The 127,680-nt window shown below is 42.5% G+C and overlaps 1 long non-coding RNA gene across 1 annotated transcript; it reads left to right on the top strand.

The window, feature by feature from the left end:
* Positions 1-43,048: 43,048 nt before the first annotated feature.
* Positions 43,049-94,004, top strand: LOC123478032 (uncharacterized). The gene is made up of 3 exons (XR_008426743.1): positions 43,049-43,171; positions 81,844-81,975; positions 92,811-94,004. It is a non-coding gene; the product is annotated as an uncharacterized lncRNA (long non-coding RNA).
* Positions 94,005-127,680: the final 33,676 nt, after the last annotated feature.

Raw genomic sequence — 127,680 nt, 5'->3', positions numbered from 1 at the left:
CCCTCCTGGCTTCCTAACTTTGATTTTCTAGTAACTCAGGGTTCCAAGTCTTCATCTCTCCTGTACTCTCATTGGGAAGCATTTCCATCTTGGTTCTGTTAAATCTCTGTTTTCCAGGTCTGGTCCTCCCAGACCTCCTGGCAAAGGGGAAGCATCTAATGTTCTAGGCCACTTAGTGGTGAAAAGCCTGCAGCCCGTCATGGGACCTTCGACACTGTAATAAATATTGGTGATGTCAGTGAGGTCACCTCAAGCAGTTTGAAATTCCCACGGGGGGTCTCTTCCTCTTTGAACAGGAGCCGAGTCATGACCATCGTCATATTAAAATTCTGTGCACATCTTTGCGTGGCTAAGAGTCCCTTGCATGCATGTATTGATGGTCCATTGAGGAAGGGCCCCAGGCCACGGCTTATAGTTCCTGGGAAAGTGCTTCATGCCATGCGGCTAACTTGACTCCTGATGGTCATTTTTGATGGCTCAGAGCCTGGATGCGGGGCCTGAGGGAGAAGCTGATGACCAGGTATTTTGGTTTTTACCAGCAATGGTATTTTTACATGCAGCTGAGCTTGACACAGACAGAAGGGACTCCTGGACTTCCTTAGTTCTAATGTACTTGAAATGCTATGTGTATATAGAGATCAGGAATCCAGGAGCCCCTGTCCTGCTCACTCAGGCTTGTGCTTTAAAATCAAAAGGAGCTTTGAGCTTAGGGACATGGGCCCTCCTCTTAGACTTGATCTTTCCAGTTCAGGCAATTTCCTTTTAATGTATTATTGCTGAGGCAAAACATATGCTGTGAGTAACTTGATTCATGCCCATGGGTGGCCCTAGAATTACAGAGATCATAGATGGGACTATGCTAACTACTAATTCAAACCCCTAATTTTACCAACAGACACTCAGAAAGGTTAAATGTCTAGATCTAATTTATGCAGTTAACTGATGGCAGCACCCAGACTTGATTTCAGACGAGGTAGCCATGTTATTCTATGAAAGTCCATGAAGAAATGAAAGGCCAGGGAGGAAAGTTGGTCACTTCCAATTACTTGGAGGAGAGGTGACGTAGAACAAAGGAGGCTGGACCTGCGAGGACAGGCACCAGACCCAAGGGCAGTAATTCTCCATCTCCTTGTCTAGACTTTGAGGAGTCTGGGTAGCAGGTAGGGACGAAAATAGTATCTGCCATGCCGAAGGAGACCAGGGTCCAGGAGGAGAAGCAGGGCATGGCGTGCTTTCCCCGAGGGCTCCGTATTGGATGGTGCAGCCTCTTGGACCGAGTTTTGATATTATAAGACTGTTTATTTTCTTGATTCTTCTCCTGAGCATTTAGTAAGAGGCCTATTGATTTTCATTATTTCTAATTCCAGCCTCACCTCAGCTATACAGTGGAGGACTAGATGGAAAGGTCTTTTCTGTCTGGGCCAGTGTGTATGAAAAAGATTACTATTCCCTGAGGCCAGCTGGATGGTGATGGTGGGAACCAGAGAGAGATTCAAAGCAAAGGAGAAGCTGAGAAAATGAGGCCAGAGCCTTAGAATCAGTTGCTACTTCCTCCAAGACACTCTGTTCCAAGAACCAACTTTGAAGGGATGTATCTGTTTATCTATCATCTATCTATCTATCTATCTATCTATCTGTCTGTCTGTCTGTCTGTCTGTCTGTCTATCTATCTATCTATTTATCTTGCTTGCAATGTGTTGAGGGCCTAGATTAAAGACCTCTTCTATCACCACGTCCAAGACTTGTCATCTCCTTTCACAATTCTCTCTTCTGTGTCCCTATAACCTGTAGCTAGTCATAGACACCCGTATTGCAATCTGCCTGTTTCAGAGCTGGCTGTATATAGGCTGTCCATCCTATCAGATTATAATCTTTCTCTAGGCAAGGAGATTATCTTTTTTATTGTGTATCACCCACCTTCTCTGGTTCCTATCCCAAGTGGATGAAATAGTGACTTGAAGGCAGCAGATAGTGAAGAAATAAGTATGCTGCTAAGGAGACGCAGGCACAAGCTAAGGTGGAGTCTGTTGCCGCTGCAGTCAGATGGCCTGGCTTTGCAATGTGGCTCCACAGAGTGCTCACCCTGTGATGTTGCCAGGATCTGTGGCTTTTCTGTGCCCCAGTTTCCTAGTCTGTAAGGGACGAAGTAGCTAGTGTAATAGTACCTGCTCATTGGGCTGGAGTGAGTATTGAAAATGAGTTCATGAAAAGTGCTGAGAACTTTGCATTTATGAGCCTGCCATCGGAAAGGGAGATGCTATGCACTGTGTTCTGTGGTCCTAGCTCTGTGGGTGTTGGCGCCCCCGGAGCATGCCTGATTGGAGCCTGGAGCTCTGGCTTGTCCCTGTCAACACTCCCCAGTCCCCACTCTCTCACCACTTCCAGCATGAGGTCCCCAAATCTCACCTGTCCTCTCCCCAACATGCAGGGATGTGTCCCAAGGTCCTAGGGTTTCTGGGTCACTGTCTTGACTGTGCCTGGGGTCTGCCAAGGCTCTGCTGTGGGAACATCACCTGTGAACAGGCATCCATGTCCTTCCCACTACCCACCTCACTCTTTGCTCAGTCCAGAGAGGTTAAGATTTGGATTGGTTCTCTGAGTATTTGATGACCACCCTGAGAATTCCAGATTTTATCTTCTAGTGCGCTGGGGAGGGGGCTTGTCTCTGATGCCTCAGGGTATGTAGTTCCGGTAGAGAATCCCCTGTCCTGTTCTGACTGTTGTTGACTGGGAGGGCGTTTCCTTCAGGGGCTGGTGACTGATAATTACCAAGGACTGACTCCAGTGACTGAACACTGCGGGCACTGTGTTCCTTCTAAGTCAGTAGTTCTGAGAGTGTGGTCTAGGACCATCACCTTCTGCGTCTCCTGAGAACTTGTTAGAAATTCTCAGACCCTAAGACCTTCTAAATCAGAACCTCTGGGGGTGGGGCCAGTAACTTGTACTTTCACAAGCCCTCTGGGAAATTCCGGTGCATGCAAAATCAAGAATGACCGTTCTAGGCCTTCATGCCACCCACTTCTGGATGATACCAGGGATGACCAGGAAAATCCCTGCTAGGTCATACTTAGGGCTGTGTCATACCTTTTCCAGGTAAGCGTCTTTACAGTGGTGGTTTTCAAACTACTTGATGACAAAAGTCATCGGGCAGAACTTCATTCTCAGGTTCCACCCCTGACCCTCTGAATCAGGATCCCTGGGGCAGAGCTGGGGAGCTACGTTTTTAACCAGAGTGGCAGGAGAAGCTTCTCAGTGAAGTTTAGGAAACCCTTGTTGAAGTTGGGAGAGGCAGCCCCATGCTGTGGTGGCCTCTTTCTGTCGAAACCATTGGAGATGAGCACTGAGGGGCCAGGAGTGGTCAGAAGAGCAGATTGCTGTCAGATTGCACATTCTCTGTGACCCCCTGAATTGGACAAAGTGCAGCTCTGGAGTCTACAGAGGAGTGGCATAACCTGTCTCTCCTGCACCCTCATCCGTCCTTGTAATTATTTCCAGACACGTACAGTGGCAGCCTCTCAGTCCCGGGTCTTTGTGTCCCTGGTGTCAAGAGCCTCTTATAATGCTGAAGTGACACAGCCCTCAGCCCTGGTGTAACTGTCTGGGGTGCTGCGGGCATTGTGCCTCTTGTTCTTACCAATGCTCTTTTCTCCCTCACTCCCATTTATTCTCTAGGCCTCCATCACCCCCTGGATAATCATTCCTGGGCTGAAAGAGTTCTTACCCACAGTAGTTTTCCCTTGTTGTAACAATAAGGTCCAAAATCCTAAACGTATCCTGGCCCTGCCCACTGGGCCCAGGCAGAGCATTCTTTAAAAACACTGAAGGCTGACTTGGGCTGACTTAGGTGAAGGACGAGCTTGCTAAAGGGTTACTGGGGCTCAGAGAGGCAAGATGACAAGACTCAGAGAATCACTGGGAAGAGCTGACCATCAAAGGCTGCAGCAGAAGTCCCAGCAGAGATGTGGGCTGTCCTGCTCAGGCTACCACAGTGATGACAATGACCTTCGTTCCCACACGACTGTATCATTCTTTCAAAATCCAAACCTCAGAATTGTTTGCCAACTTGCTGAACCCAATCCATGTGCCATTCTCCTGTTAATCCAGCCCCGGCTGAGAAGAACCATGGCTGCTTTTCCTTTTCAAGTGAGGGGCAGGTTTTCCTCACCTGGACTCCCACAGACAGGGGTGTCCATAATGGGAGACTGGGAGTATAGTAGGGAAAGGAGGCCGGGTGCCAGCAAAGCTCAAATTGGTAAGTGTCTACCGTGCCGATGCCTCAGCTCGTGACAATGCCAATATTTGGAGGAAAATATGTGAACACAAGACTCAAAGGCTTTCTTAAAATTAGTAGTACCAAATGGTCTCTTTTCTTCTCTTCTTTCCCCCTTCCTCCCCTCCTATTCTCTTGCCTTCCTTCCCCTTTCTTCCCTTCCAGCCTCTCTCTCTCTCCCCCCAACCCCCCCCTTTTGTTGGCGGCGATGTTCTACTGCTCAGTATTAGCAAAGTTCCAGGTCCTTGGAGGAAGAGGTGGAAAAAGAATGTTCTGAAGTGTGAGAAAGGAAATTAGAAGCTGTGTCCATCGAAGCTGCCTAATTAAAGCTGCCGAGACTTCCTGATCTTGCTTTGGGTCTCCTCGGGGTCCTTCTCTTCATTCCACAGCACACAAATGCTCCTGTAAAGTAGGTCCTCAGAGTTTCAAGGTGCTCCTAACATTTAACCTAGAATTTTCCCTATGGGTGTTCAACTGTAAGAAAATAATCCAAAATAATTGGGGAGAAGCTTTATAAAGAAAGATGCTCATTTCAGCTTTCTTTATAACCTTCACATTGGAAATGAGTTTGATGGGATAAATATCTATGTAGTATGCTCACTTTATGGTGTACTATGCTTATAATGCACTTAAAACATGTGTGTTCAAAAATGAATTGAAAAAATAATGCATAAAATATCACTGCAATTAGCCCTGGTTGGTGTAGCTCAGTGGGCTGAGCTTCAGCCAGTGAACGAAAAGGTCACTGTTTCGATTCCCAGTCAGGGCACATGCTTGGGTTGCAGGCCAGGTCCCCACTAGGGGGCATGTAAGAGGCAACCACACATTGATGTTTCTCTCCTTCTCTTTTTCCTTCCCTTCCCCTCTCTCTAAAAATAAATAAATAAAATCTTTAAAAATATAATTGCAATTATATGAAAAAAATTTACAAACATCCTACCGAGTGAGAAATGACAGGAGTTAGACACACATTATTACAGGACTTTTCGGATGGTGGACTTACTGGTGGCAAACTGAAAACACATTTTTCTTGTCAGCTTTTGCATCTCTTGAATTTTCAGAAAACTCCCTTGAAAGATGCATATATTTCTTTATGGCAAGTGAGGTGAACTTTTGTGAACAAGACTTCCCTTCTTGGCGTGAATGAGACATGCTTGCAGTTTGCACTGTGGTCCTTGGAGATTCCCACTGCCTAGCTGAGGTCAGCTGTGCTGTCCATCTCTGTAACCAAATTGAGTGGCATCTTCTGTCTCATTTCACTGAACCCTCCATCAGCATCTAATATGGTTAACCAGGCTTTCTGGGTACCCTGAATGCTATTTTCCGAACCACCATTTTCTCCTGGTCACATACCTGCTTCTCTTGACATTCTTGTCTGTCTTGTTGTCTTTTTGATTGATCCTCCTCCTCCACAAAATTTTAAATGGTAGAATTCCCTCCCACTCACGTCCCTCTTGGCTATCAGTACAATTCTGTCCACCTCTCTCTGTATTCTGACATCGTGCTGGTTTATGGGTTAGCCCTCCTTCTCTGGTGATTGACATCCATACTCTAACTGCTTACTTGGCATCTCTTTTCAAGTAGCTCTCAGAGTTTCAAACGTATGTTCAAAGTGGAGTTCTTTGTTATCCACTCTGTGATGTAGAGGCTGAATGAAGAGCCGTGTATCAATTGATATAGTTAGCACTGGTCAAATGGAATTTTTAAAAAGATGAATGAAAACAGAAATTCTAATGTTTTATTTGTTTTTTTTTCCCCTGAATCTCAATGGCTCATCTCGGTTCCCCCCTTAAGAAAAAGTGTCTGCATTTGCCAAAATCATAGATGATTGCCTTCTCTGGCCTAGTAGGATTCTGATTTTTTTAAAAAGCAGAAATGCGCTAGAAATTCCAGGCTTCAGGGAGCCTTGGGCAATAAAATGCTTTTCTACTTTATATCTGAAGCAATGTTAAGTAACATTTAGATCGTACCTACCTAATTCCTCCCCTCTGTGGATGAGGCTTTATAAATAAGGTCCTAGGATTCATGGAGACTACCTACCAAGTCCAAGGTCATTGTTCATGTGGAGAAATACAGGACGTTTTGACTGTAACCAGTGACTACATCAAAGTATTTGGGGGACAAAAACTCCTAAATTTTAACAAGGGACATGTTATTTCTTCACTGACATGACTTCAAGATGAAGATCTCTCTATGTTCCTTAGTAGTAAAATTAAATGACATGATAGCATAATTTTTGGATGGACATTTGGTACAGAGACTCTTGACATACCTATTCAAGGTCTATGGGGAACTGTTCCAAGTGTGGCAAATGTGGCCCAGCCCCCACTCGGAGCAGCCAGTGGGGAGCGAGGTTGGTGGGCAGGACCCACGCCCATGGAAGGTTTTCCTGTGGGGAAGGAATCAGGTCCTGGTTGAACCCAGGCCACTTTAAGATTTGCTCTTGCTAAAACTCCCTCACCCTGAATTGAGGCAGCAAACGTTTACTGCACATCTTTAAAGTAACTTTCTAAAATCTATGCTGAACCTTCCAAGGGCCAGTGTAACCAGCTTAACCACTTTTCCCTTTACATTTGCTAATATCCTTCCTCTTTTATGTAATTAGTAACACCCTCTCCTTTGTTTTTTGTAACCCCCTAAAGAAAACCTGTGCATAGTAAATGAGGACCATCCTCAATGCAATGTGCCCAGAAAAGCAATAAAAGCCTGTCAGGCAAGGGTCAGGCCACTCTCCTGAGAGAGTGGCCCGCCATCCCTTTTCCTCCACAGGACTCGGTAGGCCGTGTGTATTTGTCTATTGCAGCCACAACCCAGGATCCTGCGGGCGGGGATCCGCATCAAAGGTCCACCAGTATGCATTACGTCCTGTGGGAGAGATGTAACTATCTTGATGTAGTTATTAATTCCATGTTTATTTTTCTTCCAAAAGAAAGTAAAGACTGACTTACGTAATGAGTGTGGGTCAGCTTTAGGGTTAGACAAGGGGGTCTGAGCCGGGATCTTTCAGACTTTCGTTAGTCAAAGTCTGATGCAGACACCAGCAGCAGCAGCTCCTGGGAGCTTATTAGAAATTCAGATTATCAGGCTCCACCCAGACCTGCTCACTCACAACACACATTTTTAACAAGACCCCAGACGATTTAGTTAGACGCTAAACTTTGAGAAACGTTTGTCCTACAACTGTAAGTATTTGGGCTGCTTAAAAGTCTAGCTTTCCTTTGCTATCATTAATCCAAATTCTGCTGATAATAATCTGGGCTCCTTGCCTTTCACTTAATAAAAATTATTTAATAAAATTTTTAACTTAGAAATCATTTAGTGAACTCAGTAATAAGAAAATGACTCATTTAAAAGTGGGCAAAAGGCTTGTACATTTCACTGAAGAAAAATACGGCAAGTGAGCACTTGAAAAGACGCTCAACATCGTTAGTCACAAGAGTGTGAATTGAAACCACGCTGGTATGCCGCTCCAAATTCATTAGAACTGGAATAAAAACAGTAACAGTAATAACACCTGACAATACTCAGTGCTGGCGAGGTTGTAGAGTAACTATGCTCTCTCACACACCGCAGACGGGAATGCACACTGGCCTCATCACTTTGAAGAACAGTTTGGCAAAGTCTTAAAAGTTCAATGTGCACTCATCATGTGATTTATAGCACTCCTATTCCTAGGCGTTTACCCAAGGAAGTAATTAAAGTTACGTCACACAAAAACTTGCGAGTAAATGTTTGCAGCAGTTTCGTCAGTCATCACCAAGACCTGGAAACAACCCAAATGTCTTTCTACTCTCCGCGTACTGGGGCACCCCCGCTACAGAATGCCTCAAGGCCGTAAAGAAGAACACGTTACTGGAACACACGACTGCATGGGTGGCTCTAAGACACTTTACACGTTATGCAAATGAACGGAGCCAGACTTCCGCTTCTACAGCATCATGCCGATGTCAAAGCCATAGGGATGAAGATCTGAGAGCAGTGGCCATGGTTACAGGGCAGGTGAAGTCTTTGAACACAGACTTGTGTGTTGGTGGAGCTGTTTCGTGTCCTGATCAAGGTGGTGGCTATACCACTCCAGGCATTTGTCAAATCTCGTAAAACTGTACCTAAAAAGGATACATTACTGTGTGCATGTTAAAGATAAATTACAAAATAACGTATGGTTTGCCATGTATACGTTCACTTTTCTGCCATTCCAGAGACACGGCTCAACCAAAGGCACCTCGAAAGCTAAGTGTGGGGAATGGTGTCACAGGATGGCAGCCCATGGCAGCGAGTGTGTGGCCCTTCGCCCCTCACCGCCCTCCCCACCACCAGGAGCGCAGACTGTTTACTTTGTTTTCATGCCCCCTTTTCCCAGCTGTGTTCTCCTCTCCTGTGCCTGCATGAGGCACGACCTCTAACACACAGGAGTGATTTGCATGCTCTAATTAAACTGCTTCATCCTGAGCTTGCTTTCTTTGGTTGTATTGGAATGAAAACAAAGGTTCGCCTCTAACTCAGAGTTTGGAGTGTTATCCCTGGACACCGGAAAGAATAACACAGGCCAGGAAGGCTTGCGTGTCTTACAACCTAATGCAGCTGCTGCTGTGGGGCCTGAGGGCAGAGTGCTTGGTGTGCTGCCCTTTATCTCAAGTCAGCGGGGACGTTCCACTGGGTCTCTTCCCGACAGGTGCCAGGGACAGGTGAGAGCCTGGCCCACGGGTGAATGACGGCTTCCCATCTGTGGAATTCATTTCCATATTTGCAATGCCGTGTAATCTGGCAGATAGAGCACTGAGTTGGCAATCCAGTTCCCGGGACTTGGGAAGGGTTTTGCTGCCTTAGGTGAGTGCCTTAACAGTTTCATGCCAGAATTAACTCAGTCATTATCCTGCTTGGTAGTTGGTGATAAAAATGCAGCAATGTACACACGGCTTTAAGTTTATGAAGAGTTTTCACAAGTTGCAACCTTTTAATCTCCAGGTTCAGATAAAAACATCGTCTGAGTGGGATTCAGCCTTGGGTTTCTAGGCCTGGGGGTGCTCTGTGCTTCCTGTCCTTTCCTCCACGTTCATCCTGTGGAGGCCTTGGCTCAGGCCCTGGAGCAGATTCGACCCTGGACCTCATTCATTTCTGAATCACAGAATTTGAGACATGGCCTTTCCTCTTTCCTTTTCAGTAAAAGAAAATACCCTGTGGGTGAGTTAAGTGAGATCCAGAGAGGGGAAGAGAGTGGGCAAAGGTCATTCAGCTTGAAGCTTACATACCAGGGCAATTAGGCCTTAAGCCTAAGAAAGACACTTCTATGGAACCTGAAAAAGTCCATATTTGGCGCATATGTATACATGCATACATACATATACCTATAGACATGTGCATGAAGCTGAACCTGAGGCATCTGGTGTCCTCTAACCTGTCGTACCTGTGGAACATCTGATAGGCTACCCCATTTGTTTATTTGGTTAACTTTACTATCAGTGGAAATCAGGCTCTTCCACAGACCTTCACGAAAGCAGTTCAAGGACTCGTGCTCAGGAGACGGCGGTATGGCAAGATGGTTTCTTAGTGTGGAAGGCTGCCCTTGTCTCCCCTCTCGGTCTTGCCATGAAAAAAGTCCAACCGTGTCCAAAACAAAAAACAAATTCCAGAGTTTTTGCTTCGTAGTAATGGTGAGTCCTGTGGAGCCCACGCCATCCGCTGTGGGGCCCAGTAGTTGCTAGACTCACATGGTCGTGTGCTCCTGGGCAAGAGAGCCCGTGAACACAGGGAATGAGTGTGCTCATGAAGTGAGAGAGAGAGAGAGAGAGAGAGAGAGAGAGCGAGAGGGAGAGCGAGCGCTTCTTTGTTCCTCTGGGGTTATATTAGCTTGGATTTGGAATGAAACAGGTGTTTTTCAAAATGACTAATTTATTTCCCAAGCTTTTGAGGGCTTTTTGATGGGTCCACCCCCTACTTGGACTGGCAGGCCTCTATGGTCAAGCACCTTCCCCTGTGCCCCCCAATAATCCAGCACCACAGTGGGGAGGGTTAATCCCCTCGCAGAACAAGGCTGTGGTCCCCTGGGGTGTGAAGCTATAGCTTCCTGGTAAAGCAAACAGGCTCATGCTCCCCATTTATTAAGCTCATGTCTAATTCCCTTTGCTCTCTTTATTAATATCTAGTTAACTACCTACAGTAACATTATCATCTTACAAAGTGACAAACAACAATAACATTTATTTATCTTTTGCTCCTCTGCGCCCTCAGAGTGAAAAAGAAACCGAGACTATTAGTACATGCCCTGAGCTGTGAAAATTGAGTAGGCAATCCTTGTTTCCCTTTGTGACTATGAAAATGAGCATTCTGTCTTCACAGCAAGGAAACGACCCATACACATCATCAAAGAAACACCGACTTAACCACTTTTTTTTAAAACAAAAAGATCACATTTTGCTCCCACGACAGAGGAAGTCATTGCCCGACTCGAGAATCTATCAAATCAGTCTAATTTCATGGAGCATCAGCACTTCAAGCTTTTAGTTCTTAACGGCTCTTTATGGTTTTCAGTAATTTTACTGTTGTCATCATTTTAAAAATAAATATAATTGGTGCTCTCAGCAGGGACTGAACAAGAAGTGATGTTGTTTCCCCAAAGAGAGAAAGAGAGCAAGAGAGCCAAGGAAAGATTGAGAATGGGAGCTAGAGCAAGAGAGGGTCAGAGAGAAAATGACTGGGAAGGAAGGAAAGCACTAACTGGGAAAACCACCCCAAGGGGCTATAGGTGAGGAAGCTGTAGGACAACGCTTTTTCTCTACAGAAGAAAGGAGTGTGTTTAAACATGTGTTGGGTCCACTGGATACTTGGGAATCATTGTCCCTCACCTTCCTGGAGCTGCTGATCCCACTGCAGCCAGTGCTCAGTCTCCCCCACCCCCTGCCCCACACCTCCAGATGGCAAGCGCAGTGCCACTCTGGTGGCTGTGCCCTCAGTGAGGTCTCTGGGCCCACCACACCTTCACAGGAAGGAGCTAAAATAGACCCAAGTTCATTCTCTCAAAGGAACTCCTGCAGCTGGGGTGCTTCCTCCCTGCTGTGGTTTCTGAAGGCTGCAGATGAGGCCTCACTCCTTTACCTGGAAGCTGACTTTCTGTGTGATCCTGACGGCACCTTGGAGAAACTGGAACCTTAGAAAAGAATGTGTGCCCATCTGTGATTTCTGTTAAGCCTCACACTCAGTCTTCTAGTTAGTTAGGGGAGGGGTGAGTGGAAGAACCCTCGGGAGCCAGACGAGATGGCTGTGTGCTACCTCATGTGCCCAGATCAGCTTCTGGAGGAAAAAGTGAGGCTCCAGGAGGGACAGGTGGCAGCATCGGACCTTCTAGGCCCCTCAGAGTCAAGATGCTCAGATCCCACAGGCCAGTGGGTGGGGGAGTGGAGGGGGGTGGTGCAGGGGCATGCTGGAACTTTAGCTTTTAGGGATTTTTAGAAAATATATTATTTTTCCCTCTTAGACCTAATCATTGGGCCTTTCCATCACTCTGATGGTTTAGCCAGATCCAGCAATCACATGCCCTAGAGTAGGAACCAAGAAAATACCTGGGAGGAACACCTAGTTCCTACCCTGCCACTAATTAGCTTTGCTAATTTAGGAATATGATTTCCCTTTCTGGGCCTCTATTTTTTCTTTTAATAAAGGCATTGAAACTGATCAGTAGTTTCCAAAGTGTCCTTTTGTCCCCAGCTATGAGATCTATTTTCCGAGTGAAATTTGAGCTGGAACTCCAGTATATGGGGTAAGCACAAGGAAGCAATTCTAGTTGGCACGGTTGGCTGAGCAGAGACAGAACCCCAGCCAGCTGGGCTCCCTGCCCAGATCGGACCCCCACCCTGACCCTTGCTAGGGACTAGCCCAAGGCCTGTCACAGGTTCCTGGGACATCCCCAAAAGGAGTGTGGAAATACCCAGGCATTTTACCCACAAGGGTCTCTGACATTCTGCAAGTCAACTCTGTAAACGAAACGAGGTCAGGCAAGAAAAAGCACTGAGTAAAAGCGAAAGCTTATTGTTTGGTGGCTATGACGACTGTGATATTTGGCTGGTGCCAAGGGCCCTTGTTCCTCACCTACGGGGGCATGTGGGCTGCTGGCTTTGCATGGCACTGGGGAGAACAAAACCTCAAGGTACATTTTCCGGAAGGCAGTTTTGTTCCCCTCAGTGAGAACAGGAGCCTGAAAAAGTGTTGAGCAACTTGGGACAGAGAAAGAGAGAGAGAAAGAATGCTATCTGAATGGCTTTTCTTAATAAAATATTTCCTCTCATCTAGAAGTGAAACACAGAAGCCAGGGAACACCCATGGCTGTGGTTAGTCACCAGGCCACCGCCACAAATTCTTCTCACACATGGTTTGCTGGGACTTGCCAGCTCTATCTGGTGACCTGGAAGGATGACAAAGGGGCTAACCTCCTGGGGCAGCTCTTCCCACTGGGCTCCTTACCCTCACAGGTGGGATTCACCCATTCACACACTCATTTCATAAGGAAATAGTGCAGACTGCACACCCTGGAGAACACCTGTGTCACCCTTTGTCCAACTAGTGAATTCCCGTGTGGATGAGCAAACTTTCACAGGCTCTTCCATCTCTGAACATCCACTAAAGAGGCAGTCACATCCCTGGGAAGCCTGCCTTACCCTGTGCTCTGGGTGCAAGCTCCAGCTGTGTGCTTCCATACACTCTGCTCACTTGCAACAGCCGCATCAGGTCCACTGCAGTGGAGTTCTGGGGGGACAAAACCCCGGTCTCTACTGTCCACAGCTCCGGTCCCAGAGGGCTCAGTGTAGCACCTGGCACCTGGGAGGTGTTCTGGAAGTATTGGCTGGGAGAATTTAATGGCTTAGTAACCCACAGTATGGTCTCTGGTTACTTGTCCATCTTCCTTCTATGCCCTACCTGTGGGCCGTGAGCTCCTGCAGGCTGGGGCTGCACCTCTTCCTGTCTGACATCCATGAACTGTTCTTTCTTGTTGTGGAAGGAAGTAAGTGTGATCTGAATTCAAATCCAGGACCCTGCCATGTCCTCTTTCAATTTCCTCGTACCTAACCGTGAAAATGAAGACACAATTTCCACGTGAACAGCTGTTTAGAAAGTTGAGAAAGAATCCGGATGACCTGCCCGAGACAATCCACGGCCAGTGATGGGCACATGGTAATTGCTTGCTATTCATAGAAACGTCCATTTGTTTAAATGTCTGAAGCTCATTGAATTGCTGCAAATACAGTCTCTTTCTCTGGATATGCTGTCTCCAGATTCAGCAATAGTTAACCGTTTGCCATATTTGTTTTGTTATCTCCTCTATCTCTCTTTCTACATATATGCACATACATATATTTATATACACACATATATTGTATAGACACATATATCTGCACACATGTATGTGTGTGCAGGTTATAAATTCTAAAGTGGTTATTTGTTATTTGAGCCATTTGAAAGTAGGTTATATCATTCTTCCCTTTTATTTGTTAATATTGCAATTCCTAAGAATAACAATATTCTCTATAGTCAATAATGTAATAATGGTGTGTGGTGCCAGGCAGGTACTAGATTTATTGGGGGGACCACTTTGTAAGTTATATAATGTCAAACCTGAAATACCTGTATACCTGAAACTAATACTGCAGTCAACTGTCATCAAAAACAATGTTTCAAAAAAGAAAAGGATATTCTCTTAATCATAATTCTGTTACATTTAGAGAAAGTAACATTGTTACAATAATACTTTTCTCCAATCTACCTGCCAATATTGCATATTTGCTAATGCACCAATAATGTCCTTTACACAGGATCTGGTCCATTCAGTGGCCATGTCTGTGTAATCTCTTTCCATCTGGAATGTTCCTCAGTCTTTCTGACTTTCCTAAACTGACACTTTAAAAGAATGCAGGCCCATTGTCGTAGTCTGTCCTTTGGTGCGGGTTTGTCTGACGTTTCCTTGTGATTAGACTCAGGTCACATGCCTCCCTGTGGCAATGCTTATGAGTGAGTGGCGCTTCCTTCTCGGCGCATCACACCAGAGGCCTGTGACATCCGTCCGTCCCTTGTTGCTAAGGCTAATTCTGATCACACAAAATGCCATCTCTTTTCACCACTGTGTAGTTATTGTTTTCCTCTTCCAACTAATAAGCGATCTGTGGGGAGACCCTTTGAGACCATGCCCACATCTGCTCCTCCTCCCATGGTCCCCTAGATTTGGCTTCCACTGATGAACTTTGCCCGACTCCTCCTTACCAGTATGCATCAGCGTGGTGGTGACTTCACTCTTCTGCCACACTCTCCATCTTCCATCATGGGCTTTCTACCATAAAGAAGAACTCTCTTCAAGTAGGCAAAGGAAATTTATTCGAAGGAAAGAGGAGGCTGGTAGGCTGTGAGAACCCAGAATGGAGAGGGGCGCTTGCATGTTCATCCTACAGAAGCTCCAAGAAAGGCCAGGGAAACCCTGGATATTTGGCACAAGAAGTTGCAAGACATTGAAGTTGTCATAGGCTCACTGTTGCACAGAGAGCCTGGACACCTGCGGCAGGCCACGGTGAGGTCCTGTCCCACTCCGGCCACCTTGTGTGTGGTTGACTGAGCAAAGTCTTGCTACCTTTGAGTCCATTTGTTCTTCCATGAAACTGTGACCTTCACACTGATTTCACGGCACTTTCCTGGGTTTTAGACAGGTATTGGATGTAAAGAGCCAGGAACACTGCTTAACATCATGTGAGTGCTCATTAAATGTTCTCCTTTCCTCCTGCCCTTCCCTTCGTGTTGTTCGGATATTGCCATGGAAACTCACCTTGCTGCTTTCGCTGAGGTCCCTTTAAAAATTTTGCAATTACTCTAAAAGCTCAATTTTTTTTCATCTGAAATGAGATATTCTAAAGGTAATGATATATTACATTTTCTGCTAAAAGTAAATTAAATGCAGGGTTAAAGCTGATTCTGAACTCAACTAGAAAGTCTCAGAGACACTTATATTTCAAAATTGTTTTCATTATTTTTGGTAAATTAAATGTAACTATTTAATTATTTTGCAAAATGATAATGATATCACCATTTTAGTATTCTCACTAAAATACAATAATAATAATTGCTACTTCAAAAATTGAATATGCAGTATTTGCTAAACCCTTCCTTAGATGCTTTATAGTCATTAAAGTAACCCTCCCAACTGGCCCTGGTCAGGTGGCTCAGTTGGTTTGAGCGTTGTTACATATACCAAAAGATTGTGGGTTACATGATCCCAGGTTAGGGCACTTACCTAGGGTTTGATTCCTGGTCAGGGTGCATACTGGAGGCAACAGATTCATGTTTATCTCTTTCTTTCTCTAAAATTAATGAACATATCCTTGAGTGGGGATTTAAAAAAACTAATTCTTCCAACTACGTTGCTATGTGGGTTTTCTCTCCATTATACAGGTGAAGACACTGAGGTTCAGAGTGTCTCTGAGACCTGCCAAAGGGAATATGGTGGAAGGTGGCAAGCCAGGTGGTGATTATACTCTGTTTCCAGAATGTGTGTACTTTGTAGCCCAGGTCACCCCTGAGCAATGATTTCAGTATGGTGGAAATTCCATGTTGTCCGCGTGCCTCTTCTGAATGTGGCCTAGCATAGAACCAATGTAACCAATCATGTACCCGAGGCAGAGGAGGTTATTGCTCACTAAGTACCCCATGTGTTCCCCTCGTTTCCTACTGTCCCTTGTTTGAGGCCAGATGACTCCTGCAGGCCTGAGAATCAGAAACAGAAAATGACACGAGTTACTTCCAGGCTGAGGCAGTTACCAGCCAGTATGTTTCTTCCCTCTCTCTCCCCCTATGTGAAGTGACCTTAGAAGTGACTTATTAAGGAAGCTTTATGACAAAGTGAAGAGAGCTGACATCCCTGAGTGACTGGATGGAGAAGCATCCAACACAAACCACATTAGTCTTGTGTATGGAAGAAACTGACTTCTGTTGTGTGAAGCCACTGTGACTGCCAAGCTTATTTGTTACTGCAGCACAACCTGGCCCACCCTGACTGACACAATAGGGAATCCTTTTTGGTGACCAGTGATCATGGGAGGTATAAAAACCTCATTATTCTGGGTGCCATGGAAGCTAGGTGATGTCATTTGCCATCATCAAAATGAAAATTGAATGACATGGCCTCTATAATTAATTGCATTTAGGCAAATCTGGCATTGTCTAGTTCTTTTAAAAGGGGGAGGGAGATGAAAAAGTAAAAGAATCTCTTCATTGTTTAAAAATTGAGATTTAGTTTAAGCTGAATAAACAAATCTTCTCTAACTTGAAGGATAAAGGAAGAATAATCTGCACAAGAGGTGGGTACCCACTTGGGAGCACATGCTTTAAATAATGTTTCCACAAAAGCACCTGCAAATACCAGAATCTAAAAGGAAGGAATCACAACTAATGAGATGTGGTCTGATGAGGGAAAATAATTCTTAAATCACTGTGGGTTTTCACTTTAATCCCAGAAGGCTAGGTTTTGTCTGAATCGTATTAAGAAGGAAGAAATGGCAAGGTAAGGAGGACTGATGCGGAATAAATACAACTCGGCCTGAGTCAGCTGCAAACATCACATGTTTTGAAAGATTATTATAAGTGACTTTCAAATTTGTGTAATTCTTTTATAAAGTAAGTTTTTGTTGGACTATAAAATATTTTTCCATTTCCCTAGATGAAAAATGGCAAAAGAGGTTAATTAAAAGTCAACTGAAGACTACTTAGGCACTTATGCCTGTAATTTCTTGAGCTTCAAACTTAAGTAGCTTAAACTGTAAAACAGCTGATGATTATGATTCATGACTTTACTCTTTAAACATTGTGGGGTTTTTTTTGTTTGTTTGTTTGCTTGGTTTGATTGAAAATACTTTCATAAAAGTTCGAAGAATCCTAGGTGTTTCACAGCCGTGTCCCCATTTGAATGAACGAATGAGTCTAAGTTTGCAAGCAGAGAGGGTCTGTTCCCATCCCAGAACACTAATGGCAGGTTCCACCGTCTCTCCCTTGCCCCCTGGCCCCCTGACCCTGCCACTTCCCCCTTCTCTCTGCGGGATTACCCAGCTGTTACTGATCTATCAGAGCCCTCCTCATTCTTCACGACCCAGGTCACACTGTCTTGACGTGGGCTGCCTTTCTGATTTTCTATTTTCTATTTTGTTCTGTAGGTGACCCACTCCATTTGCACTTTTTATTGTATTGCTAATCATTTCTTCTTGTGTGTTTCTATGCTTTACCTCTTCTTTTATATTATACATTTCTTGGGATCAAGGAGTCTTCCTAGTGCCTAGCTTAGGCCTGGTAGCGCAAGGAACAGTCAAGGCTCCCATGTCCTGCTTACATTCAAGATCTATGTCCACAGGAAGTTACTCTTCCCATGAAGAGGATGGGGGGCAAGCCCAGGCTCCAGCCCAGTGGCAAGATCAGGTCCAAAGCCCAAGTGTAGCTGCAAGTTCTTGGAATTGAGTGAGACAGAACTGAAGGATCTTGATGACAGAGAAAATCCTAGCCAGGGTTTGCAAGTGAGCAGGAGACATTTTCAGAGTGTACTGCAGAAAAATAAAATCTTCATTAATGTGAAAAGTTAACTCTGAGCATGTATTAAAGATTAAGGGTTTTCTATGGTTACCAAGACCCTAAGGAGTTCTACTCATTATGGACAAGCCATTCATGAGACACAGCAGGTAAGCCTTGCTTTGCCTCCAAAACCCCTTTCAGACCTTTCAAGACTTTGGGGCCTCGTGTTCTCTTCAGGCTCTGAGTCATTTTACATATTTCCCACCCTCCAGGAACCATCCTTCCCTTTACCAGGATAACTTAATCTTTACCGGGACAACTTAGCATTCTTGAATATCACCTCTCACGAGAAGCAAAGTATGATCTCTTTTAATCTTACTGCACCACCAGCTAAGTTACGTCTATCACATGCATCCTGTACTTCCCGTACATATGCCAACACTACCTGCTCGGATTCCTTATGTAATGGCCCCTCTTCACCAATGGAGCATCTGCTCCCTGGAGTCAGGAACCAAGCCTATCTCAGTAGATGACGAATCCCCTCTTGCCTAGCACATTGCCTTGACACAGAAACCACAAACAAACAGTCCCAAGATTTAGGCAACGAAGAAGAAAAATCCAGGCAAACCAAACCAGTTTCATCTTTCAGTTACACCTGGATAAATCATTCACACTATTAAGAAAGAGATAGACTAGAAGTCTACTGTGTAGTATTACAATACAGTTGATTTATTAAAAAGTAGTAAAATACATTCTCATTTGTAAGTGAATTGTGATCATTGTTCACCTACATAGGATGTGTTATCCTAAAGTTTTTTGTTCAAGAATCTGAATTAAGATATTTATAGAGAATTGTTCAGATTCAGCAGCCCTTACCTGGTCATTGATTTCAAATTTTGTCCCTAGAATGGACACTATTATTTAAATGTCCACATTTCACAAGGCAGCCATGACTAAAAATTGCTAATATTATTAACACAAACTTGTGGTTGTTGAGTACTTATTGTGTGCCAGGAACTGGACTAAGTAATTTACATTAATTATTGGAGGTCATTACCTCTTTATGTGGTCAGCACAATTATTATCTTAATTCATTAGTTTATATACAAGACATTTATTGGGTTCCTGCCACATTCAAGATGTTGAAGTAGGCATTAGGAATACAGCAGGGAATACAATAAGTGTAATTTTTGCTCTCCTTGAATTTACATCCTAGTGACGGAGAAGAGAGAGAAATAAGACAGAAATCAATTATGTTAGACTTTAAGAGTGTTGTAAATAAGGCTAGCAGGGAAAGGAAAAGGGAGTGTTGGGTGTGCCATTTTTCAGACAGAGCTCAGGAAAAATGTCACTGGAGAGGGATATGGGAGCAGAAATGTGAAGGAGGGGCATGAGGGAGCCCTTCAGGTATCTGGGGAAGAACATCTCAGGCAAAGGAATGTCACTCATGAAATCCCAAGGTAGGGGATCAGCCATGAAGTTCACATGATTAGAATAAAAGAAGTGAGTGAACAAGAGGGGAAAACTGTGAAGGAGGGGCCAGACAACATGAGGTCTCATAGGTTGTTTGGAGGACTGATGCTTTATTTTTTAATTTTTATTGAACTATATGTGTCATGTAACATGGTGTAAATTTAAGGTGTACAACGTGTTGATTTGATATGTTTATATACTGTATTATTATTGCCATTGTACAGACAGTTGGCACCTCTATCACATAACATAATCATTTCTTTTGTGTGTGTGTGTGGTTGGAATAATAAGATCTAGTCTCTTAGCAAGTTTGATGATATAACACAACACTGTTGTCTATAGTTACTTGGCTCTGCATTAGATTTCCAGGGCTTATTTATCACCAGTTGTACGTTTGTGTTCTTAAACAACAACTTTCCTGTTCTTCCATTCTCTCGGTCCCTGTGGCCACCATTCTAGTCTCTGCTTCTATGAATCTGGTGCTTTCAGAGTCCACATTTAAGTGATACCATACAATGTTTGTCCTTCTAAAGGGTACTATGGCTGCTGTGTTGAAAATAGGTTGAATGGGTCATGGGCAGAGGTAGGAAGTCCAAATAGGAGGCTATTATAGTAATCTGGAGAAGAGGAAATGGTGCAGCTGAGAACTGGTGAGATTCTGTATGCATGTTTAGGTGGAGCCCCAAGGATTTGCTGATGCATTGGGTGTGGGCTCTGAGAGAAGGAGAGAAATCAAGGATGGCGCTGACATGTTTGCTGTTGGCACCTGTGGATATATAGTCACTACTGAAATGGGAAAGATAGAAAAGGGGATAGATTTAGGAGAAAGATCAGAGTGTGGACTTGAACCATTAAGCTTCGAGTTCCCATGGAATAGCCAATGGAGACTGGAGTGTGGAGACTGGAATAGCCACATGTGTCTGGAGTTCAGAAGACTGCTGGGGGCTGGAGTCACAAATTTGTGTCTTCAATATAGAAAGGGCATTAAAACTCTAGAAACTAAGTGGAATTTTCCAGAAAATGAGTGTCGAAAGCAGTGATCTGAGGGCTGAGACCTGGGGCAGCATGGCCTTTAGGTAACATTTCCATTCATGGGAACAGAGGCTCAGACACTGCAGTAGGCTTCCTAGACATTTTGCCTGGAAAAGGGAAAGAGAAAGAAAGCAGGATTGGGTGAGGAAAGGCTTCAGATCACAAAACAGATCTGAAACCTCCAAAAGGGGAGAGTCTGGAGAAAACAGGGTTGGGTAGCATGGGCCTCTGACATGATGCAGCTTGGACAAAGTTCTGGCCAGTCCAAGGTGGAGATCCAAAACCAAGCTTACCTTTCTGCAGAGTTCCACATGGCACTCCCCCCATGATCTGTCATTGACCAGGGGCTGATGGGAAGAGTGTGGTCTCTGCTTGAATTCTGCAGTGGACCCAGTGGTAGCTGACAACACTACTCTCAGCTGAACATCACATTCTTTCCTAAAGAAGATTCGAAGAGCATACTACCTTGGCTGCCATAGATACCAGTTTTCCCCACGAGCATGTTGAGGCAAAGAAAGAGCAGGTAACTAGACCAAAGTCACAGTCAAGTGAGTGGAAGTGAACCCTGGCAGCCTCTTACTCACAACACCTGACTGTCTCCCTCCACTGCACATACTGGATACTGTGAAATAGTGAATCCAGTTTTATTTGTCATGGTACCTCAAACTCACTTAAAGAACTGCTATATAGGTTTGAGGGAGCCTCCTATTGGGGGAAATGTGCCTATTCAAAGTCTTCCTCTTTTTTTCTTATATTTTAGCACCAGTAACAGTCTAAAGAATGAATCAGGAAGTACATGCCTGTCCTGAAGTCTTGACAGCCACTTCCCAGAGCTTATCCCTTGCCTCCTGTCTAGGCACCTGCCTTGTGTCCTGGGTGTCAAAGGTTTTGGTAGCCCAATAGCCTCCCTGTTCTAGAAAGTTCTCTTTTTTCACTTCACTTCTGTGGTTGGCACAGAAGCTACCATGATTGTACAGAGCTACTTCTCTGACCCTTGGTGATGATCCAAGGATGGGCACCCAACGCAAAGTGAGCTAATTGGTGAAACTGTGACTGGAATGAGTGTGAGTGAGTTTCATCCAGAAGTTGGGAGACGTGTTTCCTGCTTCATGGAGAAAGCCAGTCTGGAGCAAGAGAGTGAGGATGATGCAGAGACCACAGGCACAAGGAGGGGAAGAGATGGAGAGAGTATTCTGGCAGCATCCTGAGCCTCTGGTTGTAGGTTTCTTAAAGACCAACAGATCCCCGTATTTCTCCCATTAAGTTATTTAGCCCTTTGGTCAAATGCCCCAATCTGTGTTCACCAAATTCCCCTCTTACTTTTGCCAATTTGATGTAGGTTTCTGTCACAGAGAAACACAAGTCCCCAAGTCACACACATAGCTTATCAAAGAGTCCCAGACAAGCGTGTGGTCCAATGCATAGTGATTTGTGGTTAAGACTAAAGCTCTTTCTAGATACCACCGTGACTTCAACCCTTCCATAGAGGAGGCTGCAGAAGGTTCTGCATAGGAGAGCAGATGTTCTCCAGTTTAAACCAAGAGACATATCAAGGTTGTGCCAGAAAAGGAAGAGGGGAGTTTCTTCCCATTCATACACTGGGAAATCTTGGCATTCATTCTACTTAGTGACTTCAGGCATTTTCATCCTCAACATTTTCACCTATAAATTCAACCCAGCTTCCTTTTGGAGATTAAATAAGATGATAAATGCAAAGGATGCAGCATGGTTCTTGACATAATCACTCAATATTGCTCTTTTGACCCCTTCTTTCCTTTGAAAACCGTGACACAGTCTAATTTTTAAATTACCCTTCCCTTTTAAAGGTGAATATCTTTGGTAAAGCAGAGATTTCCTATGCCATGGTTGTCTTTTTAGTTAGCTTTCCGGTCTCTTCTCATTTGATGAATTCCCAGTCTTCCAATGAATGATCTGTTTGTTTTCTTTGGGTAATAAATAGTGGTAATGATACCACATCAGATAAAGATGGTTTTATTTTTAGAGCAGTCCTGAAAATGTTAACAGCCCAACATGGCATTAGATGACAAACATTTCCCTGGATAAAATATTTACCACTGTTCACCATTTCTGACTCAACAATATTGTTTGTCCCTCTTTGCCAGACAGATAATGAAGCAGCTTGTCTTGGCAGGTCCTGATGCTGGACTGTCAGGGAAAATTGAGTTTCTGAACCTGCCATATTTTATCATGGCCAAAGTCTCACAATGGGAGATAGCAATTGGGGCTGCAGAATTTGACTTTTCACTGGAGTGTATTTGTCTGGGAAAGTCAGAATTCTGCTTCTGAGGCCTGGGGCAGCCTCTGTCACTTAAGACTGTCAGGCTGAGGCTGCTGCAAGGTTGGGGTAGTGTCCTGAATTCTGGACATGCCTGGTAGCATGGAGCCCTGTCTCTAATCTGGCCCAGATAAAGGCAGTGGGTGGAAAGTAGGATGATGGTGGTGGTTCCAGATCTTTCTGCATTGTCTACTGCGGTCCTACACATGGAAAAAGAGTACATAGGATGATGAGTCAGAATCAAGTCAGGGAACAGCAGTGGAAGTTAAATATCATCTAGACCATGATTCTCAGTGGGCAAGGTAGGGCTGGGTGGCCTTGGAGAATGGGAATGCATCAAAGTCACCTGCGAGGTTTTGTCAAATTGTCCCGGGCTCTTACAGGAGAATATCAGAATTAATTTGAGTGGGTAAGGGCAGAATGGTATTTGGGATTGTTCTCTTTGCAGTTAAAAAATATCTCCCAGATGATTCAAATATACCACTGCCAGCTCCTCCCTCAGAAAGAGAACCCTATTCCACAGCTCACTTCCTCTGTCCTAGCCATGGATCAGCAGTACTGCTGCTGCCCTGCAGAGAGGAGAACCCTGGTGATGGTGGAGTGGGCCCTGGGCTCTACTTCCTCTGGCCTCTCGATCAGCTTTCTTTTTCAATCTTGTCCTGACACTCCCAGACTCAGAACCCTTCAACACCCCCAGATTTCTCCGGTGCCCACAAAAGACACTGCACTTCCCTTAAAATCAATGCCACTGCTGAGGACTGACTTATAAGAATCGTGAAACTAGAAGACACCTTCGAGCTCCCTTTGTTCATTTAACTCCTGACACTCTGTAGACCATGAAATCAAGACTCAAAGAAGGAAAGCAGTGTCTTAAGATGAGCAAGCCTGTTAGAGAAAGAAGGACTAGCCCTTAACGTGACATAACTGAGTTTGTTGGACATCTGTCTGACTGTGTTCATTACCACTATCATAAGACTTTTTGTGAGGTGATCAATACTAATAGGGTGATCCCATGCCAACCAGCTATACAGGTCACCTCATCTTATGTTATCCCTGATTCATACATGACCAGGATGGACAAAGAGAGATACCCCCTTTCAAAGAGGCGATGTACAAATACAAAAGGTGAAGTAAGTCCACTATGGCGGAGCTACTCAAGAACATGTTCAGCTGCAGTAGTATTGTTCATGCAGAATTTTAAAAATCAGTAACAACAGCAAAAAAAAAAAAATGGCAGCAATAAAACCAGTGTTGATATGCAGGCATTGTGGACTTTTGCCCCAGTACTCGTCTTCTGTAACAGAATCTCTATTTTTCTTCTGGAGAATTATTTCTCCTTATTTCTTATCCATGCCACCTGAGCCCTCTGGGAGTGAAGACCGTGACCCAAGACTGGTGTAGTTAAATACTCCTGGACTGCAATAGTCCCCTCTTATCTGCATGGCATACAATTCAACCCCCCAGTGGATGCCTGAAACCGTGGATAGTGCCAAACCCTGTGTGTATTATGTTTTCTCCTATATATACATACTTATGATAAAGCTTAATTCATAAATTAGAGTAAGAGATTAACAACAGTAATTAATAATAAAATAGATCAGTTATAACAATATGATTTCATCAAAGTTAGGTAAATGTGGTCTCTCTCTCTCTCTCTCTCTCTCTCTCTGTCAAAATACCTTATTGTAGTGTACTCACCCTTCTGCCTGTGATGGTGTGAGATGACAAAATGTCAAACCTATTCCTGAATCTGTGACACCATCCCTTCATTTCAGTAAAAGGCTTGCTGTCCACTAATTTCAGGGGTCCCTTGCCGTAGTCTTCACTTAGGCTCAATATCTTCTGGTACAACACAATGTCATCAATCAGAACACACTCTCTTTTCATGTCTTCCACCCACAAATTTAATTCTTTTTCCATCTAAACTAAGCACTTACCACACACTGCACCCATAACTTTTGCAATTTGAGGTGTGACAGCACAACTAGCACGGGTTTGTTTTTCCTTCTTCACAATTTCACGGCTAAAAGATTTGTTGTTGCCACAGATCTTAGCAACCTCAGCATGTGACTGACATTTTGTGTTTCCTTATTAAGTGAAGAACTTTGATTTTTTTTAAAAGGAAGCACTTTACGGCTTCTCTTTGGCCTATCTGAATAGCCAGCATTGTGACCCTCCCACTTTGGATGATTATGAAGTCACATAAGGGTGACTTGAACACAGACTGCAATACCAGGGTGGTTGATGTGATAACCAAGAAGGCTCCTGAATGGAAAAGGGTGCCAACTGCATGAGGACTCTAGACGAGGGGATGGTCCACATCCAGGGACCAAGTGCGTGAGACTTCGTCAAGCTGCGTAGAATAGCACATGCTTTAAAACCTATGTTTATTTCTAGAATTTACCATTTAATGTGTTCTGACTGCAGTTGACTATGGGTAACTAACACCACAAAAAGCAAAACCACAGATAAGAGGGACTACTGTACTGAGAAGGGGTGAGGATTAGAGAACTATGGGAACCTCAGAATTAGACTTGGCTTTAGATTTTGGCCCTTGTAAAATAAAGCCTAGCTATGTGACCTTGGGTGAGTTACATAACTTTGCCAAACTCTGGTGTCCTCAGCTGAAAATGGGGAAAGTAATTACTCATAGCCTCTCAAGGGTGCTGTGAGCAGTAGGAATGGGACTCATGCTAAGTCTGTTGTGGTGGAAGCTGGGTGAGTGTTCCTTTTTCTGTATCAGTTCAGACAATCAGAATAGCTCGGTGAATGACACTTGATGTATGAGCTAAACTAAATTGAATTTAAAATCCTTCTTTCATATTCCTTAATTTCATTTCTTTTCTTTAAAAAAAGCATATAAGGCAAGGCATAGCTGGCATTCAAATGGAAATCCTCCATCTTTCTGGCAAAGACAGAATTCATGCAACAGCTCAGGGCCGTGTGGCAGGTTTCGTTTTTATAGCCTGGTGAGTGGCACATTTTGCTTCCCTTGTTTGCTTTTATCTTAAGGTCAAAGAAATGATGCAATACATTATCACAAGGGCCCACCCTTCACTCCCTGAACATCTGCGCTCACAGCATCTGTCTGCTGAGACAAGGGGATTCGTCTTGCTGCTATCTGCTCTCGTACGTGCTGGCTCCTTTGAAGCATGGTGCATTTGTTTTGACTATTTCTGCCAAATAATGACAAGTTTAAGGGGAATTTGGAAAAACATGATCCTAGTTTTCCATTTGGAAAGAACTCTGAGATATTTATTAACCACCTTCTCTCTTTTATTTATTTCTTTTTCTTTTTACTTTTTAATTGAATTTATTGGGGTAAAATAGGTTAATACATTTATATAGCTTTCAGGTGTACAATTCTGTAATACATCATGTATATATCGTATTGTGTGTTTACCACACCAAGTCAAGTCTCCCTCCACTCCGTTTATCTGCTCTACACTTTCTTCTACCTCCTCTCACCTTCCTTTCTCTCTGTTGTTTGTGTCTACGAGTTCCTTCTTTTTCCTCTCCTCCTCCTTCTTTCTTTTTTTTTCTAATCCCTTCACATCAAACTAAAAAGTTTTTTCATCAGCAAAATGAAAAGACAACCCACTGAATGGGAGAACATATCTGCCAATGATACATTTGATAAGGGGTTAGTATCTAAAATTTATAAAGAACTTAAACAACTAGACATCAAAAAATCCAATTAAACAATAGGCAAAGGAGCCCAAATAGACACTTCTCCAAAGAGGACATACAGATGGCCAATAGACATATGAGAAGATTCTCAACATCACTAATCTTCAGAGAGATGCAAATTAAAGCCACAATGAGATATCACTTCATACATGACAGAATGATTATCATCAATAAATCAACAAGTCATGAGTGTTGGCAAAGATGTGAAGAAAAAGGGACCCTCATGCACTGTTGGTGGGAATGCAGATTGGTGCAGCCACTGTGGAAAGAAGTATGGACTTACCTCAAAAAAATTAAAAATGGAGCTGCCTTATGACCTAGTGATTCCACTTCTGGGAATATATCTGAAGAAACCTGAAACCCCAATTCAAAAGAATATATGTACTGCACCCCTATGTTCACCACAGCATTACTTATAATTGCCAAGATTTGGAAGCCGCCCAAGTTTCCCATCAGTAGATGAGTGGATAAAACACCTGTGGTACATTTACACAATGGAATACTGCTCGGCTGTAAAAAGACAAGGAAATCTTACCCTTCACCACCTTCTTTCTTAAATCACCAAGGTTCAAATGTGTTTAACAGCCAGTGGGCCTGAAGTTATTACCACTAGCTTATCTTGAGCAAGTTTCGGCATAGAGACAAACACCCACGTGGTTTGAATTTCTTCCATAATAAGCTTCAAGTAAAAGAGTGTAATTAGTGAGTCTTGAAGTTGGATACATTTATGAGCATACAAACTCTTCAGATAAACCAAATGCTGTGGACATACCCTGTTCTATTGAAAGACTTTTTAGGAATTTCTTGAAAAAGGAATTTCTTAAGTATCCCAACATGATTGCTGTTAGAACATCATCCAGGGAAGAATTTGGACACCAAGGAGCTGACTTTGAGACCTCCTTCCCCTCCGCCCAACATCCAGTCCCGTGGCTTTTTCCATCTTGTGTCACATTTGCATTTCGTGTCCATCCGGCATCCAGTCTCTGACTGCCTGCTCTTTTAGCCTCTAAACTGTTCACCTTGCAGCCACCTGAGATTTTCCAAACACAAATCTGATCACATAATTGATTCATCCGTTACTTTCCCCCCATTATGCAGCATCATGTTTGACACCCGTTAGATGCTCAATAACTAACCATCGTATGCCCAAGGAGCAGCTGCATAAGTGAACTACACAGCACTTTAAGCAAATTTCACTTTCCTCGTCCTTACCTGAGATGACTGTTGTGGTGCACACTGTGCAAGGGGATCGAGAACCATAGTATCCGTGATCTAGATACATGTGAAAAGTGCCATAATTCAGCGAGTTTAATGCAGTAAGAATTTCATTTTCCAATAGAATGGATCTCTCTTAAAGAATCTCTAATTAAGAAAAAAGAACCTTCCTCTGGTTTTAAAATAACTTTCATTCTGGTGGGCCAATAATGATATCTTGAGACCCAGGTAGAGATTTTTGAAAAAAGAACGTAAGTACTCTCAGAATCAGTGCCATCAGGCAATGAATGACGTTAATAATCGAAGATCACCTAAGACGAGCATTCAAACTCGGTTACCCCAGGAGGCTCCATACTGTATGTTGAGGTAGGAAGAATGGGGGAACACGGTACATTAGGCTCAGGGATGAAGTTGGCACCTCTTCCTGGGGAACAGTTTAACTTGAATGATGGGGCAAGTGAGGGAACATGTAATGTTTATGCTTTGTAAAACGTACATCATATCCACCAAATCCTTGTTTCATTTCTATGTAATTTCTTGTTTAATTTATTTTATGTGCCCTGTTTACTTTGTGAAAATAGAAGAAAAAAGCATTAACTCCTACGCATCAGATCGATTTCCTACAGCAATTAGTAAAATTTGATTTTTGTTTTACCAGCCTGTACTTCTCCTAAGTTTCATTTCCTGTGTCAGTGAGTTTTCTGAGTGAGTCTGGACACTTGTTTTATGTGATTTCAGCATCACTGTTCACTTACCTCTTTAACCAAAGATCTTCAGTCTTGCCCCTTTCCCCACATTGTGTGTGGTTACCTGTGGGGCAATGTGTTTGGCATCTACTTGAGTGTTCATCTTGAATTCTACTAAGTTTCTGCTCCAATATTGCTTCAAATTGGCATCAGGATGTCCTCACCTACACGTTTGATTTTCCTGAAACATTTCAATGGATTTTTTTCTTTTTTGAAAATTTCATTGAAAATTGTTTTCTCATCTTATGCCCGATCTTTCTCAGTCTCTGTGGGGCAGGAGGGCAGCTTCAGCATCACCCTGAGCTCTAGGGTTTTCTCGGAGGAATCTGCGTGATAGTCAGTTGGCAGTTGTTTTTCACCCGAGAGGGGGTGACGTCAGAAACAGCCTACGTCACCACTGTGGTGATGCCACTCCTCCCAGGCTAAATTTCAGGTATTCTCCTAATTCTGATCAGTCCCTTTTCTCTCTGGGGTCCTGCTTGCTGTCTTCTTCACTGCATCGGGACTATTTGCTCCCCACAATGGGTTCCTCACACCTATTCTCTGGGCTTCCCTTACAACTGTCTTGGATTAAATGAAGCACTTTCTAGAAGCCAAATCTTCCTCTCAGAGTCCACTTTCATTTTTCCTGGTGTATATTCTCAAGTAGCTTTATAAGGGTGGGTAGGTGGGTTATAAATTTCATTCATTCTTATCTCTCTTGAGAGTTTGGCCGTGTATACATTTCTGGATTGGAAAATTATTTTTCCTAATAACTTTGAAATCCTTTCCCTATTGTGTTTTGGCACCCACTGTTTCTGATGTTTCTGAAGACAACCTGGCCTTCATTCCTTTGTAAATAACCTATTTTTGTGTCCATAAGATTGCAGGCCCCTTGTTTAGTTATTAGTGTTCTGAAATTTCTTTTCTTAAGTTTTATTTTATTATGGTAAGAACACTCAACAGGAATTGATGGTCATTTGGGCTGCTTAATGACGTCATGTCATGTAAATAAAGATGCTAAAAACATTGATTTACAGGGTTCGTGTGACCATATGCTTTCATTTCTCTTGGGGAAATAAGGAGGATTGACGTTCTCGGGCCACATGGCAATTGCGCGTTAAACTTTATATGATCTTGCCAGCTTGTTTGCCAAAGTAGGCGTGCCTTTTTGTGTCCCCACGAGCTGTGTGTGAGAGTGCCAGTTGGTCTGCGTCCTCTCCAGCACTTGGTATTTTCATTTTTATTTACTTATAACCTAATGTTTGCCGTTCCAGTGTACCTGTAGTTGTAGCTTGTGATGTGGACCTTCCCCTGTTAAGGATTCACATTTCCTTTAGTTCAGGAAACTTGTATTACTTCTTTGACAACTGCCTCCCCTCTCCCGTCACTGTCATTCTTTTCCAGGTTTCCTTTTAGTCTGATGCTGGGCCCACTAGATGCTCTCTCATCTTTTCTCTCAAATTATTCCTCGTCTTTTTCACTGTCATCTCTGTGCCATTCACTTTGTCTACAACCCATGCATACTTTAAAAAAAATTTGATCTCTTTAATTTTACTTGCCATATTTTTAACTCTCAAGAACTTTCATATTATCTTCCAGTTTCTTTTTATTGCAACTGATTCTTTTTTTTTTTTTTTTTAAAGCAATGCATCATTAGATTTCTGTCAGAATACTAATTAGAATCTGTTTCCTGGCTAAAACAATCTCTATCTCTTAGGGTTTTTTTTTTTTTTTTTTTACATTTAGTTAATCTTGGTCTTTCCCCATCATGACTTCTTTATGATCCAGGTGTTTCTGTGTCGTCTAATCACATTCAGGAATTAGGCAAAAGAACGTTTCCTGAAAGTTCCACATGCAAATGGTAAGGCATGATGATCAACAGTCTTTCCTTCAAATTGCTTCCCTTCCTGCCCATTGCAACCTGTGTGCAGCAAAAGCAAAGCAAACACTCTGGGTTGGGTTTTCTACTATCTAGCTGCAGAGGAGGAAAGGATGCAGTTAAAATCTATTAAGAATTAACGATGTGCCTGACCACTTTCTTTAGAACCATAAAAAGACTTAACACGTATATAGTGCTTATAATCTGCCTCTCCCCCTTCTGAGAACTTTTTATACAATCGTTTAATTCCATGACAACCCTGTCAGGGGAGCCCATTGCTATCATTTCTGTTTAAAAATGGGAAAATCGAGGAATTCGGAGGTTAACTAATTTGCCTAAGTTTGCATAGCTAATGGGTGACAAAGCTGTGTTTAAAACACAACAGTTTGGATCCGCGTTCTTTGATCCTGGGCAGTACACTATTGGCTCCCAGACACTGACTTTCCCCCTGGACCCTTCCAGCAAATCTGTGACCTGGACGTTATCAATGCCCCTTTACAAAAGAGGATTTTGAGACCCAGACAAGTTGAATGACAAACCATGTTCCACAGTGGAGCTCAGCCCTGGAAACTGACTCAAAACTAATAACATGTTACATCACACTTGCCCAAAGAATAGTAATTTTGAACACGAATAACAATTTCTTGATAATTAAATCAATGTTTATTTGAAGCAGGATACCATTTGAACTCAATATTTTGGTTTGAATAGCAGAAACAAAAAACTCTGTCACTAATGATCTGTACAAACTGTCACTTTTACTTTGGAAGCAACAATTAAGATCCAAAATATCAATTACGTTGTTTCTCAATAACACAACGGATCAATAACCTTCATTTTGTGTTCCTCTTAATTACTGCGTGGGGGTTTCTGCAGAAACATTCCAAACCAGATCTTGCATATTAATCTCCGCACATGGTTCTTTCCCTCACAATGGAGCAATCAGACCTTGATTAATGTTAGCATTAAACTAACTGCTATCTAATCAGTTGACAAAATGCTGGTTTTGACTCTAGTTTCTGTGGTGTGTTTCTTTCAGATGCTTTTGATTGATGTTTGCTTTGGGGAAGAATAAAGAAATAAGACATACATTATTCATGGAAGTGAAGAGAAAGATTTTTGTGATATTCCCTCTGGCTTTGACAGAATGACAAAGCAGTAACTCAAGGTCTAAATGTAAACTAACACTCTCCCCATTCTGCTCGATTTTGGAGGAGAGAATTTAAACCTATCACCCAGGAATTTCACATCGTGAAAAATGATATCACCAGCCACCAAATTGTTCGTGGGGAAAAAAAATTACTATACCAGATCCCTTCAGACCCAGAGATTCTTCTTTCCTCCCTAGTTAGAAATGGTGCTCACCATCATTTTCTTCATCTATTGCCATGTCCTTGTGGTTATCCGTCCCTGTCTGTCTCACCTCCACCCGCCTGTCCTCCACACAGGACAGTCGCTTTCACAATACATAGCTTCCGATCACTCGACTCATGTTCAAGTTCCCTACTGCCTCTTTGGCCCCCGCACACACTTTGCGGATGGAGCCCCAGGGTCTGGTGCCGGCCCCGGATTGCCTGTGACAGAAGCCCTTCAGCCAACCTTTAAAAGAGCAATTCTATTTTCATCTGCTTCCTGTGTCGGGATTCTAAACAATAACATTCCTTTGAAAAGTAAAAACGGCCTGTAACAGAAAGGATTTGAAAACTGCTGGCCTACAGGAGAAAATTCACACTCTATCCTACAACACACGTGTTCTACACTATGCCATATAGAGACATCTCAGGTGACCAGTGGAGAGGCCGTGCCTTCTGGTCAATCCCTGTAATGTTCCCAATACCAGATCTCCCTGCAAATGTTGAGACTTGTTCTCATTTACTCGCAGCTCTCTGGACAGTCTGGGTCCTCTCGTTCCATTTCCCAGCGGTAGCACATTTGGCTTCCTCTGCCTGCAACATCCTGCCTCCACTGGTTTGCCTGGAAATTCCTCCCTTGTCTTCAAGTCCAAGCTCAAAAACAATTTTCAGGGATGCCTGTCCAACAGGCCATTGCACACTGATGGAAATGTTCTGTAATATCCACTGTCCAGTCCGGTGGACACTAGCTACATGTGACTGTCAAGCCCTTGGAATGTGACTTGTGCAATTGAGGAACTGAGTTTTTAATTTTACTTGTAAAACAATTTTAATTACTTAACTAACCACACATGAGTAGTGACTATTGCATTGGAAAAACAGCTCTAGGCGGACTTACCGTGAGCCCTACTTTTTTAGAGCCTTTAAAAGAACTGCACTGTGATTCTGTATATTTTCTATTTTCTGCTGGCCTATCAGCACCTGGGGGACAGGACTATGTATTCTCCTGTACAAACCCTAGCACGTGGTCCTAGGCACTCTTTGAATGTTGAATGAATAGGTGAAAGGAGGCAGCAGATTCAGGTAGAAAATGCAATATATAAAGATAAAAGGCAAGGGTTTTGCGATCAGACACTTCTTATTTGGATCCAAGGTCTTTTTCTTGGTTGGTGAATGATCTAGGCAAGTTGCTTCTCCTGAGTTTAACTTTCTCAAGTATTTAATGAGGACAATGCATAATTTCCCCTCCTCATAGTTGCTGGGAGAATGAAAGGAGCTATGTGGTATATGAATCATATACAAGTTAACGAGTTAATATCAGCTCTCTTTCAAGATTACTCACTATGTATTTCAATACTTATATATTTTGTTCTAAAGCATATTTCCATTACCTGAAATTCAAAATTCCAGTAACAGAAAGGTTTGAAAAATCCACCTCCAGAAATAGCAGATTATATAAGTGACCAAACCCCCCCCCAAAAAAAACCCGCCCACGGTTTTAAAAGGACTATACAGCAAGTACGTCGCAGACCTAAGTAAGCACGGGTATGTTCCCAACTTCAATGAAACCAAGTTCACCTCTATATGGGTAAAAGTGTTTGCAGGAGCATGCCAAGTGACAGGTGGTGAGCTACACTAGCATGACTAATGGTGGAAGAAAAGAGAAAGGCAGAGAGAAGGACCGTAGGTGGAAACACAATGATTTATTATTCACTGAGAGAAATGCAGTGTCAAGAAGTATGGGGTCTTGGCTGACATCAGCGCTCTGAATCAATTGAAACAGTTTTTTTCAGGTGAGCCTCAGCCAGCAGCAATAGTCCACCTTTGTCATCACTTTGTATGCCTAAGCACAAAGTGGAGCGAAGGCTGGGGTCAGCAGAAAGGAAGGAGGCCGCAATCACCAAACGGCACTAGAGGCTTGGCTTATGTGTAGAGGGACAGCAACCCTGAAGATACTGCAGTGATTTGCATAAACAAACACACACATGCACGCGTGAAAATAACCTCAGCTCCAAATGAAAACCACAGTTCGTCCCAGCACACTCAAGGGGCCAGTCCGGGAGCATCACTTTCCTATAGCTCCAAACAGATTTTTACCTGAAGTTTAAGCAGAGTCAGGCTGAGAACACCTGCTGTCATCAATCTAATCAAATAATTTTATTTATTTATTTATTTATTTATTTATTTATTTTTTAGAGAGGAGAAGAGAGAGGGAAAGAGAGGGAAACAACAGTGTGTGGTGGCCTCTCACACACCCTCACTGAGGAGGACCTGGCGGAAACCCAGGCATGTGCCCTGACTGGGAATCGAACCTGCGACCCTTTGATTCTCAGGCCGACACTCAATCACTGAGCCACATAATCAAAGCATTTTAATAGTAGATTAACCATGGTAATTTATAGCTATCATTTAATTATTGACCTTGAAAGTTTCAATATATGTAAAACTGCAAAACTACCCTTTCAGTTTTCAGGATCTTTTTCTTTTTTTCCCTATTTTGTGACATTCTCTTCCATTTTAAATCTGTTTTCCTGGGGATCAATGTTCATCACAAAAGGACTACAGTCCATTTCTTTATCGTCATTTCATTTTCGTATTTGCTGTGTGAAGTATTTTTTCATTATGCATGCAACTAAAACAGAATTTGAAAGCATCATAATCATCGCAAGAGCAGTCAGTTCCACCTGAAAGTTAATACAAGCATCAAGTGTCTTTTATGCCAAAAGCTCTTCTAGGTGATGGGAAGTATACTCAGTGAGTAAGAGTCCTTTTCCATCTTCATTAGGCAGCATTTCTAGGTATGGCCACCAGGAATCCATGCTCTGATCCTTGGAACCCATGAATGTAAGATACCATAGCTGTGAAAGCATTACATGGCAAAGCTGACCCTAACAAAGAGATAGTATCTAATCATACCTAATCACTCTACTGAGCCCTTAAAAGCGAGGAACAGTCCCCTCCTGGGAGAAGAAAGCAGGTGGAGTCAAAGAGTTCCAAAGCATAAGAAGGAATTCAGTCAATGCAGAATTTTTGACTTTGAAGGTGGAGGAAGAAGGCACATCAGAAGGCATGTGAGCAGCTTCTAGGAGCAGAGAGTGGACCTCAGCGGACAGCCAACAACAAGAATAAGGAACTGGATTCCCTCCAGAGCTTCTGATTAAAAGCCAGGCCAGCTGACATCTTGATTTCAAACTTAGGAGACCCTAAGCAGGGAACCTAGTTGTGCTCATCTGGACTTTTAATTTGCAGAACTGTGAGATAATCAATAGGAGTTATTTTAAGTCACTAAGATTGTGGCATTATGTTACACAGCAGTAGATAGCTGCTACATTATTCTTGCAGAGCACAGAGTTAGATTAGCAGGAAAGGAAAATAGCTGAGTAATCACCATCATGAAGTGTGATATGTATTCACATTGGGGAACAACCCCCATGGTGTATAAAAGTACAGAGGGTAGTGGAACTCATTTTAACTGGGGCATCTGACCTGGTGACATTTGACTTGGGACTGAAGAATGCAGAGGAATTTGGCAGCCAAAGAGAGAGTAGAAAAGCTATACACAGGCAGTGGAGACAGCATCTGCAAATACCCAGGACCACAGATTAGTTCCCAGGGAAGCAGCCTTGGGGATGGAGATTGGTGTGAAGGAGTTTTGTTTCCAGGAGATCCTTGGGATCTACACCTATGGATAGGACGGAGGAGGCAGGAGTCTGCAGTGGAAGATGCTGAGCTGTGAATCAGACTCCAGCCAGCACCAAGGGAAGCTCTGGAGCTGAGATTGCTCATTAGAGGTTCCCTGAGTTGGGACAAGGTAGCTGAGACTGTGTACCCTAGTGTTAATCAGAGATGGAAGAAGGCTGCCCTGTGGAAGGAGGTGTGACCCTGGGCAAGGCACTGTTTTGTAGGTGAGGTCATTCCCAATGAAGGCTAATAACCGAGAGCTTTTTCTACACTTCTTCAGTGGGGTCCCAGAGGTGCACACAGAGGCGTGGAGGAGTCTGGCCTGTTCAAAGGTAAGTGATAAATTTAGTGAGATGAGGATACACAGAAAATTAGAGAAGACCAGTAATAAACTGGAGAAATGGGTGGGTCTCAGTTTGTGTCAGGCTGAACAGACAGATGTGTATTCTCCAGTGTTAGGGAACCATTGGGAGGCTTTTAAGTGGAGGAATGACGTGGGAAACATAGAAGGAATCAGTAGAGTTGGGTTTGAGATGTGGGGAGAAGCTGGACTTAGGGGTATTTTATATTTATAGTACATCCCTGTGATATATTTTATTGTTGGGACAACTGGTTGCATATTGGTGCCATCTACTAAGCTAAGGACTAGAGGTAGAGTAGATTTAAAGGTAAAGATACTGTTGGACATTCTTTTGAGAAGGTGGTAAAGCTAGAAATAATTTGTAGAAAGTAGAAAACACAGAAATGGAAAAAGGAGGCAGAACCTCACTAAAGATAGAAATTCAGAAGTTATTGAAAGAAGTGGATACTTACCAAAGTCTCAAGAAGAGTTAATCAATTCCCAGAAATGGCTCATGAAAAAAAGAAGAGAAAGTGACCAATATAGAATCTCATGGAAACAATAGTTAAGAAGGAGAGTCACAAATTCTGAAGGAGCTTGAGATGTAGGAGGAGTAGAAAGGAAAGTGGTATCCCAGAAATCAAAAGGAAGGAGAGAAGACAGAGTGAATGGTTAAGAATGTTGAATTCTGGGCACTGAAGCTATTAATGGTGAACAAAGCTGGACATAGCCATTGTCCTCCTGGAGTTTATAGTCTGGTAAAGAGACAGGTATTAGTGAAGTAATTACACACACATGAAATTATTGTCATAGTAAATGCTGTGAATGCATAGTGTATGAAGCTAGAATAGATTGTCCTGGGAAAGTGTGACCTCATTTGAAATATCAACAGAAACTTCTCCAAGGAAGTGGTGTTTGAATTGAAATCTGAAGGATGGGTAGTATGATAAATTGAATTTATTCTTTCAAAATTCATATGTTGAAGTTTTGACCTCTAGTAACTCAGAATGTGATGGTATTTGGACACCGTGTGCTTAAAGGCGTATTGAGTTACGAAGGTCACCGGGCTGCGTCCTAATCCAATCTGATTGGAGTCCCTATAAGAAGAAGATTAGGACACAGACATGCACAGACGGACAACTGTGTGAGGACCCAGGGAGAAGATGGGCACCTCCAAGCCCAGGAGAGATGCCACAGAAGAAACAGAGGCCACACACACTTTGAGCTCAGACTCTCGCCTCCAGATTTCTGAGAAAGTGAGTTTCTGCTGTTTCAGTCGCCCAGCCTGTGGGAGTTTGTTACAGCAGCCCCCGCAGACTGATGCTGGTAGGATCCCCCCACCAGAGTGGGGTGATGAAGATGTGGGTGAAGTCAATAGCTATTTAATAGGTAAGGTGAATAGGACTTAATGGCCATGAGTTGGATATTGGGAAGCAAAGATTATCCTGAGTGAAAATATGGATCGTCAATAGCTTGTAACCACAGAACCAACTCAGACTGGTCCTAACCTGTTTCTAACACGATACTGAGAAAACAGGCCAAAACCACAGATTGTTCTGAAACAGGTGCAGAGGAGAGAATTTTCACCTCCAGTTACACCCACAACCAAAGCTTCCCCCATGCCCCACAGAACCAAAGGAGAGGAAGTGACCGGGACTTGAACACAGGAACCCTTTCAGGGAGCAAAGTGTCCACTGTCCAGGAAGATCAGGTGCAGAAGTCCCTTTCCATAAATTACCATAAGGCTAAGATCCAAAGTTCTCCACTCAAAACCTGGCTGGCCAGTGCTTCCGCATTCCAGCCTGGTCCCCCAAACTCCGAAACTCACACTGAACTCTGGGTCGAGGAGACAGATTTGAGCCTTACCTCCTGTCTCCTGGCTGGTTGACTTGGCAATAAAGGCTTTTCTATTTTCCAGTGTCATGTCATAGTACTGGAATCTGTGCACACCGCGAGGGAACCCTTGCTCAGTTACAAGTTTATGGGTGGTGGGCTGAAGGAGCACATGAAAGTCGGGAAGGTGAAGAGTGATGAGAGCAGTGAAGGGGCCTTCTGGCTGCCAGGCACTGGGGCCGCCTTCTCCGTGTGGAATGGACAGAGGTCTGCCCTCGAGTAGCTTAGAGATTGTTCAGGAAGTTAGCTATTGTACAAGTAACTACACTAATAATTGTTTACTGGTGTCTTAAGTCTTCAGAAAGGGAAATAAGCTTTATGAAAGTCTATAATCAGACAGGAAGTAAACTGGACTATAGTTCAGGAAGTAATCACTAAGGGAGAGGCTTTCGGATGGGGATGGATTTGATGATTGCGACCAAGGAGCCAGAGATTCAGAAGAGAGGGAAAACCAGTAGGTAAAGTCAGGGTGGAGCCGGGAGAAGGCAGTTGTTCCCGTGAACCCAACATGTCCAAGGTCCCTGTGGGAAGGAAGGCTGCGAGGGCCCTGACGCTGGTTGCATGGAACCCAGCCGGCGCAGCGCAGGGCCCGCTGCCTCTGCAAACAGCACGTGCGGCACCACGCCACGCAGCCTGTCTGGGGACTGCCTTGGGGTCCTGCTGGGCTGCGCCTTCCACGGGCTGGCTCCCTGAGCAGTTTTCCTGATGGCAGAGGCCACGGGGATGCAGCAGCTGGCAGGGGTGGAGGGCCATCTGGCAAAGGATCCGGATCAGACAGGGAAAGTCTTAAACTGACAGTGTTCGTTCACTCAGCACACATTTAACGAAAGCCTGTTAGGGAAAAGCCTATGCCAGGCTCACGGACTCGGGTGGTCCCTGGGAGAGAAGGGTTTGCTTGCTCTAGTGGGCTGCATCAGGTTTCTCCTTCAGAGAGGGTGTCCTGGTACCTGTGAAGGTGAAGTTCTTTAGAAGAAATTAAGTTAGAAATCTTGGGAAGAGACCTTCCTGGATTTAGGGTGGGCTCCAAATCCACCGGCTGGTGTCCTTATAAGAGAATGGAAAGGAAGAATTGAGACCCAGACACACAGACACAGAGAAGGGCCTGTAAGGATGGGGCAGAGACTAGAGCGCTGCGCCTGTAAGCCCAGGGACATCGGGGTTGCCCACAGCCACCAGAAGCTGGAGAAGCTGGGCAGGGGCATCGGACCTACTTTGCTGACACCTTGTTATCAGACTACTGGTTTCCAGAACTGCGAGACAATATATTTCTCTTATTTACAGCCCCTCATTTATAAATGCCTTTGTTACAAGTGCCTCTAAGCTTACATTCCAGTGAGTGGAGGCAACAAATAAGCAAGTAAATAAATGGCAACTTAAGTACAGATCTTCATGAAGTTGCACTTAAGAGCTAATCCGGAGGAAGTGATAAAAGAAGAGGTGGGAGGGAGGCACTGCTTGCCAGGAGATACTCAGGGAAGTCCCCTAAGGAGCTGACCTTTGAACAGGCACCTGTAGGGTGAAAGTACCGGTAACAGTTCTGGGGAAGACAGTCTAGGAGGAAGTGACAGTGTTGACAAACGTCCTGAGCGGGAGAGGTCATGATATGTTAAAAGGACAGAAAGGAGAGTAGGGCCAGGCCTCCGAGGTGGCTGGTGACAGCTGCCAGGTACTTGAATGCCATGGTATGGCGTTTGCATTTGATTCTCAAGAGCAAAGGGAATAAGGATGAAAGGGAGAGGGGAAGCAGAGATGCTCAAGGTTAAGTTCAGGGGACGTCCTGACAACACAGAATCAGCATTCACAGAGCTAGCAGAAGTCACAGATTAGGCTGTTTTCTGCTCTGAGATCCTGGCTCAGCGGACCCCAAATCTGACACCTGTATATATGCCTCTCACTGACGGATGAAGGTGGATTTGTGTGGGTTCACGGAATCCAGAGCTTCCTTATTCACTCCGCCCACACTGATACATTTCATGCAAAATGAAATAAGCTCATTCTATGTGTAACTGCTCTTGGGGTTGTAATTCTTATCTTTATTGCTACCTGGGCAAGGAGAAGTAAATCATTACGTGTGTTTTTTCTATTGGCTCCCCTCTTTAAAGTTAATCGAGTTACTTCCCTGTAATTTTTTACAGAGTAAATTTCCAACTACCTTTAACTATGAATTAGTCATCATATTGGGTTTTTCAGGGTTTATTGAGTCATCCGTCATAGACGCTGCCGATAATAGTTATCTTAGGCTAAATATTTCCTTGTTCGGACTATTTATCACATCCTGTAGTTGCCATGCCTGTGAAAAGAAAAGGCAGAGAGGGTGTGAACCCGTTCGCGGGAAGCGCAAGATAATGAATGGGAAAGAGCAAGGCAAACTGCAAAGGCCTCTGTCGTTGGGTGCGGGTTGTTACTGGTAATAAATCACTCCCTGGCATGGTTTCTCCCTGGCTGTTGGAAAGGGCAAAGGCAGTGCATGTCCACATTCACAAGTACGAAGAGAGCGTGCAGGAGGAAGATGGGACTTGATGTCTGGGAACGAAGTCTTCCTTTGCCCTTGGGCAAGTCACTCACAGTCCCCCCAACTCAGGCTGCTTCCTGGCTGGTAAACTGCAAACTGGAACCTCTGCCCCATGGGGCTGTTGTGAGATTTAATGAAATCATGTCTGTGCAGCCTGATGCCTGCCCACAGCTTTCAGAGTTTGTCTTCCTCTCACTCCAAAAACCAAGCCAGCCAAGGCAACAGCTGGATTCATCCTGGATGGTGTTTCACCTCTTGTCCTTGGTCTTAGATCCTGGCTGGGTCTGCAAACTGGGGCCTCCCATCCGGCCCACAAGCACTCAATCTCAAAAGTACTCTTTTGGGCTTGACTCCTCCCATTATGATGTCCTGGCTTCTTATTTTGGCCCATTCTAATCCTCTTTGCTTTAGGGAGTCACTTTTAACACTGAGTTCATGCTCTTTGGTGCCCAGTATCTAGCCAACCTCTTGCTCGAGCTTCACGCTCTTTATCTATGGACTGACCTTCAGTGCAACATTCCACTGTACGCGGAACGATTTCCATTACGCTAGGAAGAATATTCAAATGACACCCAGATCCCTGCCCCACCCATGCCCCAAAGGCCCTGTGCACGTCAGCCCTGACCACGAGCTCTTTGATTTCTCTTGCAAACTCTCTTCCTGTTTCATCTGATCTAGCAACACAGGCCTTCCTGCTGTTCCCAGACCCTACCCTGTCCCCTCCCCCATCAGCCTTTGCACACATGACCTCTCCCTGCTTGGAACTCAGCCAGCCTTCCAATCCCTGCACAGCTTATGCTTTCACTAACTCCACATCTTTGCTCGGATGCCTCACCCTTAAATAAGCTTTTCCTCGTCACTCTATTTAAGTACTAAGCCCCTCTGTTACTTCGCATTCTCTCGGACCGTCGTTTGTCTGCACAGCCTCTGTCGTTGCATTGAATACCGCCTGCCTCTTCGGCTGCGTTTGTCCCACCAGAATACAAACAATACGATGGGAAGAATTTCCTTTGTTTTGCCTGCCTCACAGTGTGTCAGTTTTAAATATTTGTTACATGAAAGAATGCATAACCAAACACACTGACCTTCAGAAAGAACTCTGCCGTGGTACTTGGCCTAAACGGAATGGGGACAAACATTTAGTGAGCCAGGGGCTGGTCCCTTTCACGCATTTTCTCTTTGGATGACAACCTCTTCTCTGTGCCAGGTTGGAGATGGTATTTCCACCTTAGAGAAGGGGGTAAAAGAGGCTCAGGGGTTAGGCTATTCTGGTGAAAAGATAGTACACAGAGTGCCTCAGTTCCTCTACCCAACAGTAAGTGTTCAGTAAGAGCTTGTTTCATGAATGAATGGGCAGTTGGTTATATAACCCAGGTTATAAAACTACGTTCAATCTTCTGATTGCTGTGTTCATTGTTGTTATTGTTGTTGTTATTATTATTATTGTCATCACTTTAACACCGTCATTCTCAATTTGTAAACTCAATTTGGGTTTGTTTGTTTCAAGGATGTCTGACTTGGTTAGAACTGGTATCACTCAAATTCCTTCAAGCAAAGGCACGTGATTTCAGCCCCCTTGAGCCTCCCCCTGGCCATCTGACTCCTTCTTCCGTCCAGGCGATGGCAGGAGTTGGAAGGGGAACACAGCATACCCAGTGACTGTCTGTAATCAAGAGGGACCACTGCATCCCAAAGAAAAAGACCACTGGGCACATGGTGACCAGGTAAGCCTGGGGCTGTCCCTAGGAAATACATGGTCATTCTAGGTGGAGGTCTGAGATGGAAAGCCAAAAGCATGGGCTTTATAGTCAGGAAGATTAGGATTCAATCCCAGACTCCTTGAACTTGAGACTGTGGGCAAATATCATAACCTTTCCAAGGCTGTATTAGTAATGAGGACATAACAGGTACTTTGCTCACCTGTTGTGAGGATTAAATGAAATCACACACGTAGAGAACCCAGTGGGATGCCATCCTCACAGTTCATGCTGAGTTCACTGTGGTACTACTGTTATGTAGTCTTGTACCCTCCTCGTTGCCATGAAGGAGCGAAGGCTCCAGTCTAAGGGGTTCTATGACTTGCCCGAGGCTACACAGAGGCAGAAGTCCTGTAAGGGTGGAGGTCTACAGAATCCCTCAAGTTCTCTATGATAGGTCATTGCTGTTTCATTGCTTTATTTATCGTAAGTTGCTAACACAGTGCTTGGCATACAGTAGATGCTTGTGAAATGAATGAGTCCATGCTCACAACACTAGCCCTTTATAATGGGTTCCACTTTATCCAATCAATGAGGATTTACCAGATTCGCACTACTTCCCAAGCCCTGAGCTCTAGCCAGGGAATAACATGATGGTGAATAAGGCTTATACTTTGTTCCCACATTAGTACAATACAGACCATTTCAGATGCTGGTTTCTCCACACAGGTTCTGGAAAACAGAAAATGAGAATGTTTGGTACAATAGTTTTCAGTTTGCTGTTTTTATTCCGAGAACAGTTTTTATTCCAATTTCTGGCCTTATAGCGTCACTGAGTGGAGATAATTCTTGCACAGCGAACAAGATGAAACCCATAGTTTCTTTCTTTCGGTGCATATTATAAATAAAAATTTTTTAAATCTATTTTTGGATACATCTGTTATTTTGTGCTATTTTTTTGTATATTGTTTTAAAGAAAAGAGCAATTAAGACATGCAAACAAGAACCTTTGTTTTCATATTTCAAATAGTTCATAAAAACATTTAGCTCCTGTGAGAAGAGCAAGAGTGCTCCCAAATTACTGTCAAGTGTTTTCTCTTGAGCAAACCCCCCAGGGCAGCTGCTTTAAGATATAAGACAGCAGGAATACAATAAGCTGAGCCTGTGAATGCGAAAGGAGATGGGATGGTTAACAGCTGTATGGTAAGTACCTACTACATGCAAGAAAACGTTTTAGGGATTGGTGCCAACAAGAGAGGCCTGATCTTTGCCCTCCAAGCAATTTTAAGCTAGAGGAAAGAACCGAAAACTAAACATGAAACCAAAACTAAATTATAAAGGTGACATGGAGTCCTGAAAAGGGCTATGCCAAGGAGAAAATTGATCTGTGTGTTAAAGGGTGACTGAGGGCGTGGCCTCATCCAGACGTGGGAGGCTCAGAGTCGACATTTGTGTTGGGAGCTGAATGATGAGAAGAAGACAGTCATGTGAATATCTGAGGGAGAATATTTTGAAACAGCAGATTCAAAGGTCCTGAAATGCGTGCATTTGGTGTGCGGCTTGCAGGCCAGTGTGGTTGGAGCCTACAGGTGAGTGAGAGTGTGGCCAGAGGTGAGGTTCATGAGCGAGGCTGGACCACATTGTGAAAAGCATTGTGGGGCATGGCAAAGAGCTTGGCCATGGCTCTAGGCAGAGAAAACTACACTGACTATTTAGAAAGCTCCCTGGCTTCTCTGCAGATGGCAGCCTGTAGGGCACACCTGTGCAGATGGGGATACCCGTGAGGATGATGATGCGGATCTGGGGACAGACCAGATGATGCTGACCTGGATTCGGGTTTCAGTGGTAAAGTTGATAAGAAAAGATGGCATTTGGGGAGCATTGTGGAAGAAGAGCTCACAAAGCTTGTTGATGGAATAGATTGGGGTAAGGGAAATGGAAAAAAATTCAAAATCAAGAATTGCTCCTAGTTTGGGGCTTCAATAACTATATTAATACTGTGGCCATTTCCTGAGATAGGCAGGCTCAGGGGAGAGGAGGCTGGGTAGGAGGGGGGTTGTGATGAAGGGAAACACATGTTCTGTTCTGGGCCAAGCTAAGTGTTAGGTTCCAAAGATTGCTCAGTAGAGTTACTGAGTAGGCAGCTATGCACATGAGCCTAGATCTCAGGGAAGCTATCAGGGCTCGAAATGCACATTGAGAACCTTCCCGTATCTATGGTAAAGACAGGACACTGCATACACTCTCCTAAGAAAATGTGTTGCTAGAGAAGGTAAGAGGTTTGGGGACAGAACCTTAGCCACTCCAAAATTTAGGTATCTGACAGAGGGAGAATAACATAAAAAGCTCAAAAAGAAAGGGGTAATTTAGGAGAAACACAATGTAGGAGAAATATTCTTTCACAAATTTCCTTTCCAGTTGATCCTTGTAAAATCCTGGGTTCCTGTCTGCTCCTGTGGTAGCTTGTTGGACGTATTTCTTGTTGCTGCTGCTCCAACCTCAGCTACTTCAGCCTGGCCTGTTCGGGCCTTCTCCTGCGGCCTGCTTGCAACTTGGTGGACAGTCTTGAAACTGCTGGGTCCTTTTTTGACTTGGGATCTTCTTAGATACTCACGTTGGAGGTCTGAGTTTAAGATACTTGTGAGTGCACTATCAGGGCTCCAATCACAGGCTTTTAAATGTTGAATGAGAAAAAAGAAAAAAAAAACCCCCAAACAAAATGCTTTTTATAAAATTTGAAAATCCTATCGTTATATTCATTCATTTTCTCATCCAACATATAGTCCCTGTGTGCTCTGAGGCAAGTAGAAACTGTAGTTTTAATCTTGGGATCTGTTCAAACTCTGGTGTGGGAAGAGAGAGGTGATATGTCATAGGTGAAAGGTCATAGGTCCCTGGCAGAAAGATTTGGGACAAAATGTTTTATGGTACCTGTAATATATTGGTATACTTATTTGTCCAAATGTGTTTCCCTCTTCTAGACTATTAGTTTCTCATAAGGTAGGAGACATATATTAATAATATGATAATATAATAATAAAAATGATAACATAATGGACATTAATTGAGGGTTACCTCTTTGTTAGGCACTATGCAATGAAGAGTTCTATTTAATGCTCAAAATAAACTTAATAAGCAGGTGTTATTACTACCTCCATTTTTCAGATGAGTAAATGGGGGCTTATAAAGTTGAGTAATCCCCAAAATCACAGAGCGAGTAAGTGGACAAATTACAAATTGAATTTATAGTTCTTGACTCAAGCCTCCAAGTGATTCAAGCGCTGGATTAACATGTAGGGTAAGAGTCAAACAAACACTGGTATCTCGTTAACAATGCACAGATGATTCAGCAGGTCTAAGGTGGGGCTTAGAAGCCTGCATTTCTATGTAGCTCCCACACGATGCTCCCACATGATGCTGATGGGGCTGGCGTGGACCACTCTTCAGTAGCCAGACTACAGGGGCCTTGGGTGTACTCCCCTCATGCCATGTTTGCCATGCTGTGGGGGGTCAACAAATGCACACTGAAAGGATGAACATGGGTAAAGGGGACAATAGACGTTTTCCCTTCTGTTTAGGGAAATTCAGATCTAAGAGTCCAATCTGACCTTAGCATTTCTTAGCTCTCAAATGAAGGAGAGATTTCCATTCTCCTGTTTTTGTGATTAGGTGATTATATAAGGCTGAATAAGAACACATTTCAATCACATTTTGGCTAAGATGAATCTGGAAATAAAAGAAGTTCTGACTTGGGGTAAGAACCTTGTAGTTGGTACCTTTTTGTATAGGGTCAAGGGACCCTCACCCAGCTTTCTCAGCCTTAACCATAAATTACATTTCGTGTGTATGTACATGGTAATTTTCTTCCTGCAGCATTTTCCTCTCCACTAAACCTAAAGTCCTTACAGCCTTATCTCCTTTCCCTTCATGTTGCTGATAACATAGGCTAAGTTTCCCCTGCTTTGCAAAGGGAAGACTAGGAAGCATAGATAATTTAAGCGATGTCCACAAGGTCACAGCGGGAGTTAGGGGTGAAAGGAGGAAGCGGAGTCTGTGCTCCTGACTCCTGGCCCACAATTTTATCTCCCCAGCCACACTGTTCTCTCTGTGTGACATGCATTCTTTCTCAAGGAAACAGAATGCTGATCAAAGAGATAGAATTAACCACCTTAAAAAGTAAGAAAAAAAGATTTCTGAAGAATAAGTAATAACTCTATGATACTGCTCCCATGAATTTTATACACACACACGCACAAACTCATATCTTATACTGTGTACCTGGCATGTCAAGTGACTTCTCTCTTCTTGACTCTATCCTAGTAGCCTAACCACTCAGACTCTGAGTTGTACCCACAGTTTACAAGCATGTACTCATGGTTTTTTGCTTGGCCCATAATCTCACTTCATAACTGGCTCAAGATAGAATGATCAAATATGGACCCTGAAACCTGGCTCACTGAAGTCGGTCTGAATGCAGCACTTTGCCTATTCTACTCACTTCTCCTTTGCTGCTTTTCTCCTGGACATTATTCATGAAGAACTAAGTTTGAAGCTCTCTGGTCAGGGTAGAGATTGAGGGAGCAGCTCTTCCTCACTGAGTCACAAGGGCCAGAACTTGAACACACTACTTGTTTACACAGGCAGTCAGGGGCAGGTGAACCTAGAGATTGAGAGCAAAACTAGCCCCAGCCGAGACCATCAAGGGTCATAGCAGATTCATCAAACCCACTGTCAGCTTCGTGGAAGCAGAAATAAAGATGGAAGCAAACTATCAGGAGACAGGTAAGCACAAGAGTGAATCAGGAGACATGAATGAAAGAGGATCCAAAGCAAAGGCATTTGCTTCCTCACAGGCACAGTGTTAAGAGGACCGGAGCTCCTTCGAGGTGGGGCTGGCCCGATGGTGCTGGGCTGGGTCAGCCTGAGACGGGGCACACAGCATCTCAGCAGGTGCCAGGTTAGCTTTCTCCACTAGATTATAAACTCTTGAAATAGGGAAATGTGTGATAATTATTGTATATAAGTATTTGCCAGATATATATATATATATATAAGCAAGGTTCTTAGAACACAGAGTACTTAATATATGCATTTTGTTGTCTGTTTCATAAATATCCTGCATCACCTATGAAACTTTTCTTTTGAGAAAAGATTACAAGACATGACCCTTAGTGAAAAGATAGATTCTATCATGAGGTTGATTTTAGGAAGTATTGAGTAGCCAATGTGTGTTTTGTGTACTTTCTAAAATCTGCCTTCCCGGGTTTGAATATAGCCCTACTATTTATTAGAATCTCTCTCTCTCTCTCTATATATATTTGTTATGTATAAATTTGTTATGTCTCCCTCTATATTTGTTGTATATCTATAACAAATATAAATTTATATATAAAGGGAACCATATTTTATATGGCATTCATATTTTATATGGGATATACATATATATTATAAATGAAACAGTGTATATCTGTGTAACCACATACAGATATATGTGTATAGAGATATCTATCTATTTATCCAGAGAGAGGCAGGCTTGTGTACAATTGTGTAGCTGGTGTTTCTTCTCCTGAACATGCTCCTGCTTCAGACAAAATTAGGGTTTGGTTAGTGGGGAAGGAGTGAGGAGAGATGGATTTGGACAGGCAAAGGGCATGGACTGTCATAGTGGAAAAGACTAAGAGTGCGTGGGGATTAGGCAGGACATTGCTGAGGGAGGAAGGGTCTGGACACTTGCAGCAAGGTGGTCATGGGTACACGTGGTTGGAAGTGGGGGATCAGGGTGCATTTTGAAAGTAAAGCCATCAGGAGTAGCAGGTAGATTTCATGGGGGGTGATATGAAAAAAAGAAGAATTCATGAGCCGTCCTTGATTTAGGATAAGATTTGCTGTTGAGCTGCCTGGACCTGTGGGACAATGTCACATGACCCAGGACTCTGTCCTTGCCTCAGTCTTACTTTCTGGACACAAGGAAGATATGACAGAGAACGACCGGGTAGCTGGTATGTTGGAAAGAAGGGGGACAGTCTAGGTGGATGTCTTGGCTGTGCAATGGATGAAGAGTGATGTAAAACTTAAAAGTGGGGAACACAGGTTCAGGGGAATGGCCAGCAGCAGCTTTACCACCTGTGCCTGCCAATGACCTGACTTCCGTGAGCCTCAGCTTTGCCCTTTCTAAAATTAGAGATGTATATCTTTGTCACTTAGATTCGTCTGAGAATTACTTGGGCTCTTACAGAAGAATAGCTTAGCTTTCTCCCTTAGTTTCCGGCCTGGAGAAGTACCATCCTTTTTGAAGCGCCAGGCAACTCTGATATCAGACTTACTGGAGCAATCAGATGTTGTAAGAAGGGCCGGACTTTAGCATCGGGCAGATACAGTTTCAAAATCCGCTTCTTATCAGGGATCTGACTGTGAGTGACTTTACTTCTCTAAACCACAGTCTCACAAAAGAAAAACAGAGATAATGATGCATGGCGGGCTTCCTAAGAGGCTTGCTGAGAATTTGTTGGGAGAATTAAGTCACCTTCAATAAAATCCAGCATGTAAAATTTATAGTCTAAAATCTGAAACATAACAGTTTCTTGTTTAATCTTCATTCTCCTCCATCAAGATAAATAGGGAGACGCGAGCAGAGATCGATTATTTAGCTTAAAGCTATCGAGTTTTCTGTGAGGCTGGGTTTGTGCCCTAGGTCTGGTTGACACAGGGCACATTTTTGCTCATCCTATTTTATAGTTTGTTTGTTTTTTCCCTGAGAAACCCTATGTCTCATTTGGGAACCTGTCCTTCCTATCGCCATGGCCCTTTGGAGTTAGGGGATCCTGTGACTTTTTGCAGAGAATAATCCATGATGTGATGTAGTCGATGTGTTCTGGGAACCCCACATATACAGTAAATCCTGAAATGATGCCAGCAAGGAGTTCTTAAAAAAATAAGGATTATCCAGGAAGGAAAGGATGGATTTCCTTTGAAATGATTTTTAGTGGTGAAGTAATGAGTCATGCAAATAGAGACCTTGTATTTAAAAGGACACACAAAGGCCACCTCCCTGCTCAGCCTGCTTCCCACCTGGACATGTCAGCACAAATCAGAACTCAATGGTTCACTGAAGCAACAGGCTGCCCACAGTGTCTTCCTGGCTTTAACCGGAAGATGGCTGGGGATCTCAGTCATGCCTGCCCTTTAAAAGCCTCCTAGTCAGACCAATCTTAGAACCCTTTTCTTGTGGCTAACAGGCAGTTTTCTTTAATCCCTGGAAACCTCTGATCAATTAACTGCCCTTTAAGCCAACCAAAGAAGCTGAGATATGGGGTTTAATTAGCTTTCTGCAGGTTATATACTGTGTCTGTCAGCAGAGAACCCTGAAGAGGAACTCAGGCCAGAGCTAATAGACACAGACTGAGTAAAAACGGGGGACCTCCAGGGGGCACCGCAGATGCGAGCAAGCACCAGGAGAGGAGGTGGTCCGGGCCCACCATGGGAAAACCAGAGTCCTTTTCTGTGGCTTCTTGGGGGAATCACCTTCTCCTTTAAACAATTAACATTTTTTGTTTGTTTGTTTTAGTGTTCTTAAGGCATTTTTCACTTTACACATATCTGTCTCTAACTCAGTACAGGACCTCATGAGCCCTCCACGTAACTTCACTAGGGGAGCTAATAGTACAGCACATGTGAAGATTTGAGGGTGGAGATTTAAGATTATAAAGTCCATGAAGATGTCGGCCAAAGCCAAGAACAATTGAGAGTCAATGATTACCTACTACTATGGTTGTGCTCTACCCCCCAAATTCTGAGAACAAACTGCTTAGTATGGCTGAAATTTTTTGTTTTTTTCTATCCCTCTTATTCTGGCTAACTGCCAGTGTGTAGGCCTCCCCCATCTCCCCAGATCATCCATGGTTTGGCATTGCTTCCCCAGAGTTCTCTGGGGTTCTGACTCAGTTGGCTTATTTGCATATAATTTGCTTTTCAGTGATGAGAGAGGACTTTCACTCAAAGGGGCAATGGGACATGTTTCTTCATCAGTCTGAGCACAGAACACATTTGTTTCACCAGGTGTGGCATTGCAGACGTCCCGGGGCAGGTTCCTAGTCTTGGTGTCTTTGGGTGGTGTATGAATTTCCTATTGCTGCTGTAACAAATTATGATAAATTTAGTGTTCGTAACAACACACATTCATTATCTTTTTTCTTCCCCTCATCCCTCCCTGCCATACTTCCTTTCTTCCTCAGAGATAACACAAAGGATTATAATTTAGATATAGGAGGTCTGTCCAAAAAGTATCCAGCCATGCACTGTGAAAAAGAGAGACATTTATTGAAGAAGATACAAGATATAAGAAACATTGTACATAAGGCAATGATGCCTCAGTCCCCTTCAAAGTAGGCACTTTGGGACCTCACACAGTTCTCCCGGCATGTCTTCCACTGTTGAAAAACACTTCTCAAAATTCTTTGTTGGAATTGCTATCAGCTGCCCCATCATATTTTCCTGAATCTCATCAATGGTCTGAAATCTCTTCTCTTTCAAAATGATTTTAGTTTTGGGAAAAGCCAGAAACAGCCTGTACATGTTCAACATTCTTAAGTGTTCTGCTTGTTGCAGGCCTTCCAGAATGTGGATCACTTTCAACAGAGTCTTGACCACATTGGAAGCATTTGTGCCACACTTATTTCTGCTTACTCATTGCATTATCCCCCAAAGCCTTCTGAATCATCTAATACTTTTTCTGGAGAAATGTTCAAGCTTAACGCAGAATTCGGTGCATATTTGTTGCTGTACTCACTCAGTCATTTTGAATGTGAAGGTCACACAGTACACATGCTCATTCAATGGCCTCTACCACCCCCACTGACTAGTACAGTGAAGTTGTCATTATTCACTCATGTGCATTCTGGTCCACTCACTCTCCTTGGCTGCCAGGTTACATCGATGTTGAGCAAACCATTCCTGTTACATTAACAATGGCTGGACTTTTTTTCCGGACAGCCCTCCTAGACCACAGAACACACTTGTTTACAGAAAGTTGTATAACTTCACAGATGTCATTGGATGCATTATCTCAACAGGTTCTCGCAAGTCTCCCTGTGTGTGTTTATGTTAGTATTCTTACTTGCCAATGAGAGAACTAAAGCTCCTTGACTTGACTCAAGTCATATACTTGTTACACGAAAGTGTACCTCAGGTCTTTCAGCCACCATCCTCTAGCCCACATCTCCTGGTCCCCACCCTACCCATGATGCAGTTTCCTTCTGCAATTTCTAGCGTGTTGGCATTTCTCTGAAAACCTCGTTGGGAACCTCCCTATTTTGCCTGGAAGAGTAACAGACAAAATGCACTTTCTTGGCACTACTCCTGATGGAATTCCCATAACCAGGGGCATAGGTTGGTGCTGTTTATTACTGAGGCTGTGCAGGTTGCTTTTTTTCCTCAGCAAAATAAATGAAACAAAAGGAGAGAGGATAAACTTTGATCCATGAGACTTCACACTTTCGACCTTGGGAGTCTAACACTCAACCTTTGGGCTGAATGAAATCTGTCTGAACTGAACATGGGTTCCACCTGAGCTTCCTAGTACATGGGACGTTTTCCTAACTAGACAGCTGACATGAACTCAGAGGGCAGCAGGACTTCACCACCTGCCCAAATTTGGCATCGCACTGATGCCTCCCTCAGGTGATCAGTAATTGCCAGGGAAGCTGAGTGCTTCACACCCAGAATTGCTCAAATTGACTTTTGGTATAATGAAAGGTTTGGAAACAAAAGGTGCAAGAAGGATTCTGACCAGAGAGACTCAGGGTGGTGCAGGAAAGAGTACAGTTCCTGTGCTGGAAGTACAGTCCGTGGCTGTGGTCCGTTCAGAGCATCCTCTGAGCCCTTGGCCGCAAATCACTTTCTCTGCCTGCAGCTCCCAGGCTTTGCGCCGTGTAATTCTGCTATTCTGGTTATATCTTGTTATGGTGTAGAGCAATGTTTTTGGCCTCGGGTGACCATGAATATGCTGGGTATTATCGATACTAATCATTTGTGAGATCACTTTGCAACAGACTGCCCAGTAGAGACACTGCAAATCAGATGAGGACAAACATTCCCTTGCATACGGCCTCTCGTGGCAGATGCAAGGGAAAGGGCCGTGAAGAATGCATTGGCCTCCATTCCTACCAACTCCTCTCTCCTTAGGCCTCTAGCATCTCCATTCTCCTCACACTCAGCAGATAATTACGTCCAATTTTACTGTGGAAAAAGGAGCACTCAGAAGATTTGAACAAACTGCCTTAACTCATTCCCAGCAACCATCATCCATACTCAAACTCTATTTTCACTCACCAAGCCATTATTTAGAAATTTGGCAATTTCAAAATGATTATGTATTTATCTCGCCTTTATTGTATTTAAGTATAATCAAATGATCCTATGGCAAAGAAGAGTTTTTCAGAGAAGAATACAAGCTAAAATGTGGATGAAAATATGAACTTATGAAGTTAATATTTGCAAACGATAATAAAATAATTGATTCAAGATAAAACCATTGGATGAAAGGCTGATGGGGAAATTCACATTAAAGGAATCAATAATTAGCCCTAAACCCACTGGTCAAGTTTAGCAACACTGAACTCGACTTACCTCATTATTGTGGGTAAAATGAAGGCCACAGTACTACCTGCGAGATATTTTTGACTAAAGAAGTTGAATTTTAACCTAATCTGAGCCCAGAACTAATTTACATTTATGTGAAAAAAATTAAAGAAAAAAACAGTTCAATATCACAATATGGCTGAAAAAGGAGTCACATATTGTAATAAACTCAGGAGAGGCCTGCATGGGTAGCCTTACAAACTCAGAGATGGAACGCAACCACGTTGGCTGGTGTGAAAATAAAAATTTCTAACTAAAAGCAGGTCATGGTGTGTAGTCATATCTTGAGCCTGTAAATTCCTTGAGAAAGGTCATTCTTTATCTTAAGTGAGCCGGTCTACTGTCTTCATGAGTCTAAGAAAACAGACCTTGGAAATGTCAAAGCACTCTCCTTTCCCAGCCTCTCAGGGCTCACCCACCGTCCTAGAGCGCACACCATCGAACCAGCCCCTCATGGCGGCCTTGTTCCCTGAATACCATCTCTCTGTGTTGTCGGTGTTAATCACGAACTACCCTGTACCCACCAATGTAAAAGAAGTATGTGTCTCTCCATTGTTCTCTTTCCAACGCCAGAGATTCCCCAACTTTGCTTTTTCCCACCCCCTTAATCTACCACCAATGAACTCTCTTTAAGTTTCCTCCCTTGATTCTAATGTAAAAAAAAAAAAAAAAAAAGCAAGAAAAAAAAAAAGCTACAAAATTGACATTCTCCAGAGCATTTTCTCAATTTGTTGAGATCTGCTTGCTGACAATTGTCATCAGTCTGGCTCAAATAAACTCATAAAAATTCTCTACAAGTTTGGACATTTCTTATATTGACAGAAACAATACAAAGAGATGAGTAAATAATATCTGATCATCATGTTGCCCAAACCAGGATTTTTTTGAGAATTAAAAGCGGTGCTGTTAAGCTCTTTTCGGGAGTTGGGGGTATAAACCAGAAGAGTCCCATATACGCTGCAAAGTTTCACTTGTCAACATATGAATATTCTGCAGGACAATAAATTGTCTTTCACAAATCAATAGCCTAGGAAAAAAGAGAGGAGCTTAACAGATAAGTATAATAAATACATCTTGATTTCTGGTTTTGCGGATATGTTTACTGGAAATGTTTTGCAAAAAGAAAGTGTAAAAAGGCATTATAGAGACAAGCAGAGAAGTTTGATTATGTCTTGGTATATGGTTATAACATGGAATTAGTGACAATTTTAGTAGGTGCTATAATGACACTGCGTTCATGAGATTATGCCCATATTTGTTAGGGAGACACACTAAAGAATGTAAGAATGAAATGGAATCTTGGATTTGCTTGACTATACTACAGCAACAAAATTTTGAAAAGGACAGATTACTCAATTATGGAAACAATTGAAAATTGCTGTATCTGTGCAGTAGATATGTTTATTAGACAATTCAAATTTATTAGACAATTCACTTTAATTTTGGGCATGTTTAAATATTTTAAAAATATTTTTAAATGTATGTATTTTTAGAGAAAGGAGAAGGGAAGGAGAAAGAGAAGGGAGAGACATCAATGTGTGGTTGCCTCTTCTGTGCCCTCTATGGGGGACCTGGTCTGCAACCCAGGCATGTGTCCTGACTGGGAATCCAGCCAGCGGCCTTTTGGTTCACAGGCTGGCACTCCATCCACTGCGCCACACCAGCCAGAGCTACATTTAGATACTTTAAAATAAATCTTAAGATAATGAATAATGCTAGACCCCTGGCATTGCTCTTATGTTTTAAAGGGTGATGAACCATTATTCTCTCTTGCCCTGAACTCAGGTGTTTACTGCACTCTTGGAAGTTATGGGATCTCAAGGGACTACATCCCGGCACTTTTTTGAATTACTGTATGTCCTTTTCATTAACTGCCTACACAAGAAATGTAGCAATATAACTCCCTTTCAACCAGTAGGAGTCTAAATATAATACCTGACCTTGAGTTCTAGCTCTATCCATACCTCTGTGAACACTGGCAAGTTTCTTCAAGCCTAGGATTCCTATGATCTCACGTGACGGAAGGAGTATAGTACAAGGCTGCTGGGCGCATTAGAAGTGATGGGTGTGAAGCACTTAATGCAGGGTGTGGCAGATGGCGGGTGATCTTCCCTTCGCTTTCAGCAGGGTCCTGACCAACACATAGATTCCTTCGAGTCCCACTCTTGGTGAGGAAAGCAAGCACATGGCAAGTGAATCCCCATGTGATTTCTGGTCACATGATTTTTTATTAGAACTGTATGTATCTATCCCTGCTTTTGACAATACACCCTCAAGTCCCATAAAGATCACTGTGGAAACACACTTGGTTTCTATCAAATTAAAATGGATTACAACCTCTAGAAAATCAATGCTGGTTTTGAAACAAACATTTTAAAAAACCCAACACAGGGAGGGTTTCAGTATAGCAGAGTAAAATTATAAACAGCACAAAAAATAACCATGGCCTTTTTCTAATGCTGTTAGTATCATTCTTTCTTAAACTAAAATGTAAAAATAAATAAATGATAAAAAAAGAACCCGGAAAGGGCACACACGATCCATTTAAGTTTGAGATAGACCCTCTGAGGAGAGGACCAATCCTGTTTCTCCTACCTAGTCCGAGGCGTTGGCTGTGCTGGCCCAATGGTGGTCCTCTTTCACCAGTGCACCTGCTTCTTGTTACCTTGGCGTCACTGAGACGGATGTTATTCTCAAACCTGGCTCTGAAGGCAGCTATTTTTAGGACTGCATTATTTCTGTAGCTGTTGTTATTGTCAAGACTCACAGGCCCCCTTTCCTGAGAAACCTCCCAGTGACAGCAGTTTGGGGGTGCACATGTTTTCAGGCACAAGCTTTGCCTGCCCCTGCCCACACCCTTGGCCTACAGTATACTGGACACTGCTAAAAATTTCACAGATACTATATCAGTTAGTTCATATAGCAATTTTAAGATATAGAGGCAATATTTATCCCTGTTTTTCAGGTCACAGACTCAGGTACTATATCTTATAAGTGGACGTGATGAGAATTGAACCCAGGCAGTTGGATTTTGAGCCTGTGTAGTGTTGCGCCATGGGTATCCATTCACCTGCTGCTTCCCCAGTTCACTGTAAGATCCTGGAAGCCAGTTAATATCTCCAGCTTCTAGCACACAGCTGATGCTCGTGACGTTTGGGAAATAAATTTATAAACACATTCCAAACTGGCTCTGCCTTTAACCAGATATGGGCCTCAGACATGTGTGCCAACCTTTCTGGACTTCAACCATTTAATTAGGGCGTTGGGGTTTGGGGGAATATTGTGATCCCTACCATTTTTCTGAGCAGATTATCTCAGAAGCCCATTTCAGGTCTAAGCCCTGGCTATTGGATTAAGGTGACTGATTCACTTGGCTCACACTGAGAGTACTGAGCATACATTCCAGGGCCCTGTTAATGATTTGTCACCGCGGGGAACTTCACTTTTGAAGTAGAAGTCATTATGGAATGGTCATGTCCGCAAAGCTTTGGAGGATTGCCAGATGTATTGATAACATCTGTTTGCCCAAGGTGGACAACTTGCTTTTACTGCCAGTGGGAGAGACATTAGCCTTTTTGGATCCCTTCAAAAGACTGTGTTTTATTCATTTATTGCCTGTCATTTCTGCAGGGTAACGACACAGAGTTTCTCCACCTAGGTGACCTACCCACGTACTAAATGAACACTGATGTCTCAGTACTTAGATTTGAAAGCCCAGGCAACATACCTGGGTAACATTCTGCCAGTGGGTTGATAAAATAGGAATCAAATAAATGTAGAAAGGGACTTCAGATGTACAAGTCACACGCATGCACACATATTTAGTGCTTTCCACACAAGTCAGTTCATGGAGCATTTCTCAAGTACTGGGATGTGAACCTTCTAGACACTCATAACTATTAATTGGCAGTAAAGGGAGCTGTTGAAAAGTTATCAAGAGCACTGTGTCGTGCTGCCTGTGTCTCCAAGAGCCATCAGAAACCTCTTCAGTTAGAATAATCATCATGGAAGCAGAAACCAAATTAAAACAAAAAAGTAACTTCAACCTCAGAATGCAGCGGCATGTGATTAACTTTCATTATCATCAAATGTGTATCATGGTCACATCCACAGTGACAGGTGGCTGAGAGAGATGCTCCTTTAGTGGCAAAACTGTCTTGTGCCATGGCTGCTGTTGTGTGTCAGTTTGGGTGCCTGGTGAGAGGTGTCAGTAGCCTGCTGCTCGGACGCCACATAGTCTGGTGGACACAGAAGAGCCAGTGGAACCAGAAAAGTCTGCACCGAGCCCCCAGACACTGCTGGTTAGTGGTGTGGCCGCAGGCAGACTGATTGGCCCCTCCTCCTGTAAACTAAGGCATTAGTGGAGGCAGAGACAGGGGGGTGAGATGAAGACCAGGAGAAAGAGCTCATCCGACTGCCATTCCCATGGGGAGTTTCCATAATAGGCTCTTGAGAAAGAAATGTGTTGAGAAAACCCCCTTCCCAAACCCACACAGAAAGTCCCCCTCTCTACTGTTCATTTAGGCTGTCATTTCAAAAGCCTAAATCTGTATCTGTCCAGGTTATCTGCACCTGTATTTTTACAGATCTCTTCTCTGTATTTTTAAAAAATATTCATTTATTTACTTTTAGACAGAGGGGGAGGGAGGCGAGAAAGAGGACAGAAATATCAATGTGTGGTTGCCTCTTGCGCGCCCCCCCATTGGGGGCCTGGCCTGCAACCCAGGCATGTGCCCTGACTGGGAATCAAACCAGCGACCCTTTGGTTTACAGGCCCATGCTCAATCTACTGAGCCACACCAGCCAGGGCTGTATCTGTATTTTTTAAAAAAAATGTTTATTGATATATGAGTCACATACCATAGAGTTTACTTTTTTAGAGTGGACAGTTAAGTGATTTTTAAATATTCATAAAGTCAGGCATGGATCATCACTGATTCCATCACACTTTTGTCACTGCTAAAAGAAACCCCATGCCCCTTACCAACCCGTCTGCATTCCTCCCTCCCTCAGTTCCCCGGCAACCACTAATCTATTTTCTATCTCTATGGACTTGCCTATTCTGGGTGTTTCATATAAGTGGACTTATATAATAAGTAACCTTTTGTGCCTGGTTTTTTTATTAGCATAATGTTTCAAAGTTCATCCAGTTTGAAAAGAAAACAAAGTTCATCTAAAACATCATTCCTTTTTATGGCCAACTAATATTCTACTATATGGATACTTTCTAGGGGGACCCCTGCAAAACTGGAATTATCCTCTGGAGGGCAGGCCCCTTGTAGCACAGGCTCCCCCCACTAAGTGAGTGTTCTAGGAACCCATCTGTAGCACTGTACCAGCTGGTGTTGTTGTGAGAGGCTGCATTCAGCTTCAGTGAACTTTTTTTGAAGACTCTTTCAATGCATTTGTCCATTCCATGAGGGGTGATTTACCAGCATACCTGTGCACATTGTGCTGAGTGTTCAACAGTTTTTGACCAAAAAATGGCATGATCCCTATACCCCATCCTTCTTATTCACCCAACCTCACCCCAAGTGACTTCCACCATCCGATGAAAAAAGTCCTCAAAGGGAAATGTTTTGCTGAGGTGGAAGAGGTGAAACAAAAAATGGCTGAAAGACTAAAAGACATCAAAATTGACACGTTCAAACACTGTTTTGAGCAGTTGAAAAAATGTCTCTATAGGTGTATTGCATCAAATGGAGAGCACTTAGAAGGCGACTGAAGTTTAAACACGTAAGAATAAATACACACGTTTTAAAAATCAATTCCATTTTTTGGGTCCCCCTCGTATGTCACATTTAATTTATTCATTCATTAGCTGGTGAACTTCTTTTGTTATACATACATTTTCAATTATCTTGGCTATACCCAAGAGTGGGATTGGTGGGTCATGGGGTGTGGTAGTAATAAGAATAATAGCCCTACAAAGATATCCATTCATATCCTTAATTCTTGGAACCTGTGAATAAGTTATGTGGCAAAGACAATTAAGTTTGCAGATGGAATTAAGGTTGCTAATCAGCTGACTTTAAGCTAAGGAGACTATGCTGGATTTATGGAAAGGGACCCACGTAATGACAAGGGCCCTTAAAAGAGGGAGTGGGGGAGAGTGAGAATGTCTGAGGAAGATGTGATGTGGAAGGCTGGTCAAAGAGAGGCAGAGTGGCTGCCTCTGAAGATGGAGAAGAGGGACTGTAAGCCAAGCGGCCTCCAGAAGCTGGAAAAGGCCAGGGAATGGGTTCTCCTCTAGAGCCTCTAGAAGGAATGCAGCCCTGCCCAGACCTCGATTCCAGTCCAGGGAGACTGGTGTCGGGCTTCAGGCTCCGGAACAGGGAGATTATCCGTGTGAGCTGTTTAAGCCACTGAGCTGTACACGCTGTGGTCAGTCTCTTCTTAGCAGCAGGAGGTGACACCATGGGGTGGCTGTGATGGCGAGCGACGGAGGCTGACAGGGTGTTGCCAAATTCCTTGTGGGTAGGACTCCTCCCACAGAGGTGCGTCAAACCAAGTCAGGCTCTGGGAATGGGGCATTTCAGAGAGCTTCCAGACAGATCAGAGAGTGGTGACTCTCTGGGGAAGGGCTGTGGGTGCTGTCCAAACCTGTCCATCCTCTGCCCTTCCCACGGCTTGAGGGCTGCTGGTCTTCACAGCCACTGAAGCTGAGAGGCTGTTGGCCTTCAAGAGCTGGGGGGAGGGTCATGCCTTAAGACCATCAGAAAGTCCAGAGGCTCTCTTTTCTCACTAGGTTCAGCCATTTTTCTGGAAGAAACAGTCTTGATTATTAAAAGCCCCTGTTTTAAAAGGAAGGCTTGATGGTTTTCACCACTGTTCTCATTGCTTTTTAGAGGAGTAGATCTTCCCAGGTTCTTGTATTCTGGAAGCTGAGCTCTTTTTTTTCTGGACTTTTGCTCTGGAGTGCTGGGCCATCAAGCATGGGACACAATATTGTGCTGAGTGAAATAACTCAGTCAGAGAAAGACAAATACCATACAAGTTCACTTCTATGCAGGACCTGCAGAACACACTGAAACAACACAGACTCACAGATCAAGAAAACGGGCTGATTGTTGACAAAGCGCAGGTGCGGGGGGGCTGGGAGAAAAAGGTGACGAAATGCAGAAGTACACAGTGGCAGTCACAGAACTGTCATGGCGATGCAGAGTAGGACATAGGGAAGACAGTCAATAAACAATAACAATGATGATGGTGCCAGATAGGTACCGGACACATCAGCGGGAGCACTGTGTGAAGTATATGGTTGTCTGACCTCTATGCTATACACCTGAAACTAGTACAACGTTATATTGAAAAAAAAAAAAAAAAAGAATGGGACCTAATTCCCTTCCCACCAAGCATATGTTTTCCTCAAAGTGGGTCTGAGTAGCCTAATTGCAAGCTCATATTTCCAGGAGCCTCACCCAGGTCATATGTAACTCTCTGGGTCTTCCCTCTCTGATGTTGTTTTGTCCCCCCAGTCTACAGCCCAAACCCAGAGCCCTTTTCCTGGCCACACCTGGCTCTCACTGTCCTCCGGGGTGATGGGGACCTGGGCGCGCAGGGGCATTAGCTCCTTCTAAAGAACCCTCACAGATCTCTAGTCTCTAACCTCTTGCAGGCCCCAAGAGTCCCCAGAATGCCCTTCTCTGACAGCTCCCATCCTTTCTGCTGAGCAGCTACCCTTGACCTCTGGTTCTGTCCTTTATCTGCATTATGCGCTTGGAGCCAGAAAACCTGGCTCTTGTCCTGGACCTGATACCGGCCAGCTTTTTGATGTTAGAGTGCTCTCCTTCTTCTCAGGACCTGCTAGGCAAAGAGTGATAAAATAGTGTCATGGGACTATTAGAATATTATATACGATAATTTATTGAAGATCGCCTTCCCCAGTCTCCATGTCATTCAGATAAATTATTTTAGGCTAGAGGAACCCACACCCCTCAAAATTCATTTTGCCTGGGCCATTTTCCTTCAACTGTTGTTCTTAAATTTTCTCTAAAGATTGTTATCAGTTTTTAAAGAGTACATTTTCTGGTAAGTTTAAAGACAATTTTAAAAAATAATTTTAGTCCACTGTAGATCATTTGGAGAACTACTTTATGAGGACATACTCCTAGCAACCTTTTCACACATGTTTGTGCATTTTTTATTGGGTTCCACCAGCTAGTATTACCTTAATTGTGGAAAAAGGACCAAAGCAGAATTTAACATGGAAAAGATGAATTTATTTTAAATAAAATCCAAATGCTATCCCAACTTATAAGTTGAATAGAGACAAATGTTGGAAGAATTGAATTACTGAGTCACACCAAAGTGATATTGATAGAACACACACACACACACACACACACACACACACTGCCGAAACAACCATTACTATAGTCACAATTCAAACATCACTTTCGGTTCCAGCAAGATGATATCAGCTGGCATGTGGATCTGATGGTGATCGTTATAGTTTTGTTTGTGATCATTTTGTAAATATTTTCTAGGTCTTTTTCCTGGTATAAGAGCTATAAGCATAAGGCAATTGTAATGAGGTCATATGTATCCATATTTAAGTTACATTATAAGGACATTTTCCAGCCAACACGAGGGGGTCCGGTGAGAATGCTTTTTTTCTTGCAGGTGGACTCTGCATCATCTGCATCACTCACATTTGAGAAGCGCTGCCCTGGCTCCAGAAGGCAGGCAAAGCTCACAGGGAGCTTGGAGGGGTTTATATGCAGGCAGAGGCGTATCTGGAGGCCATGACGACAAAATAAAGAGATAAGAGAGACCTTCTCACCATGAAGGAGGGAAAGCAGCAATTACCAAGAAGCACATAAAACTCTTGGGAAGAAGGTCTTTAAAAATAATGAACAGAGGCTGGTTTCCTGGGCAGGGAATCAGTAAATTAAGAGAACATTTTGGGGTTCTGTTTTCAAGAATGCAGTCCTGGGAGAAAGAAGGTCAAATTTAAAATTCTATTGCTACCCCCTGTATTTCAGTATATCTCATTGGCTGAATTGCTTCCTCTTCCTAAGCTTCAGTTTCTTCAATTTTAAAATGCCTTCTCCACAGCTTTGTTATGTGGGTCAAATAAAATTACAGACATGAAAGTATAATGCTTTGTGAGCCACAAAGCCTTGTGTGTATGAGAGTGATGCTGCTATATTTTATTTTCTTAGATGTTCATAAAAGGTCCCTGGAAATTTTTCTAATTCTTTACAATGGAACATCACAGCAGGCACAAAAAAGCCCCAGAAAGCTCAAGGTCAGGGAAACAAGCTATTCCTGCATCTAATCTAGGCGGAGGTCTCGGCACATGCGGAGATGATGTATTCTTGAAAAACAACACCTTCGAGAAAGATTTAGGCCAGATCTCTGACAAATGAGGGATTTTGATTTTTATAGTAGGATTTTTTTTGCTAATTACAAAGTTTCTTTTGTAAAGTAAAACCCCCCACATTTGTCATATGTGTGCACATGTAAACTCATACATACAGTCACCCCCAGAAACACCTGGGCCTTCCACAGAGACACACACAAATATGTGCTTACACATACATCAAATAGGTACACACATGTGCCCTGCTCATGCCTGAATGGACCCAATTCCCATTGACTGTGGTGGCCTGGAGTCTCTCATGATCTGTTTCCAGCCAGCTTTTGGAGTAAGAGGCAAATATGCCCTGATCTCCCATCTCCCAGGAATTTTAGCATTTTTCTCCCCCAGGAATGCCCTGGTACCATTTTCTTTAGATTGTCATTAGGAAGCATCTGGGGAGCCAGACAAGGGGTTTCAAAGTCGGTCCTGCTCAGAAATGAGTTATGGCCTCGGGCAAGCCGCTTGATCTATCTGAGCCCCGGTTTCCTTCAAGGAAATGGAGATGTGCAGGCTGCCTGGTGGGCATGCAAGTCTCACCCTCAGGGAGTCTTACCCTACTGAACCTCAGTAGGGGTTTCCTCTGTGCCCTCTGGTTCTATTTCAAGGTGATTTTTTGAAAGAATGATACATATGTGTGGGTAGTAAAAGGCACAGAAATCTTAGAAAAGTCAGGGGTGGATTGTCAGGAAGACCGGGCCAGAACTCATTCACAGTGACCCCGGTACCCTCAGCTGCAGAAACTCATGGATCTTCTTACTGCTCATTTGCTATGAGCTTGGTTCCTCTCCCTGTACTGCCTCTCAGTTCTCATCATTCCAGCATTGGCTGGCTTCGCTTGCCCTAATTTCCTGCTCTCTCCTGATTTCTCATGGTCTCACTTCCTACCCATGGCTTTACCTAAAGGCATCCTGTCAGCTTCTGACCCATTATTATGGCTATGGTCTCTCCATGTTGCCAAATTCCACATTTGTGAGAGAGGGATTTGATGTCAAGACTTATCTTTTTTCACACAGGGATGTATGAATATAGCTTTGGAGTCCAACAGACCTCAGATAAAAATCTAGCTCCAGCATTTATTAACTCTGTGACCTTAAGCAACTGGCTCAACTCTCAGAATCTCAATTTTCTCGTAGTCCTATGGGTATAATTATGGTGCTTAACCCCCACTGCAATGTAGTGAGGAATAAATTCGATAATGTATGGCAAGTGCTTACTCTAGTACCTGGTGCCTATTGAGCCATAAGAAAATGCTAATTACTGTTAGTGTCAGTTCTGGCCAAAGACCAGAGGTTAACCTAAGAGTGGGCTGTCTTTTTGGTCACGTGCTCACTCTTGGCCCATCAGTCACAGCCACTGCACAGCAGAGGCCATGGGTCATTCCGAGGCTAGAGTGTCAGCAGGCCAGGCTTTCTGTGGCCACCTCTACGCAAGAGAGTGTGGGAGTTCCATTTCCTTTGACTCTACATGAAGATAAAAGATAACGTCATAATCACATACACAGTGGATGATCAATATATGCATGGATGACTGTCAAATGACTTTGGAAAAATCCATTAATATTACAAAAAATAGTTCTGTTTGCCCTCACATATCCACTGTCAACAGAAAAGGGCCATCTGATGACATTGAGGAGATAGTCACAGAGTGTTGCGGAACCAACCCGGAACCTGTGTAGGGAGCGTGGAGCTTTCTAGAGGTGATCACATAAGACTTGAAGAATGAATAAAACGTAACCATACTACCCAGTTTGATGATGGGTACAGTGATTCTTTCCAGGGAGAAGATGGCATGTTCTAACGCACCCACATTATTGGCAGATACACACTTGCGTGTTCAAAATGAGAATACCCATCCCACATCCCAGTTTTCCCCAAAAAAGCAAATGGCAACCTGATGATTTCAGTCTCTCAACATATATATCTCACGCAACAAGGTAACTTTAGTTCACAATCAGAGAAATCAGGGTATTATTAACAATTACTGCTTTGAAGAATTTACTAAGTGCTTACCAAGAGCCCAATATATGGGTTTGACCAATTCTACTCATGCTCCTATACGCTGTACAAAAGAAAGCTTCCAGAAAGATTTTTGACCTATGAATGCAATCACAACAGGAACCTGGCTGCTTCAAAATAGCTCTGAAATGGTTCTGGGCTTTTCCATGACAAAAGCTCAGAAGACTTTCCCTTCCATGGTCAAACTCTCCCAGGGACCGAGGCCCCCATCTGGGGCTGTTCCGAACCCAAGGGCGGCCAAAGCCGTGTAGTCTGTGGTAGGTGGAAGAATGCCCCCACCATCCAGGGTTGGGCTGTAAGGAGAGTCTCAGAGCAGTTGCACTTGGCCCTCAACGTGAACTTATCAAACAGGTACACTTTTATGCTTTGCAAATGCAAACATGGAAAGATACAGAAGCAAAACCAGAATAATGTAACACCTCTCTGTGTACCTGCCTTTCATAATTAACAGGTATTACTGTTTTATGAGATTTGGTTCACACATCGCTGTTTATATTATAATATTACCCTGCAGTTGATGTTTGCTCTTTACTGGCTCCCAGTCTCTCTCACCCTCCTTCCCAAGAGACAACTAGTAGGATGAATTTGGTGTGTAACTTGTCGTTCAAATATTTATACCTTGGATCCATAAATCATATGCTAAAGTTTTTAAAAGTTTACACAAATATTATTACAGAATGTTAATTTTCTTGTAACTAGCTTAATTTCATTCAACATGATGCTTTTGTAAAGGTCTACGGTGGTGTGTGTAAATCTAGTTTGCTGGTTTTAATTGCTGAATTGTATTCCACTAAGGATGCCTAAGGTGGGTTTTTAGATTTAAACTGCGTGGATTCAGATTAAGAAATAAAGAGTCAGCACATGATACTGAGACATTCATGCTTCTCTCAGGATAAAGGGTGTTTTTCTCCCCCTTTTGAGTCAAATTTACCTTTTCGCACACTTTTATCTTAGGCTGGATCTTCATTTCACCCAGAGTGTTTGTTGTACATTGACTTCTAAGGCTGTACGACAACTCCTCTGGTGTTTCCATACGTGTGTGAACCACAGGGAACATCATATCATAGAAGGAGATTTCCACAGTCAGTACCTTCCTTCAGTTTGCCCATTTTTTAAAGATTTTTATTTATTTATTTATTTTTTAGGGAGAGGGGAAGGGAAAGAGAAAGACAGGGAGAGAAACATCAATGTGTGGTTGCCCCTCATGTGTCCCCCAACTGGGGACCTGGCTCACAACCCAGGCATGTGCCCTGACTGGGAATTGAACCAGTGACCCTTTGGTTCACAGGCACTCAATCCACTGAGCTACACCAGCCAGGGCCAGTTTGGCCAGCTTTTTCCTACATGATAACAATCAGCAGAAGAGAGGAGCAGAAGACTCAGGTTAGCTAATGGTGCCTCAGAAGGACCACTCTTCCTCATGGCCCATTTAATTGTTCTCTGTCCCCAGCAGAAATTCCCATGTACAAAATCATTTTTAAAAAGGCTCGGTATCTCTTTTTCTTCTAGAAATGAGAATCACACAACTGATTATGTGATGTTTTTGTCCTGGCTATCAGGAAGCTCAGACCCAAATTTGTTGCTAAATCACTGGGGCAGAATCGTGGCCTTTCCCTTGGTGTTGAAGGTTTGCTTTGGCTGCTTTTAGCCATTTCACAACGTATTCCAAGGTGACTTAACTCATTTGTAAAAAGAGGCCATACTTTCTGTGACCACATAATTACTGTACAAACTAGACACTTTTAAAAATGAAAGGTGACAACAAAAGTAGTTAGCATCATACAATTTTGAAACATCATGCTTTATGTAATGTGACATGTAACTAAACCTTGTATTGCTCCATGGGACAAATATTCATCTTTAGACACAGGCTTCTTTAAAGTAGCCCCTTTCTAAGTCATAGTAAGCACTGTGTATGATTTTGATATTTTCCCGCCCTGAAATATATGTAGCTTTATTCCAGTATTGGGATGAAGGAAACACACAAGCCAAGCATCATCATCATCATCATCATTAACAACAATACAAAGACCTTTAGTGATCTTTTCAAAGCTTGTCACTTAATATGAAGAACTCTTAGCATTTCCTCAAGGCTTCCTATGTCAGACACCAGTCTAGGTACTTTGCCTATATATCTCATCATGTGTTTTGCCTTTCAATCCAGACCTCTGATATAGATATTTATTTCCTAGTTTTACTGAGGAGAAATTAGGGACTCAGAAAAGAATGACTTTCCCAGGATCACACAGCACGCTCATGCCGAATGGAAATAATAGCTTGGACATTTTCTTCCAGGGCCAGTGCATGTAACCACTGAGCTCTTTTAAATCAGTCAAGTAAGCAGTATTGTAAAAACTTCAAACTGTCAGCATTTCCATGGACTCAATCATAGAATTGGGGTCTGAGTTGTGCTTTTATTTTTTTTAGTAATTATTAACTGAGTGATTGTAACTTGAACAGAAGCTAGACAACTCCCAATGTATGTTCTGAAGCTAAGCATGTCTCTGCATGTGTCTCTGTGTTTCTCTGTGCATGCCCGTGTCTCTGTGAGACAGTGTCTGGCATCAAGGCTACAGCCTCAGCCTCTGCTGTTAGACAGAGTGGCACTGAAGTTCCTGCCGGGACACCTCCACACATTCGACCTAAAGGAAGTTATTTAACTGTAACCGAATAGGAAAGATGGAGGTAAGACCTTTCTCAGAGGATGGAGACAAAAGACTCAATCTTTTGTCTGAATGTCATAATGGTTGGCATGCTCTAAATGCTAGGTCAAAGCTGGGCACTATGATGACTGCAGTCACTGTCAGTCTCTCTGTGGATGAGCAGATACCGGTCTGTGATGGTGGGTTCACATGGCTGTATGAGGACATCCAGAGGGGTGCCTACCTGTCTTTTTTCTAAGAGTGTAGGCAGAGCACCGGCTGACCCTCCTCCCTATGCCCTGTGTGAAGTGTGGCAGCTCTACCACACTGAGTGTGCCTCAGGGAGAGACAGACTGGGAGGTGTCATGGGGAGAGTACAAAAACTGGCTCCAGAAGGAGCTCGTCCTGTTTCCGGCTCTGTCCCTCGCTGTCTGTGGAACTTGGGCCCAATTACCCTGCCTCTGTGAATTCCTGTTTTCTTATCTGCAGAATAGCATGGTGATATTGATCTGTGAAGCTTAGTCACAGATGAATAAGACTGTGCATTTGTAGAACACAGGGCAGAGGCCAAAATTCATTTCAATCATTCAGCAAATGTGCATTATATTCCTACTGAGTGCCGGGCACGGTGCTGGTCCCCTTGGGGCAATGGCAGAGAAGACATGCCCTGGTCTCTTGGAAACTGGAGTTACTGGAATGCAATAAGTGGACATAATAAAAAAAGGGCAAAAAAAGGGAAAATAAAAAAAACATTTCCCATTTCCTTTCATCCCTTTGTGAAGGAATGCTGTATAATTTTTGGTGGCTTTGGCCTCTTTTGTTTGTATCCTGCCCCACAGGTGAATGTGAAGTTCCCTGTGCCTTGGGCAAGTGGAATATTTTAAATCAGGAAGTTGACCGAGGCAGCTTCATGCTTGAGGAAGTCCTGAGGTGGGAGGGAGCGTGGGGAACATTTCAAAGAGAGTTCTTTTGTGTGAGCATTTGGGGAGCTGCCAGATTTCTAATAAGAAATGAATTTACTTTACTTAAAGAAGGAAATGGTACTTTCTTTACAAAAGAGGAGGGAAAGGCTCTCTCCTCCGCCTTTGCCGTCACTGCCTCCCTGACTGGAAGGTAGCTAGAGTGGGGGACAGAAGTGATGGATGCAGGTGTAGCCTCAGAGAACCTCCTAGGTAAGGGGAACAGGTAGGAAAGTGCATGCTTCCAGGAGGAATGAACCAGAACACACAAGGGGGCCTCATAGCGTGGCCCCACACTTGCCTTGGGCAGGACAGGTGGGTGGCTGGGGAGAAGAGCTGGACCAACACTCCTTGTCCTTATACCCTGAATGTGGCAGAGATGGTTGGGGTTCTGGACCTCTCTCTGCTTTGCTGTGTTACCCAGATTCCCCTGAGGTTAGGCGGAGGCCATGTAACTGCTCTCTGCCCAATGGGGTGTGGACAGAAGTGACTAATTAGATTCCTTGGACACCTTAAGGTTTCAGCTCCTGTTTTCAGCCTTGGGGGTCCAGCAGGAAACCCAACCAACAGGCATTTCTGCCTTCACCATGCTGATATATTCTGGGGAAGGGAACAATGAAGATGATGAATAAGTAAAATAAATAGTAAAATATATAAAAATGCATGGATATAATTTCTATATAATATATTAAGTATAAATAAAAATACAAATGCTTATAATTTGCTAAAATATAAGTAAAACTATATATGTATATGTGCATGTGTTATGTAAATGTGTGTATATATACATATACATAGTTTTACTTATATGTATATGTATTGCAAAATATAAGCATGCATATATTACATAATATAATATATATTTATTTATTAATCTAATAAAATATATGTTACAAAGCATAAAGGTAGTGATGACTGCTAGGTGAAGAACAGATGGACTCAGGAGCACCAGAAGTGCCGTGAGTACAATTTAAGAGATGGTCTCCCAGGATGACTCACAGAGAGAGCGAAATCTGAGTAAAGAGGTGAAGGAAGGGAGGATACTAGCTATGTAGATATCTGAGCAAAAGGCATTCCTTGGTTTTCACAGAATGCAAAAAGGCAGTTGACTAGAGTGGAGAGAAGCAATTGATAGGGGAAGAGACCAGAGAGGGGACAGAAGCCTGGGTCACCTGTGACCTTGAAGGCCACTTAGAGGTTGTTGGCTTGTAGTTGGAAGGGAATGAGGAAGTGAGCACGTGAGGTGTGATGTGACCTAATTCAGAAGAATGGCTCAGGTTGCTGTGCTGAGAACACACTGAAAGGCACGTGGGGGGCAGGAGCCAGGACAGAGCAGGAAGCCCCGTGTGGAGGCTCGCAAGTGTTTCCCATAGTATATAAGGCTAGCTTGGAAGAGGGGCTGGGATTGGAGAAGGGGGATATGACTAGATCTGAGTTTGTTTTGAAGGTACAGCCAATAGGATTTGCCGGTGAACAAAAGGTGGGGGTGAGAACAAAAGAGGAGTCAAGGGTAAGTCTGCTAGTGTTGACTGAGAAGCTGGAAGAATGGACTCACACACTGAGTTAAGGAAAGTAATAGGGTATGCTTAGGGGATAACAAAAGCTCAAGTTCAAGTCCAATTGAGTCCAAAAAGCTCAAGTCCGATCAATTTCCAAATGCACGTGTATCTGCAGTTTGGGGAAGAGGTCCAGGCGGAGGAAGCCCAGTTAGAAGTCATCGGTGCACAGATAGTACCCGAAGCCATAACCGAAAGGGATCTCCCATCTTTCTGTGTACTAGGTGGTGGCATCACAGGTGCAGTGGCAGGAAGGGAGTGAATCACCTTGAAGGAAAAGAATGGTTGAATGGAGAATGGCCTCAGAGACAGCCCGCCTTCCGGGGGAACTTTTCTCCTTCGCAGCAGAATCCAAAGAAGTGGCATTTGAGTGAAACCAAGCTTGAGGCATGAGGGAGCATTTGCCAAACTGTTCCATTTGGTTAATTGAGTTTCAGTGACTGACCTGTACTAATTGACTGTTAGTGAGAGTGGACTCCTTATCTGTCGTTTTTCATTGAGATCTATAAGCCATTTCGGCCACTCACTACAACAGTTTTTAAACAGTTTTATTGAAATATAATATAGCATACAATTCACTTTTTTAACATGCATCATTCAATGTGTTTCAGTATATTCACAGGGGTGTGCAACCATCACCACAATGCAATTTTAGAACACTTTGGTCTCCTCTAAAACAAATCTCACACCCATTAGTGGCCGTTTTCTGTTTCCTCCGCACCAGCCCTCGGCCACCGCTAATCTACATTCTGTCTTTATGGATTTGGGCATTTCATACAAATGGAATCATATAATACGTGGTCTTTTGTGACTACTTTCACTTACAACTTTTCAAGTGGCTTTATTCATGTAGGAGCATCTATTAGCACATTATCTCTTTTTATTGCCAAAAAATACTTCACTGAATGAATATACCCAATTTTATTTATCCGTTCATCAACCGATGGGCTTTCAAGTTGCTTCTAGTTCTTGTCTATTAGGATGAATGCTGGCATGAACACTCGGGTGCTAGTTTTTACGTAGACATTTGTTTTCTTTCTGTCGGGTGTATACCTAAAAAGGAATTGTTGGGTTGTGGGGTAAGTATGCTTAACATTTTAAGGAAGTGACAAGCTGTTTTTCCAAGTGGCTGCACCACTTTACCCTCCCAGCAACAACGCATGAGGCTTCTCGCTCCTCCACCCCCTCACCACACTCAACACATGTCTGTCTGACAATAGTCGGCCAGTCGGTAAGAAAGGGCATCACTTTATGGTTTTGATTTGCATTTTAATAACTTATGATATAAAAAATATATCCATGTAGGTATTTCTGTTTAAATCCATTCCCATTTTTAAATTCTTCTATTGGTTATTATTGACTTGTAGAAGTTCTTTACATATTCTACTTAAAAGTTTCTTATCAAACATATGGTTTGTAAATACTTCCTCCCTTTCTGCAAATTGCCTTTTCAATTTGTGATGGTGCTGTTTGTACCACAAACTTTTAAAAAATTTTTTGATTATTTGAAATGTGTTTAGTCTTTCATTTCCTGCTCTTGCTTTTAGTGTAATACCTAAGAAACTGTAGTTTAACTTAAGGTTATGAAGATTTACGCCCATGTTTTATTCTAGTAATTTTATGGGTGTTGTTTTCCATTTAGACCTATAGTAAATTTGAGTTAATTTTTGTGTATGTTGTGAGGTAGGAGTCTCACTTCAGGTTTCTGCATGTGTCTCAGGCCATCTGTTGAACATATTTTTCTTTCTCCATTGAATTTTCTCTGCACTCTTGCTAAAAGTCAATTGAGTATAAATGTAAGGGTTTGTTTCTGGACACTCAATTTTATTTCATTATGTTATCCTCTACATCTACTAAATGGTCTAGATTATTTTAGTTTGTACTAAGTTTTTAAATTAGAAAGTGTCGATCCCCCAACGTTGTTCTTTAAGTTTGTTTTGGCTATTCTTGGTATCTTGCAGTTTCATATGAATTTTAGGATAGAGTTGTCAGTCCACACATCTCCACTCCTTAGAAAGGAGTGTGAAAGTCGAAGGATGTCTAGAAGTGAGGAAGTCGGACACAGACTGACAACTTAGAGAAGCACCTAAACTCAGCAGGGGTGTCTAACCCGTGGCCCACGGGCCACATGAGGCCCAGGATGGCTACGAATGCAGCCCAACACAAAATCACAAATTTACTTAAAACATGAGAATTTTTTTTGTGATTAGTGTCATAATGTATTTAATGTGTGGCCCAAGACAACTCTTCTTCTTCCAGTGTGGCCCGGAGATGCCAAAAAGTTTACACCCCTGGAAGGATATCTGAGTGCTCACCATCCACAATTCACAAATAACAACATTTTGTCATAGTCACTTCATGTTAAAAATTCTAGCACAAATAATACTGAAGATGACTTCACAAATGTCATTCACATCCCTTAATTGTTTCCCCAGTGGCCTTGCTCTCCCCAACACCTTGACCAGCAGCAAAAGCAGCGTGAGTTTTTCTTACTTGCTTGTTCTCTTTGGCCATGGTTTTATATTGGCACATTATATATGAATCAGTGTTAGAGTGGGGGCCTTAAGCATCACTCTATTATTTTTCCAAACTGAGTTTTATTCTAGATAATGTTTTCTTTTTAAAGAGTAAAAGATTTCTGTGGCCTTTTAAGAACAAATAATTTAATGAACGATTAAGAGCCAGATTTATCCATAGCAACAAGGAGATTTTCAGGAATTGAAAAAGTCTAAGCCTAATCTTGGCTTGAATAGCAGAATGTCTAAACAGAGTCACACAATCAGAGAGATTTCTGAAAGTCCCCGACTTTGAGTGTATCCTTCAGTGAGACATTATTATGACACATTATAGACTGATTATTCTGAACTCCCTGCTGTGATCTTAGTCAATACAAAGTATGAATTATTTAGGAAACAGGTTTTACTTTCTTTTACAAGAGCCTAAGGCAGCCAGGAGTTCTCTTCCAACTGAAAAAAACAAACAAACAATAAAAACAAATTAAAAAACATACACAAGAATCTGATAGATAACAGATACATTAAGCTTTTGATTTAATTTTCCCCTTTTATTTGGTCTTTGCATATTCAAAGGGAAGTTGAGAGTTGGGACACATTTCCTTGGATTGATGATAGATTCAATTGCCTTGATGGTTTTAGTGTGAATGGCCTTGGGCATCCAGCTGTTGCTTCAGTTAATCAAAAAACGAAGAATGACTTATTTTATTAAGCCATCTTGAACTTGAGGAAATTGTGAATGTAGAGGAAAGAACTTTGACGGTACATTATTCACCTGTTGCACTATCTCCTCTGAATGCTGTAGTATTTATTTCTTCTGACCAAGAACACTCTTCTACAAAACCACAATAATGTCATCAAAATCAGGAATGTAAACTTGATACAATATTACCATTTAATCTTCAAATGCCATTAAAGTGTTCTGACCGTGCCCATAATGCCCTTGGCTGTGAAAGGTTATAATTCAGAATCACGCTTTGCCTCTAGTTGTCATATCTCTTCAACCTATTCCGTGCTGGAACATTCACCATTCTTTCCTGAAGTTCATGCTCTTGACATTTTTTAAGATTGCAGGGCAGTTATTTTTATAATGTGCCTCAATTTGGATCTGTCTAATACTGCCTCGTGTTCAGATTCACATTACACATTTTTAGCAGGAATATTTCAAAATTGATGTTGGTTCTTCTCAATGTGTCTGCAACAGCTTGTATTCTCCAAGACGGCTCCATGGAAAGATCTGCCCTGTGAGCTGCTCTTATAATGTGCTGTTGACTCTCTTCCTATTGGAGGTGAGATCTGTGTTCTCCTCCCTTAATATGCGGCGCTGTGACTGTGGAGGAATTGATGCTTTGTATCTTCCAAGGTCAAGTCATCAAAAGCAATGCAGCTTCCTCCTGATTGGTTTGGGATGCTCTACTCTTAGAACTCAGTCTCCATGCCTAGAGAAGCAGAGAGACCACATGGAGTGACTGTGTGTAGGGGTTCTGTCTGTGAGCCACAGTGGAGACCCCAGCTGACCATGAGCATGAACTTGCAGTGTCCTAATAATGTTCTTGGTAGGTGAGTAGGTCTTCAGCTGAGTCCAGCCCTCAGTCACTGAATCATCTCCAGGCAATACCCGTAGGCGGTGGAAGGAGTCTGAGGAGAACAGATAGCCTTATCAAAAGATGGGAGAAAACCAGGAGACTGAGATTTCCTGAGCACCAAGGAAGAAAATGTTTCCAGAAGAAGGGAATGATCTAATGTGTCACTTTGTCCGGAGATTCTACGAGGAAGATTGAATTTGAATTTTGACCCTCTTAGCCTAGGGGTTAATGGTCACTCTGATGGTGGCAGTTTTATTGCAGTTATAGTGACATAATCCTCACTGAAGTGGGTCCAAGACCGAATGGAAAGCGAGGAAGTGAAAGTGAAGGTGGAGGTGGAATTCTCTGTCTCGGGACATTGTATTATCATCAGCCATGTTGTCATTAACAAAAACGGTGATGAGGAGAGATGGCGGAGGGAAAGGTGGTGAACAAGTGTCCAATTCTTCACCAGTGAGGAGGGATGGCAGGATTGTGGTTGATAAGTGCCACAAGAGAGCTAAGGGAGGAAATATCTGATGGCATGAATTTTTATTGAGAGTGGTGGATATTATGACAGGTGGGAGGGATGGTGTCTCAAAGCAGCAATGAGAAACAAGGAGAAGCTCTATCACTCATTCGTGCCCTGGAGTACATGGGCTGTGGGAGGAAAGGAAGAAATCTGAAAGGGAAGCCCAGTTCAATGGGCAAAAGACCCCATGTATCAGGGACAGGCTAGGAGGGCTTCCTGGAAGAGGTGATACTTGAAGTGAACACTAAAGGATGAATAACGGCTTGCCAGGCCAGGGGCAGGGGAAGAGCACTTCATGCCAAGAAAAAGATATGAATAAACTCAGGGCTAAGAGGTAGAAGACAGTATTTAGGGCCACCAGCAGTTTAATCTGTGTAGACAATCAATTGAGAACAGAAAAAAAATGTGGAACTATGATGTGGATCCTGGCCAGCAGGATCCTGTGTTGTGGCAGCAATAGACAAATAGACAGGGACTACAGAAATCCTGTGGAGAAAAAGGGACGGCATAGCCACTTTCCAAGTGAGAGAGGGCAAGAGGGCTAGGGAGAGCCCAAGAGAGAGCCAACCCCTGCCTGGACAGGCTTTTATTGCTTTTCTGGGCACATTACATCAGTGGTCCTCATTTACTATGCACAGGTTCACTGTAGGTGATTACCTTTTACAGACAACAAAGGACAGAATACTGCTAATTACTTCAAAGAGAAGGATGTTACAGCTCAAGGGGGAAAGTGGTTGAACTGGTTGCACTCCATACTTGGGTGGTTTAGGACAGACTTTAGGAAGTTAAAGATACTCAATAAATATTTGCTGCCTCAATCCAGGGTGAGGGAGTTTTAGCAAAAGCAAGTCTCATAGCAGCCTACGTACAATGCAGGCCTGATTCCCCATGGGAGAACCTATCCGTGGGCGTGGGTCCTGCCTGCCAGAACCTCATACCCACTGGCTTTTCCAAGTGGGAGGGAGCTGGGCTACGTTTCCCACGCGTGGAACAGTTCCCTATTGAACTAAATATAGGAGATGTGTCTGTTCAGGTAAACAAGAGGCCTATAAACACAATGTTAAGAAACTTTGCAACCTGAAACTATTGTTTTTGTAATACTCATACCTACAAATGCTAGTTACTAACTGTCTTTAAATAGATGAGTAATTGGTGAATGTCAATGGAGTGCACGTGTGAGGCCCTGGGCTACGTGTGCATGCTGACATGCTCACTTCTTTTTTAAAATTTAAACTTCATTGTATTTTTTTCCATTGCCACTTATTTCTAATAGCAGGCCTGGGAGGTGCTGATGATAGCATTCTGATTTGACAGGTGAAGAAACAGGCACAGAGGAGCCACTTGTTTTGGCCAAAGTCATGCAAATAGTATATTGTAGACCCAGCCTTCAAACTCAGTGATTCCAACGTAGAGCCAGGTTTTAATTAATTAATTAATTGATTAATTAATTTTTACTGTTATTCAATTACAGTTGTCTGCATTTTCTCCCCATCCCTCCACCCCACGCCAGCCAAACCCATCTCCCTTCCCAACCTCCACCCTCCCCCTTGATTTTGTCCATGTGTCCTTTATAGTAAGTAGTTCCTGTAAGCCCCTCTCCCCACTGTCCCCTCCCCACTGCCCTCTGTAGAGCCAGGTTTTAACCATGGCACTGCCTGAGTGGATCAGGGCCAGATGAGCTAGGGAGGGAGAGACCTGGGTGGTAGTCTTTGGTCTCTTACTAGTGAGCGTGAGGGCAGTTCCTGCGCTCTCAAGTATCCGGTAAATGACAGCATTTAAACTAGATTAGCATTTCCTGTACCTGTTCAGCTGGAATACCAGTCCCTTGAGATGCTACCAGGTCTTCACTGAAAACCATTCCAGGTCAAATAGATTAGGGACAGAACATGCTCTGTTCCACAGCTAAAGCTCAGGCATGTTTTCCAGAAAAAAACACAACAACTAAAAACCACAAACCAAAACAGTTTACTTCAACCTAGTATTGTCCACATGCAGTGTGTGTCTTGGTCATTTACTATTATGAGGACCAGTTGCCAAATCAATAGGAAAGAATTGAGGGTCTCTATTATGACAAATATGAGGCATTTGTAGGAGTGAAGCAAGGTAAAGGAAAAAAAATGTTGAAGATCATCTTTGAATTCAAAGGAAAGAAAAACTCACATTAGTTAGGAATTGCTGTTATGTTCCAGACACCTTGCAAATATGACCTCACTTCATCCTTTTGTCTGGTTGGTTGGCAAGTGTTCTCATCCTCATTTATCCAGGCTCAGAGAGGTCAACGGGCAGGCCTGAGGTCATCGACCTCCCAAAATATAGAGGCCATTGTAACCCAAGACTATTGGCTACAAAACCCATGCTTCTGCCACTATATCATGCCATCTCTCCATAAGTGGTTATGAGAACAATATTCGTAATTATAGTAATACCTCTTCTTTACATTAAGCAGGGATCAGCTATCTTCTTCTACAAAAGGCCAGATGGCAAATATTTTAGGCTCTGTGAGCCATATGGTCTCTGTCACAGTTATTCAGTCCTGCCCTTGTGGAACTAAGGCAGCCATAGGTAGAATGTAAATGGGTAGGCATGGCTGTGTTTCTTTATGATAATTAATTTCCTTGCTGAAGTGGCTAGCCAGTCCGTTTTGTCCTCTGGACTTCTGTCTGCTGACCTGTGACATAATGCTTTCAGTTTATAATGCTCTCTTGCCATTAGTTTATCGAAGCTTCCCAGCCACTGTGTAAAGAAGGCACTGTTATTCCTCTTCACAGAGAAGTGACCCAGGTTCAGGAAGAGAGTGACTTGTCCACTTTTGTACAATGACATCTACATTCCTAAAGAGGCTGGACTACCCTACAGCACCAGTGGACACTGTGAGCAAAACTGAGTATGTCCAGCCCTCCATCACGGGGGAGATTCCTTGAGGCCAATGGCTCTAATAAATGACTGCCCAGTGGGCTGCTGGAAGTCTGTCCCACTTAGAACCAGCTGCTCATTCAGGATGTGATTCCTTGCCAAATTCACTCGACCTCATGAATGGCACTTAATTTGAATTGATTGCACGTGTGATAGTGCACAGAGTTATAAACCATGATCTGTACCGTCAGGAAGGTCACAGGGCAATAACAGGCTTGCGGGAGGAAAGTGGATGAGAAAAGATCGGAGAGCCAACCATTTGCTGTCTACCTTTTATGGAAATGACCCTTTAACCCTCCATCCCCTAGGCCTCACCTCTATTTTATGCTTGGGGAACTTGGGCCTTGGGGGTTAAGGTAGCTGCCCAAGGTCGCACACCTGGTTAGCAGTCTGTCAACAGGCCAGGCTCTACGAGGCTGGAATCCTTATGCCAGGCTGTGCACATGAGCTGGCATCACAGATAGGGTGACTTGGCTCATGTTCATCAGAGCAGGACAGACATACACCCTGGCAACCACTTCAGACTGGACAACAGGCACATGAGGAAGGCTGTTTGGTTTTGGCTGAAACAGTGAACAAAATTACCTTGTGTGTTAGTCCCATTTGGGCTTCTATTACAAAATACCAGGGACTGGGTCACTTATACACAAAATAAATGTATTTCTCATCATTCTAGAAGCTGGAAGTCTGAGATGGCGTGGTCAGATCACGGCCCTCTTCCCCGCTGCCTACTTCCTGGAGCCTCACGTGGGGGAGGACTGGGGGGCTCTCTGCAGTCTCTTCTGTAAGAGCACTAATGTCATTCTCGCAGGTTCCACCCTTAGGACCTAACTACTTCTTAAAAGCCCACCTACTAGTACTGTCACCTTTGGGGGCTGGGATTTCAACACCTGAATTTTTTTCAGGGGACACAAACATTCATCTCATTGCACCTTAGTTTTGAGGGATGGATGGAATTTTGATCTGTGAATGAAGATAAAGATAACTCAAGGTTAAGGTAGTAACTGGGAATAAATGTAGGCATATGACAACCAACATAAGGTGTTATGTAAACTATTTACATATTCATAAATATGTAAATATTCATGCCTTTATTTATTCACTAGTATAATCAATCTATTTTGAGTTCCCATCCCTTGGCACACCATGACAAATGCTGGAAGGTGGGGCTGTCATTTACATACACAGGTGAAGAAGCACATTCTCAGGGATTTGCCTGCAAACCCAGGTGTGTGAAGGCAGGTAGCAGAAATGGAATTAAAGCGCAGGACTTCTGATCCCATGTCCATTGAAGACAAGGTGGGGGCTACTGTGGCAATTCATGTGAGAGGTAGGGTAACCAAAGAGTAGGCCAGGGAATGGATAAAAACTGCCCTTTGAAGGACGTGGAGCACAGCATCCAGGATGAAGGCTTCTGAACCCTCTGTCGGGGCCCCTTTCATAGAGACCATTGGCTCTCCCCAGGTACTGGAGAACAGGCACTTTGTGTGGATGATGAACCCAGGAGGAGTTCTCCATTGCTGCAGAACAGCGGAGGTCTATCTGAACACTTCTCTGATTAAGGATATATTTGGACCTGCGTTCTCAAACACTCATGGCCCTGGAATGAGGAGACTTGGGTTCTGGTTCTGGCTATGGCGCGAATCAGCTCTGTGACATTTACAAGTCACTCTTTTTTCTGGTCTCGGTTGGCTCCTCTGGAAAACGAGATTTAATGTAAGGAGGTGGTATGACGATTGTTAAGAGCGTGGCCCTGGAGTTAGAGAGAGCATGTTTTCTCTCATCTCAGCTCTGCCATGGCATGACTTCAGGAGCATCACCCTCTGTGCCTCAGTTTCCTTATCTGTAGACTAGGCGTGTAGTCCTCAGAAGGTTAATATTAGGTAACATAACAGATATAATATAGTTAGCATTGTACATGAAATGTACTAAATGATTAATGTATTGTTAATAAAATCAAGAATAAGTCAAGTCATGCTGTCCCATGCCATTCTGATGTTGTTGTCACACGAGGTGTGTTTCCATAGATATTGTACAGCGTTACTTACCTGGCATTCGGAGTGGCATGCAAGGGATAGCCACCCTATTGTCTGGAATTTTCTTTGCAGTGACTGTCAAATCTGTGCATGCGCAAATGATACATGAAGACTCAGAGGAAAACTAGATACCTCCACGGGCATTTTATTTCAACAAAAACACTCTCTCAATGTCCCCAGGTCTTTTGTGCATCCAAAAGTAATTAATACTTGGAGAAATAATTACATCTCTATTAGTCAAATGACTTTTTTTATCGCATCGATGTTTCACATGGGTTTTCAGACCACGGTCTTAGTATTTTTAAATATAGTGCACTAAAATAAGCGAAAGATAGATTAAATAAATGTGGTGATGCCTCAATTTGCAAGAACTTCATGTGTCTTTTAACTGCCACTGCCTTGAAGTTAGTCAAGCAAATGAGATGCTTGCAGTAGGCGTATGAAAGCACTTTTATTTATGGAAGAATATTTTATTTCCGCCCTCCAAGAACACATCACTTTCATGTGCACTTTTAACTTTCACCGTGACGTTTGCTGTTGGCGGGGGGTGTAAGGAGTGTGGCATCATGACTATGTGCTAAGGGTACACAAAACAAATAAGAACCCCAGAGTCCAGCATACAGAACCACTCAGGACAAGTACAAATAATCTATCTACTTCAGACCTACCCTTTTTAGTGTCCACTCATAAATTACTACTTTTCCTCAAAAATTGCATTGTTCAATGTGTGCCATTGAAGAGGTCCTCGATAAATTTAGAATGACTTCCATTGAGTGTGCTTGTTATTATAAAAGCCCGTGATCAGAATAAATGCACACACCCACTCACTCACACAAGTAGGCTGATGAGCAACTCAGGGAGGATATTCTCGAGCTTTTAACTCAAGCTCTAGATTCTGTACCTGTCTGTCCGGCATGGTGGCCACCACCACATGTGGCTACTGACCACTTAAAACGTAGCTAATTTCGACTGAGATGTGTGTAAGTATCAAGTACACATTGGATTTTGAAGTCTTAGTAACAAAGAATGTGAAATATCTTATTTATAGTTTTTACATTAATTACATGTTGAAAAGGTAATACTATGAATATATTAGATTTTAAAAATCTACTTGTTTCATTTTACCTATTGAAATGTGGCTACTAGAAAATTTAAAACTACATCTGTGTCTTGAACTATATTTCTCTTGGATGATGCTGGCTGAGACCAATGGCTGTTTTGAGGAACGTGGTCTTGCGTGGGGACTGATATCTAATGTATCCAAAGGTTACTCAGTACAGCCAGGCATTGCCACACTCCGAGGTACAAGAATTACTATTCAAGACTAGGCAATCTTTGTTTTTTTGTTTGTTTTGTTTTTTAATTAAGATACATCTTCAACCTGATTAAAGTCAGGATATATGTATTTGTTTTGTTTTGGTTTTGGTCAAGGCTTTCAAATTCCCCTTTCTTTTTAAGCAGAAAGGCAATATCTTTGTCTTTTTAAAAATATACCCTTAGATGATGATGATGATGATGATAATAATAATAATAATAATAATATTGTTATTAGGATACAAAATGCCTTAAAAAATGTCTACTAGGCACCAATAACCAGAAGAGACATTTAACATTTATTATCTTATCACAAATAAGATAATGAAAGTGTAGATTCCTCCCTTAGAAGTCCCAGCACCTTGAGACTTAGACGATACTTACGACATGGATGGCTTACAATTATTGCTTGGTAAATATTTGCTGGGCAGATGCATCAATGAATATTGCATGTACACCTGAGGGTGTGTGCAATGGAATGAGCTGTGCAGATGACTCAGCAACCTGCTTAAGACAGGTAGGTCTAAGGGCAGATGTACCACATCTTCCCAGAAAGCATAAATTTTACTTGATGGTAGGTAGTTCATACCCAATTTTTATATCAAAATAAAAATGAAAGGATTGTGGGAGAGACTGTTAAGATCTCATGAATTTTTTGGACAAAACACATAAAGAACTTCAAGAGTCCCATCCTTGTTGTAGACTTTTCAGGGCTATGTTCTCAGCCTCTCACACCATCACTCCTCAGCCACAAGCTGGTCCCCATCTATACTCTGGTGGAAGAGTTTGTCTGGAGCTACTCAAAGGGAGTTTTCACCATCCCCACTAAATGGAACACTGGTGGCAGGCACCCCACAGGGGTCCTGGGTTCCTGCCCAAGCCACCCCACACACTTCAAGGGTCTTTCAAAACAACAGTGGCCAAAAGCTTTCTTCCTTTGAAGTATGGTGGATAGAGAGTTAATTTCTACCTTTCTGCTGTGAAGACACTAACATTTCCACCAAGATGTCATGATATAAAACCCTGAGTCCTCAAGATTAGCAATTAAATTCTCAATATTCTCACATTCTCCTTGAAGGCTTTGCCCTCTCGCTTGGCAGTGCCAAGCTGACCTCAGATGTAATATTCTGTTTTAGCCCAAATGTCATCCTGTGTGTATCTCTTGCCTAAAAAGACCTTGGCTCAGCTGGTTGGCTGAGCAGGAGGGGAATGCACTGAAAATTCTTTCTTACAGTGGTAGCCATAGGAGGACTTCAGCTCAAGCAGCACTTTGCCTTTTCTCCCTTCCCTCACTCATTTCCCCCCAAGGAAGAAGGGACCGGGTTTCTGACTGGGGAATTTGAGAGAAGTTGCTGAGCATCCCTGCAGACCCCCTCTCCTCTGCATTTTGGACATTTGTGTTCTGGTCTGCTCCCAGAGTGGTCCATCTGTGCCAGTATCTGTGGATGTGAGTCTGTCTAATTCAAGGGGAAGTGTGAGCAAGCTCACTGGCCACAGATCTGAGTTCATGTCCTCTAAACTTGGTTTAATCAGCAGTAAAGCTGATGATTTATTTGATTTCTTGCATCTTTCTTATGTTTACTCCCAAACTCAGGTGGGAAAAAGAGGTTTTATTTGTGAGTTCTTAAGTCTCCACTGAACTTTGATTACAGCGTCAGGTAGTAACAAAGAGGAGTAAACACATTGTCATTAGATCAGATCATTGAGCTTTTAACAAACATCTACTTTGCTTCTGCCTGGGGCCTTCTGCTGGCTTCTTTTGTGCCAAGGATGTTTTAATTCCCACTAGCTAGAAGACACTTAGGGTTCCATGGAGTCCGCCCCTGTAATCAGACCCACTAGACACTGCCCTCCCAGAGCCAGTTTTCTGTCTTGGACTTGCCTTTCCCCACGTGAAGCATAACTGGCCTGGAGAAATCACATCCACATGGCTGGAGTGGGGGTGGGGGGAGTCCTGAAGGGTGATTGGTGCAAGATGGTGGGGGCTTGGACCACAGCAGACATACAGGCAGAAATGAGTGACGTCAGCGTCTTCCAGCTCTTCAAAGATCATCTTAAAGTTAACTTGAAGTCTTATTCTTATGCTCATCTTTCTTCTTGTCCCACCAAAAGAAATCTAAATAGACAATGTTTCCAAAGGGTTAATGGAGTGGTTTGAAGGGGATCCACTATCTATTTATTGTAAATCTTAAAAGCCATAACCATTGGTTTTAGTATCTCACAGATTCCAAAACCTCCAGAAGTTGGAAACAATTGCGAAAATTCTTTGTCCACGATGGAGGGGAAAAAAGCGCACATGTGAATGGGAACCCAGAACCTTCAACCAGCAGCTCCATTGGGTGACAGGTGAGCACTGCTTCACACCGAGTGGGGCACCTGTCGGACGGTTACTAGGGATCATCAGCATTGGTTCAGTCGTTTTCTGGCAGCCTTGTGTGCAGTCTCCCCAGAGGACGGTCAGGGCCAATGAAAGGATGACCTGTCCTGCGTCTAAACCAAGACCCCTTTGACTTTGTCTTTGCCAACCAGAAGCATAAAATAAAGTAAAACGGAGACCTCATAATTTGCATTAAGGTAACATTAAAATTTGTACTGAGTTTCCATTTTCTAAACATGACACTGAAATTCCTTATTCAATTATTGATGATGTATCTTTGTATGATTTAATATTTAGCTAAAAGATTTCATCTAAGCATAACTGTAGGAAAAGTTCAGCAAAGGAATATGGAATATGTAAATAAGTCCTCGCTTGAAAATAATCAAGGTAGAAAAGATTGATCCTTTCAGTAGGGCAGCGTTGTGTGTTTAGAGAAATCTTCCATAAAGTGCAAACATAATTTTTGTTAGGCTGTAAATAATTATAAAAACCAAATCTAAGTGATCAGATGGAAGATTAGAAATGCATACTGTGCCAAACTATGGCATTAAAATCTCAGAAGAACCCATGTTCAATCTTCTTGCACAAAATCCCCTCCATGACCGCATTTGTTTTGTTTGTCAGCCTACTTCTTCCATCTTTAAAATTTTTGGTTTATTTTGATGAACAGTTCTTTGGATATTATATATATGTATATATATAATATATATATAAAACTCCCTCATATAACCCTTTTATATTCACACTCTCCCCGTCCCTGATCTCTGACGAGCGCTGCTATGTCCTTTTACCTTAATCTCTAGATTTAGAAATAACACAAATTAGTCAGCTGAAATTGAAAAATAAAAATCATTAATTTGAAAAAATACATAAATCATTTAAAAATACAAATTACTTGTATAAATTCTTAACAGAAAGGTTACAGGCTAGAAACTCCATCACGAACAGACTTTTAAAAGAGCTAGTTCGATTTTGCAAGTCTTCTACCAGCTTGCCTCAAGTGAATATCTCTTTTCCCAATTTCTCCTAAGGATACTTCACTGAAAGTGCCATTCTGGGTGTGAGGGAGAAATTCAGAACATACGAGGGACAGATGCCTTAGGGTGTCTTCTGCAAGAAGCAATGGCAAGAACCAGCAAGATTAGTTATTAAAGAGTTAGGAACTTATAAAATAATAATATGCAGGACTACCATGCAGGCAAATATTTATTCAAAGAGATCCTTGAAAGAATCAAAAAGTGGAAAGAACCCACATACCCATAAAAGCTTATGTCATTAATAAAATATGATACTTATAGATTATAAAAATACTTTGCAACAATGAAAGTCTTCACATATTACAGGAGATAGGAAAGTGCTCCTAACATAATGTCAGGTGGAGGACGCATGTAGTTTAATGGAGTTAAAGCAGGGGCAGTGTGTCTAAGATGCACGGCCAATGGTAATCTTTTCACAGAGAGCTTATGACTGGGCATTATTTTTATACCTTCTTTCTTTTTGGAATGTTATATCATGAACCATTATTAGCTTTATTGTCAGATATAAATTAATAACTAGTAGCCTGACATTTTGAGTATTTCTTGTGGGTGTGCTAGGTCTTTTTAATGTGTCGACTCGTCTAGACTCCAGTCCCCCACATTCATTCAGACACTAATCTAGATGTTGGTAGGCAGACATTTGGTACACGTGATTAAAGCCCATAATCAGTTGACTTGAAGTAAGGGAGGTTTTCCCTAGATACTCTGGGTGGGCCTTACTTAATCAGCCGAAAGTTCTTAAGAGTAGAGTTGAGGCTGCCCTGAGGAAGAAAAGATTCTGCCTGTGGAACGCATCTTCTCCTCCTGCCTGAGCTCCAGCCTGCCCTTCCTGGTGATCTGTCCTACAGATTTCGGACTTACCTAGCGAACCTCCACAATTACATAAGCCAAGCCCTCACAATCAATCTCTTAATGTATATTTTTTCCTACTGTTTCTGATTCTGTGGTTGGACCCTGACTGATATGGGCTAGGAACTGTACCAAGTCTTTGATATGCACACTCAAGTGTTACACACCATTATTTTCTGGTGTGTTTTGACTTTTCCCAGAAACTGACCCTGTGGCAAAACACCTAGTGTATTCAAAAGGCAATCCCAGGAAGTATGAGGAGGACCAAAAAAACACGTGGAATTTATTTATAAAAAATTGTGCATTTATTTCTTCTTACATGTTGAAACTTCAGTCGCCTTCAAAGTGCTCTCCATTTGATGTAATACACCCATCATCACTTTTTTCCTCTGCTCAAAACAGTTTTTGAATTCAACAATTTTGATGCCTTTTAGTGCTTCTGGCATTTTCTGTTTCACCTCTTCCACATCACCAAAACACTTCCCTTTGAGGACTTTTTTCATCTGGGGAAACAAAAATGTCACTCAGGGCAGGATCAGGTGAACAGGGAAGGTGGGAAACTGGGGTCATGCAGTTTTTGGTCAAAAACCACTGAGCACTCAGCGTGGTGTGGGCAGGTAGGCTCTCAAATCACCCATCACAAAATCAGCAAACATGTTCAGAGTCTTCAAAAAATTCACTGAAGTTGAACACAGCCTCTCACAACAATGCTGACTACTGCACTGATATAGATGAGTTCCTAGAACACTCATGAAGTGGGGGAAGCCTGTCTGTCCTACATGGGGCTCAATCTCCAGAGGACAATTCCTCTTTTGGGATGGACCAAAGAAAGTACATGTAAGGGAAAGGGGAGGAAGTAAGACATGGAAAGGAAGGCAGTGAGTAGTGGTGTACCATAAGCCAGTTAGCTCTGTAGGCAAGTATGGGGAATTCTGGGATTCTGTGTAAACTGCTTCAGAGTTATCTCAACCACAGGGTGTGTGTGTACCAATGTTTATCCACCAACTTTGCAGCCATTGCTGAGTAAGGAAGCTTCTAGGGGCAATCCCTCAGCTGCACTCAGGGCTCGCTCTGCCCTTGAGTGCAGGCACCTCTCACCCAGGGACAAGACCCAGGCAGGAGGTGCAGTGGTGGTCTCCTTGGGTCTGTGTTAAAGGCAGAGGCTGAGTGGAGTGACCGAGAGCATGGGCATCTGTATTTCTGGCATTTTTACAGGCGAGGACACTACGCCTGGGCAGTTAGTAAATTTGCAGAAGGTCAAGTAGCTAGTAAGATACAGCATTGCTCTGTCTTCACAGCCCTCTTAGATGTGTTGCGACAGAACCTATAACTAACAATGAGAAAGGAAATCAGTGCCATAACATTCATGTCAACAGACAGTGAGGTTGGCCCCTATCAATTGCTCCTTCTGTTTGGTCACACTAACTTTTAAAAGCACTGCAGTACCAATTTCCCTGCCAAATTAATTTGGTGTCTTGCAGTTTTGAGCCTCCAGTGCCTCCCTTTCCCTCTCAGTCCACATCTCCCAGTGTGCTGTGGGCGTGCTAGCAGAGGCAGGGAGAGTCGGCAGGTGGGAGTGTGGGCGATGCACAGGTGATGCTTCCAATGCGGGCCTGCAAAGATTTGTACACAGGTTTTATTTCTTTTCCTGTCTTTTCCCTCATTGGGAAGTTTCTTTTGCTGTAATTTCCTTTCACTACTGAGCTCATCTGCAACATTTCGATGATGCTAAGCAAATCTATCATCACTACACGACGTTTGTAGCACGTTTCTGAGTCCTGTGCAAGATATTATATGAAGGCCAATGTGGAGGGAAAATAATGAGCCTTACGAAAGACCTACTATGTGCTGTACACTGGAAAATGCACCTTAAGTATAAGTCATATTTCATAAGGTAAGTTTTATTATTTTTATTTGATAGATGAGGAAACGGGGGCTCAGGAAGACTGGATAACATAATGAGGCACGTGTAGTTAACCAGGGCTGGGCTGAGAATCAAACCTATGACGTTCATCTTCCCAGTAATGCTCCTTCTTTCAGGCCACACAAAAGGCCTGACCCAAAGGGGTTTGCTGACAGATGATAGACCAAGTGATACAAGCCAAGAGATACAAAACAGTGAAGGGGGACATCAAAAGGTTGAACTTGGTCCTTGCCAACGGAGTAACTCGGGCAAGCTGTGTCATGAGTTTCCTGTTAGAGAGTCTCAGGAATGACTTTGTAGAGAAACTGGAACCTCACCAGCCCATGCAGAACAAGACAGGTGAGCATGGTGGATATAAGCCGAGAGTGGGTGGGCAGCTGCTTTGGTGGAGTATAGTGCGATTTTTTGTTGGTTCCCGACCTGAATGTGTACATAACCTTTACCAAACCTCATCTCAGATGGTGGCTCTTCTGTGAGGCCCCCCTGACCTTCTAACAGAGTCAGTCTCATTTGATCTTTGCTCCCAGAATATTCTCTCACACCTTGTAGCACAATAGTTAAGAGTGAGGGTTTTGACACTGAGATTTATTGCCTGGATTAATATCTAGGCTTAACCTCTTCCTTGCCGTAACCTTGAAAAACTTGTTTAACAAATTCATTTTTTTCTTTTACGAAAAGAGGATGAGGATGCTATGACATTAAGATTAATATGGATTAATACATAAAGGTCACTTAGATCCAAGCTTGGCCTGGTCTTCTAGACCCGTGGTTCCTGGGGATGACTTTCTCCCTCAGCAGACATTTGAAAGTGTCTGGAGACATTTTTGTTCTCACAAGGGGAGAGAAGGTTGATATTGTCCTCTAGTAGGTAGTGGTAAGAGATGCAGCTAAATTAAACAACCCACAGTGCACATGAGAGCCTCCTCCCCACCCACTCAACAAAAATCAGTTGGTCAAACATGCCAGTGATACTGATTTTGAGAGACACTCTCCTAGACCATTGGCTTTGTGTAAGCCAGACTGTGTTGACTATAGAGATACCTCTGTATTTCTAACACCTCATAGTAGGACTTTAGTGTGTTTTTTGAATGAATGTTCAGGAACTCAGCTGTCAGTTTTCATAGTGGCTGATTAAATAAGCCAAAGTGAAAGTAACAATGAAGACTTTAAGCTCTTGCTGAGATGCTATAAACAAGGCTCCAGATCAGAGTAAGTGCCAACCCCCCGACCCCCATTGCATTTCCCTCCTGCCACGAATCATCACACCAGTCGAGGGTCAGGTGGATCAGTGCAGAGGAGGGTTGTTGCACTGCTGAGACTGTACCAAACAAAAGGCTCCTGTGGCCCTAGGGACCAGGGGGCAGGGAGAGGGAGAAGCGAGGGCTAAGTGTGGAAGAGTACTGAGTACTGAATACTGAGTCAGAGTGGGGAACATGTCCTCAAAGAGGCCTTGTCAGAGGGGCTTGAGAGAGACCCTGACCCAAGGCCTCAGCCACAGAGACCTATGAAGACAGGTGCCTGGGGCTGGGTGTGCAAACATGCAGAGAGCTGGACCAGCCAGAAGGGCCCGGGTCTTTGCCTTCATTCCCTGTGGAGACGTGTCTTGCTGATGGTGTTCCCCGTCTGGGATGGGTGGCCAGCTTTCCTCTGTGAGGCCTGCCAAGTAAAGCCTGTATAATTGCCTTTATTTATTGTAAATGTAGGGCCTTTATTTTTTCCAGCTTTATTTAGGGGTAATTGACAAATAAAATTTGGAGGTATGTAAGGTGTGCAGTGTGATGTTTTGAAATGTATATTCAAGGTAGGGCAAAGTAGGTTTACAGTTTGTATGGAAAATAACACAATAATAATAAATACTAATACAGGAATAAACTTTGTGTTTCATGCACTCACAATGGTAAACCTACTTTGGCCCCACCCTGTATACAGTGAAATGATACCACATTCCCACAGTCCGGCTCATTCAGGTAACCATCACCTCACATAGTCCCCTTTTTGTGTGAGAACAATTAAGATCTATTTTTTCAATAATTTTTAAAGTGTCACATGGTATTATTAATGCTAGTCACTGTGCTGTACATTAGGTCTCCAGCATCACTCATTCTGCATGTCTGAAATGTTCTCCCTGTGACTGACACCACCCCATGCCCCCCTCCCGCAAGGCCCTGGTAACCACCGTGTACTCTCTGAGTCTGTGAATTGGACTTTTTTTGGTTCTACAGGTCAGTGAGATCATGCATGATTTGTCTGTTGGCATCTGGTTTATTTCATTTAAGAGTATGTCCCACAGGTATATCCATATTGTCACAAGTTACAGAGTTTCTTCCCAGCGAGCTTAGCTAGGGCCTTTAAAATCACAAGATTTTGAACAGGAACTGCACTCCTTGTGAATGAATGAATGAATGAATGGATAGAATTATATATATATCCTCTTACCCACGTAATTAAAAGTACAGTTCCAGTCTTATCCGCCCAACCAGTACCTTCTACTCTCAGGATTCCTGTGCTCTGCTGCATAATAACCCCTCGGCGTGTTGTTATTATTCAGGGGCTCACACGGAGGTGGCTCCCTTACATGACAGGGCTGTCCCTCCCTTCTGCAAGACAGGGTTGGCTGTCTTCGAACTCATTCAGGGTCTAAGATGACAAAATCAACAGCTTTTAGATCACATAAATGTAATGAGATGCCTGGGGAGCACTTTGTACCTGTGAAGTGCGATCTGAGTGCCTCATAATGAGGACGTTCTGAGCTGGGTGTCCTTTCAAGAGCAGTCATGCTCTTCTTCTGTCTCTTTGGACTTTTGTAAAAAACAAAACATTAACTGCCCACCAAAGAACAGGGCGCGCACCCATCTGGTTGACCAGACAGATTATATTCCGGGGGAGGGGAGCTGCCCCACTCTGTGACATGTGGACATCTGAGATGCATGTTCTTTGTTACCAGATTTCATCCTGGGAAAGTTTTTGGCAATTTTCTACAACCAAACTTTAGTAAAAATGATATATTAAATGTGAAATCATTGTCTGCATTTCTTTTTTCCCCTGCTACGTGAAGGAAATCATGCCATTTAAAATTTCGTAGCCAAAGAATAGTGTCTGTGTGTGTTTCCACACAGAATGGCTTTTCAAAGAACTGCCATGTTTTCCCTCTTATAGATTCATCATCTTTGGGAGCTGTTGGTGGCTTTGAAGCCATTCTGTCCAACCCCCTTATTACTAAAATGCAAAACCTGAAGTCCAGAGTGTTACATGACTTGCCCAAGTTCCTCCAATAAGGGAATGGCAGCATTGGTGTGAATCACCAACTGACTTTTCAGCATGAAAACCTTTAATGTCCTCTCTCATCAGGTCTTTGAACAGAAGGCTAGCAACAGATCTTATGATAGTTTATTTCAGTGTTAAGATAGTAAGTCAGTAGCAGAAAGTGGCTTGGCCTGTGATGGCAAAATAAAGCAGGAGTGAGTTCAGCTTTCCATGCTCAGTAACCATGGATCACGAGCACTTTCTGCTGGGGCTCGCTACAGTTCTTCCCAACACTCTCATTACAAAAAGTTAACTGTCGTTCTGAGATGGCGTATTTGCATACGTTGGCTCTATAGGATCTTGTTCCTGATTAAAGGGCCCTTTGTTGGAAATTCTCAGGGAAGGCGGCTGCTGCTCAAGGCTTGATAATCATTTTTTTATGCATCAAGGAAGGCACATGAAGATTCAAATTATAATCATTTCTATAAACATAGACAAGCTGCAAATTGTGACTGATACAAATTAAACTATGTTCCTCAGTAATTATATTTTAGAGATTGTGCACCAAACACAATTTTAAACTCAGAAAACTATAATTGCATGTTTAGTGCCTAACCCTTTTGTATGTTTTGCTTTGCATGAGTTACTCCAAAGAAATGGATCTCCTGGGCACGTTCCGAGCAGGTTCATTAGGCCATTGCCATGACTCCCACTACATTATCAGTGTCTCATCATGTCAATCACATTCTTGTGAAGGGGGAGGGAGGGCTTCACACCGTCCTGATAAGGGTTAACCAAGTTCTCCCAAAGGTCTCTTCAATCTGTTGTTTCCTTTCTATCATCACCACACTACTGTAGTCGAGGCCTTAGCTATCTCTTCTCTGGACAGTTATCTCTGTCTCTGATTGACCCCGTGTCTTCAGCCTCAGCCTCTACGGCAGTTTTATCATGTAGCCCTTTGCTCTTTCCTCTCCTTTTGCAGCCCCTCCCATCTCCTCTCTGCATTCCACATTCCTGCCATATTGAATTGGTTCTGTTACCTAAAGGTCCTGTCATCTCTCTTGTCCCTGACTTTTGCATGTAATTTTCACTCAGTTTGGGATGCTCCTTCCTTCTCCTTTTCTTGAACAACTCATACTAATCCTGTAGGTTTCAGCTTAGTTATTATTTTCTCCAGGAAGTCTTCCCTGACTGCTCAGGTACAAATTAGATTTCTCTTCCAGGCTTCCAGGCATGAGCACAGCTTTCTATGCCTCTCCTATGATATTACTATCTGTCGAGCTCTGTTTGAATCATTCATATACTTATTTGTCTTCCCCCAAATGCATCATGGGGTAGTGGCCTTGTCTATCTTGTCACTTCAGCACCAAGGACAGTTTCTGTCCTGTACAAACTCAGTAGTAATTCAGCAAATGAGTAAATCAATTTGCAACACTTAGTCCTACGCCCAGCTGGATGCACAATATTTATTTAATGAATAATACAGGAAACAAAGGAAGGCCACACATCTCTGATGAAAGGAGGCTGGCAGGGGTTTCAGGTGATCAAATATACAGATGACAGAAGGCAGGGCGTTATGACATATTCAATACATGTTAGATGAGTAAAGATGTCTGCTCAGGGAAACATAGAGAGATTAGATTTTCAAGGTAGGCTGGAAACAAATTATGGAGCATCTTAAACACTGGGCAAAGGCATTTGCACTGTGTTTTGCAGAAGAGTTTGAATCATTAAGTGAAATGTCTACTTGTCTTCAGGACAAGGTCTAAACTCATTAGCAGGTTGTGCTGAGTCCTCCCTGAGATGGCATCTGCTTTTCTCTCCAGCTTCACCTTCTTTCTCTCTCTTCATGGCTCTTAATCATCCACACCGCTTTCCTGCTCATTGTCACCCACACAGCCACCCACCCACCCTGTGGACGAATTTGTGACTCAGACGCAGTTACCTGAGCATCTTTGCTTCTGCCAAAATAGCATTCCTATGTCTCCCTAAGATCACCCACTCCTGTGATATTCCTGCCTTGGACATCCTTCACCAGACCTTCCTGCACCCTAAACACCCCAATGCAGCTTTCTGTTTAGGCACATAGCATGCCAGGATAATTACTGAGTTTTTAAATTCACAACTAACCTGCATGAAGCCAAAGGTGCTCTTGTTCCTGCATCCACTCAGGGCTGCTGGCCCCAGGAGCAGAGCCCCTGGGGCCTAGGGTGCAGGAGGTGCTGAGGCGAAGCTGCTGGAGGGGAGAATGAGAGAGCGCATCAACGCTCGAGGGGCTGTGAGCACCACCATGAGGCTGGGCAAGCAGAGATTCCAGAAATGAAGCTGATTATAATACGCCTAATGAATGCAGGTGGGAGGGGCCGGGGGTGGGGGGTGAGATGTTTGAGGTTCTGGTGGATATGGGTTCATACTAGTCGATCCTAGAATGGCATTGATGGACAAAAAGGACAGATGGATTCAAGGGACATAAAGAAAATATTTTAAAGGTTGGCGAAACATAGGAAACCCCTTATTTCACCTTTGGGAAATCTCTCCTCCTGTGGTGCAGGTTCACAGCTTCGTAATACACACATCTCATTGCGTCTAGGCTTTCATGTGGTGTAAGGCCCCAGTGGGACAATTGGGAGAAGCACGGGGGACTTGAGGACCCGGGGCTCAGCCCCCAGAGGACAGTCTTGCTGCAAAGCTGTTAGCGGAGCTGGCTCGCTCTGTGGAACAGATGAGCTTTTCAAAGATTCAAGTTTGGTTCAAAATTCACAACTCGTGAGTTCCAAATGGTTCTAAATTTGGCTGAATGTGTTTTTCCCAAGCCGTGTGCCACCAAGCAAGACTTCGTGACTTCATCGAGTTAGGAAAACAAAGGACCATTATTGCCTCTCTGCAGAAATAAACTTGATGAGGACAAAAGGAGTGCATTTCAAATAAGACAGCAGCAGACCCTTAATTTTGTGCATTTTCCACTCAAACAGCTTTCTGTGGCATCAGAAACAAAGCCATCAGGGGAAAGAACTCCGCCAGTTACCCGCTTACTTATAAGCAAAGTGGCACTAAGTGAGTTATCTTTCAGCTTTGTTGAACAAGCAAATTATATAGTAAATTAAATCACATTTTACTGTTCAGTTGGTGTGGTGCAAATTAAGGCATGCACTTTGATTCAACCTTGCGTATCCTGCATATTTCATAGCTTGGATGTTCCAGTGTCAATATGGGACAGTTTCTCAGAGGACTTGTGGCTATTCTGTTTCTCAGTTGTGTTTACAAGTTCTTTGCCATCGGCCCCCTCTGAATTGTGTTGGCCTGACATCCAAATGTCATGCTTTGTTTGAACAGAATCTTTAACTTTTGGTTAATTATTTAAGTGATGATGCCTTCCTTTTGGGGTCTGTGTGTGTGTGTGTGTGTGTGTGTGCCCTCTGAGAAACCTAACCAAACTCTCCACCAAGGTAGCTGCATTGTTGCTAAGGCTAAAAGATTCTAAAGGGTGTGAATTCCTGGAGGCAAACAACTGATCCCATGGAAGGAAGGAAGCTACCTAACTTCCTCCTGGTGACACAGTAGAATGAAAAGTGGCTATTCCCCGAACTTGACAGACCTGGGTTGGCATCCTCAACTGTGTGAGACAGGGCATGCTAATTGCTTTCAGGTTCATTTGCTTAAAGAAGGATATGGATGTTGAACAAAATCACCTATGTTCCAAATTTAGGGCAAAGTAAGTTTTCAATAAATTTCATTTCTTTTTTTTTAACAGGATCTTAACAATGATTGTTGTTTGAAGAATCAGAAACACCCACTCTGAGCATCCCCCTTCTTCTCAGAACAAAGTCTATGTTTCAGAATGTGGGAATGGTTCAATCGGTGCTGTTATGACAAACGGAGGAAAGAAAAAGAAAAGACAACTGTGGCTCCAGGCCTGTCAGAGTGAGGCCTAATGACACTTTGTGTATGCTTTTCAGTGAAAAGGCCTCATGGGTCAGTCCACATTTTGGTATTTCTGACAAATGGGTCAGAGAAGATGGGGCTGTTGATTTATTTGAATGGATGTACGGCCACGGCGCTGTGAAAACAAAAGTACTATGCTAGGGTTCTCTGTCACAAAAACGAGAATGAACTGACAAAACCTCAAAAGAGCCACTAAGTACAGCAGCATCCGCTTCAGCTCTGTAGTGACCTCGATCCTTCTAAGTGTTGCGCTCAGGGGATTGGGAAGGACATTCTACTCTAGCCTTGCCATTCGAAGATTTACAGCCCACTTTCCCAGAGGTCAGTGTATGCTACGTGAATGTTTTTGTGGGGGCTTCCTCCACTATTCCTGGGTTTGGTATTAACTAGGGGCAAAGGGCGCCAATTTTGTTTTATTCTATATTTTAGTATGTTCCATCGTATTCTTTAATTTTATTTAATTTTCAGGTCTGTAACCATTCCAAAACTTAATGTTTTGATCCATAAAAGAAAAGTGTTGAACTAGGTTTCCTGGCGACCTGTGACTGCAGAGACCTAACCACCCATGGCAAGACAAGTCCCATTACAAGAGTTAAAACAGGAAATGAGTGTCCATGCCTTCTTCTGCACCTTATGTTCCACTTGGATTTCATCTCTGTGGATGTCGAGGAAAGCATGCCTGTCAAAAGAAAGGGAGCCCAATGGCGTGGTCAACATCCAACCCTTTCTTTGACCTACAAATACACTGATATCATATGATACGTTTGTGAAATTAATAGAATTTTATTGTGCATGGTGAGGTGCTAGTAAACCCTCAAACATTATGTAGTTTTCCCAGATATGTACTTGTTAAATTTCACCCCAAAGACAATGTCTTTCTGGGTAGCTCAGTTCCATCCACCCCTCTCCGTTTCTACCTTCCCTTCACTAGTCCAACCAGCCATGACAATGACCTCTTAACTGGTCTGCTGTCACCACCTGAGTCCTTTGCTAAGCAATTCAATACAGCCTGAGTAAGCTTCTAAACTGTAAATCTAGTTATGCATCTCTTTCTGTTGCAAATCTTTTATTGTCTGCCCAGTCTGGGAGGACAAGTGCCAAACTCCTTGAAACGGTTCTCACGGTTCTTATTCTGACATCCACCTTCTTTGCCAGCCTCTTTTCATACCTTATTCTTAACTGTGTCCACATGGGCTCCCTTTAACTCTCTTTTTTTCCATGCTCTCTCCCACTCCTCAGTCCTTTCCAAATGCTACTTCTTTGGGCCAGAACTCTCCAAGGTCTCCTTTGTATTAACTCCATTTTCATTCATGTTTATGGGCTCAACTCAAGCTGCTCCTGGTCTGGGAATCTTTTAAACTCTGAGCCAGGTCAGAACCAGCTTCTAAAAGCTCTTCAGGAACAGTGTACTTTTCTTTGTAACATTTGCCCCATTGGTTCTTTTACACTTGGCTTGATGAGGATTTGATCACGACCTACTTCACTATATAAGCTTTAGGAAGCGAAACTCATGGCTGATGTTCCTGCCCACTGTGTCTCAGCTCTGAGCCCCATATGTTGAATATGATGATGTTGAATGAATATATGTGAACAATACAAATGAACAAACAAAACAGAAAGAGGCTCATAGGTACACAGAACAAAAAAAAATAGCTGTCAGAGGGGAGGCCAGGTTGGGGGATGAGTGGAAAAGGTGAAGGGATTAGAAGCACAGATTGTTAGTTACAAAACAGCCACAGTATGTAAAGTACAGCACAGGGAATACAGTCAATAATATTGTCATAACTATGTGTGGTGCCAGGTGAGGACTGGAAACATCAGGGGAAACACTTTGTAAACTATGATTGTCTAACCACTATGTTGTTCACCTGAAACTGATGCAAAATAATATAGAATGTGAGCTGTAACTGGAAAATATCTAAAAAGTAAAGTATGGCTAATGCACAAGAGAATGGTCAATGGAAAGTGAAGAAATCACTGCTTTGGGGGGAAACTGGAATATTGTCTGTTACCCAGGCTTTCACGGCAGTAGATTTCTGTCTTTGTTTTTATCCATGAGAAGGTTTGGCCAAGAGTGAAGCAGGCATAGCGACCACTGACTACAGTTGTGAAATACTTCAGGAGAATCAGGATTTCCCAAGAACTGCATCTGTGGCCACTTCTCACCTCACGCCCAGAGCTGGGTGGTTTCCACTGACCTAGACCTTCTGTCATTGTTTCTGTGTCCCCACAGAAACACACAGTTGAGCCATTGAGAGCAAATTCCAGGGAACTCAGGCCCTTTTCATTCAAACCTGTGACTCACCGGAGAACTGAAAAATGACTAGGCATCAGCAACAGGAAGTTTGCTCATTAACAAGGAAGGTGTTCTGTTTGGATTTGATTTTTTTTCCAAACTGGTTTAATTTGTGGTCTGAAGTTTTCTTTTGCTTTGTCTTGCTATGTAAACTTCAGGAGTGATCAATTCTGACTTGCAAACACTGCTTTTCTAAGGAGCACACACTTAGAAAAGCTAATGTTGGGCAACCTCAATGACAAGGGAAGACCTCTGTTGCAGGGAAAGGCAATGTCTGAAAAATTTGGTTTCTATTAATAATGACAAAAATCATAAAGTGAGAATAAGTACTCAAGTTTTAAAAGTAAGCAAAGGGAGTACAGAGAGGGTTCGAAAACAAACAAACAAAAAACCTATTGAGAAGCCACTCAACATGTACTAACATAGCTGTAATCAATGGGAACTCAGGGCTTATGACCCTTCCACATTTCCAGTGTGTTTATTCCACTGTATGTATTCTCACTTAGTACTTTCCCCATTAACTCTAATTTGTCCCATTGAACACATGGAACTTCCTGCTCTAATTGGAAGTGAACATAGAGTGCTTTGTATTATAGTTAGGAGTTCAGAGCTTCCACCTGATAACCAGAATATAATTTATTTCCCTCAGGTTCATCTCTCCCAAGCTTAATTACATTAGCTTGTGCATTTCTTTTCATTCATTTTAATGATGATAATAACAACATTACCAGTAAATGCCATTTGCAAACATCTACTATACTTTAGGCATTTTTCATATACATGTATTATATTAATTATACAAACATTCATTAGGTACCTATTATGTTTCAGCTACTGAGTGCAGTAGACTGAATGTTCATGTCCCCCAGTTTCTATGTTGAAGCACTAAACCTCAAGGTGATGGATGACATTTACAAGTGGGGCCTCTGGACAGTGGGTGATTAGGTCATGTAGGTAGAGCCCTCACTGTTGTCTGTGGAAGAGGGATTCTGGTGGTGTTGTGAGAAAAAACATTATCAAGGACCCACAGAAGAGGATGAGGTCTGGTGGTAAGCTTTATTCGAGAAGCAAAATTAAAAAGACACTCCTCCAATGTCCCATCTCTGTCCCATCATGGAAAATCAGGGCCAGAAATAAAAGTTGATGTCCAGAAATCCTGTGCCGTATTAAAGCTTAGTCCTTTGGAGCCTGTGCCATCTGCTGCGGTCCCCAGTAGCTGCTTGGTCACATTGTCAAGTGCTTCTGGTGAGAGAGAGTATGCTAATGAATGGGGAGACTGAAGGTCACTGAAATCGAAAGAAAGAGAAAGAGAAAGAAAGAAAGAGCTCATTGTTTTCCTGGGATTATATTAGATTGGGTTTGAGATGGACCAGATGCTTTTTCAGAATAACCAAAATTTTCCCCAAGCTTTTGTGGGCTTTTGAATGGGTACATCTCCTAGTTAGACTGACAGGCCTCTTTGGTCAAGCACTTTCCCCTGTGTCCCTCCCCCACAATAATCCAGCACCACAGTGGGGAGGGGAGGAGTGTTAATCCCCTTGCAGAGCAAGACTGTGGTCCCTTGGGGTGTGAAGCTGTAGCTTCCTGGTGAAGCAAACAGGCTCATGCTCCCCAGTTTATTAAGCTCAATGTCTAATTCCCTTTGCTTTCTTTCTTATTAATAATTAGCTAACTACCTACAGTAACACCACAAGTGAGTTTAGTGCCCTTTTAAGTACAGATAGTAGAGAGATTATTAATCTCCCCACCAAGTGAGGCTACAGCAAGAAGGCAGCTGTCTCCAAACCAGAAAAAGGGTCTTCACCAGGAAACACATTGACTGGCATCTCGATTTTGGATTCTTAGTCTGCAGAAGTGTGAGAAGTGATTGTTGTTTAAGCTTCCAGTCTGTAGTATCTTTGTTATAGCAGCCTGAGCCAACAAAGACACCGAGTTTTCCATACTTGACACAGCACAACCTCCTCATACAAGAATTGTAAAGCCCCCCCCCCCCCAGCCCAGAGGACTGATGATTTGGTCTTATTTCTATCCCAAGACAACTATATGGCTCTTACCACCCCTCTCATCCACCCTTTTGCTCATGATGGGCCTAAGGCTTACGGCATGAAACATGAAGATTCAGGGTCCACAAAAATGCACGTCTGAACTGAGATTTTACTCCTGGTCTTTCTCATCCCAAAGCTCTTCCATGTCGTGATGGCTTTTTCAGTCATAAATGTCTCCACTTATTCAAGCTTTATGCCAACCATGATACAGACAAAAGTAAATGTCACCCTCGATTGTTTTGTATATCCTGCAGTCCAACAGAAGAAAGTGGAGTAACTAAGAATTTCGTCAATAGTCTCAGTGTGCCTGGGTCCACTGGTTTTCCTGGGACACTAGACTTCCTGTGGTGAAACCAGAAAAGTCCCAGGAAGACTAGAACAACAGACAATTATGGGAACAAGGAGAAATGAGGAAAGTAGGAAGTTCTAAGTGGTCTGTCTAGACCACAAGGTGTGCTTTATTATAAGACACCACAAAACCAATGGTATCCTAAAGGGCATAAGAAGGCTTTGCAGTGTTATCACTAGTATATCATAACTGAGCCATCATCAGACTCAAAGAAGAAAAGTGTTTCTTCCCCATGGTAAAATTCTAATGTATCACCGTGAATGCTATTAACAGTAGAAGAGGGAGAACTTCTGGTCTGTATTCCAATTCTGAGTTTACCTGGCAATTTGTTTTTATTTTTATTTTTGAAATACTTATTTTTAGTTTTAATTTTTATTTTTATTCAGTTACAGTTGTATGCCTTTTCTCCCCATCCCTCTACCCCACCCCAACCGAACCCCCTCCCTCCCCCACCTCCACCCTCAAAATTGCCTTTATACCATAAACCCAGGGAGTCTGAACTATAAAGGCAATTTTGAGTCATATGATTGAAGAGCTAAGTGGAGCCTGCCATTGTTGTTTCCATGTCATTCATGAGTGACAGCCTGAAGGAAGAAGACTACAGATTGAAAATATGGGAGGAGAGTTCTTTCAAGATATCTCAAGATTTTTGAAAAGAACTGTAACCATTTTTCATTCATTGAATGTGCATTGCTTTCTTCAATGCTAGGAGCTTAATGCTATTAATAGAGCATGAATACATATTCCCTGACTCCAAGAGCAGACAGAGGGACACCAGAATTTAATGAATAATTACAAAGCAGAGTGGTAGGTGCTAAGAATGAATCAGTATTTATAGAGTATCACCATACTCACAGCTCTGCATTTTTATAATAAAAGCCTGACACTGATCTTCAAAGGAATTAAAGTTAGTTGGAACACAACTTACCTTTATTTTTTTGTATAAAACAGAAAAAGACACAAATAATATGCAATGATACATAGTGAATAAATACAGGGCCAGGACTTGTGTGTGTAACCAATATACTTACATATTGTACTACATAAATATCTGTATGAGTGTTTTCTTAATGAAAGTATCAGAAAAAATTCCTTCTTGCTGGCTTGTCCAATAAGGAAGTGTGTCATTTCACACAACAAACTTAGAAGTTGAGAAGATGCTGGGCTTGGAAGGTCAGGATCCCACCAAAATTCTCTGTTTTCTTTTTCCTCTTATGTCTTCCTGGCTCTCAGGTTTTCGCTCTTCATGGTTACAAGATAGCTGCGAGTTTTATTCTCTAGGAAAACTCTGCATGTTTCTTCAAGCTGCCATAACAAAGTACCTCAAGCTAGACGGCCTTTAAAAAACAGAAATGTGTTGTCTCGCAGTTTTGGAGGCTGGAAGTTTGGAATCAAGGTGTCAGCAGGTGATGCTCCCTCAAATCTGTAGAAAAATCCTTTACTCTTCCTTTTTCTAGTGATTTGCCAGCAATCTTCGGTGTCCTTTGGCTTGCAGTCACATTGCTCCAGTGCCTGCCTTCCTTGTCACATGCTGGTCTCCCTGTGGTGTCTACCTCTGCACAGGTGTCTTCCTGTGAGGGCACTGGTCATATTGAGGGGGGGGTGACTCTACTCCAGTGTGACCTCATTGTAACTAATTACATGCTACTTCCAAAGGAGGCCCCATTCTGAGGTACTGGGGTTAGGAATTCAACATGTTTTTTGGGGGGGGTGCATAATTCAAACAATAATGTTTTCCTCTGCCATGGAACATATGTCCTTCCCTAGGAAAGAGCAGTGTATAGGGTCTCTATTCTTTCCCATGTTTGGGATAATTGCACTGGGGCATCTGTCAGGAACTATGAACAGTCTGAAATTTTTCTCTACTTGCAAGCTAATAAGTTACCCTGCTACAGTTTCATTGAAACTTACAGAAGACACAAAACTCCTAGGGGAGAGACAAAAGATAAATATGGTTTGGCACAAATAATGCCCCTGTTTAATTACAAAATCACAAGCATGTAATTCTGTAACACAATAACATCACACTCAAGCACACCCTATGACATTTTAGATGAAATGTTCTAATTAAAGCTATAAGTTATTACACTCATATTATTATTCTACCAACAACACTCAAGTAGGCATTACTTCTGCCGGACCCTGTATGTTACTTGCAATAATATCAGTAGCCAGAGTAATATTTTTTCACTGGCTTCCTGACTTTCAGTTTGCAAAAGGCAATGAGATCATGGGTCTTGCAGTAGAATGGTTATGCAGTGGGAAGTGTTCCCAAAAAGAAAGCCTTAGGAAATCCCAGTGTTGTAGAAGACGGCTGCTAGAAAGCTGGCTCAATCTTTGCCATAGAAAAAGACATTCTGTTTATTACCCTGGCCAGTAAACAAATCCACTCCAGATGGAGACACTACCTCTCTTCCAAGACTGTTTTTTATACAAATATCCTGGAAATGGAGGTCTGGTACAAAATTGCTGTTTATGTCTTTGCTCAGATGATGTTCAGGAATGTGGGAAACCCACGGACGATTGTGACCTGGCAGGTAAGATCGCCCCCCGCTGTGATTTTTCTGTCGTACATACAATAGGCTTAAGTTTAGAAGTCTAGGAAGTCAATGGCAGGCTTGTGTTCTCCGAGTCTGTAGAAGGCAGCCAGTAGGCAGTGACAACTTGATTTTGCTTAGACACCAGAAAAGTTTTCTTGGGCCCCTGAGATCTCAGTATTTGAATTAAAAATCTATATTCTTTTAAATTTTTTTCCATGAAAATGTGTGTATCAGGACACTGAATTGTGGATTGAAAAGACACTACACTTAACACGTATGTTAAAAAACTAATGAGTCACTATAATGAATTCAGTAGGCTTTGTATTGGCACATAATTGATGTCTATTGGACGAATGAACAAATGAATGGTAACTAGATTACAACTGAATATAATTCAGGTTTTGATTCAGTTTGAACTCTTTACAGCTAACCTAAAATTTTACATATTATATCATTCGTGTGGCAGTTTAATTTAAAACACTTCAGTATAAACAATGTAATATATGTACATGTCCATACAAATTAACTTTAATCAATACCTAGTGGCAGTTAAATTGCTTTAAATGCACTGGCTCCCAAACCAACAGCACAAAGTAGCAATTTACATGTGCTTCAGATATCACGATCAACTTCTATAGGAAGACCCTTTCTTTAGCATAAGAGAGTTACAAATAATTTCTCATGGCTTCAACATTGAAGGCTGACTGGAAAGGCTTCATGAGCCACAGGGCCTTTGCACAAGTGATGGATGAAATCTAGCAAGCCAGCCACATGATTTGGCCAGTCCCCTTCAGAACATCTACATCTAGAGCTACTTTGGCCATTCCACATACTGGAGGCCTCTGTTGCTTCATCTGACCAGAGAGGGGGTGAGATGGTTTAACCCTCTTTCTGATTATTGATGCATTAACCTTGGAGTGAACATCCATAGAATTTGGTCTAAAGTTTGTTTCTGTTTTTACATGTTGCACAGTTCTTGTTAGGAGAGGGGCACATAACTTTCATCTCTTCCTAACTCCAGGTGGTTAACAGTATTTAGCAATATTTGCCTAGTAATCAGGACAATGACTAAATGAACATTTTGCAGACACACATCTTTTCACCATCTCTTTCAGCCATTCATGCGAGAAAAGTTAAAGTCTGTTCATGGGGCATTAGTTTTGCCTTTACAGACTTAAGCAATACTGGCTTTTCACAGACAGTCCTAATGGAAATGTTTCTCGAATGTTTGAGCAAAAACATTCTGTCTACTACCAAGCGACTGAATGAAGCTCTCAATTTGTTCTTCCAAGTTCCTCCATCTGGGTTACTGCTATTTTTCTCACTAGTAGTTATACATTCATTCATTTGTTACTTCTCCAAATATTTTTAATATTTTAAATATAAAACTATGTGTCAGGTAATGGAATAAGTCTTGAGTGTCAGTGACAAATAAGATATATTTGAGAAACATGCATACACAGATCTTAAATTTGCATAACATGCTAAATATGACTACCGTGTAACTTTAGCGTGTGCTTATTTTATAGGTTCCAAATCGTTTTCCAGTTTAAAACGTAAGTTCAGTGCACTGTTACTTTTGAGTGGCATTCAGAACATGGCGCGTTTTGGAAACAGAAACTGAAACCAGTTTGCCCACGCCCTCAGGCCCGAGGTGTGTGTCTGCAGAGCCATAACACCTACAGCATCCCAAGGCCCCAGGACCCAGTTTGAAAGTCGCAGCCCATTCTTGCCGCGCCCCCCGCCCCCCCACCCCCGGAGCCTTCATCTGTCCATGGAGGCTTAATGTCTTGTCTCGGGCGTGTCCTGGATGCTGGGCGTCCAGAGCTCAGCTGCAGAGGAAGGAAGCAAACCTGAGGGGGTGGCAGGGATGACAGGATTCCATTGGAAAAGATGTGAGTAGGAGCCACGTTTATTCAAGTGCTCCCTGAAGTGGAAGAGGTCAAATGGGTGACGAGTATTTTCTAGAGTGGACTTCAAGTTTGCATGTTTCACTCACCATTTGCATTTGTGAAATGAGGGAGCTCAGCGCATGAATTCATTCAACCAAACTTCACTGAGCACTCGGATGCCAGACCTTATGTTTTTTAGACTCAAGACAGATATCACCCTGTATGTGATATAAATTTAAAGAGAGTTGTTCATGTTGTTTCTGATCGAGGTCAATCACTGCAATTCCAAGGGATGTTAATAGATCTTAGGGAAAAAAAATCATCAGTGGTAGTACTTTTTTTCTTTAAAAAGGCTCTAGAGCCTAATAGAAGAATCAAATAAAGGTTTCTTAAAAATATATCTTTCATAAATGTAAGAATGCATTAAATGCATTGAGAGTAACTCTTATTATATGCTACAATCGGTCCTGAACAAAATTTGGGCCATACCTAGGAAATCCAAAAGGTCACATGAGGACTCCTGATACATGAGCACGTAGCATCAATGTTCGTTCTTCCATCAAGCACAGCACGTTCAATCTATCCAAGGATTTCAGGTCAAAATTATACATATTACCTTATAGTCTCACTTTACACTTGTAATATTATCCAATGCTGATTATGGATTCAGTGTTAATACTGAAAAAATGTTTCCCTTTGGAACTGTTGCTACAAGAGAATTTAAATCAAAAGTGTGCATTGTTTTGTATGAATGCTTTTCTGTACTCCTTGAATAAAGTGTAATTTTGAAAGATTCCTAAGATTACATAGCCATATTCAACTAAGGCCCAGAGAATATATAGTTCATTCTCTCAACCAGTACAACTCCCTTCTCTGTAATTTCACAGCATTTTATTCCTCGCACATTGTATTGTTAAATTCTTGTTTTAAAGCCTTCTCTCTCTCACCTTATCGTTAGTCACACCGGGCTGGGAGTAGGCAAAGTGGCTTTATCTCATAGAGCTTAGAATTGTCTGAGTCCTTCAGGCTCTGCCATGTAGTTATGTCTGAAATAGGATTACAACCAAGGTACTATTTTTACTAAAGCGTAAGATTCCCACTGTCTTTGTCATTTGAGCCGGACTCTTTTGAAACATCTTTTTGAAATGTTTCTCGTAGACCATTCAAAATATGCCATAGATATTATTGCATGTGTTTCTATATGGTATAGTTCTAGTAGTTTTATTATATGTAATACATAGTATATAATTATGTTCATATATTATGTTTCACTTAAATATATTTATATATGCTACATATAATATAAATATATGCAATTTTATATATAGCAACAGTTTTGAAGTTACATGTTATTCAGCCATGAGTATTTTCTTAAGATTAATTTCTAGAATTAGTTTAAGTCAAAGAAAAATAAAAACAAAATGAGTGTTTGCTACATATCTCCACAGTTATTAGAATACCTGCTTTCCTGAACCTTGACAAACATGGGATTGGATCATTCTCTTTCCTAAATCAATATCATTTACTAAGGAAAACAAAAGCTCAGTTTTGTATTCTTTTGAGTCTCAGGCCATTACATTTGTTCTCTTGTGTTCATGTCCTTTTCCCATTTGTCTACATGGGAGTGAGGGAGGTGTTTATCCATTTAGTTAGTTTTGATAGCTCTTTATATTTCATTTTCAAATTTTAAGATTATTTTTTCATCACATAGCTTTCAAGTTTGTTCCTTATGTTAGACCCAAAACATTGCCATAGAACACCTGGTCGTAGAACGCTGGCTGGCCAATCATGGCACATGGATTTCGCCAATTAGAGGAAATAACAATATTAAATAACAATTAAATAACAGTAAGTGTGAAAACAGCAAAATTCCAAAATTCTGCTTACAGTTAAATGATTGTAGTTTGGCAGTAGAGTCATTATATTGTGTTTGAGAATACATTTTGACATTTTTTTCTCACTTTAGAAAAAATCGGTTCCCTCCCCTGAGCCTCCATTTCTTCAATATAGAGGGTTTGCATTCAGACATCCTTAATGTGCTTGGCTTTAATATTCTATTCATCTTTGTTTTTTAGCTCCACACAGGATGCCCTTACCCGTCAGGTAGACCTTCAGCCTCTACAGTGAGTGCTACAACCGTTCCCTGAGCACTGTGCCGTGCACCGTTCCAGGTGTTGGAGACGGTAAGCAGGCTCTTCCGACACCTCTGTGAAATCTCCTGCCTCAAAGTCATCCCGTTAGGTCCATCTCATCCCTATTTACTCTATGAAGCATTTCCTTGATTGTACTTTGTTGGAAATTACCTCTAACTTTACATTCTGTTCTCAGTGTATGGTGTTTATAGGCCTCCCTGCTAAGGTAGGATTGGGGGGCAGTGGACCAAGTACAACATAATCACATGCCTGTGTTCACAACTATACTGAACCTTCCTTTAAGTCTTTCTCTGCCCTTGGCACATCCTGCTAACTGATATCTATGCTTATCCTCACCCTGGTCACAGAGCCAGGCCATATCATCCCACTTTCTTCACATTGCAGTGGGGCCACAAGACAGATTTTACTCTGATGGGAGGTGGAGGAAGTGATGTGGGTTGGGTTCAGGTCTGGTCCAGGGGGCCTCCCACCCATGGCCCTTGAAGCAGCCTCCATATGGAGGGAGGCAGATATGTCATTATCTTAGGTTTCTGATGCAAAAATTATACCCAAACTCCTCTTCCCCCACACCTGTCTATGACCTAGAACTGCCCTTGACTAATTGTATTCTGATTAGAGGCTTTGCATTTTAGGTGTTTATGTAACCTTAGCTAGTGTCCCTCCTGTGGTGGCTATCAAATGATAAGTCCTTCATGAAGTGGACAGTCAATGAGAATCTCAGTTGATCACTCAAGATTAAGAAGAGCACATGCAGGAACAGTCAGAATTCCATGTGTACCTTCCTGCTCCATGACCCTTGTTTCCTTAGCACTGTAGAACTTCTGCTGGGAAGGTCCCGCTGATGGTTGACATAATTAAGTGCTAGTGGGAAAGATAACCTGAAAAAAAGTCTGCTTCCTGGTAGGCCAAGTTGGATTATTAAAGGGCTTCCAATGACATCGACTTTTATTCACTTACCCTCTTGTTAATGGTATTCACATTTCTTAAGCAGACTTTTTCACCCATTTTCCTTATTGACTTTCTTAGCTAAAGTGTTTGATTTTACCCAGGTCTGTTCCTGTCTCCTGATTCTGTATTTTTTTTCACAAACATACATTTAGTCAGGAAATATAAGTACTAGAGTCCTTGATATTTCAATGATCATTCAACATTATGAAATACAATATGTATTCTTTTAAGTCTACACCAAAGGATGCTGACATTCTTTTCAGATAAACCATAGACATTTCTTCTACTAAATGCTATAATATCCATTTAAATTGTAAACAAAGTACTTGAGCCAGACTATTTGAGTACTTGAACAAAATGACTTCCAAAAATTTAGAAAAAAATAATGTTTTATAAAACATCTGAATTATCAAACCTCAAAGAACTAGGCCACTGTAATCTGGTACATTGCTAATAGATAAAGTGGTCATGTTAAGAAAGCACATAATTACCATGATTCCGTCTTCCCCTATGTTATGCTTTCATATCTTAGTATCTTCTCTGGGCAGACTATCAACACCATCGTTCTCATCTTCCAGAGAACAGACAACCAGTCTGGTTCTGGTCAGAAAACACATGTAATGATGTGAAAGGAAGTGCAGACTTTCATAAAGCACTGTGTAAATAACAGGAAAATTTTCACTACCCAATAAATGTCACATGTGAAAAGAGATATTCACTAAAATTATATAATAATGAGTGTTGGGAGCTGGAAGAGGTAGTTGAGGTCATAAAGTTCCTCCCTTCTACTTTTTTCTTGTTACTTAGCAAGGGAACCTGAGTCCCAAACAATCTTGATAGGTGGTCTAGGATCTCATAATAGTGGGTGGGGAGGGAATCAGGTCAATGCTTTCTCCAGAATGAGTCAGGATCCAGTGGATTTCCATTCTGGAAAGGACTTTGGAATGACTGTTGCACTGGCATTGAACCTGTAATGCTGCGGTAGGGATGGGGTGTAGTATATACTTGTCAGTTAGCTAGTTGCACTAAATATATTATCTCTAATTATAACATTTTTATGAGGAGCTATTATTATCCTCATTTAAAAAATGGAGAAATTGAGGCTGAGTACTAGTTGATGTTAAGAAATGTGTACAATCATTCAGCAAGTTGCTTAGTTGGGATTTAATTTTGGATTTTTCTGGACTCAAAGTTCCTTCTTTTCTCTCTGACATGATGTCAGAACCAGTTCCATAAAACCCATGGCTCATTGTCCTAGTAATTAAGAAAGAATGAGGTCTTAGCCAGTATTTCCCATACTCTTAAAATACTAAACTCTTTCCTCATTCTAAATTAATCCTCTATTCACTTTATAATAACAATCTTTTATATCAGGAAACTCATGGACTAAATGAGGAGAAAGACACAAATAATATTAACTATAGTATTACATGTTCAGCTTATACTAAGTTTGGATTCTGAATTCTGTCCTTTTGAAAGTAAGTGCTTTTTTCTCTTTTTTCATCAGTTCCTTGGAATTTTGTCAGGTTGAAATGAGGAGTGTGATTATTCTTTGGAATCAGAGAAGCTATTCAAATAGTAGTTCTTGAATTTGTTTTTATTTACCCATTTCTTACTTACTGATTTCTTTCTTTCTTCCTAACAAGACAGCATGTAATATACAGCATGGTCCTCACCATCCTGAGTGACACAGCTGTCTGTCTTGACACTTACAAGATACATGGCCTTGATCAAATAGTTGAGATACTTTGGACCTCAGTTTCCAAAGTCATTTAGAAATTTGGAGCCTCCATTTCCTCCTAAGTGAACGGTACACCACTTGCTAGATTCCAAAGCCGTTGAGTGAAAAATGTGAACTCATAGATCTGAAAGCAAAGGTCAATGCTAAAAACTATGTTGCTTTTTAATAGTCATGTCATATGTTTATTTCAAAGGAGCATAGGTATATTTCAGGGCAATCTACTGACCACACCCTATGACTTGTGGGAGAAAACTGTCATGATAGAATCATGCCTTTTATCAAAAAAGGAGTTTGGAAAATGTTAGGAAGTACAAAATTTATCTAGACTTATTGTCGGTATAAGTCAGAATAGTGCAAACACAGGACACAAGAAATAGACAATAAGAGTCAAGGTGGGTGCGTGTGTTTTGATCCGTATCTGATGAGGAAGGTTTGGGAAGAATAAGGTGGGAAGCCGGTCCCTCTGATGACCATCATCTTCCGGCCTTTACTGAACTTGTTCCCAGCAGGTTTGGCCCTGCAGACTAAGTAGCTTGTGGAACTCTGGGTGGAAAGGTCAGCTAAGAAGTGTAACTAACTTCCTCACCCTCGCATTTTACAGATGTAGAATGAGACCTAGAGAGAGTCTGTTCTTCCTTCAAAGCACTTAACGTAGTATGTTATGATAGGATTAATTTTATTTCTTTAATATTTGTCTTCCCCATTGGGCCTCCAGGACCACAAAGGCGGTGCCTTACTTGTTTTGTCACCAATGTCTCTGTGATTGACCTCCAGAACATTCTTGGCCCCTGGTAAATATTTATTATCTTAGCAAACAGGTTCGATATCCTAATGAGAACTATTAGACTTGAGTTTTACAATCACACTGTCCTCCAGTTTGGGCCTTGGTCATGGCCTCCAGATAAAATTACACACCCTTCTGTAGGGACCTAATGAATCGTTTTTATGACCGTGACCCTGAGATAATTATTATAGGAACATTTTATTTTTGTAAAATGAGTTGATATTACATAAAACATTTTGGAGGATTTGTTTCATTTTTTAATACATTAGAAGCATCCAAAAATAGATGGTTTGTGTATGGCTCAGCTCAGAGAGACTCTACAAATGAATGGGTGAGTGAAGTGACTTGGTCTCACACACAGAGCCGAGGTTCCCACCTGACTCCTAATCCAGGTTCTGGGTGCCTGGGAGGCACTCGTGAGGACTCAACATGCCACATGCTTGTCTCTGAGCCCGAGTGCACAGCTCTTTCTGCATGAGTCACTCGTCCACCCTTCATAACTTGGATGACTTCCTAGTCATTCTGCAAGTCTCAGCGGAGACATAACCTTTTCCAGGAGCCCCTCCCACATGCATCTTTTCTTCAGTCTGGCTCATGTGTTTCCAAGTGCAGGGAAGGGCTTCTTGCCTGCTTTGTTCATCCCTAAATCCCAATGTCCAACACACTGAATATGGGCAGTAAAATGTCAAGTTGTTGCATTATTTAATTCTGTACAATCTACACAGGCACAAAATAGAGCTGTCTGTGATAAATACTTGCTGAAAGTGGTCTCTTTTGCAACTCCTTCTCTACCCAGGGGTCTCTTGTGCTTTTCCTATGATGCTGCAACTGTAGAAAGTGAGAAGAGAAATAAGCAATCACAATATGTTAATGCTCCCTCCAGGCCAGCTGTGTTATTCTGGGCACAGTGATGAAGGAAGGGAGACGTTTTCCTGACTTCAGTGGGCTTAACCTGGATGTGAGCACCATGACTCCACAGCTGGGTTATAATTTCTCATTGTCTAGAACTTTTCTTTGTTCTGTGCTCAGTTTTCTCACTATTTCTTGGGAAGAAAGCTGAGATCACTCGGGTCAAAGTATGTGGCAATGTGGCATTGCTACTGTTGTCTTTATTTTTTAATGACCTCTCATTTACACTTCTCTTGGTTTCTTATTCAACTTTGCAAAACACACTCATATGTTTAATCAATAGTGAATTCAGCAAATATTTATTGAGTGCCTACTATGTGCTACGCACTATTCTAACACAGGTACTACGGCAGTGAATAAGACTCCTTACTTTCACGGAACTTTATGTTTTAGCACTTAGTTAAACTTGTAATTTTTTGTAAAAGTGTTTATAATTTATTATTTCAGTCAATGTAGCAGATATCATTGGTGTTCTTTACTGCTCCTGTTTTCATTTCAACAATACAATGTCCCAGTTTTCATCAGGTAGGGGGCAGTCTTCTGTTTCAAGAGAAAGTGAGTTCTTCTTCAGCCCCAGGGAGTGAATGAGGATCGGGCTCAGCTTGTTGTTGTTGGTCTTATCTCCCTTGTGAGTGATGGATTTGGAAATGGGCATGTTGCACAATTCTGGCCAATGACACAATAAAGAGAGGTCTTCCAGGAGCTCTGAGAAGACATGTTTTATTCTTAAAATTGGACATAAGATATGGATGCTTGTTTTTTCCCATCAGGTTGTCATTCCATGTGACATCTGAGCCTGGTACAGCCATCCCGGGACAATGAGGATGAGTCTCACTGAAGATATCAGAAGGGAAGGAAAGAAAGAATCTCTGCTCTTGATAAAGATATTGGGCTGCTAAATGTATTCACCCCAGGTCTGCCATACTACCAATGGCTTGTTTTGGCAGATATGTACTTTTCTCCACTTTTTAGTTGGCTTTCTGTTGCTTACAGCTAAAACCGACCCCACCATCGTAGTGGGTTCTAGAGCTATGTTTGCGCTGGGCACAGTAGAGTATAACAGGGGTCAGGAATGTTTTTCCATGAAGGGACACATAGTGAACGATTTTGGATTTGTGGATCTGATGGGCTCTCTCATATCTACTCAAGTCTGGTATTGAAGGTGGAAAACAACTATAGATAATATGCAAATGGTAGCCATGACTATGTTCTAAAAAACTTTATTTACAAAACCAAGACCTGGGCTGGATATGGCCTGAAGACCATAGTTCCCCAACCCTGGTACAACGGGAAGCCCGTGGATTTTGAATTTACACAAAATACGCCTGAAGCTCATCTCTGTTATTCTTGCTCTGTTTTATGATGTACATTTAAGCATATGAATTTCATATATTGAGTTGTTTACATTATCCAGCTTTCCCTCTAGCAAGTAAGATTTGTAGGGAATTGTCATGTTTCTCTTACACACTGCTGTATCCCTAAAGCTTAGAAGAGTGTTGAATGGCATAATAATTATGTGTGACTGAGATTCTTAATTGCATACTATTCCTGCAAGGGGAGAGGGACTACATCTCACACACGTCACCACAGCACCTTAATAAAGGCTTTCACAAAAATATCTCATGCCAATGAGCTGATTGCAGAATGAATACAGTCTTCTTTGGTCTTCTATGCCACAATTGTCAAAATCTCAACAATCTGCCATCCAGGTAAATGCTATTGATAACTGTACTAGTACATTAATTATGTTAATGTGGCATAGTGTGACATAACATGTAATGTATGCATACACAGATGCCTTGGAGGGCAGCACCAGTTCTGTGTTGCAAATACAATCTTGAAACTGTCTGAAATTCAAAAAGTGCCCGTTGAAACAGTTTACTGACCCATTCAACAATGGGTCAATATACTTAATTAACCTAAAAATGAAAGGATGAATTAAGAGGTAATAGACCTTAATTGAGCACCTGCTGAAGGCCCAGACTTCCACTTTTGGGCATTGTAAACCTATTACCGCTTCCTCCTGAGGGATGCTTCTTAGTGGCATTTTACCAACAGAGACGTAGAGTCTCAGAGAGGTTGATGCACCGATATACACAGGTCGTGGGAGTGGAACTGAGATGCAGATATTCGCCTCTCTCACTGAAGCATGAGCTCCTTGCAGAGGAATATACTTAACAATTACCAAGCCAACTTCCAAGACCAGGGTCTCAAGGAAGAGTAGTCATAAAAGGTGTGTTTTATGCTCCCTCCTTGTTCCTGTCTTCACTCAGGGGACTTTTAGAAGTCCTCACTTAGCTCCAGCTGGTCGTCTTTACGTGATTTTGATTACACCTTTGATAGGCAGGCCCCAAATGGGATGCAGGGTTGACAAACGTCCATTATTTTTTTTCAGCAAGAGCAGATGAGCCAGAAAACTTACTAACTAAAATAAAGCGTACTCATCACAGACAAAGGACTCATGGGAAACTCTTTTGTAGAGCAAAGCAAGGTCAATGACTTCCTAAGTACTGTCAGTTGCAGGACAAGTTTCTAATTCTAGCCTTTTCTTGTGCATTGTGTGGACAAAGCTAGAGAACTCGGGAGGTTGTACATGTCAACAATGGAGGAAACGGACGCTTGCTGGTGCACGCTCAGATCTAGGCGCTGGAGGAAGGTTCCACTCACGTGAAGTCATCCACACTTTCACACCCTTGATTTATGCTTGTGCATTCAACTGTTAATATGCTGTGTATCTTTCCTCTTAAAATGGCAAAACACTAATCTCTGCTTCTCGTAATTTCCTCCATCTACCACTTACTTTTCTACTTTGTTTTATAGCAAAGGTCTTCAACAAATTTATTTGCAAAGTCATTGTCTCCCTTCCTGGTGCCTCTTTATTTCACCACCACTGTTGTCTGCAGCTGCTCTCGTAAAGGTCATTAATAATCTCCATCTTGCCGAGTCTAAAGGTCAATTCTCCAGCCCTCTTTGCAGCCAGCCTCTCAGCAGCATATGACACACTTGACCAGTTGTTCTTTAAGCAATTCTTCACTTGGCCTTCAGGACCCATCACTCTCTTTCTTCCTCCTCCTTCAGTGGCCACTTCTCTGGTCCTTAGTTGGTTCTCTTCATCTTTTCTCCCTTGAGACATGAAAGTCCACGGGGCTCTATGGCCAGCTCTCCTTCCTACATAGGCTTTCTTGTAGATCTTATCCAGACTGTAGCCTTATAGCCCTGCTCTGTGTCAAGGACTTGAACTCTGATCTTTTTATTGGGGTCTAGGTGCAACATCTTCCCCTGATTGCTATCGACTGAGCTACTGTGACATGTTTAAAATAAAGCTCTTGACTCTTAACATTTTAGGTTTCCTCTTTCTCTAATTACTTCCTCATCTTGGTAAATACCAACATCATTCACTCACTTTCTCTTCTCTTTTCCTCACATTATACTATCAGTCAGTCTATTTGCAAGTTTTGTTTGTTCAAACTATAGCACAAATCTGGGCACCCTTCACCGCCTCTTTTGCTACCACTCAAACCCCTCTAATGTGGGATGATTATTCTCTACTTGGATCTTTGCATTTTCTCTTGTTTCTGTAAATTCTCATCACACCACCCTCCATGGACCTTACATCTTTGTCTCATTCAGAGAGTGCACATCCTTAAAGCCCTTTTTTGACAGTCATTTCAAAATCAGACACCCCTCAGTGTGGCTCTCTATCAGTCTCAGTCATTTTACTCTACTTTATTTGTCTTTGTAGCATTTACTTCTGTCTGATATTATCTGGTTAGTTACTTACTTTGTGTGTTTGTTTGTTTGTTTTCTGTTGGGTGTCTCTTCCAGTAGAAGGTAAGGTTTCCAAGAACAGGAATACCATTTTCATTGGCTTATTTATCTTTTCACAATTCTACATACTTTATATAATTGTGCATGGCTGTTTGGCCATGACCTAGAAATGGATCTGACCTACATTAGACACTCAGTAAATATTAATTGCATTAATGAAATTTTTTGCTCTGAGTTCTTGTTTTTGCCTATTGCTTCTAAAGTTGCTAAGTTGCTCTGTCACATGATTGTTGTGTGATGGTAATTGTTAACCTTTATTATTTGTTTATTGTATGCTGGGCATTGTGCTCAGGACATTAATCAGCATTATCTGATATGTGGGGTTTTACTCCAGAGGCAAGTGACATTCACCCGGGAGAGAGAAAGTGGGAATAGTGAGACACATTACTTTTTCCCCCTGGCATTGTTGACAAAGGGTTGATAGGACAACTATTTGGAGCCTTCCAGGACTGGCTTGACATTATGGGCTCTGTCTGTCTACCTCGAGGACCTGAGTGATGGTGCCTGAGTGATGGTGCATTTACTCTGCTGATGCCCGGCCTTTGGTGGGCAAGCCAGGCTGCCTTTACCCAGCCTGAGCCAGGTGGTCAGCCCTCTTTCTGCACTGATGGGACAGCGGTGGTCCTTCCCAAGGTATCACCAGTCTGCCGAGGCAGCTTGGCAAGCTGAGACTCACATTTAGGGGTCCGTGCCCCATTTATAGATAATTTGCTAGCAAGTGCAGATGGCATCATAGAAGTGGTTTCAGACTCTGTTAACCTGTGTCCTCTGTGGACAGGTGTTTTCACACCCATTGCCTTATCGATCCTATTTGAACCTCACATCAGTCCTAAGAATTAGGTACCAGGATTTTCAATTCACAGATGAAAAGAACTGTGACACGCTCAAGGCCAGAAATGACAGTAGTGGGAGTCATCCTCATGTGTTGCCCCCCCGCCTGAATGCTCTCTCCCCAAGTCCCACATGCGCACACACACACACACACACTGCGTGCAAACACTGTTCTAGTCCTAATGGCCATTTTTAACTGCCCCTGCTCTTGTTCCCTCACTTTCTTTCCTGAGACCCCACCCCTTCTCTTAAAGCTTGATTTCTTTGGCACCTTCTCTGACTACAGAATCTTTCTGTTCCCACAGAATCTTGCATTTCCACCACTATAACTCTATCAGCCAAATGTCTTTATATTGTAAATAAGAGTAACCCAATCCCAACTAGTTGAGGGGAAAGGTCCTAGGGTTCTTCTGGCTTCAGGCATTGCTGGATCCAGAAGCTCAAATGACAGTGCAAGGTCCCCCACTCTCTCCCCTGAAACAATGCTCCCCTCAGTGTATAAGCTCCATGGTCCCACAGGCTCTCTCCCTGTGGAAGGAGAGAGAACCTCAGTTTTCCTTGACTTCACAACTTAGAGTCCTAGAGGAATCTTAATAGATCCAGGAGAAAAAGCACTACATCTGTGTATGAAACAAAGATATTCTGGTTCCTGCTGCTCATGTGTGCACATGAGCACTGGGAGCAGGGCTGGGTCAGACCCATCAAACTCCATGCAACAGCACAGGTGGCAGGAAAGAAACGTCGAGCTAGAAGACATGCCCAGAATACAGTTATCCCAGTTTTTGCTGCTCTTTTTGTTTTATGTGTCTCTGTTAGTTCTGTGAAGGAAAGGACTAGTGGTCTTGCTTCCCCCTCCATGGCAGATGTCTAGCACACTGCCTGGCATACATTGGAAACTTAATATTTCAAAATGAGTAAATGAAATCAGTTATGACAATGGACCACATTGATTTTTTTTTTTTAAATTACAAAACCCTTGTCTCATGCTGTTATAACACAGACTGGGTCTCTGCCTCTTGTGATTGAGCTGCCAAGCCAGCCCTGAATTTCCTGTTTGCTTGGGAAGTTCCCTGATGCCTGATCTTAGACCTGCTTGTTGAGACTTGCCTCCATTGCATAACACAGATTCTAATGGACTCCACCTGCCTGCCCAGCCAGGCTTCCTCACATGGCTTCTTATAGCCACAGTCATTGCCATCCTTGACCTGGTGTGTGTCTGTCCTAGTCTCTGGTCAGAAGAAAGAAAAAAAAAAAGCCCTAACATTTTTATGTCCTTTATAGCTTACAAAGCAATTTTCTACAGCCAGTCGCATCTAACATTTACTGTGAATGTTGTAGTTTTACTACCAGTGTATAGATCAGAAAAGCGAGGGGAGGCCGCCCTGTTACCAAACCAGTCCACGCCTTGGTGGCAATTCTGTCTGTATTCACAATCAGCCCATGTTATTCCTACAGCAGAGAGACTGAGATGAGACTTTAATGATTGTAAGAAAATGCCCTGCCCCCTTTTACAACAAACATCCACTGAGACAAATATTGTTAATTACTTAATAAAATTGAGAGACAGAGCAGATAAGAGAGCTGCCTTAGGGATCGGCCAGATCTCAGCCTTGCCTTGGAATCCCAACCTGCCAAGCTGCTCCGCTTGTGGTTCTCTGGCTCCGGGCAGGTCTTGTCAGAGTCCAGACCCACCCCCTTCAATAGGCAGCAACCCAGGTTCCCATCACTACATTCGGCCTGTTTTATAGTCTTCTTGTTTCAAAATTGTGTGTCCTGGTGACACTGAGGTGCCATCTGATGTAGATGGAGCACGACTGTGACATTCTCCAGGTATCTGGAGATGACTTGGTGGCTCAGACTACATTGTGGGGATTGCTGGGGGAGGAGGGTGTAAGGAAACTAAATGTTAACGGAAAAAAGTACAATAAAGATTAACTTAAAAAAAAAGAATAAACCGTGAAGCATGTTGGTCAGGTGTGTCAGAGGGCGGTGCCTGTGCCAGCAAGTCTCACTTGGCCTAGGGTGATACTGCAGGTGACCTCTTCAGAGCAATAGAAATACACTCCTCAGAATGCCAGTTTCTGGGTAGGGACCAAAGACCAGGCACTGCATCCTGGAGAGAGCTCCCTGATGTAGAAACTCAAGCAAGTTGAAGACGCTTACCCATAGTTCTATATTTATTAAGGGCAGGGCTGGTGGTGGAACCCAAATCTTTCTACCTCTAAAATCTCTGCATTTGCCCATACACAGTAACCTAAGACTTTTTGGGATATGAAAACCACGCAGAGAATCCGGGATGCTTCACTTATTAAATATTGTCTACATCAACTAAAAATCTTCATTTAGTTGCCTACACCGTGTGAAGCCTCACATCTTTGGTAGGCTTGGGGGAAGGGGCGAGAAGTGCCGCTTTGTTCCCCCCAGAGCAGCCTCGGGAAGTGTGCAGGTATTATTCCCTGTGCCCAGAACAATGTAGCTATTTTTCTAAGGACCTGATTGACCCTGCAGGCAGTAATTTCCCGACTCTTGAACCCCAGGGGCCACGGGATGGAAAGACAGATGCCTGCACTTGGATCCTCGTCCTTCCCAGCAGGAACTGTGAAAGCGCTGGCAAGAGGATTAAGGAAGAGGAGGAAACAGTCTTTCTTCCGTGCTTGGCGTGTGTGCCGTGACTCGTTAGCCGTTCAGGGCATGGGAATGCGCTGGTCTGGCGTGTGTACGAGAGAGTGGGGCACCGGAGGCTTGGAGGAACAGGATCCGCCCCAGGTTTGCTTTCAGGGGCTGTGGGGTGGAAAGTTTGTCCGGCCTGGAATCAGAAAGGCACAGAGTTTTGTGTGTTTGCCTCTACCACAAAACTCTGTCTGAGCTATAAACTCCCTGTGGGAATAATATGGAGACATGGCATTGTCTTGGACAAAGAAGATAAAAATACCAATATCTCAAGGCTCACTGGATGATTAAGCTGAAAAACAGAGTTAAGTGATTCTTGTTACCGCTACCCATGAATAGAAAACTCAAGAAAACACTGGAAAGATAAAATCAACAGCACAGAAATCAGAAAGAACTACTTAAGATATTTAATTTGGACTAAGTTTAGTGGCTTAAACTCCTGGTCCTATAGGGAAAGAGAGGAGAAAGGTGGGACTCAGAGCAGCTAAAGAAATCAAGAAAAACTTCAGGGCAATGGTGGAACTACAGGGAGAAAAAGAAGACTCAGATGAGTGCATTTTCAACAACTCGTGTTAAATTTCTACAGTATGTATATATAAGTCATATAATCCTCATAAAACGTGTACAGTAAGTTTTACTATACTTCACGTTGTTTCCACAGGTCCAGAGAGGTAAAATCTAGGTTTCGTACAGTGTGAGTCACAGGTCTTTCATTAAAATCACTTAGGCTGCTTATTAACAGCTAGGTGATCTTAAATCTCCCATTAGTCCTACTTAATCATTATCTCTCAGGAGAACACCAGGAACTGGCATCTTTATAAGTTTTCCGGGTGATTCTTACACACACAGTGGTTAGAGAACCACTCCTTGAGCTATTACCAGCATATTAGGAATCACCTGAGGTCCTTGAAACATACTCACGTTTGTATCCTACCCCAGAGAGAATGATTAAATGATCATCAAATCACTGGGGCAAGCATCGAGATCTGTAAAGCCCCGGCAGGACATTCTAGTATTCAACCCAGTTTGAAACCCACAGCTTGGGCCCACTTATATTTGTGATGGTTATCATTCCAGTGCAGGTAAGGTTCACAGATAAAATGCATACATTCACTTAAATTAGAATTTCAGGTTATAAAAAAAAGGAATAATTTTTTAACTGTCTGTTGTACTTATTGCATTGAACATACTGACCGTCAGAAAGTTATTTTGCAAATCTGGCAACTCTTAAGTCCAGAGTTGGTATGTCTAAAGCCAAAGCTCAGGGCCTTTTTATACTGTGGTGTTTCCCTTCCTCAGTTCTGAAGGATCAGCAAAACTGGGACAGGGCAACTTATTGCTAAAAACATCCACAGGCACCTCCCAGCAAAAGTAAATTGATATAGATTTACAAATACTGCTGGAAACATGATATAAAGTGAGAATCCCTTGATAAGTGAAGCCTTGCCTCCTGTATTTATTTTCTATTTGTGGCTCTAAGAAATGATCACGAACTTTGTAGCTTAAAACAAGACACACTTATTACTTTACAGTTCTGGGTGAGAAGTCCGACACAGATCTCATGGAGACCAAATCACGGTGTGTGGGCGTCCCCGGGGCAAACCTGTTGTTGCCTTGACCTCTCCAGCTTTTAGAGGCCACCCACAATCTTAGGCTCACGACCCTCTTCTCCCACCTTCGAAGCAGCAATATTTCGTCTCTCTGACCATTCTTTTGTAGTCACATCTCCCTCTGACCTCAGCTAAGAAAGGCTCTCCTCTTTGAAGAATTAGAATTGATTTGCCTGGATAATCAGAATACGCTCCTTATCTTAAGATGCTATTTTTTTCACATTTTCAAAACCCTTTTTGACATGTAAAGAATCTTATTCACAGGTTCTGGACATTGGAGCCAAAATATATCTTTGTGTGTGTGGGGGGAGGTGTTATTCTGCTTACCACACCTCCTAGTTTATTTATTCTATGAATTAGATTTTTAAAACATGGATTCTCTGAAAGGAAATGCAATCTTATATAATGTAACACAAATAAATATTACTATATAACATACTGTATTATGTCCAAAACTTGTCACTAAACCTCTTAATGATTTTAGCAGAATCAGTGGGAAAAAGGTTTAAAGTGCAAGTTGAAACAATGGTGATTTAGTCTGGTCAACACACATTTATATAGCACTTATCTTGCACCAGGTGCTGTTCTAAGTACTTCAAAAATGTTAACTCATTTAATTCTCATGTAAAAGCCCAATACATTAAGTGATGGTATTGCCTTTCCCATTTTACAGATGAGAAATGAGGTTCAGAGAAGTTTATAAGTTACCCAGGTTTATCGATTAGAAAGTGGTGGGGCTGAGCCCCAAAACATTTCAGACATTCTTCCACCTCTGCAGCTCAGGTTATGCTCATTGTATCCAGCGGCAAACTGGACTCGATGAACGCCCAGCTACAGAACAACATTTAGAAATGTCTACAACCTCTCGTTTGAAAAAGTATGAACTTGAGTATGAATAATAGCATTTCTGAGAAATTGTTTTGTAAGGAGAATGTGAAGGTGAAGAAATGTTGATCTTAGTTTAATTAAACATTTTTTACATTATTTTTAAATTTTTTATTACATGTTCTGGGGTGACATTGGTTAATAAAGTTATATGTTTATTTTTAAAGATATTTTATTGATTATGCTACTACAGTTGTCCCATTCCCCCCCTTTATTCCCTTCCACCCTGCGTACCTCCTCCCACCCACATTCCTCCCACCTTTTAATTCATGTCCATGGGTCGTACATATAAGTTCTTTGGTTTCTCTATTTCCTATACTATTCTTAACCTCCCCCTGTCTATTTTCTACCTACCATTTATGCTTATTCCTTGTACCTTTTCCCCCATTAACCCACTCCTCCTCCCCACTGATAACCCTCCATGTGATCTCCGTTTCCGTGATTCTGTTTGTGTTCTAGTTGTTTGCTTAGTTCATTTTTGTTTTTTTAGGTTTGGTTGTAGATAGTTGTGAGTCTGTTGTCATTTTACTGTTCATAGTTTTTTATCTTCTTCTTTTCCTTAGATAAGTCCCTTTAACATTTCATATAATAAGGGCTTGGTGATGATGAACTCCTTTAACTTGACCTTATCTGGGAAGCACTTTACACACCATGTATACACAGATACATGGTCTGTGTATTGCTTTGTGTGCTCACCATACACTCGACCCCCTCTGCCATTCACTATCCTGACTACCATACTGTTGTCCGTGTCCATGATTTTTTGTTTGTTTGTTCATTTGTTGATTTCAGTTTTATATACCACATTTGAGTGAAATTACGTGGTTCTTGACTTTTTCTGTCTGACTTATTTTGCTTAGTGTGACAGTCTCAAGACCAATCCATGTTATTGCAAATGGCAGTATTCCATGTTTTCTTACAGCTGAATAGTATTCCATTGTATGTATGGACCACATCTTCTTTGTCCAATCATCTGTTGAAGGACAATTCAGTTGTCTCCATATCTTGGCCACCATGAATAATGAATGCTGCGATGAACATAGGAGTGCATATATCTTTGTGAATAAATGGTTTTGCCTGGAATGAATTTTCCAGGTAGATACTCAGAAGAGGTGTTTCAGGGTCACATAGTAGTCCTATTCTTACTTCTTTGGGGTGCCTCCATAGTGACTGTTTCCACAGTGACTGTACCAGTCTGCATTCCCACCAGCAGGTAGGTAATGAGGGTTCCTTTTTCTCCACTACCTCTCCAACACTTGTTGTTGCTTGTCTGGTTGATAATAGCCATTTTAACAGACATGAGTGTTATTTCAGACAAAGTAATTAACCATTTAATGGTTTGGGTTTTGATTTAGGTTATCAGACTATCATTAGGTGGGGCTCAGTGAGTCTGAGCTACAAGTAAGGCAGGACTATGGAAGGCTCAGCCATGTCCTCAGATAGGTAAGGACCAGGGTGTGGGCTTTGAGGTCCCAAGTGATTGTGAGCTCAATGGCAATGCTTAGAGGTAGTGAGATTTCTGTTCGGGGCTGTGGAGATTGATGTTTGGAAAGACAGTAAAACCCAAATTCAATATTAACCTAATTTTTGTTCTTCAGAAACACACAGAAGTTCAATAAAGGACTCCTGTTCCCAGCACTTCTCCACATAATTGCAATTTACATCTCTAATGCCTATTTATGTTTCTACTTATTGCACTGTGTGCATTTAGGTAAGCCATCAAAAATCCCTTTCAGGACAGGTGTTCCAAGTCAAATGCTTACTCTCCAACATCATTTTTGTTGGAAAGGTACCAATAAAAAGCAAACAAAACCAGGAAACCTAGATCAATATCTCAATATCAAGTCTTCTTTATTATCATAGAGGCACCTGGAATTCACTGAGGTAAAGAAAACCCAAAGATCAATGAGTTCTATAGTTAAAATTAAGGTGACTTTTCTTTCTGCTTTATTGGTTAATGCCTGACCATTTGGGGCACATCCCATTTGCCCCACTGGATTCACTCTCCATCCTTGTCTACTCTGGTCCCCATCCTTGGAAACTGTCTTGTGTAAAATGAGTCAGATGGGCTTCTGATCTTTTGGTTACTCATTGGATTTGGCCAATGAGGTATACGAGCAAGAAAATGGATATGAAAGGAAAGAGAGGTGGAGAAGAGTCCTCTGGCTACCTCTCTGCCCAACAGCAACTTGACAGTGACCATGTTCCTCTTTGCAGTACCTTAGCTCCTGTGGGGGCCCACTCCTATGGCTTCACCTTTCCCTGGGTTTCCATAACTGTCCTTTTTCCCTTCCCACTAGGTGGGGCCTGAAGCACCTGCTTTTACTGAGGTTTATTCAGATGGAACAGAGAACAAAAGAGTGGAAAATTACTTCTTTACTAAGTTTATAATCTAATGAAAAGAGACAAAAGATAAGCACATTAAAAATAAAATAATCTAGATGGTAACTGATGTTATACAATAAGACAAAACAAAGATAGTGAGTTCTGGGCAGTGAAAGTAAGTATTTTTCAAAAGATATTCAGGGAGGGCATGAGTGACATTTTAGTTGAGGCTTGAAGGAGGTGGCGAAGCAGCCATAAGACTATGGGAGACCAACGGCTGTCCTGGTAGAAAGAAGAATATACAACCCCCCCCCCCAAAGACAAGAGCATTCTTGGGGCATCCATAAAACATTAAGAGGTCAGTGTGGCTGGAGAAGAGTGGAGGAGGGGACAGTAGAGATGAGAAAGTTATTGAGGGCAGTTTATGGGAAACAGATCATTCTAAAAAAATTCACTTTTAATTTGAATGATAGAAACTTATTGGAGAGTCTGTGCTGAACAGTTTTGTGACCTGATTTACTTTTTTAAATAGTCACACTCACTTTTATCTACAGAATATTCTTGGTTCATGTGTAAAGGAAGATGAGTTAGGAATAATCCAGAGAGAGACCACAATGGTTTGGGTCAAGGAGTGGAGTGGTGAAAAATGGTTAGGACCTGTACTTATAAAGAAGGAAGGACCGGCAGAATTTTCTATATTAGTCACAGTTCTTCAGAGAAGCAGAAATAATAGGTTCTTTCTCCTCTCTCTCTCTTCCTATATATTTATCTTCAAGAGATTATGAAGAATTGGATCATGGGATTATGGAGCCTAAGAAGTCCCATGACATGCTATCTACAAGTTGGAGCCCAGGAGAGTACATGGTACAGTTCCAGTCTGAATCTGGAAGCCTGAGACTCAGGAGAACCGATGGTCAAAGCTCTAGGCCAAGTCCAGAGTCCTGAGAACCAGAAGAGATGATGCTGGTTCCTGTCTAAGGGTAAGATAAGACTGATGTCCTAGCTTCAGTCAGGCAGAAAGTACCTGAAGAGTGAAACAAAAAGAGTTAAGAATGGCTCTTAAATTTTTGACCTGGCCAATTGGAGAAATAAAGTCACTATTAATTGAAAGGAAGAGGTTTTAGGAACAGATGAGGTGGGGGTGGGAAATAGCAGAAAGCAAGTTTTAGATATGTCAGATTAAAAATGTCTCTTCAGCCTCCTTGTGGAGACATCAAGTAGACAGTTTGGATCTCCAAGCCAGGGTTCTATGGAGTGATCCTGGCTAGAGAGGTACATTTAAGACTTTCCAGAGCACGTATGGTGTGTGAAGCCACACATCTGGGTGTTATCTCCTAGAAAGCAAGTCCAGATAATGAAAGCACATGGTCTGAGACTTGTTTAGATGTCTTGAGAATGAAGAGGAACAAGCCAAGTCAACTATGAAGAGGTTGTCCAGAAGAAAACCAAGAGAATGTGATGTCCAGAAAGCCAAGTGCAGAAAGTATGACTGAGAAGAGTGAGGGATCTTGTATATTAATTGCTGATAGCTCAAGCCAGATGGACCTAGGATTAAGCATTAAATTAGCAATATAGAGGTCTTTGGTGAATGAAACAGAAACAATATCTGTGGAGCAGTGGGGTGATCAAAATAATGGGCTGAGTTCAAGTGGGAATAGGAGAAAATAATCTGGGGGGGATGTCTACCACTCATTGGAAATTTAACTGTAAGTGAGACAAAGGAATGGAGTTCTAATTGGAGGTTAAGATGTAGAATCAAGTGGGGGCTTAATTTGTTGAATAGAGAAAGATATCATATATAATCTTAACCAGACAGACCTAGAATGAAGGGGAAATTAATAATGCAGAAAAGAAAGGGAACAATTTCCAGTTACATACTTGAGTATACAAAGTAAGCATTAACATTGGGCAGTAGAGTACCTAGCTCATTGAACCTGGTCCCAGGAAAATCAGAATTGAATTATTTAGAGCCTTCTCAGCAGATTAATGTAGGTCAATTATAAAAGATGATTCATATCCACTTATGATGTATGTACAGCTCTTCAGGAATATTTTTGCTGAGTAAAAAGATGTATGCGCTTATTCGCCTAAGAGGATACAAATTAAATATGCAGATCCATGACTCATAGAGAAACTCTTGGACTCAGAAGGTTTGTCCTGGGTTGACGAGGATCATGAAATTAGGAAACTCTTTTACATTTTGAACTGTAATCTGTTTATTTGTATTAATGACCCATTGAGCTCAGGTCTTCCTTCATAAGCCTCATGGTGGCACTTTCCATGATTTATGACAACTTTTGTGTGCTTTCTCTCAAGTATTGTCTGCTTCAGACATGCCACGTGTATGTTCGCACCCTTCATTTATTTTCCTTTCTAGACTCCACAGATTTGGCTATCCATCTCACCATTTGTATGCCTGCTAAAATCACTTTTTATGTGTGATTCTTGATGACACAAAGATCCAGGCCTAACCTGAGCATCTTGCACTAAATATAACTCTCATTGCCATTTTCCTGGCTACCTCATTTCTCTCAATGTGGCCTAATGTTGCATTTGGTCTCTTGGTAGTCATTTTAGGTTGATAGCTCATATTATTCATCTTGGAGCCATAGTCTTATGTTCAGAGAACATTTCCTCAGGCCTTGACCTGCATTATCTCATCTAACACTTCAATCACCCTGTGGAGTATGTAAAGTCAATATCCTTTTACAGAAGAGGAAACTGATACTTAGAAAGCCTCTGGGATGTGCCAAATCCTAAAGCTAGTAATCAACCTCAACTTGGTCACCTCCCAGTTCTGTCCAGAAACCTGGCTTTGATGTTGTTCTAGGCAGATATAGGTGAGGCAAGAAGAGATATGAAATGTAGTTGTGGAACAGAGAAGACAAGCTAATTTTGCTTAACATGATTAGCTTATTCCAGAAATCCTTAAGGCAAGGAGCCCATCAGTTTTCATTGGTACATGTAGAATTTTCTACAGGGGTATGAGAGCTGCAGTGAGCAAGGGAGTGGCTTCATTGGAGGAAAGTATCTGGTTAGTTAGTCACTGCTTTCCTTGTATAGCCCAAAGACAATATCCTGCTTCCAATGAACCTTCTTTCTGCCCAAGGGTGTGTGTGAGAAAGGAACTCAAGAGCTATAAGCCATTACTCATGGGAACAGTTTCGGCCTCAGAAAGTATGACTTTAAAACTCCTATCTTCATAGCAGCATTATTTACAATAGCCAAGATCTGGAACAGCCCATCAGTAGATGAGTAGATTAAAAAAGCTGTGGTACATTTACACAATGGAATACTACATGGCAGTAGGAAAGAAGGAACTCTTACCTTTTGCTACAGCATGGATGGACCTGGAGAGTATTATGCTAAGTGAAATAAGCCAGTAAATGAAAGACAAATATCATATGATCTCACTTATACAAATAAATTAGACTAATGAACAAGGTAGAAACAGGCATAGATACATGGAACAGGCTGACAGCGGTCGGAGGAGAGTGGGGAAGGGGAGACTGGAAGAAAGAAGGTGAAGGGAGTAGCTAAAGAACATGTATGCATGACTCATGGACATGAACAATGATGTGGTGGTGGCTTAAGGGGAGTGGAGGCTGGGTGGAGGTGGGCAAAGGGAGAAAAAGTGGGGACAACTGTGATAGCATAAACAATAAAAAAATAAAGAACAGATGATGTTTTGAGGGTGGGTTTCCTATATTGGTAGGTGAACTTGATTGGCAGTACTGTAGACAGAGTGTGAGTGAAAAAAATAGGGTTACCCAAACAAGTAGTCACTGAATGCCCAGAGGTGATGAGGACAGAACAAGATTTTACTAAAGCCATCATAATAAAAAAAATAATAATTTAACCCCCTAAAAACACACCATTAAACATTTGGAGTTTCAAAAATAGTAAGTACTACTATACCAAATAGACATTTTGGAGCCACTCCATCTCCAAGCCATCATTGACCCCAGAACCATCTCCACCAGCTTTCTTCACCTCTCCCATCCTCTATCCCACCTGCGAGCTTCACCAGGACAGCAGGGAACCTCAGGACAGCAGTGTAAAGACCACACCAAGCTATCCCTTGCATCACAACAGCCTTGTCCAAATGACCACAGTACACATTCTGCTGTGGAAGGGGATTCCAGTGCAGTACAGACTTGTGGCCAGAGTAGTCAGAGGTGGGTGGAGACACCAACAGAAGTTAAGGCACTCACTGGGGAAGCCCGAATGTAAGTCACCAGGCACAGGTCCCCAGACAAAGACCAGAGGTGCAGAAGCTACAAGCAAAGTCACTTGGCAGGGAGAAGGTAATAATGGCTTTAAATTCTGCTCAGCTTTGTTATGCAACAGGGGAAAGGTGATGGTAGGTACTCAGGGGAAGGAGAAGGCGAGGCAAGAAAAATCTTCACCTTTTTAGCCATCTCACTCCATCAACTCTTTCACACCCTGCTGTTCCAACCTGCTCCACTGGCTGCTGAGCGTTCCCTGGACAGAAGCTGCACAGTGCTGTCCCGTGTTAGGACTCACAGAAGTGCCCTTTCCCATCCTGTAGCCAAGTGAACTTTCACTTGGAGCTCCCAAGCTACATTCATTTCTTCTGGGTCCCTTCATATAGATCTCTCCTGGGTCCCATCTGTCCCACAAATGCCTGTGAGTTCCTCCTGCCTCACCATCAACTGCACTGCAGTCTTGGGCTCAAAGTTTTGCCTCCATCATGTGGTTTTGGGGAAGCCTGGAGTCATGGCAATAACTGGGTTTTGGGGAAGACCTGGTGTGTGCCACTTCCTCCACTAACTCTACAAGTAACAGTTTGCCCTTACTGTGCCTCACTTTCCTTGTCTTTAAAGTAAGAAGGCAATGAGGCAATGCATGTGGAGGGCTTAGGATAGTGTTTGGCAAGAAGAGAGCAGGTGGGGTTTGCACAAAATGTGTCTTTTTGCCCTCATTTTATCCCTGCCTTCCTTGGGCACTTCAGTCCATCTGCAGGTCAGAGCACCTCACTATGCATTTACGTGTCCCTTGGAGGCTATCATCATAGCTGTCTGAGAGGGTTATGTATATTTTAGCTAAATTGAGTGCAACATGCCACTAAAAATGTCACATCTGGAATGGACTAACTCTGTTGTTAGGAGGAATTTGATATGATTATGGCTAATTCAGTTTGTTAAGGCTGCTATAGCAAAATACCCACACATTGGGTGGCTAAGCCAACAGAAATTTATTTTCTCACAATCTTGGAGACTAGAAGTCCAGAATCAAGGCATCAGTTGAGTTGGTTTTCTCTGAGGCCTCTGTTCTTGTCTTGTAGATGGTTTCTCTTCACTTTGTGAGTGTGTGTCTGTCCTCTTCTTATATGGACACCAGTCATATCGGGTCAGGTGCCACTCGTCTAACCTCATTTGAACGTAACCTGTTTCATGACTTGATCTGCAAATACAGTCACATTCTGAGGTACTAGAGCAGAGGACTGCACAATGTACATTATGGGGGGAACACAATTTAGTCCATGACGCAGACTGTTGTGAAAACAGAAAAAGCTAGAATTTTTTTCTAGAGCATCAGTAACAAAGCAGCATCAGCACCAAGTCAATATTCTTCCAGAAAAGCAAGAGACAGGGAGACAGCAGTCTTACCAGCACAGTGGACAGACTGGGAAGCCAGCAGCTGAGTTGGGGGGCAGTTTCCAACCTGGACTTTGAGGGAAGCATCAAGTGTGATAGGGAGAGTGGGGGCTTAAGACTAAGAGAAAAATGAATTCCTACCCTAGTTCTGCCATCAACTAAGAAGCCGTATCACTTCTACAGCCTTTCTAAGACATTTTTTCTCTTTTGTAAAATGAATTAACGTTAATACTTGCTTATTAATAGAACCATTATAAAGTTAAATGATACAATGCATAGCAAGTATTTTTGAAGCACTGGGTACACTCTAAATGCCAAACAAATGCAAATTATGATAATAATTTTAATAATGAAGTATTATTCTTAGTACTGTAGTTAATGCAATTGTTATTATTTTACAAGGTAGGAATACGGAGATTGCTTTTCACCCCATCATTCTGAACCTATGTTTTTACCATCGTGGTTCATACTCTCTATTGAAGATCTCAGGAAACCAATGTCCTCAAGAGTGGAGGCTGGAGACTGATAGCCGTGGTGAAAACATACACCAGGGAATTAGCATATATGTAATTAACACTATAAGTAATCAGTGTTTTAGTTTCCTTTGTTGTTGCACACTTATCAGCATTTCTCTGAGATGGAAAATACACCCAAGAGTTCTCATCTCATCCCCTTCCAATGCTACAGGGTTTTTCTGAACTCTGTAGTAGGCATCATCCTCTTTTCCCAAAATCCCCCAGGCCCCAGCAGCTTCTCCTTCTCTGGCCCTCTCTGACTGCTATGTCTACTTAGACTCCAACTATCTGCAAGCTCTTTAGGATCTATGGTTTCACTGGGTAATCAGCCTTCAACATCGATTCTCATTCAGGAAACTTCTTGGTGGCTTGCTGTTTTACATAGCCTGTGAAAAAGTGATCTTTATGAATTGGATGCTCGTGTTCCCCACCTCCTCCTAATGCATATATTGAAAGCCAAATCCACAATGTAACAGCAGTTGAAGATGGGATCTTTGGGAGGTAATTATATTTGGAAGAGTTCATGAGGGTCCGTGTACCGTGATGGGGTTAGTGTCTTTATTAGTAGAGGAAGAAAGACCAGAATTCTCTTTTTCTCCTCTCCTCTCTCTCTCCTCCATGTGAGAACACAGCGAAAAGACAACTACCTGCAAGCTAGAATGAGGATTCACACCAACAACCCACACATCATGGCACCTTGTTCTTGAAATGAGAATTCCTGTTGTTTAAGCTACCCA

Source organism: Desmodus rotundus, chromosome 4 (assembly GCF_022682495.2).
Source record: "Desmodus rotundus isolate HL8 chromosome 4, HLdesRot8A.1, whole genome shotgun sequence".
Lineage (NCBI taxonomy): Eukaryota > Metazoa > Chordata > Mammalia > Chiroptera > Phyllostomidae > Desmodus > Desmodus rotundus.
The sequence above is the reverse complement of the archived record's forward strand: the minus strand, read 5'-3'. Positions and strand labels throughout refer to the sequence as shown.